General features: G+C 38.1%; 8 protein-coding genes and 3 long non-coding RNA genes across 26 annotated transcripts; 7 read left to right on the forward strand and 4 right to left on the reverse strand.

Annotated features, from left to right (window-relative positions):
- The first annotated feature begins 486 nt into the window (after positions 1–486).
- LOC125470481 lies at positions 487–1309 on the forward strand. The gene is made up of 2 exons (XR_007252757.1): positions 487–1022; positions 1102–1309. It is a non-coding gene; the product is annotated as an uncharacterized LOC125470481 (long non-coding RNA).
- A 14893-nt stretch (positions 1310–16202) lies between these two features.
- LOC125470226 lies at positions 16203–17196 on the forward strand. Its single transcript, XR_007252490.1, has 3 exons — positions 16203–16277; positions 16736–16798; positions 16979–17196. It is a non-coding gene; the product is annotated as an uncharacterized LOC125470226 (long non-coding RNA).
- A 101-nt stretch (positions 17197–17297) lies between these two features.
- Positions 17298–19535, forward strand: LOC103951090. Of its 4 annotated transcripts, none has more exons than XR_007252703.1 (4): positions 17298–17384; positions 17490–17615; positions 17855–17909; positions 18652–19129. It is a non-coding gene; the product is annotated as an uncharacterized LOC103951090 (long non-coding RNA). The 4 variants fall into 4 exon arrangements; XR_007252705.1 differs by lacking the exon at positions 17298–17384 and adding an exon at positions 19382–19535 and having other exon boundaries at positions 17391–17615; positions 18652–18765; XR_007252704.1 differs by lacking the exon at positions 17298–17384 and adding an exon at positions 19382–19535 and having other exon boundaries at positions 17391–17615; positions 18738–18765.
- Positions 19536–23471: 3936 nt separating this feature from the next.
- LOC103964957 (kinesin-like protein KIN-14T) lies at positions 23472–30058 on the forward strand. Of its 3 annotated transcripts, XM_048569250.1 has the most exons (12): positions 23472–23604; positions 23927–24288; positions 24408–24491; positions 24696–24863; positions 24994–25100; positions 25359–25537; positions 26615–26776; positions 26905–27120; positions 27446–27483; positions 27829–27956; positions 28347–29706; positions 29849–30058. In XM_048569250.1, the coding sequence occupies exons 2-12, from the start codon at positions 24060–24062 to the stop codon at positions 29962–29964; spliced, it is 2787 nt and encodes a 928-aa protein (XP_048425207.1). In that variant the 5' UTR covers positions 23472–23604; positions 23927–24059; the 3' UTR covers positions 29965–30058. The 3 variants fall into 3 exon arrangements, with proteins under 3 accessions (XP_048425207.1, XP_009376253.2, XP_048425208.1); XM_009377978.3 differs by lacking the exons at positions 23472–23604; positions 26615–26776 and having other exon boundaries at positions 23801–24288; XM_048569251.1 differs by lacking the exons at positions 23472–23604; positions 26615–26776; positions 26905–27120 and having other exon boundaries at positions 23801–24288.
- On the reverse strand, positions 23477–32321 carry LOC103964947 (pentatricopeptide repeat-containing protein At5g56310). Of its 4 annotated transcripts, none has more exons than XM_048569253.1 (5): positions 30423–32321; positions 30153–30309; positions 28509–28683; positions 28250–28379; positions 23477–23807 (listed from the first exon to the last, which is right to left on the reverse strand). In XM_048569253.1, exon 1 carries the CDS (start codon positions 32172–32174, stop codon positions 30555–30557), a length of 1620 nt encoding a protein of 539 aa, XP_048425210.1. In that variant the 5' UTR covers positions 32175–32321; the 3' UTR covers positions 23477–23807; positions 28250–28379; positions 28509–28683; positions 30153–30309; positions 30423–30554. The 4 variants fall into 4 exon arrangements, with proteins under 4 accessions (XP_048425210.1, XP_048425209.1, XP_018507338.2 ...); XM_048569252.1 differs by having other exon boundaries at positions 30153–30318; XM_018651822.2 differs by lacking the exons at positions 28250–28379; positions 28509–28683 and having other exon boundaries at positions 30153–30318.
- A 7389-nt stretch (positions 32322–39710) lies between these two features.
- Positions 39711–67663, reverse strand: LOC103964971 (TATA-binding protein-associated factor BTAF1). Of its 4 annotated transcripts, XM_048569256.1 has the most exons (30): positions 67503–67663; positions 67045–67345; positions 66784–66878; positions 65478–65692; positions 65321–65375; positions 64505–64586; positions 61343–61662; positions 60514–60622; positions 59660–60305; positions 59342–59474; positions 59163–59231; positions 54521–54732; positions 53569–53800; positions 52580–52753; positions 51541–51963; positions 51022–51465; positions 50666–50785; positions 50104–50583; positions 44503–45041; positions 43618–44107; positions 43467–43535; positions 42697–42801; positions 42119–42346; positions 41767–42030; positions 41605–41654; positions 41097–41206; positions 40933–41015; positions 40425–40637; positions 40001–40211; positions 39711–39919 (listed from the first exon to the last, which is right to left on the reverse strand). In XM_048569256.1, the coding sequence occupies exons 2-29, from the start codon at positions 67091–67093 to the stop codon at positions 40041–40043; spliced, it is 6180 nt and encodes a 2059-aa protein (XP_048425213.1). In that variant the 5' UTR covers positions 67094–67345; positions 67503–67663; the 3' UTR covers positions 39711–39919; positions 40001–40040. The 4 variants fall into 4 exon arrangements, with proteins under 4 accessions (XP_048425213.1, XP_048425212.1, XP_048425214.1 ...); XM_048569255.1 differs by lacking the exon at positions 39711–39919 and having other exon boundaries at positions 39921–40211; XM_048569257.1 differs by lacking the exons at positions 39711–39919; positions 64505–64586; positions 65321–65375; ... (2 more) ...; positions 67045–67345; positions 67503–67663 and having other exon boundaries at positions 39921–40211; positions 60514–60630; positions 61343–61465.
- A 29070-nt stretch (positions 67664–96733) lies between these two features.
- Positions 96734–99556, forward strand: LOC103965445 (L-ascorbate oxidase homolog). Its single transcript, XM_018651828.2, has 3 exons — positions 96734–97104; positions 97640–98746; positions 98933–99556. Exons 1-3 carry the CDS (start codon positions 96857–96859, stop codon positions 99231–99233), a joined length of 1656 nt encoding a protein of 551 aa, XP_018507344.2. The 5' UTR covers positions 96734–96856; the 3' UTR covers positions 99234–99556.
- Positions 99557–111412: 11856 nt separating this feature from the next.
- LOC103964981 (L-ascorbate oxidase homolog) lies at positions 111413–113692 on the forward strand. The gene is made up of 2 exons (XM_009377999.3): positions 111413–113104; positions 113235–113692. Exons 1-2 carry the CDS (start codon positions 111747–111749, stop codon positions 113533–113535), a joined length of 1659 nt encoding a protein of 552 aa, XP_009376274.2. The 5' UTR covers positions 111413–111746; the 3' UTR covers positions 113536–113692.
- Positions 113693–117147: 3455 nt separating this feature from the next.
- LOC103964992 (transcription factor Pur-alpha 1) lies at positions 117148–121175 on the reverse strand. 2 transcript variants are annotated; one of them, XM_009378018.3, is made up of 5 exons: positions 120867–121175; positions 120742–120789; positions 118111–118251; positions 117750–117992; positions 117148–117615 (listed from the first exon to the last, which is right to left on the reverse strand). In XM_009378018.3, the coding sequence occupies exons 1-5, from the start codon at positions 121173–121175 to the stop codon at positions 117463–117465; spliced, it is 894 nt and encodes a 297-aa protein (XP_009376293.1). In that variant the 3' UTR covers positions 117148–117462. The 2 variants fall into 2 exon arrangements, with proteins under 2 accessions (XP_009376293.1, XP_009376286.1); XM_009378011.3 differs by having other exon boundaries at positions 117750–117995.
- A 15704-nt stretch (positions 121176–136879) lies between these two features.
- On the forward strand, positions 136880–138344 carry LOC125470343. 2 transcript variants are annotated; one of them, XM_048569289.1, is made up of 5 exons: positions 136880–137094; positions 137403–137446; positions 137557–137599; positions 137713–137784; positions 137871–138344. In XM_048569289.1, exons 1-5 carry the CDS (start codon positions 137047–137049, stop codon positions 138039–138041), a joined length of 378 nt encoding a protein of 125 aa, XP_048425246.1. In that variant the 5' UTR covers positions 136880–137046; the 3' UTR covers positions 138042–138344. The 2 variants fall into 2 exon arrangements, 1 of the variants encoding a protein (XP_048425246.1); XR_007252652.1 differs by lacking the exon at positions 137557–137599 and having other exon boundaries at positions 136932–137094; positions 137403–137513; positions 137713–138344.
- A 105-nt stretch (positions 138345–138449) lies between these two features.
- Positions 138450–144077, reverse strand: LOC103965009 (choline/ethanolaminephosphotransferase 1). Of its 3 annotated transcripts, none has more exons than XM_009378037.3 (19): positions 143898–144077; positions 143093–143257; positions 142508–142517; positions 142370–142420; positions 142090–142167; positions 141870–141945; positions 141746–141768; positions 141565–141665; positions 141271–141365; positions 141084–141152; positions 140762–140831; positions 140160–140223; positions 140037–140077; positions 139845–139929; positions 139601–139663; positions 139353–139411; positions 139186–139238; positions 138975–139047; positions 138450–138751 (listed from the first exon to the last, which is right to left on the reverse strand). In XM_009378037.3, exons 2-19 carry the CDS (start codon positions 143227–143229, stop codon positions 138730–138732), a joined length of 1170 nt encoding a protein of 389 aa, XP_009376312.2. In that variant the 5' UTR covers positions 143230–143257; positions 143898–144077; the 3' UTR covers positions 138450–138729. The 3 variants fall into 3 exon arrangements, with proteins under 3 accessions (XP_009376312.2, XP_009376303.2, XP_048425245.1); XM_009378028.3 differs by having other exon boundaries at positions 143093–143296; XM_048569288.1 differs by lacking the exons at positions 142508–142517; positions 143898–144077 and having other exon boundaries at positions 143093–143213.
- Between the last annotated feature and the right edge of the window lie 102 nt (positions 144078–144179).

The following is a 144179-nucleotide window of genomic DNA, read 5'->3' on the forward strand; positions in this document are numbered from 1 at the left end:
ATGATTATTTGTTGGTGGATAGCAATTCCCCTAACTCGTTTTTCTTAATTTGTGAACTACTTAAAATCCGTTTCTGTTTGGTTTTTGTTCGATTTAATTTAAATAGCAAATCAACTCCAAAAATCCCAAAAATTTGTATGAGCATAGCTCTTTGTGTCTATTTTCTTCATATAAAATTTCGTAGACTTTAGATAAGTGTAAGTTGGTCTAATAATTATTTTTTGGTGGCTGGTCAGTAGGGACATCAACCCAGTTTTTGTGACATTTTAAGTAGTTAGATAAAACAATCTTCTGCAGGAAATACCCTTATTTTCATATGCTACAATTGACAAATCTTAATGTTAATAGGAAAAATTAATAGGACATTTGTGTGCTACTTTGTGGTGTGCTTTTAATCCTATTAATAACATTTCCCTATAATAATAATAATAATAATTAATTATTATTATTATGCCATCGACTCCTTTCATAGGCTGGGGTTGGCGACAACCCCCTCTTTAAATTGCTTTCCCTATCCTCCCTCTCATCTCTTTAGTTATGTTGGTGTATTGCTTTTTCGATGCCTTTGGTTGTCGATTTGAGAAATCACCCTATATTTTTTGTGCTTTATTTGAAGTCTTCGTGGCAGTCCTCGCCATCACCCTTTTATCATTGTTTTTTTGTGTCTTGGCAAAGCCAATCCTTATCCTAAAACCCTTCAACCTCAAACATCTGTCATCTTTCAACTTGTTCATCTGCCTCTTCTTCCTACCCACCGTCCTTCCTACAACCTCTTCTCAAGCCAAGAGCGACACACCTGGTTTAGTCTACAGATCTAAGCCCTCTAATCATGGCACTACACTCGACCTGCATGCCGGAAAATCAGGGCCAAGCATGTTGCGGCTTTGCCTAAAGTGAAGGTGTTTTAGATGCCCCCTTAGCCCTACCCCCTTGATTTTTGTTTTGGTTTTTGGTTTTACTTGTAGGTGCTCGTGTTTGTGGTTCAAATCCGTTGGCTCTTTTTCGATGTTACAGCTTTGGTGGTAAAAAATTTTTGGGGCTTTTTCCTTGTTACAGATTGATTTGTTTTGTTTTGTGATCCTTTCTTCGAATTCAATGCAGAGTTGGTTTTCTTCCGGTGACTACTTTTGTGGTTGCTGCCGAGGTGATGGCGGCAGTGGAGGTCGAGCTGTGTGAGTTGAAGATTAGGTTGTTCTTTTTTTTTTTGGGTAAATTTCATTTTGTACCCTCAAGTATGAGTGCAATTACAACCTCATACATCATCTTTAAAACATTACAATTTCATACACCAAATATGATTTAGTTGCAATTTCACACAATCCGTTACATAAATCTGTTAGATTGACTATTAAGTGATGACGTGGTGGATATGGGAGCTAGTTTTTAATGAGGTGGATGTCAACTTTGCGCCACGTGCATAAAAAATTTATAAAATATAAAAAATGTTGTAGTCATATTTAGAATAGGAATGTGATTGTGTAAATCTTAATAGATATGGGAATGTATCTTATATTCCTATTAGGAGTAGATTACTTATTAAATGTTGTAATCTTAAGGTTTTTTCCTATCCTACTACTATAAATAAAGGCACAATGTGGTGAATCAAACACACCTCACAATTAAATCACTCTTTCTTCTCCCTCAATATTGTCGGCCCCCTCTCTCTCTAAACCCTAGATCGTTCAATCAAATAAGCATACAACACGTTATCAACAAGCTCTTACTAGAAGCTAAGGAATTAACACATCGTAGGAGGATGCTATCATCCACCAAATTAAAAGGCTTATTTCTTTTCTGCTAATTAGGTACGCTTAAAATAAAAGAAGATATTTGAAACGTCCACCAAGCATGAAAACAGTCCCCATGATGCATGAATGCCTCTATGTTTATATTTTCCTTACGATATATATATATATATATATATATATATATATATATATATTGTATATGTTCATATATTTGTCAATATGTATATTTGTTTCATGCATCGCACAATTAAATTGTTATGTGGAATTTGTGAGTCAAAGTATCAAATTAAATTAGAAGCATATTTAGGGTTTCCTAAATCCTAGAGGATTTTGAAAAAAAAAAAAGAAAAAAAAGGGAATTGGACATGGTGCGGCACACCCACCGCAACCATCATTATGCACGCAAAAACCAAGCCTCGGCCTGGACTTCACCTCTATAGGGCTTGAAGCCCCGAGCCTATTTATTGCCTTGGCCCGCATCACGATCGTGTCCTCCATGCCAGCCCACTAGGCTGGGCTTGGTCCCTGCGGCCTGCACACATGTAGCCAGTATTATTATTATTTTTTTTGTGGCTAGGCTCCGCATTCCTGTGCCCAAAACCCTTAGGCCAGCACTGCGTTGGACGTGCCTGTGCCCTTCCATTCGGTCCACAATGAAACCCAGCTGTGGCTGGGGTTTCTCCCGTGTTCCTGTGGCCTGTAGCCCACTCCCGAAGCCCTTTTGGGCCTTTCCTTTTACTCAAGGCACCCAACCTGTGCCTAATTATATTTGGGGATATATTTTTGACCCAATAGAATTATTTTAATATTATTTAGCTTCTACAATTGACCCCGTATGACCCGATTTATTGAATCAATTAAAAGTGACCTGCAGTCCATTAATTTGATAATGAATCCAAAATTATTGACCTGAGGATCACTTTTGGACATTAACGATTCAATAATTTATTTTTATATTTTGAACTGTGACATACTTTCGTAGTAATGAAGCTCTTACACTTGAGTTCCCGAAGAACCTCAAATCCACTATATTTAAATTAGTATATTGCATTCTGTGTTTCTTTCAAGAACCTCTCATTATGCACTAATTGTTCATAAAACTAATTTGAACATGTAGTTTCAAATTTAGTGCCTTTAAAACCTAAAGTTTTCATTCAAAACATACCACATGAAACCTGTAGTTTTCATACATAAATTAAACCAGTACATGTCTATAGAACCTGCATGTTCTACGATATATGTCTATGGCTTACCATATGACTAATCATGTTTTTCCTTCTATTTTAGGGACGTCGAACTTGAACAAGCTCGATTTCTCCGTTCTAAAAGTCTCTGGAATAAATTATCTAAAGTGGGTTCAAGACGTGAAGCTCCATTTAATTGCAAATGGTACTAGAGCCACTATCGACAAACCTGTTGATGAAGCTTCGAAGGCTACTGCAATGATCTTCATTCGAAGACACATCCATGATGCACTGCAGAATGAGTATCTCGCTGAGGAGGACCCACGCACCCTCTGCTTGCTCTGGCCGATCGTTTCGATCACCAGAAAGACATATACTTGCCTGAAGCAAGACACGATTGGTAACATCTTCGCTTCTAGGACTTTAAGTCCATGAATGAATACAACTCTGAAGTTTGTAGAATCCGTTCTTTGTTGAAATTCTGCAAAGTGGAACTAACTGAATCAGATCTCTTGGAGAAGACCTATTCAACCTTCCATGCCACCAATATTGTCCTGCAATAACAATATCGGGCATATAAATTAACCAAGTTTTTGGATTTGATCTCTGTTTTATTTCTCATTGAAAAGCAGAACCAGCTTTTGATGAAAAATCATCAAGCTCGACTAATTGGCTCGAACGCCGCGCCTGAAGCACATGCAACCAATTCTAGCAGCTATAAACGATGAAAGAATCGTCGTAGCCATGGCAATGAGTAGCAAGCCCTACCACAGGCCCAAGGTCAACAGAGTGCCACACCTAAGGGAAGAAATATGACCTAGCAGCGTCCATCACTGGCCCCTAAGGCCCCAAACTTCAAGAACAAGGGCAAAGCTCCCGTTCAGCCTGCTTTTACTGAACTGGACATGTATTATCGCTGTGGATCAAATGATCATTTGTCACTCGGATGCCGAGCTTCCCCTGAGACTATTGCCAAATATCATTCATGTCATGAGTATAACTTTGTACATGTGGATCATCTGGAATAAGTAACTACATCAATGGAGATGTCGGATTTTCAGGAGGCGTCAGCGCCTATGGATGAATAAATTAGACATGTTTTTAGGGTGTTTACCTCTAGTGGCTGAACCCACTAGGAGTGGCTGGCCCTACCCCCTATTTTTCTAGGTTTATGGTTTAATTTTGAACAATTTTTCTAAGTATTTGGAATAATTTGTTTAGTTTTGGTTTGTTTTGAATTATGGATTGTTATTTGAATGGACATTGTTTTCTCAAATTTCTTAATTAAATGAATGGAATTATATTTATACATGTGACCAATTCAATCAGTTTATTTCTAGGTATGCTAATAAGGACGTTAGTTGTCTGGCAGATAGTGCAACCATGCACACCATCTTGCGTAAACGACACTATTTTACTAACTTAATACCCAAGAAATCTCATTTGACAACTATCTCAGGCTCATCCAACCTGATTGAAGGATATAGAAAGGTACGTATCATGTTGTCCAATGGTACAATCTTGACCATTAAGGAGGCACTCTATTCTCCATGTTTCGGAAGAACGTTGCTGAGTTTTAGAGATATTCGAGATAATCAATATCATATTGAAACCACTGAAGATAATGGTTATGAATTTCTTTGTATCACTTCATACAAATATGGCCAAAAACTTATTCACGAGAAGTTGTAACGTCTGCTGAGTGGGTTGTACATCACAACCATTCGCGGCATAGAAGCTCACAGTGTGGCCGGCCCTATGCTTGAGTTTTAGGACACTTGGTTGCTTTGACATGACCGTTTGGGACATCCTGGACATGACATGATGCGCCGTATCCTCAAATCTTCACACAGGCATAAGTTACATCCCTATGTTGGACTCTCGCCATGCAAATCATGTTCTTTAGGGAAGTTGAATACTCAACCCTCATATACAAAGATTATTCACGACCCCCCTAAATTTCTTCAGAGGATTCAAGGGGACATTTATGGACCTATCCAACCAACCTGCGGACCATTTAGATACTTTATGGTGTTGGTTGATGCATCGACACGATGGTCACATGTTTGCCTATTGTCCACACGCATCGCCGCGTTTGCTAAACTCCTAGCTCAAATCATTAAACTAAGGGCTCACCACCCTAATTATTTGATTAAGTCGATTCGATTGGTTAACGCTGGAGAGTTTACGTCACATACTTTTGATGATTATTGCATGTCAGTAAGGATTGATGTGGAACATCCTGTACCCCATGTTCACACCCAAAATGGCCTGGCAAAAGCTTTCATAAAGCGTCTTCAATTGATAGGTCGGACTTTGGTTATGAAAACCAAACTGCTAGTATCTGCCTAGGGCTATGCAATATTGCACTCAGCTATGTTGGTCCACCTGAGGCCCACCGTTACTTAACCACATTCACCGTTACAGTTGGTCACTGGATACGAGCCTGAAGTCTCGCATTTACGGGTGTTTGGGTGCGCCATTTATGTGCCAGTAGTGCTGCCGCTATGTACGAAAATGAGTCCTTAGAGAAAAATAGGAATCTATGTCGGTTATGATTCGCCATCAATTGTTCGCTACTTAGAACCCTTGACAAGAGATCTCTTTACCGCATGTTTTGCAGATTGTCACTTTGATGAGACAATCTTCTCGTCGTTAGGGGGAGATAAGCATGCTAACGTTCTCGTAGAACGCCACGAATTGTCGTGGTATGCTCCTGATAGGGATTTTACCACTTGCAAAAGTAAGGATAAAAATACTTGTAAGAGTACAAGGTTGTCGTAGTATAGCGGCTCAAGTAAGGTCGTTCTCTGCAGGGATTGAATGAATAATTTATGTAAATACCAAATCTTAATTAACTATTTGAAAACAAAGTTTGGAAGATGCTGATTTTATGACCTAAAATATTAAAAACGAATTTAATTAAAAACAATTAAATAAATTGAGAAAGTAAAGAAAACAAAAGAAAATAGTTTTGAAAATAAATTTGAGCACTAGGGTTCCGCCGTCACCTTAACAATTCTACATAATTCTTCCAATTACTTATGAATTAGACATGCATATTTTGAAGGTTAGGTTTTCCTAAAGTATGCCCTACTTGGAACCTCCTACATAGAACGTATATCTAACATGCAACCCGTCCGTAGCGTCCAGATCGAATGTGAACATGCAAGACTCATTAAGTTTTGTGAAAACCTTTTGAAAAACCATACAACCCTTAAGATGTGTCGTCCATCCTAAGAAGTTACACATATTAACCACAAGAAGCCAGCGCCAATTCCAGGGACAGCCCTTCGCCAAAATTGCATCAAATTACTTGTTTAAATATCATAATGGTGGCCAATCATCAAGACAAATAGATAGTTTAAAGCATAGTGATTAACAATATAAAACCTGCATGCATAATATCATAAGTAAATTGAAAAGAAACTACATATTCTTGCTAAGGCTCGTGGCCTCGCCCTAACAAATGAAACTAGTTACTAACAACCATAAAATAAAATATTATTATGAACATGGATAGAAAACACCTTGAAAATAGACTTGAATCCTCAAAAGCTCTCTAAAGCCAAATTGTGTGCGTTCTCTCCCTCTTTTAACCTAATGGCTAAAAAGCCTTATTTATACTACTACAAAATAAAATTCTTCCTAGAAAAGGTCTTAGAATAAAACTAGGAAACATAATAAAATAATAAAACAAAAAATAAAAGGTTTCCTATTTGAACTAGAATTTGGAGTTCTCAGAAAATTAGTCTTTTGACTAATCAAATCAACTCCGATTTAGTCCCAACAGGCTCTTTTCAAAGCTGAAGACGTTCCCTACAAATTCTCAGAAGGAATCTTCCTCAAAATATGCCATCTTGACCTCCAAAATACCCAAAACGTCCAAAAATGTCAATTTGGGAAAGCTGTGCGCTGGGCCTTAATTTCATCGTCACGGTCAAACGGCTTAGTAAACAAATCTGAAATTTTGATACAATTATCTTGAAAGACACACAAACATCTTCCAATTAGAATCACTCCAAAATTCGTTCATCTAGTCATGTTTTGCTCCAGAGGAAATCGAATGTTCTATGTTGAAAATATAAAGCAAAGTATCAAAATTCTACCAAAATAATCAATAAATTAATACTAAGATTAGGGTAAAATATATAGTATAATATGAACTCATCAGCTCCCATCATGTCTCATTTAGATCCCCGCACTGCCCAGTCTGAAACTGAGGTGTGACAAATTATAGATCTTCAGAGCATTGCCCAAAGCATGCCAGATGCTTTTAATGATCTAGCAAAGGTGACAAGATCACATATACCCACTGCAAACGCACCTGCAAGGATAGATGTACCCCGCGTACATCCACGACCAAGGCTGAACCGTCCCTGAAGATGGGGAGGCCGCACTTTCCACGCGGCAAGGTACAATGGTGGCTTGCCAATCATCTGCTCTAACCTTGAAGCGTGGCAGTCCCCTTGGTTCAAAGGATTCACAACCCCAGAAGAGGAAAATGGCACCAACTAGTGACCCTAGTTTGAATCCGACCATCGCTCACTCAATCGTTCTAACATATGTGGTTATTCTAGATTACAGTGGTGCCTCAGACGAAACATGCCAGCTTCCCGAGAATCGCGAGATTTCAGTCTACTACGTAGTAATGGATGAGGTTTGGAATAGGAATGAGATGATCATCGACGATGCATTCACATATTTAGTAGCTACTGACATCATGCTTAACGATGACATTGAACCACGTTTCGTCGATGAATGCCGACGTAGAACCGATTGGTCAAACTGGAAACAAGCAATCCAGGTTGAACTCGATTCGTTCGCAAAACGTAAAGTATTTGGACCTATCGTTCATACACCACCACACGTGAAGCCCGTTGGCTATAAGTAGGTTTTTGTGAGGAAGCGTAATGAAAAGAATGAAATAGTACGATATAAAGCGCGCTTCGTAACGCAAGGCTTCTCTCAGCGCATTGGGATTGACTACGAGGAGACATATTCCCTCAATGTTTCGCTACCTAATTAGTTTGGTAGTTTCCGAAAAATTGAATATGCAGCTTATGGACTTGGTAACCATGTATCTCTATGGGGATCTAGATACGGAAATATACATGAAAGTTCCAGAAAGACTTCTATTGATTGGATCAAATAGGTCTAAACCGCAAAACACTCTTTCAATTAGGTTGAGAAGGTCACTCTACAGATTGAAACAATCTGGGCGGATGTGGTATAACCGTCTGAGTGAATATTTGACAAGTCAGGGTTATGTGAACAACGAATTATGCCTATGCGTGTTCATAAAGAAGTCATATTTCGGATTTGCAACTGTTGCAGTTTATGTCGATAACATGAACCTCATCGGGACTCCCGTAGAACTTGAGGAAATTGCTGCACAATTGAAATCGGAATTTGAGATAAAGAATCTTGGGAAAACTCGATACTGTCTCGGCCTGGAGATCGAGCATTGTTTGGATGGAATCTTAGTACATCAATCGAACTACACCCAAAAGGTGTTGCGTCGTTTTAATGAGGATAAAGTAAGGCCTTTGAGTACACCCATGGTCATTCGGACTCTAGATGCTAAACTAGATCTCTTTCGTCCAAAGGAGGATAAGGAAGAGAATTTGGAACCCGAAGTTCCTTACCTAAGTGCAATTGGGGCTTTATTGTACTTGGCTCAATGCAGTAGACCTGACATCTCATTCGCTGTGAATCTTTTGGCAAGATACAGCAATGCGCCCACACGCAGGTACTGGAATGGTGTTAAATACATTTTTCGCTACCTCAAGGGTACTATAAATTTGGGCTTGTTTTATACCCACGAATCTTCGAGTGTTGCCGCCCCCTATGGTCTTTGGATTGATTCTCGCCTTGTTGGTTACGCAGATGCTGGATATCTGTCTGACCTACATAGAGCACGTTCTCAAACGGGCTATGTCTTTACCTTTAGAGACACCGCTATATCTTGAAGGTCTACCAAACAAACGCTAGTTGCGACTTCGTGAAACCATGCCGAGATTCTCACCCTGCATGAAGCATCACGTGAGTGCTTTTGGCTGAGAGAAATTATGGGACACATTCGAAGCATTAGTGGTCTTACATCAGTCGTTGACCTTCCTATAACAATCTTTGAAGACAATGCAGCATGTATTGAGCAATTGAAGAAGGGATACATCAAGGGAGACAACACCAAGCACATAGTGCCGAAGTTCTTTTACTCACACTAGCAGCAGCATCATCAGAACATTGAAGTCAAGCAAATCTGTTCTCAAGACAACCTGGCCAATCTCTTCACCAAGTCATTGCCCAAGTCTACATTTCAGAAGCTCATCCAAGGAATCAGTATGCGTAAATTATCTAAGTTGGATCACTTCTAGTTATCTTATTTAGAAGTTATGTCTAACTCAGGGGGAGTATCTAGAACTATACTCACATGATCTTAATGTACTCTTTTTCCTACGTTTAGGAACATTTTTCCCACTGGGTTTTTGCTACTAAAGAGGTTTTAATGAGGCACCCATCTTGGGATGATCATACTCCATTGAGTTCACTATTTTCGTCCTGCTTGACGTTTGTTTTAAGACATTATGCATACTTATCACTTTTTTCCTTAGTTTATAGGTTTTTTTCCCATGCCTTGGGTTTTACCATAGCGAGGTCTTGTGACAAATGCATACTTCAAATAAATTTGAGACTCGTGATCACCCGTTGTGCCGATGACTTCATCAACTATTCTACCTTATCTGCTGAAGATCTGATGCGATGGTTTGTTGAGTATTTACACACTCAAGGGGAAGTGTTGTAGTCATATTTAGAATCAGAATGTGATTGTGTAAATCCTAATAGATATGTGAATGTATCTTATATTCCTATTAGGAGTAGATTACTTATTAAATGTTGTAATCCTAAAGGGAAAGGTTTTTACCTATCCTACTACTATAAATAAAGACACAATGTGGTGAATCAAACACACCTCACAATTAAATTACTTTCTCTTCTCCCTTAATATTACCGGCCCCCTTTCTCTCTCTAAACCTTAGATTGTTCAATCAAATAGGCCTACAACAGAAAAATATTATTATTTGAAATATTTAATAAATAATTAAAATGTAAAAAAAAAAAAAAAAAAAAAATCAGTCCCACCCCACCCCTACACCTGACCCCTTATCTCTGATTAACTTCTCATCCGTTCCTCCACCATCCCCACACCTCTTCTTCTTCTGATCAACCCTATCTTCCATAACCACCAAGAACACGCCTCTCTGTCACCATTAACCCTCGACACCACACCCTCACCCATAACCAAATCACATCAATTGAAACCCAACAATTCAAATCTGGCGTGGTTTGAAATTGAGAATTTTACGAATAAGCCGAAATCGAAAGCCTCCGTGGTTGAAATAGGGAACCTAAGTTGTCACATGGGAGAGAGAAACGGTGGGTGTGGTGGTGGATCAACGGAGGAGGTGGTGGCTCTACCATGGCGACAGCTATGAGGTGGGTTGGTTTTTCCTGTTCTTCTTATCCTTCAATTGCGAACCCATCTGGAACCAGATGGTGTCAGTTTTTTTTTTCTTTGAAACCCCACTTGTATACATCCCACTCCAGATTCGTCAATCTCTCCATCCCAGAAGCCAAATTTTTTTTTTTTTTTTAAGGTGTGAGGGTTGATCAAAGGGAGAAAAGGTGTGTGAATGGTAGATGAGTGGAGGAGGAATTGATTAGAGAGAAGAGGGGTGGGATGTGGGGGTAAGGTGTGGTTGATTATTATTATTTGTTTGATATTTTAATTATTTATTAAATATTTCAAATAATAATAATTTTTTTATATTTTATAACTTTTTATCCACATGGCGCAAAGTTGACATCCATCTCATTAAAAACTGGGTCTCATATATGCCACATCATCACTTAACAGCTAATCTAACAGATTATGTAACGGATTGTATGAAATTACAACTAAATCATATTTGGTGTATGAAATTGTAATGTTTTAAAGATGATGTATGAGGTTGTAATTGCACTCATACTTGAGGGTGCAAAATGTAATTTACCCTTTTTTTATTGTCTGTTTTTTTGCTAACACACCCCGACCTGGATCGTCCACCTGAACTCCGAATTGAGCTGTGCTGACCGACACTTAGCGATGTGGAAAATTGTGAATAAATTAAAACCTAACAGTGACTAACAAAAAGAGCGCGCATATGAGCGGGATTGAACTCATTTCACACGTGATGTTAGAGCATAAGTATAAGTACAATAAAAGTAAATAAATATTATACCAAAAGGAGAAACCTTCTATATGTCCTTGTTTGCCAGAAATCCTCGTCGTCACAGAAACTCCGCCATTAAATCCTGGAGGGGCGAAAAAACAAAGGTGAGTGGGCCGAAAAATAAATTTTTGTAAAACCTTTTCAAAAATGTATAATCCCTCATTATAAAACAAGTATTAGGTTTCAACATATCATACCACGTATAGTACAAAAATAATTACCGTAAAAAATACGGTAAATCACAATATCTCTCATAAAAGAACATATAATTTCGGATAATCATTGGCACTTGCTGACAGATGAGTTCATGCAGAGGTATTCAGACATGAACAGGACTGAGTGTGATAGTGACCTACACTTTAGTACTAAAATCGTGTGAACACTGACTCTATGTGCATCACATATGAGTCCTAATTGCCTATAGCAATCTAGGACATGACTAAGACATACAATGGCTCCAAGGTGAGTGTATCATGCGATATGAACATACACGTGAAGATTGGCCCTGGATTAGGATGAGTACAAACACTAGTGTAGCATGCATGATGAATAGTTAACATAAGTATGATCTTGCCATGGTAATTTCATAATTCTCAACATCTATTATAACAATACTTCTGCACATGTAAGAGAGGAAGAGAGCATCCTAAAAAGAGGCTTAGTTGTGGCCGGAGTTTGGTTGGAAAATGGCCTGGAAGTCGCAGTTTCCTTCCTCGAAAAAATTGGAGAATTGCTTCCTGAGTGGTAAATGCACTAATCGCCACCAAAACTCACATGTAAGCTCGAAATCGAAAACGAAAACGAGGATGAGTGATGTGAGTCCTTACCAAAGTTGGAAGCATGAAATTTGTTAGATAAATCTTCGGAGAGACGATGAACAGTGGCAACAACCATCGTTTCATTAAGGACCTGGGTGTCCTAAGTATTTAAGGTTGAGGGTCATGGTGGTTATGTGGTTTGAGAACTCGTTGGAGTGGCTAGTTGTGTCTGTGCTTAGAGAGATGAGGGATTAGAGTTGAGAGGGAAGTGAGAGTTTAAGGGGAAATGAGAGAGTGAGATGAGATAAAGAGAGAGTCCCCAAGAGCATAGGTGGAGAGACATGGGGAAGAGAAGGAGAAGGAGAAGTGGGGTGTGGACCCCACTAGATAAAAATCTAAATAATATATTAAAATAATTGAAGAGGAAAAAAATTTGAAATAGTAATTTTACTAGAATACCCTTCAACTTCCTAATTCTACACAATCTTCATCGTAACTCCGATTTCAATTCCGCTTGCACCCACGTGTTTGTATCGTTGAGTACTTCAAAAATATGTGTATGTCTTTGGGTCAAACCCAAACAATAATTAATTAGGTACGTGACCTAATTAATAAAGTGCTAACGTAGACAGACTTACTTGCAGGTGTTTACCTTTTAGGTTTTATAGGGAGTTTGGTTCTAAAAGTTTCCCACACTTTATAAGACTTTGTTATTCTTACAAAGTGATTGGAGAAATGGATCAAGAAGAGCAAAATTGGGCCTAAACCTTGAGTTTAGGCTTTGGAGTGTAATAATATTAATATATTTTAATAATTAATTATCAAAAGATGAACCTTGAACCTTGGGGCTCTTGGGCTTAAGCTCTAATAATTAAATATAATACTTAATTATCTTTTAATTTTAGATTTAATTATTTAATTTTTAAATCAACAAACTCATCCTTTGGAATGAAGTTTGAAGACAACAGAAGAATGCCAAGAGCTATGCACCCATATAAGCAGATACCTCCCAAAAGATGCATTCATATTCATACCTGTTGCAAACAGACATATGTGTATTATATATACATCCATCTGCACGACATTTAGACATAGACAAAACGAATTCTCCTTTTGAAATACCAAAACCTTCTCGTTAAGAGAACCACAAAGATATTTGCCAGAAACCAAGGTTTCTAGTGTTGGAATCTTGGTTTGATCGTTGAATTTTGGTAGAGAAGACGTTCATTGAATTACAAACACTAAGACCAAATACTATTTTAAGGACATTGCAATATGCAAGCCTCGATCTTCAGTTTATCTTATTAAATATTAGTTTTGTTTTGTACATACTGTGCTAAATTATTAATTTAAATTTTTTATTTTTTAGCATATTCGAATTTATTTCTATATATAAATCTATCGTTGATCGTTGATAAATATTCAACACACCATACACTTAACACATTCTTCGTCTCGTTGATATCGTCCTTAAACTAATAATTCTTCTCATCAAATTACAATGAAATTAGATGTTTGGATAACATGTCGGTAAGTTTTGTAGGTGACTAACATCTACACATTATTGATGACTTCAAACTGTAAAATAATTAAACCAATATGCATGAGTGGTTTACTATGTATGTATACATGTGTAATGATCTGCTGAAGCACTGAATCTTACTGTACGTACAAGCATATTTTGAGCCTCTGGGCTAACTTGTCTTGCAAATACACCTGGCACTTACCTTCCGCATGCAAGTGGCTTTCTTTTATTAAAATATGCTCAAATCCATCATTTGCAACTTGCAAACTAGGTCTGATCAACGACTGAGAAAAATATATGGCAAGTTAAAGAACCCTTATCCTTTTAGGGGCGTGTTTGTTTACACTTACTAAATATCATTGGATTGGACTGGCTTACTAAGAATATTAATTCCATGTTTGGTGCGAGCCAGGATTGTGTTTAATGGGACTACGTCGGACTCGTGCCGACTAAACTCTTCACTAACCGGTTTTAGCGAGACCGCCCAAAAAGGATGGGATTGCTAAGACCATCGCTTCGCTTCGTCTGCTTGGTCTTCGTCTTCCTCAACTCACTTTGTCTTTGTCTTCCTCAACTTGCTTCTTCTTCCAGATCCCGCACCAACCGTCGCGCCCTACTTGAGTTTGCCAAGAGCTTCGCCAGGAAGATGCGCCAGCAAGTTTGTCTCTTTTTATTCTGCAAGATCGATTGACGTTGATTTGGAGAGGTCGATTGAAATGAATTTGCAGATCCGACGATCCGACGAAGCATCTGCAAATTGAAAAAAAAAAATTGGGGATTTTTCTGGGTTTGATTTGAAGAGAAAGTAAGTAAATTAAAAGAAGAGAAATATAGGTTTGAATTCAAGAGAAAGCAAATGCAAAGAAGAAAAAATGTGGGTTTTATTTTTTCTGGTTTGAGTTTTATTGGGAGCGAATCTGGGCTTGAAGAACCAAAGCAAATGAATGAAGAAAAGAGAGAGACGGGGGAGAGAGACGGGGGGAGAGAGAGAGAGAGTCAAATAAAAATAGTTGTATTTTGTTTTTTTTTGTAAGATAAAAAAGGTGTATTAATAATAGTCAAATGAATTAATGAATGACAAAAGAAGTATTTGAACTCTAAACACTCCACTGTTCTTATCCAGCTTAGTCTACGCTAAATCAGTCTAACTAAGTCCCAAAAGTTAGTTCAATCCGAGATAGTCCGGTACAACAAACGCATCCTGAATCATGTATGTTTCTTTCATTGGCAAGAAAATTTGGTTTTTATATTTTTATTGAGTCTCACTCTAATCCAATATTATTAATTTTAATAATATCTTTAATATAAAAAGAAATTAAAATAGAACAATAATGTAGTTCTAATCTAAACAAACATCAAACTGGTAACAATACTGTTTTAATTATCCTACTTCTTAGTCCGACGCTGCACCAAACGCTTCACTAAGCTAGTCCAGCTTAGTCTAGTCTAAGCCAGTCCAGCTTAGTCCTTGCAGCTAGTCCAGTTCGAGACAGTCTGATGCAACAAACACACCCTTACAGATTAATTCTAGACACACACACACATATTTTTCAGTAGCTGTCCTCCTCATCATCACCTAAATTGAAGCTGTAAGTTGTGTGTGTGTATATGTGTGTGTGTGTGTGTGTGTGTGTGCGTGTGTGTGTGTGTGTGTGAGCGCGTGCGTGCGTGTGCGTGTGCGTGTGCGTGTGTGTGTGTAAATATGATGCATCAGATGTCGAAAGCTCTAACTTGAGGCTAGAGTCCTTTCGTCATATACATTAATATGATTAAGATCCTTCAATTTGTTTTAATCCTTATTTTCCTCTCTGATCTGTTTCTTTTCTGTCCCGTGTTTTCCAATTTCCATCCGCATTATGTGTGTGTGTGTGTGTGTGTATTATATTCGATCGATCATATGTGCATGGTTTGAGAAGCTTCTATTGCCTTGCCTTGCGTGTTGAGTGCAGAAGGTGTTTTGCAGCCAAGGATGACTTGCCGATCTACTCCTACACCAACGTCGTTCTCGGTCTCTCTTCTATATTTCCAGGCCTTCATGTGACGATGCATGTATGTGTGTGTGTGTGTATGTATTATATCATATATACTAAAACCCGTAAGGGTTGGTCACTGTGGATGACCAGTGGATTTCCGATTTTGTCCTCGCCCATTCTTCTTTTATTTCAACTTTGCCCCTTTTGCTTTGATGTCAGATTCCAAACTCGGGTGGCACTGTTTTAGGGCAGTGTGCTTCCCTTTTTGCCCCTGCTTGATTTGTTTAATTGCATTTGTGCCATGCTTCACACGTGTTGGTCATCGTGCTCCCTTCTTTTTGTTTTTACTCTTCCGGACTCTTCTGGTGTATTTTAACCTGGTGTCCAATAGAAGTCTCTCGACTTCTTCCTCAGAAATCGCAGAAATCCAAAAAAGAAAAAACTGTGCTCTGCAACCGATTAGCGATTTCGATTTCGCTTCGTGAGATCTGTTCGATCTTTGCTTCCTCATCTGTTCAATCTCTTCGCCACGCCATCGTGCTCCCAATTTAGCCTTTGATAGGTGATTAAATCTCACTTCTTCTCAACTACCCAAAAGCCAAATATTTGATTTTTTTTTTTTTTTGTGCTTTGTTACTTCTTTGTTGAAATTTGGTGGTGAAATGTCTTCCATTTTGTTCCGTCTCTTTTCCTTTTCATTTGCTCTCTCTCCATCTCTTCGTCTGTCTCTCCGTTTCGATTTTGATTCCGTCGTCTAGAAAGGCATTTTGGATTTTTTTGGCTGTTTTCCAGAAACCAATCGCGCCGTTTTAGGTGTGTTGCTTCATCCGCATCTTATTTTCTGTTTGGTTAGCAAGAAATTTTTTTTTAATTGATTAGTGTAAAATTCAAGTCTTGCCGTTTTGTGCTGAGCGTTTTCTTAATTTTTTTCGTACTTTGTGTGTGGATGTTTGATCTGATTTCGTTTTTTGTTGCAAGAAACATTGGTCTTTGAATTTTAAGGTTTTATTGTACAAGCTTGCAAGCCCTTTCTGGGTGAGGTATATAATTTATATTTTTGTTCTTAAATCTTTTTCCAACAGAATTTTTAATTTTTTTTTGGTCCTGTTTCGTTTTTGGTGGGATGATTAATTATTGGGGTTTCCTTTGTCTGTTTGGGTTTTTAGTATGGGTTGTGATTTGGTTGTTTTTTATTTCCAGGGAGAAGTGTTCATGGTTTATGAGTTTGGATTTTTAGTGTGGGTGTATGATTTGGTTGTTTTTTATTTCAGGAAACGTTGCCGTTCGAATTTTATGGTTTTTGTATAGAAGTTTGCAGGCCCCTTCTGATTAAGGTATATAATTTAGTATCCTCCTCTTATATCTTTTGTTGAACAAAATTTAAAATTTTTTTGGGTCGTGTTTAGTTTGCGGATCTATTTTCTGTAAAAAAAAATTTGGTGATAATTAATTTTGAGGTTGTGTTGTATATGGATTTTTAGTGTGGGTATATGATTTGGTTTTTTTATTTTCAGGAAGCAGTGGCCATCGTTTTTGCCGCTTTTGTATGTACGATTCCAGATGCGTGAGGTATAGAATCTTCAAATTGCTCACCTTAAGTAGACAACGGCGTGCATATGTAGTTTATCATTGAATAATCAACCTCTCATCACTAAATTATCGTTTAAGTTTGTTTTTAATTTAGTTCACAAATGAATCAACCAAGTTATCATGCCATATTGATACGAAATTATAAAGCAATGTCGACCATATTTTGTTTGTTTTTTTTTTATGTTTTCATTCTTTTGAGATCTATTATTCATATATATCATAGATGATGAACAATAAAAGAAATTAAATGCCGCTTTGGATGATAAGTTGATGTTGATGACAAGTACTATTGATGATACCCACCATTTCTCATTTGTTCTAATGCTGCAGGTATGTATATTATGTAACAAGTTCTCTATCAGTTTGTTAATATCCATAACCAATACAGGTTTTCAAACACTTACACAGGTTTGTATTTCAATGAAAAAATTCTAGGAAAAACAAAAGGAGGTTGAGCCCATCTACATAGGGAGTCGAAAGAAAAATTAAACTCAAAACTAGAGAATGAGAATGCGTCTGATGAAAAATAGGAAATGAACACATATAAGGTAATGTCACAAGGTGAGATTTCAGTATGAAATTTTCATTGTCATACTGATTAATGCTTTTAAACCAATTGGTATAGATTCTATTTGTAGTTTCTTTTGCTTGATCAATTTACATTACTTTTTTGAACCAAATGCAAGTTCCAATATTGCGATAACAGAATAAATTAATTGAAATTGAAGCTTTTTCTGATTGAGAAATCTCTTTTTGTTTAAATAGTGTTACAAGTTTTGTCTTTATTATTTTGCCAATAGGTGGACTTAAAAAGGATCAAGTATGTAGGGGAATGGTAGGATCAACATATCAAAGGTAGAGATTGACTCTTTCTCTCATGTTAAACTTATACTGTGATGTTTATTATTATTAAATTTTGAAAAAATAATTGCTTATCATAACCTTATCACAATACTAAATAACAGGGAGAGAGATGAAAAATAGAGAGGAATCTATTTGATTGTATGTTTACTTTGGAGATTTTGGATAACAGTCATGAATTATGGTCTTAGTGCATCTCTATTTTTTTTCCTTCACGTTTTTGCATACTGTTTATAGCTAAATGATTTTTATTTGGGTCTTCCAAATTTTTAACTATTACTCTGAATCTCTGATGAAGTTTTATTAATTTTTTATTCATTGGTTTCAAGTATGGCCGTTGACTATGTGAATTTTAAGTTTTGCACAGTTAAAGAGACTAGATGGTAATGTTTCATTTCTCTCTTTCTCCCTTCTTATTTTCTCAGCCACGAGTCTTAATAAGATACGACTGACTAAGAATTTGTTAATCATTTTAACACGTATGACATAAGATATTTACTTTTTATGATACATTTCTAATTTTTGCAAATTACTTACTTGATTTACTATTGTTATATGGTTGGCAGAATTTTATGTTAAGTGTGTCACTATATTGTTGTAATAGTTAAATTGGATGTAATATGAAGTGTTGACGTAAAACTAGGCACAACTAATTATCTTTCACTTCTGGAGATACAATCATTGTTTGATTTAGCCTATAACTAATAAATCTTTAATTATAATTGGTTTTTTTTAGTTTACTTGGATCAGAACTGATAACCGTATAAAAAGGCAGTAAAAATTAAAGTCTGCCTGTTCTGATGACAACTGATAAATATACAGGTCTGCACGTATACTGGTTGATGAAAAGGTGAGCAATCATTACTTAATGATCTTAAGTAATAAACACTTGGTATTGCTCATTGAAAATTTGTTAATTGTTTCAATGCATATGATCTAACGTTTTTGCTTTCTGTAATAAACACTATCTAGGATCTTTATTTTTTGGGTCAAAAACACTGTTTGGGATCTTTTTGTCATCTTTAGACATTGCTTGATTTTGTATTGTCAAATGATATATATTTTCATAATCATTGTGTAATCATTGTGTCTGTATATTATATGGATTTATTTTTTATAATATTCAGTGTTCTATTCTTTGTATTAGATCTTTTTATACTTAAAACAACTTTTTTAAAGTGTTAATTAAAATGGTTAATTGATAGTTAGTGTTTGCCTATGAATATTATTGCGTAGTATTTACCATGCACATGCATATTCATGTTATGCTATATGTCATGTTCACTGTTATTCACTTATTCACATGATATTTAACAATATTTTTTTCTTGCATTTTTTCCCATACTGAATTGTCAAGCGACAATTCAATATAAATAAATGAATTTTGTTTCTTCACTGTTAATCTACTGATGCTAGGGATAATTTAAGCTTCTACATTCTTAACATTTTTCATATTTGACTTGCAGGATTAGTGTCAATGTACACCTTTCCGCAACTATTTGTTGTCTTTTTCCCTCACTCTGTATAATTTTAGTCAAATTGAACTACTTTTTAAAACTTGAGATTTAACTGAAGTGCCAAGAACTTAGTTAAATGAAAGTTTACTTTGGTTTGATGACATTTACATGATTATTAGGTCCACAATCATTGGATGCATTATCTTTTGTATGTTTTAATCATAATTTGTCATAAAATTTTCAATCCCGCAGCAACGCGCGGGTCACACTTTCTAGTATTAGCTAATTGATAAGCTTATATTTATATATATATTATATGAAATTCACTTGTCTTTTCTTAGTTAGTTCCTTATATTTTTGAGTTATTTACTTTGTTTTTGTGTTTTGTAGGATTTGTCAAGCAAAGAAAAGAAAAATAGCACAAATGGGATTTTAAGTAATAAATTCGTCAAAATTGCCTGTGCAGGTCAGCCGACTTTGGAAGCAAGTTGCGGACAGTTCAGAATGAATTAGAGAATGATCCTTATATGCTTGGAAAGTTACGGATGTGTATTTCTGGAGCATTTCACGGATTACTAATATCATTTTTCTAGAAGAAGTTATGGCCATTTTAACACCGAAAGGTTCCCAAGAGGCTGAACAGTTTGTAACTGACAAGAAAGCATTGAAAGCAATAAATCCAATAAAACTAGCAGTCAAAACTGATGCAGCCAAGAACAAACTAGCTGACACTTATTCAAATATCAGAGGAAATGGAATTAAAGATGAGGATTAAGAGGGAGTAATTGGCATAAAGGCTACCCAGGGAGTTACAATTGTTTTACCATTTCCTTTCATTTATTGTCATCACTAAATGGCTATTAGTGGGTGAGTTAAGGAGAAGAAAATGATGCACCAAGAATTGGTTTAAAAGTAGTGTTGGGGAAGGAAGGAAAGAGGAATCCTCAGTCGATTTCTTTCAGTTCTATTTTCTCAAACTCATGTCTATCTTTTGTTTTAACTTAAGGATTGTGTAAATAAATTTTTAGTAGTTAGGGGCTATTTGAAGCCCCGAATATGATTGCAAGTTTGTTATGACATTTCGTTTGAATTACTTTTATGATTGGATGAAAATTTGTTCACTACTTGTCTCATTGATGAATTCTTTATGTGTTTTCTACGGATGCATACTTAGTAAGCATATCTAGGATTCTAATGCTATGAATATGTGTGTGTCTGCCCTTGTCAAATGAGGACCTATATATGTTCTAGAGTAGTACTTGTTAATTGCGATTAACTTGTGAACCAATTTCTAGGATAAGTAAGACAATGCCAGTACTTATGATGCCTTGTGATGACTCAAACTCTTTTTGTTCTTAATGATTTCTACTTGTTAAATCTATGAACACGCCATTCTAGATTACATGTTAGAAACTACGTTAAGTTGAAAATGTCATTCTCTTAACATACTACATAAGAAAGAGTAATAGGTTGAGTTCTAACATTGAGCCAACTTGAGCATCTTCATCTGAAAATAGAAGGAATTTGAATGAAACATAACATGTTTGCATGATTATTTGGTGGTGGATTAGCAATTCCCCTAACTCGTTTTTCTTAATTTGCGAACTACTTAAAATCTATTTTTGTTCGATTTAATTTAAATAGCAAATCAACTCCAAAAATCCCAAAAATTTGTATGAGTGTAGCTCTATGTGTCTAGTATTTTCATATAAAATTTGGTAGACTTTAGATAAGTGTAAGTCGGTCTAATAATTATTTTTCGGCGGCTGGTCAGTAGGGACAACAACCCAGTTTTTGTAACATTTTACGTAGTTAGATAAAACAATCTTCTGCGGGAAAGACCCTTATTTTCATATGCTACAATTGACAAATCTTAGCGTTAATAAAGAAAATCAATAGAACATCAGTGTGCTGCTTTGTGGTGTGCTTTTAATCCTATCACTAATTCCGTGCATGCTTCTTTATTATATATAGAGCTAATTATAGATTAGCCACTACTAGCTAGTGATTAACTAGAACCTAAGTGCTGCTGAGGTTAATTGGCAAGTTGTCTTTGGCTACACGATGTTTCTTTCTGCTCCTCATGCCAGGCCCTTGGGGATATCGTCAAAATATTAAGCTAGCAGCTAAGCTTAATTAGCCTTAAAGTTAAACAGGTACGTACACACGTACAATACATTATTAAGCCTTCAAGTCCTTTAATTAATTAGTACTACGTACTTTCTAAATTCTGAGATTTCATCATTTGCAATATCTCTTTTTTCAATTATACATTACATATATTTACATATATATTAGGTGATTCACTTTTATTAATATTCCTTAATTAAATTAAACAATAAAACTAATTCGGATCCCAAACACTGCACATATACTGATAACAGAGGCTGGCTAGCTCGAATCCAACAAAGACTATATAAATATATATAATAAGGGAAAACCTAAACAGAAATTACCTTACGGGCCTAGAGACCCCTCATTCACACATCTTGAAATTGGATAGGATCTGTGGGTGGGTGCCCCACTGAAACTGGTTGATAGAAACAGATCATTCATGTTTCATGACCAGCTTTGGATTGTATAAAAACAACCAAATAATTGACCTCAACGTTGAAAGAAAAAAAAAAGGGAAGAAGCAAAGTTTGCAACACTGTCGGCAGTTGCTTCGATCAGTAGAAATGACATTATGCACATGTGTTCTATGGTTCAAGGCTACACTCCTTCACATTGTTACCTAGCTATTAGTATCACTCTATGGTGTGTAATGTATGGAGGGTGTGTAGTGGCATGTCCTTCCTCACGGTGGCGCCTCTTGGCACATGCTCTGCCTATTCTTTGTGACACTGGTGTAGCTTTTTGGTTGTAATATGGGTAATTCTATGGTACCCAAGAAAAAGTAAGAAGAGGATGTTAGTACCCTTTGTTTTAATAAGATTACTTTACAATTGTTAAAGCTTAATATGTTATTAAGAATGATATTGTTTATCATACAATCAACGCTGATTGTTACACTGTGAATATCTTGTTACAGTATAGACGCAAGTTATGTTAGTAGACGTCATGAAGCTACCCATTACCGTTATTCACTTTTGTGCTCTCTACCTTCACATTTAATAATGTTATAAACATGACGTCAACATTCAATATATGAATTATAAGATAGGTAAGGTTACATATATATAACAATGATAATGTTATATATGTATATTTAATAACACATAATGACATGGATATTACCATAACAAGATTAGTTTTTTCATTTTAGGCGTTTTGTTACAACATTAATATTCACCGTTGAATCATTCCATACTCCTTCAAGTGCAGAGAGTTTAGTCACCTAACTATTGGGATCAAAGGATGGCTGGCTAATCCATACTCTTTGATATATCATGACATCAAAATCAAGGTAGCTTATCAGTAAACAATTCATCGTTTTTGGGGGTCAACATCGTAAGTTGCAAAGGAAGTTTCTTTGGTCCATTGATTGGTGTGTTGGCTTTGTTTGATTTTCAGCCTATTGATTAACTGGTCTATGTTGGCGTAGTTTGCAAACATAAAACACTAGGATTAGATGGGATGCGATGGGACCAAATGAAATGAAGGCCAAGATCTATATTTAATTAGACGATTGTGAATGAGTTATGACTGTGGAAAGAGAAGGGAAGGGAAGGTCAATTGGTCATGGTTGGTGTTGCAGTTGGCCTGGGGAGCTCAAATGGCAAGAGCCATAAGGCTCATATATTACAGATTATTCATGCAAAGAGATCCTGAAGTCCTATTTGAAATGGTGTGCATTTTCTCACCACACTCAAGTGGTGGTAATGATCACCACCCTAATTATTACAGTTGGATGAGTTTAAATTTTGAGATTTGTGTTTATCCACTACGAAAATCTCGAAATTTAAACTCATCTAAATGTGATAAATAGAGTAGTGAACATCATCATCACGTGAGAGTGGTGAGCACAAACATTCCCATTTGAAATGGAACGGGACCCGCTTCAACTACCACTACCAGCCTTTGCTTTCTCTCATTGTTGTTATGTTGTTTCTTATCTTTCATATACTTTGTCAAGAAGCAAAATTCCAAGATTGATTACCTGGCTGGCAGTAAGTACCTGAATAACATATCAAATAAAGGTTGTAATTAAGATGATGCTTGAAATCTGAAATGGTTTTAGTCTCGCTCGCAGCTGCAGAGACAAAAATTCTTCCATCAACATTCAAAAGCTCGTGAGACTTCTTCTCCCTTCCCATTCCCCCAAACCACTCTTTTATATTTTACGTGTTTTGGTTTCCTTGGCTAATAGCTGAAGGAAATATAAAGTTGGGGGCTGCCATGCCATGGAGATGGACGAAAATACTTGACCTCGTGCTGGTTTTCTCTGAGGCTTCTCAGATATTGGATATCCGGGATTCCGTCCATCTTTCGTTTACTGCGTTATAGACAGCTCACATTAGCAAAGAATAGGATCCTCTATATATTATATATACGCATAGATTTCTGCAGTTTTTTCATATACTACTAATACTCCTTTTCATCTGTATATCAAAGATTATTTCCTAGTTCACGGAAGACAAGTACTGGCCAGAAAGAAGACGACCCTAGCAACAATGTTTGGTTGCACTTGCACGACAGAGAGATTTGATTCAACAGAGAGTGCGTACGTATAATTAAAAAGAGGGGAATGAGGAAAGTCATGGCATCAAGAGACCCTTCCCACCACTCTCTTTCTGAAACAATTCATTCCTTACTAGGACTGAAGTCACATCTCACTTCCACCTGGGTTCAGTCTGTTTGTGATATAATAACAAACCTACCTCCTCACTGTCCTCAACCTCAAGGACAACCCACCGACTTAACAACAACAAATCTCGAGACAGACACGTCTTCAGACGCTGCCTCAAAAATTAGAGGTAAATCCTTTCATGTCTTTCTGCATATGTTTTATTCTGATGTCCTCCGTGTGAGACTATCTACCATTCTCTTCATCGACCGCCGCCTATACACTTTCTTATTCCCCTCCTGTCAACAGATGAACTTGCTATCTTGACTGCCCACATGAAAGAATTTAACAAACGGAGAAGGCAGGTTCTAAATGAATTTCTAAATTTGAAAGGTTAGTCATCCTCAACTGAAAACTATTGTGTTTACCATCCTATAATGAAAAAAGAAAGAGTGCTTTTACTAAATGTTCTCAAGTAATGTATCCAAACAGACCAAAGAATTTAAAATACTTAGCTGCACATATCTGTTGCAAACTTGCAGTTGACCCAAACCAATTTAAATTGCAGAAGTATGCTAAGCATATTTGTCATTGCAGGTAATATTAGAGTGCTTTGTCGTATAAGACCCATTGCAATAGGGGAGAACTTCGGCCACCTTAGGCCTGTTGTAGCATTGGATTCAAGTGATGTTCTTCTAAGACTTACTGACAATAAGAATAAAACTTACAGTTTCGACAATGTTTTCCGCCCCGGCTCATCACAAGGTGCTTGAGTACATGAAAACTTTTTGGTTGTAAATTTGGCCACTCTGTATTGTTGCAACTCCAATCCAAAGATGACTTACACAGAAGGCTATGAATATATGATTGACAATTTGATTACCGAAAATTTCAGACGAAGTCTTTTCAGAAGTTGAGCCAGTCATCAAATCCGCACTTGACGGCTACAATGCATGCATATTTGCATATGGACAGACAGGCACAGGGAAAACCTTCACCATGGTGAGGAATCAAGCCAAAAATCTTATGGAATTTGTAGGCATACTATACAAATTACAATACATGCTAAGAATCTTGCAAAACAAGTAAAATCATGACATGGCCAACTAAGAAAGCCATGCCATCCCAGTGATATCAAACCGCTGAAAATTCAGTAGCCCAAAATTCTCAATGGCATTCCTTGATTTGCCTCTAGTTTTTCTTAAATGTGGTATATATATAATAATTCTGACTCTACTTTTTCGGATCTAAAATTCGTAGGAAGGAACTCCAGAATTTCCCGGAGTGGTGCCCCGTGCAATTGAAGCGCTGTTTAGGCAAGCAGTTGATAGCAACCATGTGTTTCTATTCAGTTTCAGTATGCTTGAGATTTACATGGGAAATCTCAGAGACCTGCTAATTCCTCAACCAACAAAGGCAATGGATCCTCTGCCTCCCTGGTAATGCTAACAATACCAACTGCTGCTCATTTATCATAAGTTATACCACTTTCCTCTTTCAAGAAAAGACGAACAGAATTTTTATTAATGCTAACAAAAAAACAACTTTTCGGACAAGGAGACCACACAGAAAACATACAGGAAACAAAGTGGGAATGGACAGGCCTACCAAATGTAACCAAACTAAAAATAATACTTGGATTCCCTTGCACTCTTTAACTAATCTGCACACACATCGCAGTCTGCAGCCTTACAATCTAGAGGAATATCAGAGAGATATCCATAAAGATGACCAAAATCTGATCTTTTCTCAATGTTCCTCCTCTCTATAGTCCATTTAAGCCTTCAGAGTGATTCTCTAGTAGGTATCCTATTTCTGGTTGTAGGAGGCCGTGAGTTCGAAACCTCCAATAACCATTCCCCACTTATCTGTTGACTTGCAAGGTACATGATGGAGCTTGCAAGGTGCACGATGGAGCTGCACCTATATGTTTCTCCATATCTGCAATTGTCTCCCTCTCCAAGTCTACATGAGAGGGAAGTAAGCTTGTTATACATTGTTGGCCCATTCTTAAGTGCGTAAGCCTTTCGTGTATGGTGGTCGCTTAAAAAAATAACATAGGTGAAGATGATTAATATGTTCTCGTACCAACTTTTTATAACTTATACCTCCTGTAACATTCTAGAGAGTACAAATTTGACCAAGTTCAATGAACTTAGTTTGACCTCTTTCTTCACTATGTTGGAGGAGGGTGAGGAATTCCATACCCGCCATATCATGTCTGAAAATATGACTGCATCAAATAATTAGTCCCAAGTCTATATGCTTGAAGTAGCACAATTCTTTATTAGTCGAAGAATTTCAAAGCAAAAGTGGGAGAAGAAAAAATTTCAGAGGCAGCACTAACTGTCAGGTATAGCTAATTCCCGTCAAGAGGAGGAAACGATGGAAGCTAATTTCGCTCAATTAAACCTCTCATGGTCTCTTAAATACATGTAAAATTTACTGGGTTAAGTTCGATTTGTTAGCAGTGCTAAACATTGCCTCATGTAGTAATCCTACTTTTACTTCAACAGCCTATCAATCCAATCAGATCCAAATGGTGGGATTGAAATTGAAAATCTTGTGGCTATTCAAGTGAGTGACTTCAACCAAGCTTTGAAACTATATAAACTAGGGTGCCGGTTCAGGTCAACTGCATCAACAAATTGTAACAGTACTTCCAGCAGATCACACTGGTAACCACTTTCTATAATAAGAAACTTGCTGACTTAGTATGTCTTCAGCTCTGGTTACTGGTTTTGGAACTTGGTATGTAGAAACAATACTATTATGTTTCTAAAACTTTATGTTCCTGTTTTGGTAGCTTGATTCGCATATCAATCACATGTAGTGGAGCACCTGAGAGGCGACGGGAAACAAATAAAGTTTGGTTTGTTGATCTTGGAGGAAGTGAGCGTTTGTTGAAAACAAAGGCATGGGGTAGAAGACTAGAAGAAGGAAAGGCCATTAACTTGTCACTTTCCTCTCTTGGAGATGTCATCAGTGCCCTTCAAAATAGAAAAAGCCATGTACCTTATAGGTAACAGAAATACAATTAATCATTGTTCATTGATCCCTACTACTTGGGGTCGGTAGCAGATGTCCCTTTGCGTTATTTTTTTATTGAAGCCATACCCTCCAACTTGATTGAGAAATTAAATCTCTCAAATATCACTCTTGGTGTGATTAAGATACTAACAAATTTTCTACTTTTCATCTTCTTTTTATGTAACAACTAATATGAAATAACAACTCAGCAGTTAAGATTTACTTGTCTTGTATGGCTAATTAGTAATTACTAAATCTGCTGCAACATTATGAACTCATCCCTAAATGATAACTGATTCATTTTTCACTAATGACAGGAATAGCAAGCTGACGCAGGTTCTTAAGGATTCCCTTGGTAATACCTTTTACCTTACCGGACTCCAGTGTCATCCTTATTTGTAATGACCAAGAGACAAGAACATGCCCTACTTATTTATGAAAAAAAGACTGTGCCCTACTCCAAATTTTACTACGATATTGTTCTGCCACCACTAACAAGTCTCTTGGAGTAAACTATATGCATACAACAAATAGTTATATCCATCATGGAAACTATTTTAAGAAAAAGCCACCGCCAGAGATGGCAAGAATTTCATTTTCAGATATACATAACATTTTTATGCATGCTTCACATATAAATTATTTCTACTTTTTATAGTTATATCAGCACGGTTTAACTATTGATTTATTTTATTCTCAGGGCAGGACTCAAAAACTCTAATGCTTGTCCATATCAGTCCTAATGAAGAAGATCTCTGTGAAACAGTGTGTTCTTTGAATTTTGCGACAAGGGTGAGAAGCGTTCATCTAGGGAAAACAGATTCAACTGTAAGTAAATGTGACAATCTGTTCTCTATAAAACAATTAGATAGTTTAGTAACCCTTGGTAAAGAGAGATTAAATATGACAAAGTAAACATTTAAATCATAACTAAGCATATTGGTTGTGAGGATTCAAGTAAACATTTAAATCATAACTAAGCATATTGGTTGTGAGGATTCATTTGATAAATGAATTAATCATTTCAACCAAAAAATAGAAGAAAAAGAATTAACCATATCCACATGGATACTCAAAACAGAGACACAACACAACAAAACCTAACCAGTTTTCTGAATTACCTGGTTACTTTACTTCAAGAATTCAAGTGCCTTTTTGTTTCAATTATGAATTGTGAACTCTGGTGCCTTTATAATGACTGGGAAAAACTGAAATCAGGTAGAAAGGGAGAAGGAAGTTGCAATGATTGATCTGCAACAAAAGATTAAACTGATTGAAGCTGAGCGCCAAGAAGCTAGAACAAGTATCAAGAAGTTAACTGAGGAATTGGATAAATTAACAGGGACATCCCCATCTTTCGGCGAGCAACTGGATGCTTACCATTTATATAAATATAATGAACGGCCCCAACCTAATCTTGAAATTAGTAGGAACAAGACTAGAAATATTGCAGCAGCTCCATTATCGCAGGTACCAAGGTTTATGAGGCCTACTGTTTGCAGTCGAAGAAAATCTGGACTGGAGCACCTAACTTCTGAAGAAACAGTGAGAGTTCCTGTAAAAAGGAGAAGGCCAATGGACCATCATGCGAATTCTGTGAATTTCCCCTTAAAGGGTACTTCAGAAAGCAACTCAGAATGCAGTATTTCCAGAAATAGCTGTTTAGTGGCTTTGAAGATGAAAAGTAGTGCAGATTGTGAAACAGAATACAGTCAGGATCTATCAGAGTCCGATACTAAAGAGGTTGTGCTCCCAGGACAGGAAGCATCACCTAAACCCTATGTTGATAAGTGGCTACTCTTAAATAACAATGCAAATGTTACCAGGAGTCACTTTCACAGGAACAAATGGGTTCCAGCCATTCCTACCCCAGAGAAGAAACATATATGTAATGGACAGAAAGAAACAGACAATTTGCAAGATAAGAAAGTTCATAATTACAAGTTTGCAACAAAACAGATTATCAACCACAACAAATTGGAGAAGCATGCTTGTGTGGAGGGATCTCAGAGGTCCGTGCAAGAAGTGGTTATTAATAAAACTCCGACAAATTTGAAGGATTATGACAGTATTTCCTCAAGATGTAACTATATAAAAGATAAACTCGATGGCATGCCAATGGAGAAACACATATGCAACACTACATATCCATCTGATATTTGGTGCAGCAGTTCTCATTTGAATCAAGATGATAATGGGGTCCACACTTCATCCACAACGCAGGCACTACTTGGTGAAACAGAATGCTCAGACAGTTCCTTGTCAAGTGATAGTAATTGGTGCCAAATTTCTACTGCCAATTCAGCTTCTAGCGTTTTGGACTCAAGAAAAGAGTCTAGTATCTCAGTTTTGAGAATAGAACTAAAGTCATGCTGTCAACAATTGTGTACCGCAATATGTGCGGAAGATTGTGGAAAAAAAGACTCGGACACACTATTTAAGAGGTCTGCTAAAGGGATAAGACCTGGCCTAGGAAAAATGAGATGTCAAAGAGCTTTATTTATGGAAAATGCAACTCCAAAGAAACCAACCAAGCCACAACAACTCATAAAGTCACAAGAAGATGATATGAACTCAGGTAAGAAAGATACTTATGTAAATACAAACATGCTGATCTTGTTCAATCTTATTTACCAATATTTTCACCCAGCAGCTTTTTTTCTTTGGATATGTTCTGGTCTACGGCTTCACAAGTTTATCTTGCTCTATTTGTTTTTCAGGAATATGCCACCATCTTAAACAGAAAATTCAAATTTTGTGGATCAGTACTCTTCTAGGGTTAGGATTACGAAATTTGGGACTAGAGCAGGAATTCTTCCTTGGCTTAATGCTTTGAAGCAGCTGCAGTAGGTGACTATATATTCAAGTCTTCATATGCAAGTTCTGATGATTATCCTATGAAATAAAGCGATATTCCATTCATGTAAAAATGTGCATTGAAAATTCATATCACAAATGTGTACAAATTAAATAACTCAAATTATTTTTGTGAAGCACTTTCAGTTTCAAGTTCACTGATCAAACCTGATTGTCACTTGGCACGAAATTAAGACCACTGAACTAAGCAGATCTGATTTGTGACTCTCCTGAATCCCTGATGCAAGTTGTACTCCTGATGCACCATTGTACATCATTTTTATCTCTTTCTTTTCTTTGAAACACCAAACAGTGTATGTGATGCCTGGAAGAACTATTAGTAGGGTAGCATGAGGGTGAAGAGAAATAATATGTATGTTAGTGTAAACCCATCGGCAGCTCAAAAAGACAGAAGACAATACTTTGGAAAGAAAATACCTATTTGTTGATGAAAACATAGGTCCAGATACACTGATGTAGCAAACCTCCTCTGACATCCAACAAGAAAGTTCACAATCTCAAATCTGGGTTAACGTTGGAAGAAGTGGAGTATCAAACCCTGGCTAATGGCTATTCATCAAATTCAAGCAGCTCCTCACAATCATTTTGTAGATGTCCAGCCGGCTTCAACTGCATGAAAATCTTAAACAGGACTTCATATATCCTAGTGCACTCTGAATGTGATTTGTCTCCTGCCATGAATTCATGGACTCTGTTATTCACTTCTACTGAACTCCCTCCCGGCGCCTTCTTCACACCTGTGTCCCTCATAATTTTTCTTAGCATCCCAGAATCATTCCACCTCCCTAGAGCACCATATATGTTAGACAAAAGTGCATAGTTTCCACTGTTATGGGGCTCGAGCATTATAAGATGTTGTAAAGCATGCTGCCCAAGCTCAGCATGCCCATGTATATTAGAAGCGGCAAGAAGAGAACCCCATATAGCTGGATTTGCTTCAAAAGGCATCTGCTTAACCAGCTCGTGTGCCTCTTCAAGATAACCGGCGCGCCCAAGTAAATCGATCATGCAGCCATAGTGAACGATCTTGGGTTCAATCCCATACTTGGAGAACATGATGTTAAAATACCAATGGCCTAGTTCAACCAATCGACCATGGCAACAAGCAGAAAGGATGGCGATGAAAGTGATATGGTTAGGCTTGATTTGAGCCCTTTCCATTTGAGAAAACATTTGAAGGGCTTCTCTTGCAAGACCATGCAGAGCCAGTCCAGCAATCATGGTCGTCCAAGTTACGACAGTTTTGCACTTGGTATTTTCAAAAACCCGAAGGGCTTTCATGATGTTGCCTGACTTTGCATACATGTCGATAAGTGCATTGTTAAGAGAAACCAGCTTACGAAATCCATGGCTGTTAATGTAGTTATGGATCCACTCTCCCAAGTCAAGGGCACCTAAATGGGCACACGCAGAGAGTGCAGCTAACACTGCTATCTCATCAGGCTCAACATTCTCAACCTGCATTCTCTGGAAGACGGTGATGGCCTCGTGGGGGCGGTTCGTCTGGGCGTATCCGGCAATCAGGGCAGTCCAAGAAATCACGTTCCGAATGCTATGGGGCATAAGTTCAAACACATGGCGGGCACTGGCGAGGTCACCGAGCTTGGCATACCCCCCGATCATTGCGTTCCAGAGAGCGGCATCCCTGACAAAGAAAGCTCCATCAAACAGCGCGCGGGCGTGGGAAACGCATCCGCAGGAGGAATACATATGAACGAGGGCAGTGAGGACGTTGGCATCGGCGGCGAACCCAGTGGCAATGGCGTGGCAGTGAATCTGAGCGCCCAGTTGAAGTTGGAGCAAGCGGACAACGGCCTTGAGCACAAAGGAGAAGGAGTAGGAGTCAGGGCGCAAGGCGGCGAGTTGAATGGAGTTGAAAAGAGAGACGGCGCGGGAGGGGGAGGGGGAGAGAGCGTGAGCCTTGATCATGGTGTTGTAGAGATAAATAGTTGGCTGATGAGTGGCTGGGCAGTGGGCGAAGACGGAAGAGGCGTAATCTGAGAGGCCGAGAGAAGAGCAGGTGTCGATGAACCGGGCGAGGATAAGATTGTCGTGAACAAGGCTTCGGGGGACCATAAATCCATGAGCTTGCTGGATGTGTTTGGGGGTGGAGCACTGTCTCAGCAACCAAGAAACTCGATCAAACTGGAGCTGTAATCCTCTCCTCATTGTTCATCATCATTCGTCACATCACATGCTGGGTGATGATGCCGCTGCCACTGCCGCCACCAGTGAGTAAAGTTTAAAAGTCGAGAGAAAGAATTTTTTGGGAAATACCATTGCACTTTCTTAATCTCGAAACAAAAATAGAGTATTTTTAATACGCATGCGGCATGCACATACTATGCACAATAATAAAACAAAAATATAATTTTTTTTTCTACACTTTGAGATTATCAAATTGCCCTCGTATATGATGTGGTAAAAATCAACACACAAATTAAACCCTATAAATTATACAATCGTAGTACGAGTAAGCAGAGATCGTTTTATTCCGAGAATTAGAAGGCACACAATCAAGACAAATTAAACTTACAAAACTGAAAACTAAGTTAAACTAATAATAAAACAATGACTGGGGGGATTTTAGACGAATTTAATAAAAACAAAAGTAAATGACAGCAAGTAAATTAAGTTGTGAATGAAATATGGATGAAAGGATAGTTAAATGATTCTTCTCCACACATGAATCATATGCATACAAATTGATTTCCAATTATTCTTTCTATAAACTATGAATGACAATACCCCAAATTAACTGTGTACAACACTAATTAACACTCAGATTTTCTTAAGTTCATTGAATTGGACTCAATGACGCAACCAAATTATTCTTCTCAAGTTCCCTAACTATGAAAAGCATGATAGAGATACATCTCGATGATCATTAAGTTCTGTGAAAATTATAAGTATTGACAAAAGCATTCGTAACTATGAAAATCATGATACTCTTGCCAATAATTTACTTAACTCAGTCATGACTAGTGACTTTTACTACTTGTAAATATAAGTTCATAACGATTAGGTGAAATTCCCTTATATTCTAACATCAAATCCCTGCAGGCAAACTAAGTATGCATCTTTAATAAACATAGAAGAATAAGTTTTTTATAAAGCAGATAAGTAAATTGCATTCATATTTTATGAAACAATAACTGGATGTAATCAATTTATATAAAACATATGACCATGGCTTCGAATTCACCTCTAGCTAAAAAGAAACATAGTTACACATGTTCATCATAACTGAAAAAAAATCTAAAATAAACATTGAAACTTAAAACAAAAAGAGAAAAAACTCTAAAAATTCCAACAACTTCAATGGATGAATGGTAAGCATGGCACCCTTTTTTTTCACGTTGCAGAACAATTCCTATATATATAGGGCACGGCTAGGGTTTTCTTTAGAGTGAATGAAAAGAGAGGAAAAATAGGTAATCAAAATTGGGTAATTCGCCTAGAATAAAAAGGGCATGTAAAAGTGTCACGCCCCAAACTCGACATACGTCCAGGATCGACGCGTGACGTCACCCAGCATCCGTATATCTAACAAATTCTGCCTCCGGGATATGTACAAGGCATAACTCAAGATCCAACTGCGTAATAATTTTTCGTATGCTTTATGGTTGCATCTAACTTTCTCGTTAGACTGCCTAAGTACCCTAAACAGGGATTAAGCCATTTGTAGTTCATCATTTCACCACACTCAAACATTCATCACATAAATCATCATGCCTCAACATAATACCACACTACATGTATCACATCACGAGGAATATTCGCCCAATCGTAACATAAATCTCTAGCCATATTTCAAATAACAACGATGAAGCACAATAATAATCTCTAGCCATACTGATCAACAAGTCTAATTATAACGCCAACAATCACAACCATATCCAACAACATCTAATGATCACACCAAACAATAACACATACAATACACTAAAATGAAGGGCTAGAGCGACACAGTTCGGCCGAAGCCTACATCTTTGAAACTGAAATCATATCCAAGGAAACAAGACACCAAAGGGATTCTGGACAACTCAACGGAATCCAAACCAGCATATGATTTCGGACCATCACTCAATGGAATCGCGGAGTAGAAGGGATTCCAGACCATTACACAACGGAATTCGAGTGGATACGATTCCGGACCATCACTCAACAGAATCGCGAAGTACAATGCATATAGAACCACTCAATGAAATACAAGCTGGATATGATTCCAGACCATCACTCAATGAAATCGTGGAACAGAATCGCGGAATAGAAGGGATTCTGAACCATTACTTAACGGAATCCAAACCAGGATACGATTCTGGACCATCACTCAATGGAATCGCAGAGTAGAATGCATAACGAACCTCTCAATGAAATCCAAGGCAGGATACGATTATAGACCATCACTCAACGAAATCATAGAGTATAAAGGATTCCAGACCATCACTCAACGGAATCCAGACGGAGCAAGGAACCGGATCTCTCAACGAAACCTCAGCAGATACCCAGTTCTGTATCACTCAATGGAAACGAGTGGAAGGCCAAGGAATATAACAATGGCTCGAAAAAACAATACAAGAACCAAGTACTCAATTTAGAAGGGCTGAACGACACAAAAGTGAAATAAGGGAACAAGATGTGAAAAAAGTGTCGAAGTAACAAGCCCCATGACAATGGGTTAAAGATCCACTACTAGCCTTCACATTTCATCACTTCAAGCCAATTATATAAATCAAACTACACATTCCACAACAAGTTTAATACACAGGTCAAATCACGTAAAATAGACAAGCATATCACCATATAATGCCATCATTATGTAAATCGAGGTGCACGTCAATCAAGGAGACATGTTATCATGATGAGTCCATCAAGCTCCATAACATCTCAACCGCACTCTAAGATAGGCAACATGCTAGAAGAACTCATGCTAGTTGACTGAAAAGTCAACCATCGAACAAGGTCGAGGGTAGGGTCCACAATCCTAGAAATCTAAACCGAAAGATCCGCTTATCAAATTTCTGATCCGTAAGTTCCTAAGGTCCACATTATGCTTCTAGAATAACATACTAAAATCTCACTACGATCTGACAGTCGGATCTCCGCCTACCACAAATTCCATCAGTTCCTATGATCCTTAAATATTATGATCCTTAAATATTTAGAAATACATATTATGCACTATGATCCGTCAGTTCCTATGATCCTTAAATATTATGCACTATAATGTATCAAAGTTTGGTGACGATCCAATTGTCGGATCGTCGATTCATACAAAGGTCAAGTGATGTATCGTAATGAAACTACATTCAATCAATCAAACCACATCATACGGGTATCAATTATGAAATCATGGCATATAATTGAACTTAGAAATACATCATCGGCCCACTAGCCATGCACCGCCACACGCGCTGTTGCGGGTGGCAGTTAACCGCCCTGACTTGCCGGAAAATTCAACTATTTCCAAAAATTACCAAAATTTACAGAAATGAAGATCTCAATGAATAGAGAAATTTTTATACCTGTGACCAAGGCCAAATTGGCCAGGAAAGGCTCCAATTTACCTCGAACCCTCTAGAAACCCTTGATTTGGGTGCTCTTGATTCGACTCCAAAACAACTTCGTCGCCCCCAAAATTGTTTGGGCTTTGTTCCTGGGTTCAAGAGGATGCTATAGGTGGTGGTGATTGAAGGAAATTATTTCCAAAATTGGAGAATCGACGCAAGGACACCCGCACCCATTAGTGCGGTTTTTCCGAATTCCAAGCCAAATACTTCTGATTTTGGGGTGTCATAGGATGAGGGAATGTTGGGGAATGTTTCCTGATGGCTAGGTGACTTGGTTCACCGGAGAAATCGACAAAATTCGCTGAAGAACATAAATGGAAACCAGGTCGGGTCGAAAAAGAGGGACGAGTAGAGGATCCCCCGCTTCCCCTCCTTTCCTTCTTTTCTGATTGGTCCTCCCCCATCCTTTCCCTCATTTCTTCTCCTTTCTCTTCTCTACTTTCCATCCCAACCGTTTATCCCTCCCATTTCTTTTATTTTCCTTTCATCCCAACCACATACGTCGTCTTTCCTTTGCTCAAGAAAATCTGAAGCCTTCTAAATAAGGGCCAAATTACAAAAATGTCCCTAACTTCAAACGTTAATAACTTTTTTGTTATAACACCGTTTCACGAATAGTTTGCGCCTACATGTTCATGTGATCGACCTATATTCAAAAATATAAATTGTGACCTCAAAAGGTCTACGGATTTTAAATAATTAACTTTCAAACTTCAAACTTTGTAACTACTTTAATTAAAATCTAGATTCAAATAAATTGATATAAATTCTCGAAAAAAAATAATATAAAATCTCAATAATACAAATACGTAGATTATAACAGTGAAATCCGGGAACTGGATTTCACAAAAAGTGGCAAAAAGGCAAGTTTTTATGGGGTAAAAGAGGCTGCAAGATATTCCAAAGTGATCCCAGCAACTTAGCTTTTATTTTGCATGTTCTTGCTTTATTTAGCACCTCCAAATCAGGCTAGATATCCTAATTCCTTTCCCATATCCCAATTTCTTGTGTAATTCCTTGCCTTCCAAGCTTCAACTTTAATTTCTCCAGATTTTAACACATGCCCAAAACTGCTCCAAATTGCTCCATTTGACTATTTATTATCCTCTTTACCAACTGGACCTACAATAATATGAAAATAACTTAAAATACTATAATAAATGGAAATTAACTAAGTAAATGCAAAGAAATAAGATAACAAAGTCGCATAAATATGCTCCTATCAGTATATAAATGAGTTATTTCCTTCCATGTTTTGATTTCTCTCTACTTTCTCTCCCTCCCCCTCACTCTCTCTAAAATTGATATTTATTGAATTAGTGAAAGATAATGGAAAACCCAGATGGAAGATTTGATTTATTTGGAGATTGTTTGTGTTTGCTAATTGACCCTTTTGGAAAATGAACACATTTCTATCATGCAAGTTGGGAATTTCTTCCTCAAATCATCATCTTCTTCCCCAAATTCGAAATCCCATTCAAAACCCATATGGGTCAAAACCAATATGCAGTCCAAAAAAATTTCAGATGTCTAAGAAAATCCATTATGAAAAACTAAAGACACCATTTTTTCTGCTGCAATCTTTCTCTCCTTCGCCGATGAACGCCTTCTCCCTTTAAGTTCAAAGAAAATCTCAAATTTGTTATTTGTATCATATGTGCAATGATGTTAGTTTTGTTGTGGACATCCCATCGTGCAATTAACGGCGTTGGGAGATATGTAAGGGCCCAAATTCCAGAAATCCCTTAGATATCTATAGTTTACAAATCTTTGACTTGAACCTAGATTCTAGAAATCCTATTACAAATCATCTATTTCTAGTGACATGCACTCGACAAGCACATGATATGCTCACAGATTTTAGCCAACCCTAAAACCCAGAGCTCACAACTCTCTCTTCAAAATTAGAAAAATGACCTCATTACTTGTGATGTCACCACCATATACACTATATACACACCACGTGCACATCTTATGTATAGTACATGCACATGATATGCACAGAACTGGAGGTCAAGCAACGAGCCGCTTTTCGCATTAATAAGAAACTTTAACAGCAATCTATTGGTATAGTGGATACAATTAAAACATAAAAGTTACGTATATAAGGTTATAGTGGCAGTTTGAAAAGTCTTGTTACATATATCAACAAGCGCTTAATCGTGCATTTGGAAAACATGATACTCGTTGTCGTTATTTTAAGGACACGCATGACCCTTAACATCCTCTAAGTTTTTTCTTAATTTTGTTTTTCGACAAGGCCAACTAGGTTGTGGTCATACTCGCTAAATTTCGGGGCCCAACATACATGTATTATAACTAGTGAACATTCCCGCTTCTTATATTAAGTGTAGCTATGCATACCATATGCACACCACATGTACATTACAGAAAAATCTTCACAAATTTATGCAATTAGACACTTGAATCCGAAATTGTTTCATCCTAATTTTTAACACGTCAAAAAGTAAAATTTATTTCACAACCCATAGGCCCTAACATGAAATACAAACCCTAATTTAAGTTCTAAGTATTAATTTATCTTACAAACGACCCATTTATTCCACAAATCATTGATGTACAAATTTGGAACTAGACACTCTACCTTACTATACCTTGAATACATGCTAAAATCTACATTTAGACGATAGATCTATTAAGCTAAAGTACAAATAAAGAGACTTGGGCAAGATTTCACCTTGTCGGGTAAGGTTGAACTTCTTGCAGCCACTTCTCTTCGTGTTTACAGAGGTTGTAAGCTAAAAATGGATGGATGGTAAACAGGTTTTACACGAGGGAATCGATACTACAACATTAAGGAAGGTAACATAGCTTTTACACTAGACAAAAGATAGTTTTTCTAAGGGAATTATAGCTAAAATGACTGAATCTATGTTGATTTCAGTTTTCTGTATGCAAATCTGGCTTGAAAGCAGAGTTGGTATGTTGTTTGTTTGATTGGTTGAGTGTTTTTGTTTCTATTGTCTATCTTGGCTTTTATATGCAACATGGTCCGATTGCTTTAGCTTCACTCTTGGCCAAAGGTTTTCAGGGGTACTGAGTCGTCTTGTATTTACACCTTTATGCCATAAAAAAAATGCTTTTTAGTTGGTAATGAGCTGGTCTCTGTCACTTGTCACTTCAATCATAGGCACATAGCCTATGCCTTGGCTAAGAAGGCTTCAATTTGCTTCAGGCTTCGTAGCTGGGCTTCGGGCAAGATCATCTCGTTTTAGCGCCTTTGGGCCTTCCTTCAGTTAAGCCCAATATTAACATATTAACCTCAACAAAAACAAAAACACAACAAACCAACATTGGAAGTCTGAAACTTCCTCCAATCTTTTCCCAGCAAACAAACATGAAACATCCCTCTTCTTCCCCGACGAAACCTCTTTTTTTCTCTCCTCCGCCATTTTCTTGTCTGTTCAAAATACCTAATTGTGATTGACCAGCTCGTCAAACAACAAATTTAATGTAAATTTTGGTTTGAGGAAGGAAGAAATTTGGTCGATCGACATAAACCCGATTTGAATCGACAACAATAAACAGCGAGATCTGAACCGATGGCAAGATTTGATTAATTCATCCTATGCGACTTCGCTGGTCAGGGATAGAAAAAGAGAGTGGAAAGGAAGCTTCAGTGACGGTGAGAATTGCTGTCGACGGTAACAATTGGTTGGGCTGTTGGGGTGACTATTCTAACATATTTGCTGGGAAAATATTGGAGAGAGTTCCTGTGTTGGGTTTTGGTGTGTTTATTGTTCTGGTTTTCTTTAATGGAATAAGTTTTTGTTTTTAAATACATATTAAAAAATGTTAACACTATTAAATTGAGAGTTCAGTTAAAGGGAAAAGGGTTCTTGCCGAATTCTTTTATTAGAGATTTTGTAATCGTGTTCGTTCATCGTACTTAATGCGGTCAGAAATCATTTAAAATTTAAAATTTTAACTTAAACAATGTGGTGAATTAAGTGTATCCCAATACCACAGCAGAGAATTTCTCAACCTAGAAATCATTTTTGGGCAGCTTTAGACTAGTCACCCTTGTGACATAAGTGGTGCCTTACGTTGCCTTCAACCATGCCTTGTTTACACATTTTAAAGGCATATATGCTTTTTGTTCCAAATAAAAAAAAAAATAAAAAAAAAAAAAAGGTTGATTGTCACTGCATGCTTGTTCATGCCTTTCCTTTAGCATGCCTTTGCAAGATATACTTGCTCATGTCTTTGCAAATCCCATGGAAATTGTATGCTTGTTTGTTCTTTGCCTTTTCCATGACTTTGCAAGGCACGGTAATGACAGGCTTTGGAACCACTCATTCAACTCTTGCCCTCAACGTCCTGAAATTATAACGATATGGGAGAACTAATGAAAAGGCAGGAGTACGCCTTGAGCTACAATGTCAAAATTTGGGTCCTTACATGATGCAGAAATATACTGTACAGAGTCGTCAGCTTCACATCAACCATCAAGCTTTGCCAAGAAGTTACTGAGATTGTATTCTTCGGTGTACTGTGATTGATCCCACAACTCCTCCAGCCCACCAAGAACTGCTTTCAACCCCTTTCCAGTGCCCATTAATTTCATATCTCCATCAAATTTTCCATCAGGATGCTTTAATATAGAAGTTCCCTAGGAAACAAACAAATAGTTGAAACATGTCATTGACATCAACTAAGAACTTGCAGCAGACACATAACAATTCAATTAGAACTTGTAGAAACTCGTATTAGCTTCTGTAAATGTGTGCAGCATCCAAAAGAACCACAAGAAAAACAATAACATGGTTATCATATAGGTTCAACATCGGCATGAACATGCAGAAGATAGACCAGCTAGCGATACCTTTTTAGATGTTTCTGCAGTAGCAAATAGATCAAGCAGTTGGTCTGTGTTCATGGTTTTCATACTAGCATTTTCAGCATTAATGACTGCATTAGCTACTGAAAGCTTAAACTTTTGCAAGCTCATAACTTTCTCTTCGAGAGTGCCACGCATAATAAGGCGATGGACATTGACAACTTTTTTCTGACCTAATCTGTGTGCTCTGTCCATTGCCTGCAAGTGAAAAAAAAAAAAAAGGTAAATAAGAATGAATAATGCTGAGCAATTAGGGAGCTTCACTGAATTTCATCTCAGAGATCTTTTATTGAAAACTAGACTTGAAATATGGCAGCTGGTGTCTATCCAATTTCAAGAGAAGATGATGAGCAATTAGGGAGCTTTATTGAAGTTCATCCGAGAGATCTTTTCCTGAACACTAGACATAAAATGTGACAGATAGCCTATGATTCCAATTTCAAGAGATGAAATTTAGACTCCTTAGAGGATAAAGACAGCAAAAGACAGTCACCTGATGGTCCCGCATGGGGTTCCAGTCATGCTCCATGAAAACGAGTGTGTCTGCAGATGTCAGGTTCAACCCCAGCCCACCAACTGCAGAAAGTGATTCAATTTTAGACTTAGTAACACTCTTGACTGTGAATCTAGTACGCAAGCAAAGGATAAAAAGCCAACCATGGGTTGTGAGTAGCAGAACATCGATTGTAGGGTCCGAATTGAAAGCTTTGACAATATCAAAACGTTTTTCAGGTTCAACTGACCCATCCAGCCGCAAGTAGGTTACACTGCTTTCAAGCAACATGTAAGACCATTAGATCACTATACTATACTATACTATACTATACTATAATATACAAGAGGACAAACACTGTGAAAGCAATTACACAAATTCACTATACTAGATAATGATTCTTTTACAGTTATACCCACCATATCTAATAATTTATTTGTCACATGTACTCAACCCACCGATTTCTGGCATATTAATTTTTCTAGGTCCAACAAAACAGATTTCTAACTGAAATAGTTAAAACTCATGTAATACTGTTACTTATCAGAATTGTGGGTCAAGATTATGAGAGAATCAACACTAGAATAACTTTCCACTCCAAAACAGTCTTTCATAAGATTAGGAGACTAAAGCAACTAACACAGATGCATGATAGAGGTTCAGGAGACCAACCTCTTCATATGAGTGAGAAACAAGTCTCTTTCTATTAAGTCCAGAAATGCCTGCATGAGAAGGCATTGCACATTATAAACCATGAATGTAAGCTAATGTAAGCTAAGCACAGGTAGTTTAAAAGAGAATTAACTGAATAAGTCAAACATAAACGAACAATACTTTATGTTGAGCAAATATCAAGACTCTGTGCTGCCCCACACTTATGGCACCTTCAGAACTAGAAGCATCAACACCTATTCCACACTCTTCAAGAATCTCCTGAAGAGCAACTAGTTTGGGAGAGTGGTATGGTTTGTGCAATTCTGAAACTGTATCAAAGCCTCCCGGTAGTAGCTCGGACAAAAGGCATGCAATTGAATCAGGGACCTTTTCTCCAAGAACAAGCAATGGGTGACTGCAAAGTTTAAGCAAGTACTGAAGTGCCTGAAACAAGAACAAGTAACATCCATTCAATGATAGGAGCATACTGAAGCAAAAGAGAATTAAATACAAAAATAAATAACAAAATTACCTGAAAAACATGGGATGAAGCTTTAGGTGATTCACTACGCCCTCCTGTATCTGCTAACTCATTTTGTTTTACAATACTTGAGATCTCTTGTCTCACATGTGACCCAGAAAACTGTTCATACAATTTCAATTGTACAGGGCTCAGGTCACAGAACCTGTCCTGAATAATTTTCTCGGGAAGATCAGACAAGACTTCATCTTTTGTTCGACGGAGGAGGAAAGGCATGACCTATTTGACAGAATATTTTTTAGTTAGAAAAGTACAACAATTTCTGCACAACTCTTATCACTTTTGCCAACAGTAAGTACTAAGCCAGCTAATTTCACCAGAAAAGAATCTCAGTGAACAATTTGCACTCTTTAAAATTCCAGAACTTGGAATGCATGGAAAATTTCATATACACTTGTAAAAGTTTGACCATAGTATTATTTTTCACATCAGTTTCCAGTGAGATTGCAAGGTCAACTACCAAGGGGTCAAACATCAAGTAGCACAATTTTTTTAAGAAGTTTAATTTGCAAAAACAAAAAAACAAAACCAATAAAGAGGATGGAATCATAAAAAGGAAGGAAATTTACCTGCTTGTGCAATGCTTCCATTGCAAGTGCACCTGCTTCAGCATCCTTGGCAGAGCACTTAGGATCTCTGGCTGCCACCAGTGGTTTTCCATAAGTGGCTTGGAACTGCCCAAATGACATTGAAACAACAGATTTATTTATTTATCATATCAGACTGACAATCATCCAGGGAAATGCGTACACAGAATGTACATGCATCTAAAATTTTCAACTTTTAAGTGTGAAATCAGAGTAGTTTCTCTCTTGATTATGTTATTCTCCAATTTGGAGGATATACATAGCAATACAAACTATCTAGATCAAGTATGAAACCAAATACAATAAGTCAAATATGAATCCTATGAATCTACTGCCTCCAATCTACATTTATTCCATAGAATCAACTCTTTTATTTATACGAGATTTCTTGTTCAAACTTTAGTCAAGAGTTCTGCTTCAACTCATATCAGCCAACACTTTATAAGTAGTCTTTGTAGACCAAAGTTACAAAAGTGGATACTCAGAGCCTCTGCTCCCAGAGAGCAGGGTTTAATATTTTTCCAAACTACCAAGCAAAATGGCCAAATTAATCTATTTGTTCCTGTAAAGATTTATGTGGGTATCTATCAGAGAAATATTTATGTGGGTTTAGCCTGAAAGCCACCATGTGTTTTCAGAGTTTATTTTTATGTTTACTTCTATAAGATAATTTTATCTGCCACATAAAAAGATTCAAGTAAAGAAAACAAACAAAAGAATATAATATATAACAGAAGAAGGAGAAAACACACCTGCCTCTCTGTTCCAAGAAAGCCGGGCATTAGGAAATCAAAAAGGGACCACAAATCCATGACGTTATTCTACAACAAACAGTAGGTTCCTTTTCAGAAGAAAATAGAAAATCAGTTTTAAGCTAATTTCATGAATCAGTGAAAGACCAACCTGGATTGGTGTTCCACTTAATATCAAACGATGCTGGGCTTTCAATTGCTTCACTGAAAGTGTAATTTTCGACTTTGCATTCTTGATCACATGTCCTTCATCTAAGATACAATAGTTCCAGAGAAGCTTCCCAAGATAATCAATATCTTTGCGAACCACATCATATGATGTTATTATCACATTATGCTTTTCAAAATGTTCTCGAAGAGAAATGCGCTCTTGCGCAGAACCAACATATTGGAGTGTAGATATTATGGAAAGATCAATGTACTTCTCTATCTCAAAGGCCCAATGTCCAACAAGTGTTGATGGGCAAATAATTAAAGATGAGGGAGGATTGCCATCATTCAAAGTTCGATGCTCAACTATATCAGAAGCCACAATAGCAGATGCTTGAAGTGTCTTACCAAGACCCATATCATCACATAAGATTCCATGAAGCTTGAAACGTTTTAAAAAGGCCAACCAATTTATGCCTTCCTGTTGATACCTATAACCAAAAGGATCTGTTAGGAACCAGAATGTTGATGCGGTACAAAGTCAAACCAATTTAAACATAATAGTAAGCCCTAAAAAATAGAGTGCTTCTATATCCACCCAACTAACAGTCAACCTCGGCAACCAAACTTCTAAGTGACTCTACCAGTAAGATATACAACAATCAAGATATATTTCCCCTCTTCCACAATTCTAACCAGTATACATTATAAACATGGGTTTAGAATATAGCTATGCATCACGAATAAACTAGGCACAAACATAATTAAAAATGTCCCCAGTTCATTTAGAATTGTAGTCTTAGCTGTTGCAAAGATAAATATCAAGTCAAGTTTAAAAGTTTTAGGCTTAGCTACGACTTCATTCAAGATTAAGTATTTTAGCTACCTTCTCAGTGTCACTTTCAGTTCAGTACAAAGCTTGTAATCATCAATATGGGAGTTGTCAAGTAGTTGCTCCAGAAATGTTGCATCTTCTGCACTCCTGGAGAAACCTTCAGTTAGTCCAACAGGTGGAGGGAGGCCCCGTGCGAGTGGAAGAAGAGGTACAAGAGCAGCAAAGCTGTGAGTCACACTCTGTCTGACAGACTGATCACAATCACTCATACACCTTAGAAGAGGGACAACTAAGAAAGGAGCATATGGAACCAGCTCCACACCCAGTCCTTGGACAAGCAAACTAATAAGCATGCCTGCACCTTGTCTGGCATCAACAGATGTCATATCCCCTAACATGGGTATGACATTTTCAATTACAGCTGCCATCACATGCATTTCCATTGACTTGGCCATTGTGGTGATGCATCTAGAGGAAGCCAATCTAACAGCAACATGGGAATGGCGAACACACTTAAATATGTATGGAAGAAGGGTGAGTAGTTTTGGTTTCAAATCCTCATTTAGCATTGGAGCAATAGAACGTACTACCTGCAAAATTTGAGACAAAATTTAGGTTTCAAGTCTGTAGGTCCACAAATTTTGATGGCTTACCATTTGTAATGCAATAACTCAAGTTAGAATCTCAAATTCCTAAAAATGTTATGTCCTAATTTACAATCAAGTAAAGGTAGATAGTTCAGAACTAGAAAGAAAACCCAAAAAGAAGGAAAATGTCATTTATCAATACATCTAGATTGTTATGGATAAAATAGACATTAGCAGCTAATGCAACAAGGTGAGCCAAATAGTTAGAAACAAAGCATGAACAAAAGAACTTCTAATAAGATTGGGTTAGTCTTTATTTTTTAACCCTTGGCCTTAAGAAAAATAAGGAGTCAAGAAATTAAGGATGGCCACTATTAACCACGAAATTACTACAAGCACAAAACCATTTAAGAATTGAGTGAAGCAGCTTCAAGTTGCCATGTTGAGTAAAGATAGATGTGCTTCTTAAATTTATCTTCCCCTTTTCTTCTAGTTCTCTGATCTTATTATTTTCAAATTCACTCTTATTTTTTTTGGGTCAATACACACTTAATATTTTAGACAGTATCAAAAATTTTAAAAAGGAAAAGGTAAAACAAATTGCATGAGCTTCCGTTTTCATTCCACATACCCACGACATCTCAGTTCATGTAATTACTTTTCCTTAATTCTGCAACCCTGATTGGTCTCCGTGTTGATATTTCGACTCCCCTTTGGATCTTGTTCTTTGATGTATCCGGCAATAGACTCAACTTAGCAATTGAGGATAACTAGAAACACACAAGATTTATACTTGTTCGGCAGAACTTTTGCCTACGTACTATTGTGATTTCTTTGGGTACAGAAACCACAACTTCATTGATTAATAATCGAGTATACAATACTTTTGCAAACCCTAGAACTAATCCCTCTCTTCTCTTGCTCTCTCTTTGTTTTCTGCTAGCTTTTCAGTGCCACACCCTATTTATAAATAGGGTGCCATTTACACTCCTATAATCAGATTAGGTCTCCTAATTTATTTGGGAATAGGAATGCACACTTGCATTCCAATTCTGTTTCTACTATCAGGATCTAATCTAATTGTACAAGAAAATTTATCTTTACTAATCCTTGTAAGACAAGAATCTGTGCACCTTTAGTTTTCCTAATACAATCCTAAACAAAATAGAACTAACAAAAGACAAACCAAATCCTAACAATCTCCACCTTGGTGAGTCTAACCAAGTTTGGACTGTTGCACCCCAAAGTATACAAACCCTAAACCCTGAAGAAGCCCCAAACCAAACTCGAGTATATTCAACCATTCTTGAAGCAGCTCAGAAACTTCAAGAACCTTCACCTTGGCAAACTTATTCTTGCCTCATTAAACCTCAAGTGAGGCGGTGATCCACCTTAATCAATCTACTAGATTGATCAAGTTCAAGCAATGATTGAATTCCTTGGCTGACACTATCTTGGTATGAAAATCTATGCCCCTGTTGTCCGTATAAACCTTTTCAACCCAAATCTCCTCGGACTCCACCCAATCCTGCATTCTGTGATACCTCACTTCATGTGCTTTGATCTTCCATAAAAAAACAGATTCTTTGCCAAGTGAATGGCACTTTGATTGTCACATTTAAGCTTCATGTAATCCTGAGTGATTCCCATTTGGCTCACCAAACCACTAAGCCAAATTGCTTCCTTTCCAACTTCGGCCAAAGCAATGTACTACGCTTATGTGGTCCACAAAGCTACAATTGGTTAGCCTTCCAACCTTCTCTTGTCCAAGTCCCCTACATAGTCGGCATCAACATTATCCCATTGCACATACTAGGCAGCCCATGACATTAGCCTAGGGCACCTTCTCCATCACTTGTTTCTCGGAACTTAGACCATGTTTGGTATTACTTTTTTCCACAAAAAATTGCTCTCTTTAATGTTAAGCCATAAAAAAGTGTTCGATAAAACTAAAATATCATGCTTGTTTTAAAAGCAATGGTGTCTAGACAACATTTTTTGAAAGCAGTCTGTAGGTTGATGCCGACTAAATTTTAATGAATATTTTCAAACCCTGTAACACCCTCATAAATTTTAAAGTGACATTGTTTAACCTCTTACACTCGTTTTATCCTTTGGAGAACAAAGTAATGGCTAGATTATTCAAGTCAAACTCCTTGCTCAACATATTCTTTAAGTCTTGAATTCTAGACTTGTCTTGACAAGCAATTAGCATGTTATCCACATATAGCAACAGCTATATGAACATCCCATCTTGACATACATGATAGTACACAACAATCATATAGCATCTCTAAAATTAATTTTCAGCACAAGGGAGTCAAATCTCTTGTACCACTGCCTTACAGACTGCTTCAGGCTATACAAGGACTTCCTAACCCGACACACTAGGTTCTCTTTCCCATACTCAACAAACCCTTCTGGTTGAGCCAAGAAAATCGTCTCCTCTAGACCCTCATAGAGAAACACAGTCTTCACATCCATCTGCTCAATCTCTCTGCCATGTTGTGCTGCCATTCGTAAAAGCAATCTGATAAAAGTATGATTGACCACGGGTGAAAGGACTTCATCATAGTTCACCCTTTCCTTCTGTGAGTATCCCTTTGTCACGAACCTTGCTTTGAATCTCATGGCATCTTGTTCATGTAATCCTTGTTTCCTATACATCCACTTGCATCCAACTAGCTTTCTATCATTGGGCTTCGGAACCAACTCTCAAACAGAGTTCTTGAACAGAGTATTTCTTCTGTCATAGCACTTATCCAATTATCTCATTCATCATTTGCTACAGTTTCTTGATAAGTAGATGGATCTCCTTGATTGATGTTAAAAGCATAATCAACTTTGTCTTGGTCAATCAAACCCAAACTTGTTAGGTCACTTCTTGTTTCGAATGGGTTTGCAAGTGCCATGCATCTCTAGAATGCAGGTAAAATGTAGGTTGGAATTTGAACCCCTTGGGATGTTTGAGCAAATTAGAGTGTCTGCAACATGCCTTGTTTCTTGCTCTACCTGATTCCTACCTGGTGATGATGTTGATGCTCTTCTTCTTCCTCAAAATTATCAGATTCGAACCCTTGCTCAATTGGCTCCCACCTGAGCTTCATCTTCCCCTGGTCTGATGAATGGAATTCTTGTTGCTTCTTCTTCAGCATCTTCTTCTTCTCTCCAATGCTCTTGACTTTGTTGAGAGGCATCGTTTCTGCACTCCTAATCAAGTAACTTGCATGATTAACCGCCTCTGCCCAAAAACTATCATCCAATCCTGCATGAAATCTCATGCTTCTCTCTTTCCACCAAAGTTCTATTCATTCCCTGAGCAACTTCGTTTTGTTAGAGATTCTTCTTTACTATGAAATGCCTCGTGATGCCTTTCTGGTTACAATTATCAACAAACTCCTTGCTTGCATACTCACCTCGATTGTCGCTTCTCATGTACTTGATCATTCTTCCAATTTGATTCTCGGTTTCTGTCTTCCATTCCGAGAACTTTGCAAAAACCTCAAATTTCTCTTTCATAAATAAACCCAAAATTTTCTAGGAAAATCATCTATAAAAGTAACAAAATACCTAGATCCACCATAGGATTTAGTTGGCACAAGACCCAAACATCTAAGTGAATATAGTTGAGTTGCTCCTTGCTTATTTACACTGGTACTTGCGAACAATACCTTTCTTTGCTTCTTGAGAACACAATTCACAAAAATCCAGCTTGCAATTCGACATCCCTTCTTGCAACCTTCTTTTATTTTTTTTTCTTGGATTTCGACCTACCCTTGTTGACGTTCTTTTCTTCCTTCGCCTTTGCCCGCCCCCTCTCCTTTCCTTTGGCATAAAGGCCTTGAGAGCTTTCAGTTATATCATCTAGTTTAGCATATCACCGAAGAGCTTGAATTACATACTCAAGCTGTAGGGACTCCTCTCCAAACATTAAAGTTATTCGAAAGTGCTTGAAAAACGAGGGTAGAGACCTTAGCAAGATGATAGCCATATCATCATCTTTGTCAGTTTCTTCGACATCCTTCTTCCAGTCAGAAGCCCAAATAATTCATCCTTGAGAAATAGTTTATTGGACATGGTTTTGTCAACTTCTCCAACTTGTCTCATGCTTTCTTAGCAGTTATCGTTTCTGTCATGTGGGACCTGAATAATTTTGTGAGATGAATCTCGATGGAACTGTTCGCCTTCTTGAGAATCTTGGTCTATGTCGGTTTTGTCATGGCCTTTGGCTTCTCACCAAAGGGTACATCATCCAACTCTTGCTGTATTAGTACGTTCTTCATCATCCCTTGCTAGTCTATGAAGTCATCCTTGCCATCGCATAGCATCTTGAACCGAGCTCTTGATATTTGTTGTTATTTTGACTCCCCTCCAGATCTTGTTCTTTGATGTATCCGACAATAAACTAAACTTAACAAATAGAGATAACTAGAAACATACAAGATTTATCCTGATTATGCAGCTTTTGTCTACGTCCAGTTGTGAATTCTCTGGGTAGAGAAACCACGGCTTCTTTGATTAATAATGTACTTTGCAAACCCTAGAACTAACCCCTATCTTCTCTCGGCTGTCTCTGTTTTCTGCTAGCTTTTCAGCCCTTATCGCACCCTATTTATAAGTATAAGGTGCGGTTTACACTCCCATAATCTAATTAGGTATCCTAATCTATTTGGGATAGGAAAGCACACTTGCATTCCTATTCTGTTTCTGCTTTTAGGATTCCTAATCTAATTGTACAAGAAAACTTATCCCTTCTTAATCCTTGTAGGAAAAGAATCTGTGCACCTTTAGCTTTCCTAATACAATCCTAAGCAAAAGAGGACACCTAACGAAAGACAAACCAAATCCTAACATTCTGGTCCCTTATCTTTATTAGTGGTCCTGAATCCCATCATTTTAAAGTAATAATGGAGCTTTAAATTAATAGACTGAATTTTCATATTTGTAACACCATTTGACATTTAATGATGCATATGCACTATCATACGCAAAAATATTTGTACTGAATGCAGTCACAAGATTTAATAGAAGTTAAATAACCAACTAAATCAAGGATGATAAGAACCTGGATATTATTGATCAAGATCTGGGGATCCTTCACAGATTCTAGAGTTTGTGTAATTTTCTTTTCATCTGCAGGATTAAGGGGCTCAATACTACTAGGCTTAAGCACTTCAGTGAGGCAATCCCATAGTTTTGGAAGCTTATCAAATAATGAAGCACCAAACTTCACACAAAGATGCCTCAAGGCAAGTTCAGAGCCTCGTCTGCTAATAAAGCCTTCAACCTTTGAGCGGTCTTCGTTACCAGCCAGAATGACCTTTGATTTCTGCTTACCAGTATTTGTCCCAAAAGATAGGAGATCTTGGTCATCAATAATATCTATGGAACAGATGACTGCAGCTTGAGGTGTTTCTCTAGGATCCACGCATGTTAAATTACATATATTCTTAATTAACTTATCATTTGGGCTTCGGCTACGTGAAATACAATGAGAAATAAGCTCTGCAAGTGCCTCAGCTGCCTTCTCTTGTAGTATTTCCTCCTTCCAAAGAGATTTAAGACATATCAGATTAAATAACTAAGCAACCATAGAATTAAGAAAACAATTATATACAGGAGGTTACCTGTTCTCTTTTGATAGAAGCCATCAAAGGCAAAATAATTGGATTTAGTCGTTCAGGAAGCTCTGACATCCAAACAATAGAAGCAGCAACAAGAGAAGAGACACTAACATGCAGATTGCTCTGCAGATTGTTGCAGAATGTAATAGTGAGCAAAAGGTAACCACTCAAATATAATTATAGAAATGGGGAATAACAAAACCCTCAATAAAAATGAAAAATGTCGGACACTGTTCAAAGAATTCCATAAAAAAAATAAAAAAATAAAAAATAAATAAAATAAAAAGAAACAAGAAGTATCCTTCAGCCTATCACTTAAAGAAGCAGTTCAAAAATATGCAATTATGTCCCACAATTACCTGAACACATTTTAAATATCCACAAGTTGTCAGAAGTCGTTGTTTTGCTGACTCTATATCGTCAACAATGTGCCTTCCCAAAGAATCATTTCCCTCAACATCGTTACACAACATTGGAAGTTTCGATGCAAAATTAATTGCATTGTCCACGTTCAACCTTTCCAAGTCAATTTTGGTAGTAGACAACAAACTCTGAAACATACCCGATGATTGAATAGCATTTAACAACTGACTAGCCTCACAACGCATCTTACAATACGTTCTTGAAAGCTCGGCATAAGGAAGACATGGATCGTTTGTAGGGAAAGCAGGTTCAGAGCATGCCAAGAAATCCAACATCAAATGTTTGAGATGGTTCAGAAAACCTGGCATAACTCCAGCATTTTCAAACACATCTGCACTTTTAATCTCTTTGAACCAAGAAAGAAGAACCATAGATGCCATCTGATTGCATATGAGTAATGATTAAATATACCAATACTAAAAGAGGAGAAACTTGCATTTGAAATCAAATGGTACCTGCCGCTGGACACCAGATAAAGAGGTAAATGCTTTAGTCAGTGGATCAATTACATACTGCATTGAAGTTTCGTGCAATCTAGAAGCAAAAACTCCCAATGCTGCTGCAGTAACCACTCTGGTATGCGTAACTGACATTTCAACATCCGCACCAACAACTATCTGAACATTATTGGTTGAAGCATCTCCACCTTTTTCTGGAATGGATCCCTTCGAAGATTCCAACCCGATGTTTCTACAAGACTCATTTACAAGATTCACAGCTCTCATTTTAGCTGCTGCTTTAAAATGACTCTTTCGTGGGAGAGCAACAGGCCAAAACATTTTTGTAGAATCTAATGCTGATCCATACGGAGTAGTTGCAAGCCCTATCCAAGAGGACATATATGACCTTGCAGCAATTTCCAAGTCACCTAATGGACACTGGTTAACAGCCGGTTTTTTTTTTTGGGGGGGGGGGGGGGGGGGGGGGGGGGGGGAGGGGAAAGAGAAGTGTTAGAACTAGCATAAATTTTTACAAATAAGAATCAATAAAATGTAACCAAAAGCAAGAAACAGAAAGCAAGAGCAAAGGCATCAAATCAAGAAAATTAAGCAAAGACAGCAATAGATACCACTGGTGGTAATCATTACAAGTTCGGACAATTAAGAACAACCAATATGTGTGTGTGTGTGTGTGTAAATATATATTTTTAAAAAGAAACATTTATCATAACAAAAATTCACAATCAGTGATCAAGAAGCCGACCAGAATCCAGAAACAAAAAGGAAATTAACAGAGATCTACAGCAGCCACATAGAAAACTATGATAGAAACTCCATAGCTGCCTTCCAACGAGTATGAACGGATGAGCAAACATGGAAATATGTGGCGTGTCAATTCCATATATAAATGTAGAAATGTGGAAAACAATATCCAGGTAAAAGGAAAGGAGACTTCATAAGAGAACAAAATCAAGAAGCAGGATAAATACATCTTCAACGAGAAGAAATAAACAGAAGTACAATTAAAACCATTCATTATCACAAAGTAAAGAACCTGAACAAGGAGCCCCCAAACTCTCTCTGAACGTTTCAAAATTTCGTCATTTGATTCAAGCAGTAAATTCTGAAAAACAATCCGAAGGGTATCACCCAAGATAAAAGAAGGCCAAAATGAAGTACTCGAAGACTCAGAGAGACTCCTTTTGTATCCTGCTTCAAGTAGTCGTTCCTGCAAATGAAAATGCATGGTAGAGAATTAACTGTACATCAACATATTACAGGCATGCAAACAAATAATTACGCATACACCCTCCCACCCAAACAAACATGTCTATATGCATACTTAAGAACATCAGAACCTGGATCCACAAGTAAGCATTTTATAAATGTCACGTACAAAATAGTACCAATAAAATAATTACATGTTTAAACACAAGAAAATATAACATTAGATAGATGGTAATAGAAAAATCACGTCACTTGTGGTGGGACAACAGGAATAATCTGGCTTTGCTAATAATGCTATTGTTAGCCATGTTCACTCAGATACCAGACCAAAAGTCAATGCAAGTCACATTCTGGTCAATGGGGATTGGCAGCATCTTGCTAGATCCGATCAGCTTCTCATTATTTGTAATGGTTGTCTTGTTGTCCAATGAACATAATTAAAGGTCAAAATGTGGTGTGCACACCAGGAAATCTGGTTTCTTAAATAGTTACAACACTCGCAAAGCCAATAGGGGTGCCTTTGCAAGCGGCGAGGGTGAAACTGCCTTGATTTATGCATTGAATCATAGGCATGATTTCATAACTTGGTTGCCGGTCAATATACATTAACAGATATTTTATTTTGGGCCTTTTTATTTCTTGCTCAAAATATAACTTAAATTCATCCTTTATCTTAAGTTTTTATACGAAACAAGACGCTTGTAGTGACAAAAGACAAAATGAATAAAGACTTTAATATACAATTTATATATATATTTCTTAAAATGGTTGAAAATTGGATAACAAAACAACAGAGCCAAGAGAAGAGAAGTTTACCAACGTGCGGATAGCTGAATAACGAACTGATGTGATACTATGCCTCATAAAGGGCCACAATCGCGGTGCAAGCGTTGATAACATGAAAGGATTATCTTGCGAAATTAATCCTTCTCCCGTATCATCAATGCTACCCAATTCATTCAAATCAATCTCTTTTGATGTCAATGCCTCAAAAATCTTAGGAATCATGTCTTCTTGGGAATAGATTTCCGCCAAAAGATTCATTACGCTGCAAAAACAATATCCACGATTGAAAGGACTAAGATTCTATTTAGACAAAAGTTGGTTATAAGTTATATATCAGATTTTCACTATATTTACAAGCGTGTGATACCTCTTAAGCGGATAAGAATGTGCCAATAAGAATCTTTCTAATCACTTACAGTGCAGATTAAAATACAACTGCTTATTAAGTTTTTTTTTTTTTTTTTTTTTCCTATTAACATGCAAGTGTAACACAAACTTTATAACAATAATTGAGAAGCATAAAACATATGGACAAGACATCTGAAACCCGAGATGCATATACAAACCAAAGAAGACAAACTAAATTCCCCACATCAAGATGATGTGTGTCAAAAGGCTAATCTTTTTTTTTACCACATAATTTATATCACACCATATCATTTAGGGAAATTGCCGTATGTAACACAGATTGCAAAGTTTTTCCAAAAATACCATCTTTCTGAAATCAATGCACAAATACCACCTATAAATATTTATAACAACCTCTGTTCTCCCTTTTCTCTCCAATTTTCCAAATCTTCCTCCAACTCCATCCTTTCTCTCCTCTTTGTTCAGTGAAGTGAGTGCGCACAAGACTTTCCTTATTTGTGTGCAAGTCATAAATTATCTCATGAGGCATATTACCTTGAGAAAACTATGATGCATATATTAATAGAAAACAAAAAGACAAACTGACTACAAAATAATTAACAAACAAGTGTACCTGCTAGTGGATGGACTTAAATCATCCAAATCAAGTAATATATCCCAAAGCAACATCACTATAGAATGCAAAGTTTCACCCTTTAAAGCAACAATAGCAGCTGAGGTAGGTATCAAAGCATCTGCAGCTACTGCTCGAACATCATCATCGGGGTCCTCCAGGCCAGCTTTACATGCAGACAGGACCCGGTCAAGCAAATCATGAAGCATCTCCTGGTGTCATAAAAAGAAACATTTTTATAAAGAAATGATTGTATTAAGATCAAAAGAAAAAACAAAGAGGTTGGTCCAAAAGACCAAACCAGAAAACAGAAAACAAACACAACTTAGAAAGCAAAAACATAGAAAACACCGATTACAAACAAAAGCATAGAAGCCATCAGAGAAAAGCCGCCTTCCAGTCTAGACTAAGCACAAAAAGAAGGGAACTTTAACGAAAAGCTCCCGGTACTGTTCACTTTAACGAAAAACCACATTTTTACACTAAAAAGTCAATCCTGGTACTATTCACTTTACCCTTTATTTTGTCCTTATCGTTAAAACTCAAAGTTTTCAAGCGCTTTTCATTAGTTTTCCTTCAAAAGAATCATAGAAATTATAAAATGTGATTGACAAGAATCATAAAATGCAAGAAGAAACAACCAAACCAAAAAGAGAGACGCTTATTCACAGATAAGCCTACGCATTGTGTTAAATCCACTAAGAAGCTGCTCAAGAAAATCTCAGCAGGAGGGCTGGGTCAGGTGATGAGGATAGATTTTGCTTCACGAGTAAAGTAAAAAAGGAAACGGGTACATCATATCTCTCCCTCAATCCTCTTGAGGCACTCAACCTACCAATAATCACTGAGAAGTTAATCAAACTCAAGCAACAACTAATCATCTTCTACCAAACCCTATTCATTTCAAACGCATGATGTAAAAAGGCCAATCAACATGGCTGCAAATTTTATCAAACTTGATTCTAAAGACATATCCTTCCTTCTTAGCATCCACAATTCCTCAATCACCTCAATGGGCGTGGTGAAGCTTCATCCAAACTTGTTTTCCAATGAGGATAAACTGAAGCCAACACTTTTAGGTATGGTGGGAGTCCAACTCGTGAACAGAAAGCAGCTGGTTGAAAAGCCCATTAAGGAGGAGGTTAAGAAAAAAATTGTTTTTAATGAAACAAGGACAAAAACATGGTTGTAGATGGTTTTCCATAAGCAGCGTTTCAGCAATGTTAGACAATTATGAAACTGGACTTCATGACAGTATTACAGAGGTCTACACCCCATTTCACCCAAGTTGGTGCGAAACTGGAAAAAGAAGTGGTTTTTCGCACAGATTGCTCATAGTGCAGGGGGGTCGATTCTACGAAAGATAGGATCACTAAATGAAAATTCACTGAGATTGAATTTCCTTCCATCTGCTCTTCCCAAAGCAAATTGCACGTAGAGATCCGCAGGGGCTCATAGTTTAATTGATTGAAACGTACTGCTCATAACGGTTATATTATAGGTTCGAGCCCTACTAAGCCTAGCACCCCCTTCTCTGCACCCGATACAAGGCAGTCAAAGTCCTCACCACCCTGCAGATCTCAATCTAGTGACAGCACCTGGAACTGCACACCATCCGCTGCCCTGTCTATAACAAAAATTTGGGTTCCTTGAGAAACTTTAGATGCAGTGTTAGTGGGTTGCAACTTTTGTGGACTGCTAGTCAAATTTGATTGTGCTCCTCCCCATTGTTTATTTTTTATTTTTGACAAGAAACAGAACTTTTATTAACAACAGGAGTAGTTACATCAAACAGATAAGAAATTCACCATCTAAAATACTAGCCGAAACCTCTCAAGGACTAATTTACAAAAATAAAAATTGAACCCAAACTCAATTATAGCTGCTAACACATCCATCGATATCATAGTTGCCAGATTCGGCCATTTAGAGTTCGAACTCCGTATTGGTACGTCTGTTCCGATCTTTGACGGTTCAGTTGTGAATTCGGTGTCTCTAACCAGATTAGACAAAACTTGAACAAAGAACTGAAAAAACGCACCCGGATCACCGTAAAATTCACTGATGTCGTCCTTGTTGTCAGAGAGACTTTCTGAAGAACAGAGGTGACTTGCTCACCCCCCCCCCCCTTCCTTCGAGAAGAGTATCATACTAGGCAGGTTCCTATTCGTCCTTGTGTTTGTTGGTGAAGGAGAAAAAGGAGAGGTCGGGGAAAGAGAAGAAAGGGGAGAGAGAGGAGGGAGGGACAGAGAACTGGAATGCAACACTGAGAATTGAGAAGAAATAACAAAGGGAAAGGAAAGGAAACGTCTACAAATAAATTAATTATTTGTTTAATGAATATTTAATAAAAAATATTAAAGAGATAAATCATGATTATGTGAAGAAATAACCAAGGAAAATGATAAGTCTTTGGTATCCAAGTCATAATAAGTAATATTATAAAATATAATTATAAATGTATCATTATCAATATTTTTATATACAAATTAATTTATATTCTTTAACCAATTTAAAACGAATCGAACTGAACGCCTACTCTTTGGCGAATGATACTTTATGTTACTACCGAATCGTGTATCCGAACCAAACTACAAACTCAAATCGTACCCGTATCTGGCAACTATGATCGATATAGAAGAATGAGAATAGTCCTCATTCGCCACTTAAGCCCAAAGAGCCGCCCAACATGTAACTCTATCCCATAGTTCATCTACTCCCACTCCCTTATTGTCCTCAAAGAGTCTTCTATTACGCGCCAACCAAATGTTCCAACAAACTACCAACACCAAACTGCCCCCACAAAGTTTTAGCTTTCTTCCCCCTACCTAGATCCTAGAGCCTCCAACATGGTGCTTAGAAGCTCAAAGCAGCCCTTTGGAATAAGCCAGCTAGCTCTAAATTCCTTAAACTTCCAACCACAGCTTTGCTGTATGGAATAAGAACAAAGTAGAAAAACAAGATTGACGCTCTCCTCCGATGATTTACACAGACAACACCACTGTCGCTTTTGTATTTGATCACAAGTATTGACCTTCCCAATAACCAATAACCACCCAAGGACTTCAATTTTTGGAGCCCTCCCCATTTTTTATATTCTGCTTACTACTTTTATTAATACATATATTCTATTTCTTACCAAATAAAAAAAACAATTCCTTAAACATACCCATAGAATACTGTTAGAAACTGTGGATCAAATATAATTGTCCCACATTGAATGAATGTCCATATTACAGTGTATTAAGTGGAAGCTCTTCAATAAAAAAAAGTGGAGCCCTCCCCAAATTTCACCAAGATGTTTTGAGATAAAACCTCACATCTGGATGGGACAATGGACTGTAGGTCCATGACGCAACCCAAACTTGGACCTAAGCAGGGAAGTAAGGGAAATATTGATGCAACTTGGGAAGGGCCGAAAGAAGTGGTTCGCAAACAAGTGGAACCAGATCCCACAGTTTAGGCTGGGACACTAGGCTCATTATTATCTTTGAGGTGGCGCAGCCATATGGTCAGATGGCTAAACAATGACCCAATAGGTGGAGTAGACTTGAGAAAATCTTAACGGAATGATGATACCTAGGGACCAATCAATCCTCAAGATGGAGTTGCCTGTGAGATTTTCCAGCAAATTGGGATGATGATACCTAGGGATGGACGGTTATGATAATTCAATAGGACTTGTATGAGGAATTGTGATTTGATCCAAGGTGGAGAATGTAAGGAATGGTGTATTAAATAAAATTGTCCCATATTAGAGAAGTGAATGTCCATACTGGGGTATATTAAGAATGAGGTCTTCCTAATATACACTGAGAACTTTTGAGATAAAATTTCAGATAGATGGGTCCATAAAGCCTGACCCGACCAAATAATGGACTTAGGTGGTAAAGTTAGGGATAATAACAACGTAAACCGGGGGAGCAGCCACCAATAGACACTGCAACCCATCTTTCCTTTAAGAGTAATGGAAATTATACCAGTTGCTCTGTGCATACCTCACACTAAAATACATAAAAATAAACCTATGGCTCATTATCAGTAAATTAGAACAAACACCATGACAACAATAAGTGTTATAAACAAACACTTAAAAGGGCTAAATTGGAGGGGTCAAAAACCCCTTGGCTATCCACTTACAATGTTCTAATTGATTATTACTTGTGATCTTCCCTTGGTGCCCTTCTCTCATCGCAAAATCAGCAGGCTGTTTTCTAAAGTTTGAGTTTGAAGTGTGAGCATAATGTTATCAAGGGCTTACATGTGAGAAACCCTTTATTTATTTGCATGTCATTTTTTTAAGGAAATTTAAAAGATGCAAAAAATCCATCAAGAAAAAGAATCTATGGATTCGATATAGATCCTGTTTTTGTATTCATTTACAGATCAAAAAGAAATGTTCAAACATTCAAATATTACTTAATACCTCAACTTCTAAATACCTGAAGTACAAAGAACCACCACAAAAACTATTATCCGCATCATAAAACTTTGAGCTCTATATTATGGAAAATAGTAAAAAAAGATAACACATGACACATCAAACAACACATTGTTTCTTTTAGTAATGTCCAAAATATGCATGGTACTCCAGCAAATCGCAAATTATCTCAAAATACTGCAAACAGAAACAAATACTTACCTGCCGCACGGCAACTAGATACTTAATACCCAATAGGCTTCCATGACGAATTTCCCATTCTGGTCTACACTGAACAAATCAAAATATCAGAAGCATAAATACCACAAAACCAGTAATAACAACTAAGTGGAACCAATATACAGCACTAAAAGCATGGCAATGCCATAGCTGACATTTACCTGCATCTTCAGCAAGATGTTCAGTGTTTCATGAACTAAAGTGGGATGCATGTATTTGAACACAACACCCAATGCTTGAGCACAGGTTTCACGTACTGGAGCAACTACCTGATCAGAGACATAATCTCCAAAACTGTACCCATAATAAACAGAAAAAATAATTATTTTATCATATGGAGATGCGTGGAGTTTCATACTAACATCCACATAATTTAGTACTAAGCAAATTAATAAATTAGCATGCCTACTTTTTTGTTTTTTTAATTCTTTTGGATAAAAGGCAGACTTGACTAAAAAGAAAGACAAAAAAAGTCATACCGGTCTAGTGACAAGACACACAAGAAACGAATTGCACAATCTTGAAGAAATTCACAATTTTTAAGCCATGAATGCCTAGCCAGTTTAACCAAGTTCATCATATCACTATTTTCAGAGAGCCTTTTCAGCACATCCATTTTCTGAAAGGATCCCTTATTGTCAGACTGGGCCCTTAACTCAGTTGCCTGAGCTGGTTGCTCACATGGCTCCACCTTAACAGAGCTAACATGAAGTTGACCATTAACCTGTCCAGAAGGCGACTTACAACCACTGTCTTCTCCCTGTATACTGACATCAAAATCCCCACTCTTGCTGGCAGAGACCATAGTATCCATAAATGGTTCTCCCTGCATACTGATATCAAAATCCCCACTCTTGCTGGCAGAAACCATAGTATCCATAAATGGAGATGTAACATCTTCAAACTTTGGTTTTTTCAGCTCTGGTTCAGATTCATCAATAGGAACTTGCATATTCAAATCAATCTCTCTGTCTCTCTTCATTGTAGATGACGTCCATTTATTTTCTAATTCCACAAACATTGCACCCTCCAGGCTCAAGTCAGGCATAAATACTCCAGCAGAAACACCTTGATGGGTTAAAATTTCTCTCAAAGCCATCACGCTACCATGGCGTACCTCCCAAACTTGGAAAAAAAAAATTAAAAACAATATTGTAAGACTAAATATCACTTAAAAGCAATTATAAAAGCATATTATCAATATATATATATATAGATATATATAGATACATATATACACATAGATAGATAAAGAAAAACAGGACAGCCACTTAAAGGCTACATTGAGAAGGCAGCCTAAGCCTTGCTAGAAATAAAAATAATAGAAGCCAACCTGGATCAAACATATCTAGGATTAGTTCCTCAACGAAGCTATGAAAAGGCCACCGCCCTTCTCCATCATGTTCAACTTTTTCTTCGTGATTATCCAGGTCCAAAAATTCCTGCATAGCTAATAAACATTAAATGCAGAAACTTATTCCCCACAAAGTACGAAACTAGTGAGAAGGAAGAAACCAAATTAATTCTGCAACAGAACAATGGTTAGGAAATTTACACCTGAATATCATAAGATGTTAAACCTCTTACAATAGCAAATGCGAAAATGAATAATTCAATAGTGTGTAGAGATCAGCCTGTAAAATCTAGTGAAACCTAGTATCAAATTCCAAACAAACCAGTGCATCAATATCCTAGCTAGTAGAAGAGTAAACCTTCAAGTTGAAAACTTTTGAGCTATCATAAGTTCATGACCAAATTATTCCTATACAAATGTCATTTAAATCATTGATGAACTACGATAATACATAAATAACTAATTATATTTCCTTGTTTCTTCGCCCCTATAATCATCCCCTTCATGATCCTTATCTCCCCTTAACAAGGCCTAATTATAAATAAAAAACTTAAATGATAATTCAAGCAACCTTATCATGAAAACTGCATGCAAAATTTATCCAACAAATACAGCGTGTCCCTTAATTGCCTACACTTGAAGTTTACTCCACAAACTTTTTTAATGACACTCCTTCAAAATATATATTATTCAACACTTCATATTTTATTACAACCAATTAAGAAGTGTTTGTATGAAATGGCATACAACATTCACATCACCTAGCACCAAAAAAATAAATAATAATAATCAGTAGGCAACCTAGTACCTTATTAGTCCCGAATGAGTCAGGACATGCCCCCTTTGGTGGTATATTTTGAGCACATGACACCTCCATATCCCCATTTTCAGACAAACCTTTTGACTGGTCTTTCGAAGTGATTTTTGCTTTTCGTTTTAAAAGATTCAATTCCCTGGGACTTGGCCTTTTTGATAAGACACTAGGAACCATATTTGCAACTAATTGCTGAATACTATGTGATGTATAAACTCTTGGATTAGTCCCGTTCCCATGCGAGTTGTGTAAAATAAAGTCTTCATCCTTTATCATATCATTCACATCCATGAACTGCTCACATATATCCAAACCTGTATAATAAACAGTGAGATTTCTATTAGACCCAAGAGATTGAATTGCATGTTAGCACACCATAATTAATGTTCACAATGACTACATTACCGATAAAATAAAACACCACTAACTACATATTCTGGTATTTAACAATGGTCTTCCCCCCTGTTGAGAATATCGCGTTTAAGAATGGGAAAAACAGAACAAACACGGGAAGTCTAAAACAAAATAACCAAGACAAATAACAACGAGAATTAACGTGGTTTGGCTATATGTGCCTAAGTCCACGGGACAGCAACAACAATCTTCCACTATATCAATAATGAGTACAAACAATAATCTTGCCAAGCCTCTAGAATAGACTTGACGAAAAGACCTGAAAGAACAAGAACAAGAAATACACTCTCTCTTTTCTTTTCTCTTGCACACACTTTACCCTTACAATATTCTCTCAATCTAATCCCTTGAGTGGTATACAAAATATTGTTTTGCTCCCAAATTCAAAACTAGTGCAATAGCCCCTTTATATAGACATAATAAAGGTCTTCTTCAACCAGGATTATTAATCCTAATTGGAATCTAGTTATGAATCCTTCTCCAATTGAGAAACTAACTCCAAATGGGAAAACAATTTAAATTGGGTACAATTGAGAAAACCACTCTAATTGAGAAAACCACTCCAATTGGGAAAACCACTCAATCTTCTAAGTATATAATTCCTAATAGACTTAGGACAACTCATCATGGCTGGAAAAACCCAACACCCCCTTGGTACAGCACTGCATGGATTCGCAAAACGGTGAGTGATCTAACATATCAAGACTTTTGGCTTCATTGTATCCATCTGTATCAGTACGATATAGAGAATAAAGCTAAGGTTTGTCAGTTGGGTTATACCCAGAGATTGTTCTTTTATATTAAAGAAGCATAAGTTACCTGGAAATGGGAAGAAGAAAGCCAAGGTTTTATGGAATCAGTGATTTTGGGTAACATTGTTGGGTTTTTTCCAGCCCATGATAAGTTGTCCTAAGTCTATTGGGAATTAATAGTCTTATAGGATTAAATTGTTTTCTCAATTGGAGAAGGATTCATAACTAGATTCCAATTAGGATTAGTAATCCTTATTGAAGAAGACCTTTATTATGTCTATATAAAGGGGCTATTGTACTATTTTTAGGGGGGAGCAAAACAATAAATTGTATACCACTCTAGGGATTAGAGTGAGAGAATATTGTAAAGTGTGTGTGAGAGAAAAGAAAAGAGATAGTGTATTTCTTGTTCTTGTTCTTTTAGGTTTTTCGTCAAGTCCTAGTTCTAGAGATTTGGCAAGATTATTGGTTGTACTCATTATTGATATAGTGAAAGATTGTTGTTGCTGTCCCGTGGACGTAAGCACATACTGCCGAACCACGTAAATTCTTGGTGTTATTTATCTTGGTTATTTGTTTTCGATTTCCGGAGTTTGTTCTTGTTTTTCCCATTCTTAAAACGTGATATTCTCAACAAACATCAATGGAAAGAAATAGGCTGATCTTTGAGGTCCTCACAGACAGCAGGAATAAGGAGTTATGGGATAAAGACCGCAATGGTCGTCATTATGGGCTTCCATTTCCTGAGTTTAGAGATTGTTCTTTTTCAGATATCTGGCTTAACTGAAAAGCTGCTATTTGTTAATTTTATGGAGTTTCATAGAGGCGTTGAGTTTAAGGTGATCATGCTCACGTTCCTGCTTTGTTTTACTTTATGGACATCTAGTCTGCTCATGAAATTTATTGTTTAGGCATTAAGATTTCGTCTCCTTTCAGAAGAGGGAAAAAAAGGGACTGGACGGCTGTTGTATTCTAGCTGCATAGTTTATATTGGAGTGAGAAAGAGTAGGCTTGCAATGTATCAGCTTTGCTCATGCGGTGATTTGGGTCAATACGATGGAGAATTGGAGATAAACAGAAGGATCTTTGAGGATTTTCTTGAGTTGGTTTCATGGAGCTCTGGGACAGGACTCTGTTTATGGCTGTTCTTTGAACTTGATTCCTCAGAGTTCATGGGAATTTCATTTTCACTGCTTCGGCTTGACTGGAAGGTGGCTGTCCTATAATGGTTTTAGGTCTTTTCCCAGCTGTTTGTGCTGGGTGGTTTTTTTTTCTGTGTGTTTCAGAGTTAGTCCTCGACCGACCTCTTTATTGTTTTTCTTCTTTTTAATACCCGTATCACATATAAGAGAAAAAAGAAAAGAATAAAACTCCAGATTTTAGCCCAAGATTAAAAAGAAAACCCAACAAAGCCTTATCCCACTAAGTGGGGTAGGCTGTATGAATCCACCTAAAAAAGAAAACACATTAAGGAAAAAAATTCCACATTAAAAATCATAATCTGGTGTGTAGGGAGGGGAGTACATGGTCATTGGCTTGCAGGTGGGATTTTGGTGATAGTTCCAATGGGTGGGTGGGTGAATGACATTTGGGTGGTGGTGTGAGTTTGCTAGACAGAGAAAGGTGGGCCCCACTATGCCATGTGGCAGCCAACAAAAGGCCACATCAAGGCCAAACTCAGCAATAAGGAATATGAATCATCAGATATGCAGTTCAGATACATGTCTCCAATCCAATGATAGCTAAACTTATTCTCAAGTGGACACTGTCTAGTGATTGTCTTTTCCCATCCAATCACTAGAAAACATAATGGTTCAAAGAGCCAATCATCTTATCAGTATTAGTAGATTGAACTTTAAAAATTAACCATTACACTCTCCCCAACAATACACTGTCCACGCTACAAAGACAACAACCTAAAGGGGATTTATCTTTTTTACTTTTTGGCCCCAGTATATTATCAGTGCAAAAAAACTAAACTATTACTAACCTAAACGACGTCGAAGTGTTTGTTTCTGACGAGCCAGTTTCTCGCTTGGGCTCTTCATATGATCATTTGCAACATCATACTCCTGTTCCAAAAATGAAACATCCATTATAAAGAAGAAATGAAGACTCCGACAAAGCATATTTTTTTCAATCAGAAAAAAATAAATAAATAAACCAAATTAGGCCATCCTCTTGCACAAACAAGCATCTGCAATTCAAAAGGCAGTATCCACAATTCTCTATATCTTTTATAAGAAGCCCAGATGTTATTTAAAATCAGAAAAGTGATCCATTCACGAATTATTAAACTGTCAGCCCTTTTAATATATCACTTAATCAGACCACTTATCCTTTCATTTTATGAAACCATATATCACCTAGCACAATCAATGAGCAACATAATTCCTCCTTTTAGAAATTTAGATTTTTTTTTTTTTTTTTGAAAGGGAGAAATTTAGATATGAATAATCATTAAAATAGATTAAACAAACATAAAATAAAATAGGGAGAGAAGAACTATAACTCCATCTCTGATCTCTTTAATTTGTTTTAATATATCTTGCGTCTAAAATGTGGCACAGATACATAAATAAATAGTTAAAAATGGCTAGACTGGTCTGTTAATGTTTCCCACGATTATCTTGTCGTAAACATGAACAAACATTAACACACACATAAATGATAGAATTGCAGATTGACATGGACAGTTTAAAGAAACTGCCTATCTAAATTACATAATCAAAAGTGAAATTTAGACATCTTCCCTCTTCACATAAGAGCAATTATGTCAACAAACATACAATAGACACTGCATTACCTGTCCCCCAGATGCAAACAGAGCACCAAACTCCAAAACCTTTTTGAGATCAAAGCTGTTAACAAAATTCAAAGTTAGATAAACAGTCATGCCTACATTACAGGCACAAATCAAAAGCCAACCAAACAAGAGCATTACAAGTGTACAATAATCCCACCTTCTAAATGACGTGCCAGCAACGTTAGAATCAAAAATAGGGAAGGCAACCATATCTTCAATAGAACCAGATATCCCAGCATCAGCCATCTTCGATTTAATACAAGTAAAGAGTTCAATCAAAGAGGTGTGCTTCACATTCTCAGCAATAGCCCCAACAGCATGAGCGGCAGCAACCCTTGTATCCCAGTTTTTGCTACGAAGATATTGGGAAACCTAACCTCGCAAGTTACATAAGTTAAAGACAGATTTTTTCACAAAAAAGAAATTAATAAATTCAAAATGACATAAAACTTTTTACATCAAACAAACCAACCATAGGCCAGAGCATCTATCAACAAAAACCAAAACAAAGAGAAAGTTATACAACAGTTAATGAGAAATCGGTTTCATATATTTTTCTTTCTTTTGAGAGGAAACGCAAAAATCATGGCAGTCAGTTTTAACTCACAGTTGAATAACAGATGAAGGGAATAAATGCAGATGCGTTGTGTTATTCAAAATGGCTGGGACAGGTTTTGAGGTTTTGTGGTATTTCACATTCTCTTAGTAGTTCGTGTACAGTTTGGCATGACTTTGGGTTAGCTGTCCCTTAATAAATGTTTCTTTTTTATTTCGGATTCCTGACAATAGAGATGCTACTGTTGAAGTTCATATTTAATATAAGGCTCTTGTTTAAGTACACTGAAAATAACTTAACTTTACTTGGTGGTGAATGTATAAAGAAAGTGGGAAGATAAATTTTCTTGTAAGACACTAAAGTTGTAAATTTGCTGGTTTATTGGTGTTGTGCGCTAAAGTTGTACATCTATTTGGTATCCATTGTGTCGTGTGCTCAATAGAGTTGTACATTTGCTGGTTTGTTGGAAGGGCTGATTCCACAATCAGAAAAATAGCAAATTTTGCGTGAAAGGCACAACCAGACATTTGGAGGTATTTAAATTAATATATAGGGTTAAAAATACTTTTACTTAGAAATTTATATTAGTGGATGTTAGCTCTTAGCAGCCCTCGTATTCTTTCTTGGATTTCGATCCTTTCATTACCATATATCAGACCATAACCGGTTTCTCCCTATCCCTGAATGAAAACGGAAAAAAGTGAAGCTCTACCTAGCTGTCTAAAAACAAAAAATGGCGAACATGTTTAAGCTTAGTCACCAGAGAAATGAAGTAGTTGTAATGTTGATTTTCAAATAAAACTCAACTTCGTCATTTGTTTAGTTACATTTTCAAGGCAGCAAAGATGCAGATGATATAGTGTGCATGGTGTAACTGCACGAAAAACACCGTGGAAGTCAGTAATACCTTTTTCAACAGAGTGCTCAAGTCCTGAGGATGCGCTTTGGCAATGTCCCCTATCTGCCGAGCAGCTGTAAATCTGGTCGCTTGGGTTGAACCAGCTATCAGGATTGGGTTAAAGACAAAGTCAGTTTGAAACTTTGAAACCAAAATATTGGGAGATTGAGGAAAGGGGGTGATCCGTAACCAAACTAAACAACATGCATTCAACCACAATTTAATTTAATACAGCTTAAAATATAAGCAAAGGAAAAGGTTGAAGGATACTGTCCAAGAGAGTGAGGAGGCGATGGAGACGAGAGGACTGCTGGGCCATAATAGATCATTCCAACTCTTCTTTCCTCGGTGCCAACAATCTAAGTACTAGTAATAAATAATAGTAGTAACGCTGTAAACTCTCTTCTTCTTCTTCGTTGCCGTCGTTTTTCAACAAGTGCGGTCAATGGAAGCAAGATATACAATCTTCACAGTTTTTTTTTCCATTACAGAGGAAAACGTGTTTCGGTCCAGACACCAAATGCGTTCCTGACGACCGTGTTTCAGGCCAGACACCAAATGCGTCAGATGTCTGCAAATCCGCACAATTTTTGAAGATTTCAGATAATTTTGAAAAAAAATTAAACAAACCAAGAGGAAGAGGGCAAAGCAAGTGCGAAAGCATTAGATCGAGCCAGCAATAAGCAATCACCACCAGAGGAGGCGATGGCACCGGCAAGACGACTTACCTGAACAAGTGCAAGATAAAGGCAGCCTAGTGTCTCTCCTTCCTTCTTCCACGGTGGCCTTGGTTTCTTCCCCAACCGCGTTTACGGCGACTGCTAATGGTTTTAATTTTTTTAATTCCTTTATTTTTCCGTTGGCTTAGTAGACACGACACGGATCTTGAATTTCCTCTTTTCCACTCTTTTTAAAGACAAATTCGGTTTTCTTTTGGGCTTTTCGGTTGCTGATTCATAATGGGCTTGGTGTTACATTTGGGCTCGATGGGCTGAAATCGGGTTATAACCAACCAAGGCCTAGTTTGTGTGTTCTGTTACCCTGAAAAAGGGTTTATGGCTATTAGTGTGCGTAATATTGAGTTGGGAAAATTAAAATCCCTTACAGTATTTCTTTATTATTTATATTAAACATCTGTATCTTTTTAAAATTTGATTAAAATGTTGTGATCAATAATCATTTTTATTTTTTTAAATTAAAATAATTTTTGAATTTATCATTTTATCTACATGATGCATTTTTTTTTTATTTAGTGGAGATATTAGTAATTAAACTATATTTTCTCCTTTCAAATATGTTTTTTAGATTACGGTTTTTTTTTATTTTTTATGCAAACATTTTTTATTATTTCTTTTTCCAAATGGTATTTTTCCTTTTCAAATAGTTGGTGATCAACATAAAAGCTCCAGGTAATTTTTTCAACTTTTTTGTGATTTTTTTTTTTTTTTTGCTTTTTTTTTTTAAGTATAGTTGTTGACGACTTACTATTAGGTACAACACATTACGTATATATTATATGCAGCTACGTTTGAATTTACAAAAAACATTAATTGGTACATTTATTTGCAATTTTAGTACGTTTGAGTTGATACATATTGTTAATATTGGTACATTATTCTTATTTTGGTACGTTTTATTTTGTACACATTGTGTATTGGTACGTTTATATTATTCTCAATCCTATTTTCACTTAACGTACTACAAAAAAAAAAAAAAATTATTTCGGTACGTTTGATTTTGGGGGATTTAAAAATATTTTAAACTATTTTGGAAAGAAAATATCTTAAGTTGTAGATAATTATTGCTAAATTGTAGCATTATTGTGAAAATAAATTGAATCCAACCAACTTTTTTTTTCACAATTATCTCTAACAGATGAGAGTATAATCAAAAAGCTAGATTATAGGAAATTTGTTACAATATAATGTGCATATAGCATCAAAATTATGACAAAAAAAAAGTTTAATCAAATCACAAAAAGGCATGGATGGTTGATGTAAAAAATTCAAAATTAAGGCGCCTATATCAAAAGATCCCAATATTGAGTTTGATTCCCTTTAGGTCAAAAAACTTGAGTTTTACGAGAACATTCCAATTTTTTAGTTCAATATGTTAAATTTATGTGCTTAATTTCTATACGAATAAAATAGACAGTCAAACATTTGAAAAATTAGAAAAGAGAATGATTATATAGTTGTTTAAATTATAACGTAAATGATATTATTGTGACTGGCATCGATGAAATTTTAACGGTTCCACAAACATCTTGCAACAAAAGGTTGATTTTCAAATGGATGAGCCGTTCTAATTTTGGGTACTTCACTTTTGGAGGTTACAGTCTAGTGATTTGGCAAAGTAAAGAAACAAAAGCCGGTTGCAACGTGCAAGGTCTAATGTTTGTTAAGGTTGAGTAGGTGATAGAATTTTTACTATATGTGAAAATAAGAATAAAAACACCTAAAAATACTTGCAAGAGAATAAGATATTGTGGTATAAACGGCTCAAGTAATGTCGTTCTCCACATGATTATTTAAAATAATTTATGTTAAAACCAAATCTTAATTAATTATTTAAAACAAAGTTCAGAAAAAGATTGATTTTGGAATTTAAAATAATAAAAACGAATTTTAATAAAAAAACAATTAAATAAATCGGCAAGGAAACAATTTTTAAGGAAACCAAATTGAAAACAAATAATTTTGAAAAACAATGGTAAAAGGACACTAGGTTTCTGTCATCACTTTAACAATCCTATGTAGTTTTACCGATTACTTATGAATGACGCATACAACTTTAATGGTTAGGTTTTCCTTATACCTACTCTAATTGTGGCATTTAGATCAAATATATTAAACAAGTTAGAACATATATTAAACATGCAACTCAAGTTAGAACATATATTAAACATGCAACTCATGTGTGGCATTGAGATCAAATATAAACATGCATGATTCATTACACTTTGTAAAACCATTTGAAAAACCATGCAACCCTTAAAATGTGGCATTCGCCCGAAGTGAACTTACAGTTATTAACTACAAGAAGCATTCCTTAATTTCAGGTCGAGAAGCATTAAGACACAATGACAATTTAAATACAGTGATTAATATTTCAAAGTATGTATGTATAATATCATAAGCAATTGAATAAAGACTACGTAGGGTTCATGACCTCTCCCTAGCAAAAGAGAATTAATTACTGTGAGAACCTGTATTTTTAAAATACTTATAGTAATTACGTGTTAATTATTCTAGTTAGTTTCATTGAACTTTGTAATATAAATTGTTTAGATATTTTCCATTGGTAATTTATAAATTATTTTATGCAGTGTTTTATTGACACACCCCGACCGAGATCAGGGCGTGCTGGCCGTCACACGAAGGTGACGTAACCATGTGCGCGTGCGGAAGCTAATTAAGAAGGTAATATAAAAGTACGAATAATTAAAAACCTAATAGCATACAAAGTACTAGTGTATGTGAGACACAATTCAGAGCAATTCTACAACAGTCCAAAAGGAAAAGATACGACATATTTACACCCGAAGGTGACCCTACAATGGTGAGTGTCTGTCAGAAATGCCGGGACGCCCTCTGGGATAAACCACCGAACTTGCTAGACCACTAGAACCTGGAGGGGCGCAAAAACAAAAGCGTGAGTGGGCAAAAACAAAGTTCTTTGAAAACTCTTTAGCAAAACACATTCTAACCCCTCGCCGTAAAACCTGTATACTTCCCAGAAAATGAACATATATACGTATGTATAGATATGTCAATCATGCTTCACCATATGCCATTCATGCTCACAATATGCCATTCATGCTTGAGAATGTACTACAACAGAATATCATAATCAAATGTAAATGCTCAAGCGTAATTCACATCAATAATATATAATCTGACAGCCGGGAGTCACCTAACGTGACATGTACCGCTGCCTATAGAGCTCCAATCTCAACTCAACATCTGAATCTGCACACAAGTCGGAGCCACCTAACGTGGTTTGTACGACAAGACTGGGTGTAATATATATACGCTCTAGTGCTACGATCACGTGAAGACTATGCGAATAATCGCGGGTCACCTACGAGTCGGAACCACCTAATGTGGTCTGCACGACAAGGCTTGCACCTAACTTGGATCCAAGGCGAGCGTGTGGTGCTGGTGAACATACACGTGAAGGACTCTGCCCCTCTCTGGGCGGGAGCACTAACACCGGGGGTGCAGATTATGAGCTCTCTAAGCATCTCAAACTACTATTGCATAATAAACAGGAATGCATAACCACATGAATACCGCTTACCTGGCACTTACCTGTGCGTCCACAGCACCAAATACACATTTATATATATGTATGCCAATTACCAATGCACGTGATGATGCGTAAACAATATTCAAATGATGCATGGCATAAAACATATAACCTTTTCTATTCTATTTCTGGGAATTTAGAGGTATATACGGAAAACAAAAGCCCACTCACTGATAATTAGAAGGGTCGTAGCCCCCCTGCCTCGAGTGCGTACGCTCGTCCTCGGAAAACGAATCACCTATACGCGACAAAGTTACGAAAACATTAATTTAAAAGCACCTAAGCAACTTCTCGTAATAACTTCTCATACATTGCTCAAATTGGACATATGAATATACCAACGTGATCTACACAACCTCAGGATCACGCCCATATTTTTAGAAAAATTTTTGGACCACGCACGCGCCCCCACGCGCCTGAACAGCCACGGACCTACGCGCCCCCCACGCGCGGTCACGTGCGCTGCACACTGACGGTGTCAACAGACGCCGTCAGGAATATTCCGTTAACTGACGGAATATTCCGTCAAATCTAACCGGATTCCGTCACTGCCGTTAGGAATATTCCGTTAAACTTAACGGAATATTCCTCTGTCTTCTCCGGCGAGACTCCGGCGCCGGCGACGGCGCCGGAAAACTGGGTAATTTTCCAACTTTGTTTTCTCCTTCGTTTTTCAACCAAATTTCACGTTCTTTATACCAAAATGAAGCTTAGAACTAGTAGAATCACGTTGGACTACTTTTAAGGCCTAAAAATCAAGGAATCTCACCTGCAACAACGATCCAAGTTCGGCCAACTTTGCACAGGATGATCCTGACGTCCAAACTCACCCAACGAACCACTCCGAGGCTCCTTGGGACCTCACAAACACAACTACAAGCTTAGAAATTCCAAAAACAAGCTAGTTTAGGTTTGCATGAATAGTGTTTCAAATCGGCCATTGTTGAAACGACGTGAAAACGTTCGAATTCTTACCTGGAATTGGTATGGTTGTGCTCCTCACAACCTCACGAGTTCAATGGTGTAATTGGTTTCTTGTTTGGTGAAGATTTGGGTATGCTTGTATGTGTGTCCGTGTATAGAGGAAGAAGAAGAATAATGGAGCTCGGGGAAAGAGAGAGAGAGAGAGAGAGAGAAAAGAGAGAAGAGAGAAGAGAGAAGAGAGAAGAGACAGAGTGAGGGAATGAGGGAGGGAATCCCGGGAGAAAAGAAAAAATGTATGATTGTGTGTGGTCCCACCACCCACACAACACAAATATACACGTAAACGAATAGATTAGGGGTAAAATTGTAATTTCAATGTACGTTTCGTTAGTTTCGGGACGGGATGTTACATTTATACTTTAAATGGATATTTCGAAGTGACCTTGGTATCCAATTCCATCACATTAGTTTGGGCCCAATTAGTTACCCTTACCAACGGTTAGTTAACCTTACTAATGTCAGCCGTTTCCAATTCTTCTTAACTTCGTATTTCTTCTCTTCTTATGTCCACGACCAAGTGTAATGGTCTGAGGCCTTCTCATTTTTGTTTCTCCATTTGAATGACAGCTCCTGCTCTCTAGCATCTAATATCCCATATGCTATTATTATATATTAAATTTTAAGTACTTATCACCGTATGTTTAGTCGGTTGGGATGCCTATATATATATATATATGTATGTATAAACCGATTCTTTCACAATTTATTATATCACCTCCGATTCACTTCATTCCTTAAAGGCAGATTAAGACTAAGGCTACTCTCAATAAGCAAGGAAAGAGATATTCAATCAACCAAGCAAAAAACCGATACTGCTACCACACACACACACACATATATATATATATATATATATTAGTATCTGATCTCTAGTTTCTAATGTTCATTAATTAAGACCTTATCAGTTTTCAGATTTTGATCAAAATCTCTAGTAATAGTATATTAATGAATTACATGTCTGTTACATAATTTTTTTAAATAAAACTTAGTAATTGATTTAGAGTTTTAATACTCACACCCTTATTAAACTCCTAATTAATTTTCAATTCAAACACTTCCAAAATATAAAAAGTAAAATTAGAATAAGTTTTTACCCATTAAATTTTTATCTTATATGTACCCATTCATATAATTTTTTCAATTTTTCCTAATCTTAAATGTACCCATTCTTAAATATACCAATTTGTTGTATGAAAAATGTACCTTTTTTTTTATATAAAATTCATTCAATCTTTTCTCTAATCCATTTTTTAAACTTATAAGGGTACATTCTATTTCATTGATTTGAGAATGTATCCATGTCAAGTTTAATAGAAGAAATTTAATAATGTTATTAAGCCTAATATTATTTTTCATTTTTCGTGTTTTTGAAAAATGTACCCATGTTTTGGTACAATAATATTTTGGTTAGGTTTGATGAACATACCAATGTATATATATACCCAATATATTGGAGAGTATAATTTATCTTTAATATTAAACTATGGATTTTATATAAAATCTCATTGATATAAATAACTACAAATTTTATTTGTAATTTAAAAATATTATAACCTACATAGAAATACATTATTACATTAATATCAGAGACTTCGATCAAAAACTAAAAACCACAAAGGTTTCAGTCAAAGAACATTAGAAGTTAGGGACCTCATCCAAATTATTAATGTATTTATATGTAGGTTATAATATTCTTTGACCGAAACTTTTATGGTTTTTAGTTTTTAATCGAAGTCCCTGACATTAATGCAATCATGTATTTCTATGTAGGTTATAATATTTTTAAATTGCAAATAAAATTTGTAGTTATTTATATTAATTAGATTTTATATAAAACCCATAATTTATGGGATTAAAATATTAAAAATGAACTATACTCTCCAATGTATTGTGTGTGTGTGTGTGTGTGTGTGTGTGTGTGTGTGGGTGCGTTCATCAAAACTAACCAAAAAATTGTTGTACCAAAACATAGGTACATTTTTCAAAAAAAAAAAAAATGAAGATATTAGGCTTAATAACATTATTAAATTTTTTCTATTAAACTTGATATGGATACATTCTCAAATCAATGAAATAGAATGTACCTATATAATTTTAAAAAATGGATTAGAGAAAAGATTGAATGAATTTTATATATAAAAAGAAGGGATACGTTTTATATTAAAAAAATAGAATATTTTTCATATAACAAATTAGTATATTTAAGAATGGGTGCATATAAGATTATACAAACTTATTCTAGTTTTATTTTTTATATTTTGGAAATGTTTGAATTGAAAATTAATTAGGAGTTTAATAAGGGTGTGAGTATTAAAACTCTAAATCGATTACTAATTTTTATTATAAAAATTATGTAACTTACATGTAATTCATTAATATATATTAATGCTAAGAACTTTGATCAAAATTTAAAAACTGATAAGGTCTTAGTCAATGAATATTAGAAACTAGGGGCTGGATATATATATCTATATATATCCTTGTTGAATTGGAGAGAAAGAAAGAAGGTGAGAGAGAGTTCAATCAGAGAGAGGATAGGAAAAGGGAACAGTTTTAGCGGGGAAGATGTGGGTTTATGATTCAAAATCTTTTCCCAAAACTTGTTTCCTTTCATGGTTACTTCTATGAATGCTATTATGGAAAACTTAGCTTTATATGCAGAACTTGTAAAATAATGATTGAACATGATATTTGCCAGAATGACGATTTCATTTATTGAGTTGAAATATATTATACAATTGTGATCCTATAATCAAGGAATACAATCAAGTAAATATTATGTATAAAGTCAACTGTAATCAATTACAATCAAATCATATTCTTGGCTGCTAATCTATCCCTGACTTCGTGAGACAGAGTTGACATTCCAACATTCCCCCTCAAATTGGAGAGTGTATGTCTAGAACTCCCAACTTGCGTAACATAGCTAAGAAAACATCATTTCCCAACGCCTTTGTGAATACATCTACAAGTTGTTGTGACGAAGAGCCATATTTTGTTACGACGGAACCATCTTAGACTTTGTCTCTGATGAAATGACAATCAATCTCTATATGTCTAGTCCGTTCATGGAAGATGGTTAGCAGCTATGTGTAAAGTTGTTTGGTTGTTGCAGTATAATGTTGCGGCCTAAAAAGGTATCGAAGCCAAGATAACTCACAGCAAGCAGTTGTCATATCTCTATACTCGGCTTCAGCCGAAGATAATGATATTGTCTTCTATCTTTTTGATCTCCAAGAAATTAAAAAAAATCCAAAAAATATGCAATAACTTGTAGTAGACCTTCGAGTAATTGGGCAACCTGCCCAGTCCGAGTCACAATAAACCCTCAAAGCTAATTTGTTTTGTGAGGAAAAGAAAAGACCTTGACCTGGTGTGCCTTTGAGGTACCTTAGAACGCAGAGTGCTACTTCCATATGTGGTTTACATGGCTCATGCATGAAGCGGCTTAAAACATGCACTGAATAAATAATGTTAAGACGAGTTATTGTCAAGTAGATCAAGCGCCCCACAATCCTTCTATATTGTGATGGGTCTTTGAGTAGTTCCCCTTTATTTGAAAGTTTCAAGTTTTGCTCCATTAGGAAGTCAACTAGATATGCTCCTAAGAAGCCAACATCCTTCAAGATCTCCAAAGTGTATTTCCATTGTGAAATGGAAATACCTTTATGTGAACGTGACACTTTGATTCCCAAAAAATATTTCAAGTCTTCAAGATCCTTGATTCGAAAATGACTGTGCAAAGCTTTAAAGGAAGAAATGACAGCCAAATTATTCCCAATAATAATGATGTCATCTATGTAAATCAAATGAGCCGTGAAAAAGTTCCCTTGTCGATGAGTGAAAAGTGAGTAATCTGCTTTGGATTGTACAAAACCTGCAACTCTAATGGCAGTAGAGAACTTGGCAAACCATTGGCGATAAGCTTACTTTAAACCATACAATGACTTGTGGAGGTGACATACTAAACTCTCCCGATGTCACAGAAGACCATAAGGTGGCGACATATAGATTTCCTCATAAAGATCATCATGTAAGAAAGCGTTATTAACATAGAGCTGATGAATGGACCAATTAAAGGCGGAGGCAATAGACAATAAACAACGGATGGTTGTCATCTTAGATGTGGGCGAGAAAGTGTCATGGTAATAGACATCCTTTATTTGAGTGTAGCCCTTGGCTACCAAATAAGCTTTTTAACGCTCAATGGTCTCATCAGAATGCTGTTTGATTTTGTAAACCCATTTACAACCAATGGGAGACTTGTCGTGAGGAAGAGTAGTGAGAGTCTAAGTGTGCTTTTCTGCCAACGCTTGTTTGCATAACAACCTGCCAGTGAGGGTGAGAATTAGCCTCAACATATGTACGAGGCTCCACATCATGGCTAACATGAGCAATATAAGCAAAATGTTTGGGTGAGTAATGATGATAAGAAAGAAAATGGCTCAGGGGATACCTTGTACCTGGAGTGGAGCTTGACAACGAAGATGGCGATGGTTTGGGTGTGGGCAACATCACTTGCGAACAAACATAATCACTAAGGTAAGTAGGGGCGGTGCGGTGGCGCGAAGGTTGCCCAATAGGTGTTGATGATTTGCTGGTGGCATGTTAGGTGGGGGTGGTGTCGATGTTAGCAAAAGAGTGGGAAGGGTCAACAGCGGGACTAGAGTTTTTGGTAAAGGAGAGTTCTCTAGGGGACATGAATGGAAAGGGAACTGTGGTACAGATTTTTGTATGGAATGGAGAAGTTTTCGAGGAAGTTGATGAAGAGTAAGACTCTTCTAGAGCTGGTAAGGTGTGGAGAGTAAGTGTGAGAGGTAGAGTTTGACTAGGAGTGTGGAATGATGCCATGTCTAAAGGAGTAGTGATGGATAAGGTTTGAAAATGATAGGTATTTTCATGAAAAATGACGTCCCGGCTTGTAAAAATTTGTTTGGTGCTCAAATCATAGAGTTTGTAAGCTTTTGGACCAAGGGGATAACCCAAAAAAACACAATGCCTTACGCGATAATCAAACTTATGAGAAACATGTGCATTTGATGCGTATGCAAGACAACCAAAAACCCGTAAATGAGAGAAAGTGGGACACTTACCATGAAGGATTTCATATGGTGTTTTGTATTGGAGCATGAAGGGTTGGAAATCTATTGATGAGATGGACAGCGGTTAGAACACAGAAATGTAATGGAATGTGAGCTTGAAAACACAAGGCATGCGCCATTTCAAGAATATGACGGTGCTTGCGTTCTACAACACCATTTTGTTGAGGCGTATAAACACATGAATGTTGGAAACAATGCTAATATCCCTGGAAAAAAAACGTGAAGAAAGTAACTCCCCACCATTATCGGTTCAAATGGTTTTCACTTGTGTGTGGAAATTAAGTTTGCACAAAGGAAAGAAATTGTTTAAGTAAATTTTTTGTTTCACTTTTTTGGTGCATAAGGAAAACCCATGTAAACCTAGAATAATCATCCACCACGGTTAAAAGATAGTTGGCTTCGGAAAGAGAATTGATTTTATAAAGGGCCCCAAATGTCACAATGAAGTTCAAAAGATTGCTTAGTATTAATCGAACTAATGCCAAAAGGAAGACGGTGTTGCTTGGACAAAGGGCATACATCACAAGCATAATTCAAATGAAAAAGGAAATTTAACAAAGTTTTTTTCCATAAACTTCAATCTAGAGGGCGATAGGTGGCCCAAACGTTGGTGTCATAACTCGGTGGATGAGGTGACAAGGTTGCAGGAAGGTTGGGCGGAGGGTTGCAACATTGCTGAAACTAAAGCCACCAAATAATAGAGTCCTTCACGCGGTTTACCCAAACCAATCGTTTTCTTCGTAGCCAATTCCTGCAAAATACACCAAGTAGGGTAAAAGGTTATGGAACAAGCCATTTCATTGGTTACTCGACTTACAGACATCAAATCAACTTTGAAAGTGGGCACATATAAGACATTTTGTAAATGAATCGAATGAGTTAAAGACAAACTCCCAATGGAGGTGATGGGAGCTTGTTCTCTACTAAGTAGTTGAACAGGTGATATGGTGATATTCTTGGGGCAATAAGTGAGTAAATTTTGCGAAGATGTAATATGATTCGTAGCACCACTGTCGATTATCCATCGACATAAGTGCTACGAGATATTTGGCAAACCTAATGAACTTCCAACGGCATTGGCTTGAGGAGCATTAGTTTTGGGAAAGTTTTGTGTTGTTTCATTGCCGTTCATGATGGACACAATTTGTTGGAAATGATAATCAAAGAGGCCAAGTACTGTTGAGTGTAGTTCTTGCATGGAAACATTGTCAGTAGTGGCATTATTGGCAAAAAAAAAGAAGCTCCATTATGCTTATTGCGTCATCCACCATTGTTGTCGCATCCACCACTTTTGTTAGACTTATGAAGGCGATGTTCAGGCGGATATCTATGCAGTTGGTAGCATGTGTTAATGGTGTGGTGATTTGCGTCACAATGAGTGCAGTGGAGTGGTTTACAAGAGGAAGAGTTGTTGTCATTCTTTGACTTCTGCCTTTGGTAAACTGCCATTGCAACAACCTATGCAGTTTCTCGTGAATCACTCAAATCACGCTGCTTTTCTTGCTGAACAATCATGGAATATGCTGAACGTATCGAAGGTAATGGACTTATCATCAAAATTTTAGCTCATGCAACACTATAAGGCTCATTAAACCCATAAGGAATTGCATTAGTCTGGTTTTCTCTATTTGTTCACCTTGTTTCCTTAAAACGCCACAGGTACATGACTCATGATTATCATAGGATGCGAGCTCATCCCATAAACCCTTCAACTTGGTATAATAAGCAACAACAGATAACTTGTGTTGAGAGATAGAAGTTATATCTCGTTGAATTTGAAAAATTCTAGGTGCATTACCTTGGCTAAAACGATCTTCAAGATCCTGCCAAATTGCTTGGGCTGTGGTATAATAAACCATACTATCATGTATGGACTGGTCAAGGAAATTCAAAATCCAGAAAACAATTATGTCGTTACATCGCTTCCAGGAAGCATAATCATTTGGTTTTTTCTTTTCATCAGGAATCTTCAGTGTGCCATCTACAAAACCCAACTTGTTCTTCGCATTCAGAGAAAACTTCACAGAACAACACCAAGTGTCGTAGTTGTCTCCATTGAGACGCTTGGAGACGAGAACCAATGCCGGATGATCGGCATGATGGACAAAATACGAATTGGAAGTATCAGGTTTACTCCCATTAGAGTTCTATTCGTTGGCCATGGCTGAAAGTTGGCACTGACAAAGGAAAAATAGGTAGTGAGAAGAAAACTAAGGTCTTTTGTTTACCCTAGCTCTGCGATACCATGTAAAATAATGACTGAACAAGATATTTGCCAGAATGAGGATTTCATTCATTGAGTTGAAATATATATATATATAAATGTGATCCTATAATCAGGGAATACAATCAAGTAAATATTATGTACAAAGTCAATTGTAATCAATTACAATCAAATCATATTCTTGGCTGCTAATCTAACCCTGACTTCGTGGGATAAAGTTAACATTCCAACAGAACCAAAGTATGCATATTACCCAAACCCTAGTTTGGTATGATATATACGATGGATTGGATTATTTCAGTGGAGTAAAATTTTCTATTATACATAAACCACAAATATTTAAGGCTAGTTTTATGCATATGCTTTCTTTGATCTGTTATATATAAAAGTTGATGGTCGAATGCCAAAGACTAATATGCTTATATGGATACCTTTTCTACTGCATGTTTTATTATAAGAGCTGTTGGGCGAAGGTTGTATAAATATGGCATCGGCTCATCAGTTCATGAATTGATTAATTTCAAAAGAAAGCATGTTTTGATTTAAAAAGATAATTTATGCAACTGGTTTCATATCTGCACCTAGTATCCATCTTATCAGAGTTTACGTGTATATCTATTATTTATTGTTATAGCTTATATCAAAATAAAGGGTCTGTCACTACTGGAAAGGCTTGTATTAAATAGGGTAAATTACACAAAATTACTTCAATTATAAGTCGCAACACAATCTTATATCTCATGTTTTAAATATTACAATATCATATCTCAACTTATGAATTTTGTTTGTACCATACTTGACCAATCCCGAAACTACTAAGCACCGATCAACATCATACTGTCAAGGACCCATAAGACTTTTCCTCCAACCAGGAGGCCAATCACAACACGACACATGTCGGTATCAGAAGCCAATCACAGCGCGACACGTGTCGATATCAGAGGCCAATCACAACACGACACGTGTCAATGTCAGAACAAAGCTAGAAACTCTCTTCTATAAAAAGGGATCATTCTCCCACAATAATCCCTAATGTCATTTGTACTAAACTATTCACTAGAACTCACTAAAAGAGAGCTTGAACCTATGTATTTATGTAAACCCTTCACAACTAATGAGAACTCCTCTACTCCGTGGACGTAGCCAATCTGGGTGAACCACGTACATCTTGTGTTGTTTGCTTCCCTGTCTCTATTCATTTACATACTTATCTACACTAATGACCAGAGCAACCTAGCAAAGGTCATAAACCTCACACTTTTTGTTATACCAAAGTTCTCGCCGATTTTGTGCATCAACATTTGGCGCCGTATGTGGGAATTGTACTTATTCCTACCCTCTCCAGCTTTATCAAGCTGGTTTCCACCATTCTCACACTTTCTTTCGACTAGATACCCCTCTTCAACATGAAGAGTGAAGGGAGCCACAGCACGCAGAACGACATCCCCCTTGCACTTAGTGCAAATCAACGAAAGAAGGAATGAAAAAGGTTTGCTCTTCAGGCTAAAGTCGATGAGATAGAGGCTCAGAACAACAAGATAGTGATAAAGAATGAGATCCTCCAAGAGCAGTATGAGAAGCTCTTCGGAATGCTCCATGAAGCTAGGCATACTCAAACACACGAACTCATCGCCCTTGGGGAAGTCAACCACCACCTGGGTGCCCCCCAACACGAGGAATCACCTGCCTTTAACATGGATATCCTTAATAGAGAGCGAGTTACTCATCAAGGTGTTGATCAACATGAGACCTCTCTCGACCCAGCTGCTTCAACCCGAAGTAGGAGAAGTAGAGGAAGGCACCTTCTTGCAGAAGGAGTAGAAGGATCAAAAGCTGTTTATCGCGACTGTCGGGACTTCCTGAGGCAACGTCGAGAGAACCCTATCCACATAAGCTCGAAGGTCAATAATCCAAGGGTTTCTGAAAGGTTCAGTCCTCTTCCATGCCCCAAACCAATTACCAATCTAGGGAATGAGCGACATGTCCTAGAGGAATATGAAGGTACGGAGGACTCGGGGGCGTTTCGACAGGCTCGCCCTGGAAGTCAGTACAGTGAGTTCAAAGAAAAATCTCATGCCCTTGACCAAGCTTTCCTACTTCCAAGAGGTGATGGAGACTTACAGAAGAAGAATCCAGCAGTACGTGACTCCACTTAGGACCCCCTTGTCCTACAACTCCTTGAGGAAGTAAACAAGTTGAAGGCCGAACGCCAGGCCGAAATACCTGACTGGAACCAACCTAGGCATGGCCTTCTTACAAGGAGGATCCTCAACACCCCCTCCAAGCAAAGACAAAGCAGAAGCTTGGCTTACAACTCTACACTGGAAGGGAGGACCTGATTGAACACCTTAACCTCTTTGAGTCCACCATGGCATACCGGATGTACACTGACGAAGAACAATGTCTTCTCTTCCCCTCTACCCTCTCTGGCGGAGCTCTGAATTGGTATTGTCGTCTTCCACCTGAGACAGTAGACTCATTTGAGGAATTGAAGAAACTATTTGTCTCTCAACACATATTCCAGACAGATCGCTTGCATTCCGCATATGACTTGTACACTATTCGCCAGAAGCTAGATGAGTCACTACGAAAGTATGTCGGCCGCTTCAGCAATGAGTATTCTCGTTACGCTGAGGCAGATGACAAGACCGCCCTTAAAGCCTTCACGGCAGGCCTACGCGACTGTTTCTTCAAGTACATGATCAATGCTAACACTTGGAAGACTTACTCTGAGGTAATGGCACAGGCTTATAACCATGTCTCCGCCGAGGCAATGACATATAAAGGTAAACCCCATACAGCCATCCCTTATCAGCAAATGGGGAGTGGAAGCCAAATCCAACCGAATAAGAAGACCTCAACCTTCCAAACAGCAACGACGTTTCCCCCTGCCCTACCTAATACCTCGCCAAGTCAACAGGCATATCATTCTCAAGGTAAGAGGAAAGACTTCTATCATCACCAGTCTCATTTTAATAAAAAGAGTAAGGGGCACTATCGCGATAACCAAAGGTATCACCACGATAATACCCGCCCCTAGGCGATCAATGCAGTGGGCCAAACACGTGTCAAGAATGGTCCTACCCCGAGGTATGAGACATACACACCTTTGAATGCCACATGCACGGCCATTTACCCTAGTATAGCTTACTTGATACCAAAGCCAAGGCCGAGGGAGCCAGATTTCAAGTTTACGAAGAACACAGGCATGTTTTGTGGTTACCACGAGTATAATGACCATGACGGCGAGAAATGTATCACCCTCCGTGATCATATTGAAGCTTTGGCACGTGAAGGAAAAATTAACCAGTTCCTCCTTTACCAGCAAAGGGATAACTGCAACCAATGCCAAGTGAATGTGATATATTCCATAAGCGGAGGCACACCCATATCTGAATCTTCCAATAGGGCCATGAAAAACAATGAATGTAGAAGCCTGGCCACCAAGTGTTTCACGTGGAAGACATCAGGGGAGGCAAGTATCAAAAGCCTAACTGGGATCCAATATGTTTCTACCCTGAGGAAGAAAGAGGTATTGTCTATCCTCACAACAACCCACTGATTGTGGAGGCACACATAGCCAACTTTGACGTACGACGAATCCTGGTAGACACGGGGGTGTCGGTCAATATCATGTTTGCTGAAGCTTTCAAAACACTTAATGTAGCTGAACACTTGCTCGATCACTCGGTTTCTCCTCTGATAAGCTTCTTTGGTGATGTCGTGCAACTTTTAGGGAGCGTACATTTATCCTTCACCATCAATACAGGCATGTACACAACCACCATCACCACTAACTTCTTGGTGGTTGACTGCCCAACGATATACAATGTCATCTTTGGGCGCACAGGCATTAATGATCTCAAGGCTATGGTATCCACGTATATGTTGATGAAATTTCCAACCCTCTACGGCAATGGTTACATCAGAGGAGATCAACTTAGTGCACGTACCCAAAGAAACCCTCTATGGCAATGGTTACACTTCAATCAAGCAACAACACTTGCATGTACCCAAAGAAACACTTTCTATACATGACCAAGTTATCAAGATCAGCTTGGACAAAGCCAACTTGAATATTCATGGTGGTAACAATCAACCCGACGATCCTCGAGATGACTCTTTCACCCAACAAGCACAACCTGCTGAAGAGTTGAAGAAAATCTCTATCACAAAAGATTATCCAGATCGCATAATGAAGATTGGCACCACTTTATCACCACCCATTCGGTTGGCATTGATCTCTTTTTTGCAAGAGAACACTGAAGTCTTCGCCTGGTCATACAAGGACATGCCAAACATCTCTCCCGATATCATCTGTCATCGCTTGAGTATTTATCCCAAGACCAAGCCGGTGAGATAGAAGCGAAGATCTTATGATGCTGCACGATATGAAGCAATGAAGGCAGAAGTTGAAAAACTTAAAAGCATAGGCTTCATCCGTGAAGTCAATTATCCAACGTGGGTCGTAAATATGGTCATTGTTAAGAAAAATCCAACCAAGGAAAGTCTCTTACTTCAAAAGATCTTGTAGAAAATGTGTGTCGACTACACCGACTTAAACAAAGGATGCCCGAAAGATAGCTTTCCCCTTCATCTCATTGATAGACTTGTAGACTTTACAGCAGGGTGTAAACTCTTGAGCTTCATGGATGCTTACTTAGGGTACAATCAAATCCTTATGAACCTTTCGAACCAAGAACACACGGCCTTCACCACTGATAGAGGACTATATTGCTATAAAGTCATGTCATTCGGCCTAAAGAATGCAGGGGTGACTTATCAAAGATTAGTCAATTCAATGTTCGCTGAACAGATTGGGAAAAACATGGAAGTTTATGTTGATGATATGTTAGTCAAAAGCAAACATGCTGACCAACACATTGCCAACTTGTCTGAAACCTTCTCCATCCTAAAGAAGTATTGAATGAGGTTGAACCCCAACAAATGCGCTTTCGGTGTGGGCTCTGGAAAATTCTTGGGCTTCATGATTAGCCAACGAGGCATTAAAGCTAACCCCGAGAAGATCAAAGCAATCATGGACATGAAAGAACCAGTAACCTCAAAAGACATCCAGAGCCTTACTGGCAAGGTGGCAACCTTGACTAGGTTCATCTCTAAGGCCACAGACAAATGCACTCCCTTTTTCAAATCACTTAAGGGAAGTAAGAAGTATATTACGTGAACCGATGAATGTGCCGAAGCATTTAAGAACCTCAAAGAGTACATGAGTAAAGCCCCTCTACTTTCCAAAACTGAAGTTGGTGACACCCTAATTGTCTATCTATCTGTCTCAGCTTTAGTAGTCAGTTCCGTCTTCATTCGTAGGGATGGTAGTATCGAACGACCTGTCTACTACGCTAGCAAGGCTCTACAAGATATGGAGACACGATACTCCAACATTGAGAAATTAGCTCTAGCATTAGTCATGTCTGCTTGAAAACTTCGCCCCTACTTCTAAGCACACTCCATCATCGTGCTTACCAATCACCCCCTCCGACAAATACTTCAGAGTCCTGGCATTTCGGGGCGAATGATCAAATGGGCCATAGCACTGGGAAAGTTGACATCTCCTACCACCCAAAGCTAGCTGAAAAGGGCCACGTAGTTGCAGATTTCATTGCGGGATTCACTTATCCCGTTGATATTTCTCCTACACCTGAGGCAGCGGCTTCATCATCCCTGGGAACCCGAAAGGTAAAACCAACACTCCCAGTATGGACTCTATATGTTGATGCCTCATCCAACCAACAGGGTTGTGGAGCAAGACTAGTCCTGACTACCCCCGACAAAGTGGCAATGGAGTATGCTCTCCGCTTCAAATTCAAGGCGTCAAACAATGAAGCCGAGTATGAGGCCCTTTTAGCAGGCTTACGTTTGGCCAAACATCTTGGAGTTAAACAAATTAATATCTTCAGCGACTCCCAATTGGTGGTTAACCAGGTCACGAACAACTTTGACGCTAAGAATAACTCCATGGCAGCGTATCTTGTGCAAACGCAACTTTTGCTCAAGCACTTCCACTACTAGATCACCCAAGTCCCTCAAGCGGCAAACAGTCATGCAGATGCTTTGGTTTGCCTCGCCTCAGCAGTGGAAGACGAGATTGGGAGAAAAATTCATGTCGAATTGTTGGCAACACCAAGCACCATGGTCGCAGAAGTATGCAACTTGCAACAGGGGGATAGCTGGATCACCCCAATTTATAAATTCCTTGTTTATGACACTCTCCCAAATGATAAAGTTCAAGCTAAACAGATTCGATACAAGTCTACCCGCTACGTGATCATTAATGACCAACTCTACAAGCAAGGTTTTAACCTACCATACTTACGGTGCCTCACACCTGCGGAAGCGGAAATTGTCTTTCGAGAAATACATGAAGGAGTCTGCGGAGATCATGCTGGATCTCGATCTTTAGCACACAAGGCTTTTCGCCAAGGATATTACTGGCCAACACTTCACCAAGATGCCATCAGAATATCCCGCTCATGTGATAAGTGTCAACGCTATGCAACTATTCATCACTCATCTCCCGAGCCTCTTACTCCTATGATCAGCCCTTGGCCCTTCGCCCAATGGGGACTTGATTTGATCGGCCCAATGCCTGCAGGAAAGGGCAAGGTTCGCTATGCAATCATTGCAGTTGACTACTTCACAAAGTGGGCCGAAGTAGAACCCTTGGCAACCATTACTAAGGCAAAAATAAAAGACTTCGTATGGAATAACATCCTTTGTAGATTTGGCATTCCTAATGCGATAGTCATGAACAATGGGCGACAGTTCGACAATAAGAAGTTCAGGATGTTCTGTTCTAAGTTCAACATCAACTTATGTTTTGCCTCCCCAGCTTATCCCCAGTCTAACGGACAAGTTGAGGCCATCAACAAAATAATCAAGCGCACTTTGAAAACCAGCTTGGACAAGGCTAAAGGTTGTTGGCCAAAATTTGTACCCCAAGTTCTTTGGTTATACCGCACTTCATATCGGACTTCAACAGGAGAAACTCCATTCTCACTTGCCTTTGGTACAGAGGCTGTTGTCCCAGTTGAGCTTGAGCAAGCAACGTTCCGAGTCCAGAACTACATGCAAAGTGAAAATGACAAACAACTCACCCTCAACTTAGATCTAGTCGAGGAACACAGAAACCAAGCTCACTTGAGGAATGTCGCCTACAAGCAGAGCATCTCCAACTACTATGACTCAAGAGTCAAACCTTGCTCTTTCAAAGTGGGGGACTGGGTATTGAAGAAAAGATTACTCTGCGACAGAGTCCCGAGTGAAGGCACGCTTAGCCTAAATTGGGATGGACCGTTTGAAGTTATTGGCATCAGTCGCCCTCGTTCTTACAACCTAAGGAGCTCCGATGGCAAGACTCTTGGCCATCCATGAAACGCTGATCACTTGAAGTACTATTACAAGTAGACTCACACTATACAAGTGTTGAGCTACGGTAATTCGGCATCCTATGTAATGAAGGCCATTTGGCATCAATTCAATAAAGAGTTGATTTAGACAACTTGGTCCTATCTCCCTTACATCCCTATCACTGAAACGCTCAAGTTTGAAGCTTCAACACGAATGCTTACAACATGAAATAAAGTCTAAGTATATGTCAACATGACTTATATCCAAACAAGGGATCCTTTCATGCATAACGAAACATTCATAAGCATCACTCATGTCAATCAACATAAACATCATACATTCTAACACATTCATACATAAACATCATACATTCCAACACATCCATATATAAGCCAACTGTGCTTCGAAAGGATTCAACACACTTTGTGTCATTCGACACTTGCTACAATATGCCTCGACACCTTGCCTTTTTTCTCACCAACCAAGTGATGAAATGTGAAGAAAGAACTCATCTTCATGCCACCAACGAGGTGATGAAATGTACAACCTGTACTCTCCTTCATGCCACCAACCAGGTGATAAAATGTACAACCTGTACTCTAATATTATTTGGCAACTTGCCACTCATGCCACCAACCAAGTGAAGAAGGAACTTATCTTTGTGCCACCAACCAGGTGATGAAATGTGATGAAAGGTGATAAAGGAACTCACATTCGCACCACTAACCAAGTAATGAAAGCAACTCACCATTCATTCCACCAACTAGAAGACGAGTGGTACAACTTGTACATGTGAACTCCTAGCATTCACAAATAATCAAAAACCCTCAAGCTTTACAACTCAACCAGGGGAGCACTTATGCCTAACAAGAGTTATAGTCACCAACAAAGTCTTATTGCAAGCCAACAACGGCTTCAGTACATGATATACGAAAATCAAGCTCTTCAGCCCTCTTACATCTGCTTCAGACATTTCTCCTCTGTAACAATGCAAACACTACAACTCGTAGAAAGGGCAACAACAAAGCTTCAACAAGTGAAGGGCAACTACAATCCTCAAAAGCTTCACACACTCTTGATCAAGATAGTGTGAAGCAAAATCAATTTATGGTGCCCAACAAAGCTTCAACATAAAGGCTTCACTTACAAAGTTTCAACATCAAATAAAGCTTCAACAAGTGAAGGGCAACAACAATTCTCAAAAAGCTTCACACACTCTTAATCAAGATAGTGTGAAGCAAAGTCAATTTATGGTGCCAACAAAAGCTTCAACAAGTAAAGGGCAACAACAATTCTCAAAAAGCTTTACACACTCTTGATCAAGATAGTGTGAAGCAAAATCAATTTATAATGCCAACAAAAGCTTCAACAAGTGAATGGCAACTATAATTCTCAAAAGCTTCACACACTTTTGATCAAGATAGTGTGAAGCAAATTCAATTTATGGTACCCAACAAATATTCAACAGAAAAGTTTCACCTGCAAAGTTTCAACATCAAATAAAGCTTCATTAATGGAGAGCAACTACAATTCTCAAAAGCTTCACACACTCTTCATCAAGATAGTGTGAAGCAAATTCAATTTATGGTGCCCAACAAAGCTTCACCTACAAAGTTTCAACATCAAACAAAGCTTCATCAATGGAGAGCAACTACAATTCTCAAAAGCTTCACACACTCTTGATCAAGATAGTGTGAAGCAAAATCAATTTATGGTGCCCAATAAAGCTTCAACACAAAAGCTTCACCTACAAAGTTTCAACACAAGAGCTTCACCTACAAAGCTTCAATACAAAAGCTTCAACTACAAAGCTTCAACACAAAAGCTTCAACACCAAAGTTTCACCTACAAAGGTTCAACTCTCAACTACAAAGTTTCAACACAAAAGCTTCAACACCAAAACTTCACCTACAAAACTTCAACACCAAAGTTTCACTACAAAGGTTCAACTCTCAACTATAAAGCTTCAACACAAAAGCTTCAATACCAAAGTTTCACCTACAAAGGTTTAACTCTCAACTACAAAGCTTCAACACAAAAGCTTTCAACACCAAAGTTTCACTACAAAGGTTCAACACCAAAGTTTCACTACAAAGGTTCAACTCTCAACTACAAAGCTTCAACACAAAAGCTTCAACACAAAACTTCAACACAAAAACTTCACCTACAAAGCTTCAACACAAAAAACTTCAACACAAAAGCTTCAACACCAAAACTTCACCTACAAAGCTTCAACACAAAAGCTTCACCTACAAACCTTCAACACAAAAGCTTCAACACCAAAACTTCACCCATTAAAAAATAACAAAAATTCAAAAAAAATTCGAAAATTCAAAAAATCAAAAAAAAAAAAAAAAAAAAAAATGAGCCTAGGCCTCCCCTTCTTTGGGCCTAACAACTTTCATACCAAATATATATGAATTAGGAGTTTTAGGCAACCACTTAGAAAGGAAAATGATGAAATTTTGTTTGGAAAATTGCTTACTGCCACCTCCCTCGTCAACTCCCTCGATCGGAGACTTGGGGGACTCCTACCATATACCACTACACCTTGGTACTCAAAAATTTCATGACTACTTAGTGCCTTGGATTTTCAAGTCCCCAACCGAAAATTTTTCCACTCAAGAAATTAAGGGAGCACTACTTCAACCTACAGGGTCCACCCACGAAGTTTCAACATGTAAACTTCAACAAAATAAAAAAATTCAAAGAACTTAGTGAAAGATACCTTAGTGTATTTAACACAACACATTGAATAAAGTAAAGATTATTTATTGATATCTTCGATAAATTACAAATACGTGCATACACATGAATCAAAACTAACAAACAGGAGGGCGTCTTCATAAAGGTTGCTCAGGAGAAGTCTCAACACTCGGTAAAGTCCCAAAAATAGGAGGCACAAAATGGTGATTATTTGGAGCTTCAGTATGTGGTACAGCCCCAGAGGACAAAGGCAACAAATGCCTTTCTCAGAAACCTCTGATGATCATTTAACATCTGACCCTCGGATTCCTGTAACTGGTCAAGCTTTCTCGTCATGGTTGTAGCATAGCTATGTGCGAGCATGTGCAACTGTCTATTCTCGTGCTTAAGCCCTCTGATCTCCTGTTTGAGACTAATCACTTTAGCCGCCAACGATTCAACTTGGCGGGTTCGAGCAAATAGGCATTGGGCCATATTAGACATAAAACCTGCACATTGAAAACTGAAAGCCAGAGAATCCTTAACAGCCAACTCATCGGACCGTTTGGAAAACAGTCTGTTGTATTTGGGAGTAAGAAGATTCTTGGCCATCACCGTAGCGGTCATATCATTCTTCATCACAGAGTCCCCAATAGTATGGGGACCAGTATGAGATAAGAAGGATAGGCGCCATATGTTACCTTGAGGAGACATGGCTACCTCTTCTACAGCATTCAAGTCCAAACGACGGTCGGAGGGGCCAGACATTCTCAGAAAAGATGAAGAAAAAAAATGAAATACAGTAAGTCTCATAAGTACTAAGATAAGGAAAAAATTCCTACAAGCAATAACTTTCAGAATGGACTCCTTAAACTTAATTGGTGCTCTTATAAAAGAAAGAGCCAGATCTTCAATAGGGCTGCTTGTTCAAAAATCGAAGAGGCACCACTCTCCAAATTTCGAGAAGCGGATTTCCTAGGTTAAAATTTATTAGCAATCTTCACACGCGACATCAGTTCCTCGGATACCAAGGACAACTTTGCCAAAGAACTCTGACAAAGTTAAGATAGGTAAATGTTGAAGGCCCAGTTACCCTATTATTACCCACAAGGATAAAGGAACAACACCACTGCTTGATTATTGGAAAATCCTTATGTGTGTCAACCTCTATGTTTCGTGGCAAAGCAGACTTGCAAAAATGCCCAACCTTTCTTCACATCTGAGAAAACACTCCTAAAAAGATTGCTTGCCCAGAAATCGAAGAGGCACTGCTCTCCGAATCTCGAGAACCATATCCTCAACAAGATTGCCTGCTTCCCGAACTTCGAGAAGTCGAATTTCATTGGATAAAATTTGTCCACAATCCTCACACGCAACATCAGCTTTCTGGATACCACAGACAACTTTTTCAAAGTGCTCTGACAAAGTTAAAACACGTGAACCTTGCAGCGACCACTATATTGCTTTGACCGAGAAGGGTAAAAGAACAGCATTGCCACTCGCTGTTGGGACAATTCCTATATATGTCGACCTCCATCCTCCACAGCCAGACAGACCTGCCAAATAAAAAAAAAAAATATGCTCAACCCTTCCTCACATCCGAAATGACACTCCCAATCTAGCCTATCGAAATACTTCGTTTTCTTCTCCTTTGATAATACCCAGGCCAACCAGCCACATCAGAGCAAGAATATCTCATATCATCAGGGTTAAAAGCAAGAGTATCCCATATCATGTTTTTTCCCTGTCTTTTCCTTTGCCCTTGCTCTTACCTGCAAGACAAGGAGAAAGAATGCAATCAGTCAGAACCTGAAATCAAACTTCCGATTTAGAACTAATTGCCCGAAACCTTTGCCTGGTCGCTTGCCTAGCATTGCTCTCGAGTACTCATCCTCAACTGTTGTCAAGGTCATAAATTCCTTCGGCAAATACCTCAGAACAGTTGGTATGATAGTGGCTCTTTACACTGAAGCTGCCAGGCATGGATAAGTCACTGAGAAGTCGTGCTCTGAATGACCGTTTAAATGCAAAGGTTATGCACCATTTCTGCTATACAAAAGATTGAAGCAGAAGGTTCAACGGCTAGCTAGAACAGATCATTACAGCACAACGCCCTTCTTGTGGAACTGCATAATTCAGACGAAAGAGTCTAAGTCAAATCTAAGCTTGGCATCATTGCTCTAATTGAAGAGATCGAGAAGCCTCAACAGCCTTTTGCTAGCACCGTCATCGAAGAACAAAGCTTCGCCATACCACATCTACTACTTTGTCAAACAGCAAAAGTATCTCATATCATTAGGATTGAACATACTCCAGGTTTGACGAACTTGTTTTGACCCTCAAATTCTGGAGTCGGCTCGCTCCTTTGGAGGAAACCAGAAAACCCTCCAGCCCAGTTCAAGAATACACTTGTGGAAAGTCAAGTACAACAAAGCAAGTGTCGATTCGTCCGTTTTCTCCAAAAACAAGAGTACCTTATATCATGTCTTCTCCCTGTTTCTTCTCTTTATCCTTATTGTTGAATGAGAGACAGGGAGAATGAGTATAATCAGCCGGAACCCAAGATCAACCTACCGATCTGAGACTGATTGCTTGGAACCTTGATTGCTTACCTTGTCTGTCACCTCCTTCGGCAGATTTCCTCACTTAGAGACTTGGGAGACTCCTACTATATGGTTTGTATCGCACTTGACCAAACCCGAAACTACAAGTAAGCTTCAATTGAAAATGATACATTACTTTGTGCGTCAACGCCAACCAAAGATACCACTCCTGGATGAAGAAAAAGTACTCCCAATAGAAGATGCCACATCTATTTACAGGACAGAGAAGGCAAGTGAAGGTGACACCACACTTTGGTACTTGGAAGTTTCGTGATTACTCAATGGCTTGGATCTTGCAAGTCCCCAACTGAGAAGCTTCTCTCACTCGGGAACTTAAGGAAGCACTGTTTGTACCATACTTGATCAATCCCGAAACTACTAAGTATCGGTCAACAGCATACCGTTAAGGACCCACAAGACTTTTCCTCCAACCAGGAAGCCAATCACAACACGACACATGTCGGTATCAGAAGCCAATCACAGCACGACACGTGTCGATATCAGAGGCCAATCACAACATGACACGTGTCAATGTCAGAACAAAGCTAGAAACTCTCTTCTATAAAAGGGGATCATTCTCCCACAATAATCCCTAATGTCATTTGTACTAAACTATTCACTAGAACTCACTAAAAGAGAGCTTGAACCTATGTATTTGTGTAAACCCTTCACAACTAATGAGAACTCCTCTACTCCGTGGACGTAGCCAATCTGGGTGAACCACATACATCTTATGTTGTTTGCTTCCCTGTCTCTATTCATTTACATACTTATCCACACTAATGACCAGAGCAACTTAGCGAAGGTCATAAACCTCACACTTTCTGTTGTACCAAAGTCCTCGCCGATTTTGTGCATCAACAAATTTGATACAATGTTAAACCTCCGCTAATGAATCAGTTAAATTGGCCGTTAAGTGAGGAGGGCACCGCTGTTGGCCATCGCACCAACAATCAAACAACAAATTGATTATAATTTGCAAAATCGTAAAGCTTTTCCAAAACGCATTCTAAAGAAGAAGAAGAGCAGAAGCGCATATTTATAGGAAGGTTAGGCACTTTGCGTGACGAAACCTTTGTCGCATAAATATCTGCAGTAAATACGGTTTCGATTCCTCTGATTCACATGCACTGAATACTCTGACCAAGAAACTGAACGACCATTGAGCGACGAAGGCTTTGTCGCACAAGGTTTATCACCTTGCGCAACAAACATTTTGTCGCACAAAAAGTATATATTTGAAATATGGCGGTAAGGTTATCCGCTTTTTTGCGCCCCTTGTGCGATAAAGCTGTCATCGCTAAAAATGTTGCGCGACAAACGTGAGGGATTGTAATTATAAAGTTTACGTAAATATAGATACTTTTCATAATTATGGATAAATAGTCAGTTATAATATTTATTCTTAAAATAATTAAAAACTTAAGTAAATTGAATTAATATTCCATGCAATTATTTAAACAACAAAACATGAATTAAAGCCTAATTAAGTCCAAATACATAACCCATAAAAAAAAATAAAAAAAAAAAAAAAAAACCTTAAACTTAAATATTGTCCTCATAAACATAAATTTAGAACTACTATTTCGATGGTTCTTCATTCTACTCCACGGCATAACGTCATTGCTTGTAACCCCCCTTCAACGCCTATTCCATCAACTTCATCAACTCCTCATTGGTATCATTAAGAGTATAGTTACATTGTTACACATATATGTAGATAATTAATCCCAACATATAACAAAAAATTTAACAAACTATATATTTTCAACATTTGTCACACTTACTAATAATTGATCCATCACCGCATTCTTCACATTCTCGGGCACATATTTCCAAGAACGCCACTCAGCAGTAGGACAATGACTCCGCATTGCTGCATCAATCGCATACGCAAACTCCACATATTGCCTTATATCATAAAGCCCGGAGGGCATGCTCTGCTCTTTGTTTTTATCCTCCATGAAGAGAATTGTTAAGAATGAGGATAGCAGAAGCGCATATTTATAGGAAGGTTAAGCACTTTGCGCGACGAAGCCTTTGTCGCGTAAATCTCTGCACTAAATACAATATTGATTCCTTTGATTTACATGCACTGAATGCTCTAACTCAAAAACTGACTGGACTTTGCGCGACGAAGCCTTTGTCGCGCAAGTGTTCTGTTGATTACCATGCGCTGAATGCTCTGACCCAAAAACTAAACGCACTTTGCGTGACGACGCCTCTGTCGCCTGAGGTAGCCACGGGAAAATCTTCGTCGTTAATTCATTTTCGCGCCAAAAAAAATATATCCTTGGTTTTCTTATTGACTTTGCCCGACGAGCATCTTTTTTTCGTTGTGCAAATTTTATTATGCGACAAAGTTCTCTGTCGCTCAAAGTGCAACAACCTTGTGCGACAAAGATATTTTTTCGTTGTACAAAGCACCCTTGAGCGACGAAATTTTCTTTATCGTGCAAACATCTGTTGCGCAAATAGTTTTTCCTACTAGTGTATGTAGTGGTTAGGATGATATATAAATGGGTCATGTTGACAATTATTACTAGGGTTGGGCACGGGCCAGGCTGGGCTTAAATTTGAAGGAACCGAACCTACCCGTTTTAAAATGTAACGGGACTTAACCCGGCCTGTTTGAAACGGGCTGGTTCGGGGCAGGTCCACAGTTCCTCTTACATTTTTTTTTTCATCAACACAGAAGGGGACGACATCGTTCAAGTCGTCTTCCTTAGTCGTTGAACTCGTTTCCTTTGCGATAACCCAAATGCAGCTCAGACCGTTCAAGCCATTTTCCTTAGTCATCTGGGAGAGAGAAAAAGGGGCCAAATCAGAACCATAAAAAAAAACCCAACCAACACAAAATCATAACCATAAAAAACCCAAAAAAGACGAGTCAATGAGAGAAGAGAAAACGAGTTAGGGAGTCTATCCCACATGCACAACGCTAACGGACTAGTTGGTAGCCATGAGAGTCTATCCTAGTCCTGGATCGTGGCAATGATGTAGTAGATCGAGTCAAGAATGCCGCGAAATCGGCAGAGTCGGACCATATTGGGTGGTCAACGACCAAGATCTGACGGTCCAGCTACTTCAGCAAGAGCTCGAGGGCGGTGCAATCGTGGTGGTCGTGAGGCGGTGATGGTCTGGGTGTCTGTTGTCGAGAACTCGACGCATGCTCAAGTGTGAATGAATGGAAAATGGGAGATTGATGAAAGTCTTTGAGATCAGATGAGAGGATAAAAAAGCTGGACAGTTGGATTTAATTAAACCATATAATTAAGTTTTTGAGATCAGAGAAGGGGATAAAAAAGCTGGAGAGCTGAAAGTCTTTGAGGTCTGGGTGACTATTGTCGAGAACTCGACGCATGCTCTGACACGTATTGGTTACAGAGACCTTCTTGAGGGCCTCCCAAATCTGGTGCAATATGGTGGGTGACCTTGTAAGTCAAGGGCTAGTGGGCCATAACATCGCTTTAATCCAATTCCAATCCATTATTGCATGCTACAAACGGGCCGGGCCGGGGGCCTGTTCCTTCTTATTTTTTGACCCGTCCTGCCCCACTAGTTTTGTAGACCCGTCCCACCCCGCCCTGTTTTGTGTTTCAAATCTTTGGACTTGTCCCGTATCCGCCCCGACTCCCGGGTCCAGGACCCGTTTGCCTACCCCTAATTATTACTATGTAGAGACAAATTTCTTAAGATGAGACCAATAAAAATTATAATTTATATAATTTGCAGTTTATTCATATGTAATTGGCCCAAACTGGGACTAAAACCTTTTATGACCAAATATAGGCTATTTCTATATAGAGCATCACTGTAATGATGTTCTATATTGTAATTAAGATTCAAGAAAAACGAAGAAAATAAGTATAATACTTTCCTCCTTACCCATGAGAGGAATCCACATTTCTTGCTCACATGACACCATTTTACCATACAAATATCATAATTTAAATGGAGCTTTAACGAAAAGTTTCAAGTACTGTTCACTTTAACAAAAAACAACATTTTTTACACTAAAAAGTGAATTCTGATACTATTCATTTTATTTCTTATTTTGTCCTTATCATTAAAACTCAAATATTTCAAGCTATTTTAATTAGTTTTCCTTAATTTAAATTGTTTATCGTGTTCATTGTCATAAAAGTTATTCATTTTGAAGAACATTTCGATTTTCATATTTTTTTTAACAAATAAAAAAATAAGACAGAAATTAGCGGTAAAGAAAACCTAAATTGTGTTAAGAGGTTTTTTTTTTTTTTTTTTTTTAATAATATTGGGTGTCAAGACATTAGCCCTTAGATGACTTTCTACTAGGTGACAAACTTAAAATAAAAGTCAAGCAGACAAAATCGAATCAAAGGATACGTATCCTATATGGAAAGATGGTCACAAACTCAAATTAAAATTATAAATAATCGTTGAAATAAAATACATATTTGTTTTCCTCCAAATACTATCAACTTAGTTTTCATATTTCCTTTTGAAAAATTAATTAATTTTTTATGGTTTTGGGGAGAAAGGGTCGGAAGGGAAGCGAAGGGATGTGGAGACAAATGTGAGGAAGGGCGCATTGCAAGGAGCAAGAGAGAAAGGTAAGGTAGGAGACAATAACGGGGACTTTGAATGGTTGGAAAAATGTCATTTGCGAGTATATAAGAGGAGGCGGAGCTACTTGGGACAACAATAGCAAAAGAAGACAGTCATCGTCTTCCAATTTCCCACCGATACAAAATATATAGAAATAGAGGGAGACAGAGAAAGAGGCATCGATTTGTGCGTGTGCATGTGAATTATAAAAAAAGATGTCTGGGATGATGCTTATGCTGCTGTTATGCCTCTCACTGGGGACAATTTCGGTAGTCTATTGTGGAGATCCTACCATTTTCTTCACATGGAATGTGACCTACGGAACCCTCTCACCCCTAGGAGTACCCCAGCAAGTCATTCTTATAAATGGCCAATTTCCTGGACCCAACATCAACTCCACCACCAACAACAACGTTATCGTCAACGTCTTCAATAACCTTGACGAGCCATTCCTCATCACATGGTACGTACGTTAACTTACTAGTTACTACTACGCAAGCAATTATAGATTTGCAAATTTGCAATGCAATCCAGCCCTACACCTTTAGTTATTAATTAACAAGAAATTAATTAAGGGATTTTTAAACTTTAATCCTTCAAGAAAATTAAAATTAATAAAAATTTAGTGTTAGATTGGATATTTATTTTCTTAATGTGTACTTAATTCAAATTCATATTATATTTTTGTTTTAATATTTAATAGATATCTTATTTAATGTCATTACATTAAATTTTAAATTTATTATTATACACATTTTAATTCATTAATTTTATTTAACTTATCATAATATATTTTATAGTTTAGTATGCTGAAATGTTTGTACCTAAATATATTGTAGTGAATTAGTGGCACATAAGAAAATATGTAAGAACATAAGTGTATAAGACAATTTTTCTAAGCTTCATCTTATTTTGCGATTAAAATCTAATTTCCTAATTAATTAATAACCATCACATCCATCGATCCCAATTATATATATTTGATTGCATGCATGCAGGGTGGGTGTCCAGCAGAGGAAGAATCCATGGCAAGATGGAGTTCTTGGAACCATGTGCCCCATCCCCCCCGGTACAAACTACACCTACAAATTCCAAGTCAAGGATCAGATTGGGAGTTTCATGTACTACCCTGCAACGGCCATGCATAGGGCAGCCGGTGCCTTTGGAGGCCTCCGCATCAACAGCCGTAATTTAATTCCCGTCCCTTACGCTGCTCCCGAGGATGACTACACTGTCATAATCGGTGACTGGTACACCAAAAGCCACAGCCAACTTAGGAAATTCTTGGACAGCGGCCGTAGCATGGCCAGGCCTGACGGCGTCCTTATCAACGGCAAATCAGCAAAAGGAGATGGCAAGGACGAGCCCCTCTTCACCATGAAGGCTGGCAAGACGTACAAGTACAGGATCTGCAACGTGGGGCTCAAGAACTCCCTCAACTTTAGGATCCAAGGCCACCAAATGAAGCTTGTCGAGATGGAGGGCTCCCACACCGTCCAAAACACCTATGATTCGCTTGATGTGCATATTGGCCAATGTTTCTCTATGCTTGTCACTGCCGACAAGGAACCCAAGGACTACTACATGGTGGCTTCCACCCGATTCACCAAGAGCGTGCTCACCGGTAAAGGCATCATCAGATACGAAAATGGTAAGGGACCTGTCTCCCCTGAAGTTCCCAAGGCTCCTGTGGGATGGGCCTGGTCTCTCAACCAGTTCCGTTCTTTTCGCTGGAACCTCACTGCCAGCGCAGCTAGGCCTAACCCTCAGGGATCCTACCACTATGGAAAGATTAACATCACTCGCACCATCAAGCTCATCAACTCTGCTAGCAAGGCCGACGGGAAGCTTCGCTATGCTATCAACGGAATCTCCCACGTGGACCCTGAAACCCCACTCAAGTTGGCCGACTACTATGGAATCCGTGAGAAGGTCTTCAAGTTCGACACCATGAAGGTTGATCCCCAATCACCTGCAGAAAAGATCACCATGGAACCCAATGTTCTCAATATAACCATTAAAGACTTTGTGGAGATCATCTTTGAGAACCCGGAGAAGAGCCTCCAGACTTGGCATTTGAACGGATACGCCTTTTTCGCCGTCGCGTAAGTGCAGCTATGCATGCCTGCATTTTCTTTCTTTCTCTTTCTCTCTTTCTCACACGTGCACGCACGCACACACATATATATAGCTACTTCACTTTTAACTAAGAATATATACTTGTATAGTTTCGTCAAAATTTGTATCATATTGTTAATGATTTCTTCTCTATCTGTGTGACTGATCGTCAGCGTGGAGCCCGGGAAGTGGACCCCAGAAAAGAGGAAGAACTACAACCTTCTCGACGCCATGAGCAGGCACACCATCCAAGTGTTCCCCAAATCTTGGGCTGCCATCCTATTAACATTCGACAACGCTGGAATGTGGAATCTTAGGTCAGAGCAGCCGGAGAGGCGCTACCTAGGACAACAGCTCTACGTGGGAGTTGAAAATATTAAACGCTCCCTCAGGAACGAGTACAACATGCCAGACAGCGCCCTTGTCTGTGGCCTCGTCAAGGGCATGCCTAAGCCCCCGCCTTACAGCACGTAAGATATTTCACCGCCATGCCATGCCGCTTCACACTAGCTATATATGACAGAGATACCGACATGGATGGAGAGGACAGCGGAGGATTCGAATAGTGTGCGCGTGTGAGTGAGTGTGAGACAGGAGAGATCATTACAATTTATGTATTTCTTCGCAGCTATTTAAGCAAACAAAGTTAGGGAATGGTAAAGAATAAGAAGGGTTGGAATGTATGGCATTACATTTTCCTACAGAGAAAAAAATGAAAAGAAATCCCGTTACATTTTTGTACTTTTATTTAAGGGTTAATCTCAATTTACTGCCATGAAGTTTTTTGGTTTTTAACATTTAGTTTATCAAGTTTTTTTCATCTCAAAGTGATATTTAAAGTCATAATTTTGGAACACTTTCATACATTTGTTAAGTTTACTGTTAAATCAATCGTTAATCGGTGATCTGATGCCACATGGACGATGATTAAACGTCACATGTCAATATCAGTCCACATGAATATTAGAAAATAAAAAATAAAAAAAATTGAAGATTTCGCAAAACTCTTTCGTGTTTTGTGCATTTCCCTCTGAAATCCCAAAATTTGTCGCATTCTCGTCCCGCCTCAGTCTTCCAACTCCACTCCCACCTTTCGATTTTTCCTCTTTTTTTTTTTTTTTTTCTTCGGTGCATACAGGAATTGGGAAGCAGAGGCACAAAAGATTTTTTCCCCAAAATTGTTGGCAAACTAAATTTAGAGGAGTAATTAAAAAAGAAAAGAAAAATTTTATTTAAACTCATCTAACATCTTTCTACATTCAATTTACTCTCTTCACCTATTTTTTTTTTAATTAAAGAATTAATATCTCTTTATATCCAAATTTATTACATATACTACTCTTTCAAACTCAATTCAAAATGTAAAGTTATCTTTACACTCATTCCCTTTATAAAATAGCATTTCTAACTGAATGTTTTTTTTCGGGATAAGGATTGAAACTTGACAACCGTGTACACCCATTACCTTATATAATCATCCACATCTATAAGTTTGTAAATTACCTTTTTGTCTTTGAATTTTCTTCACTTTGGCTGCTAATCGCATAGTCAATTGGGATTGTGGGTTGCTTACAGCAATATCTGACATTGAGGTCAGCCTTCTTCTTTTACCTGCATATTCTTCCTTATATTGCAGCATATATTTATGGATTTTTTTTTTTGGGTTTGTATAAATGGATTATATTGATATTCGAGATACGACATTACTCAGGTTTCCTGGATATGAGAACCCTGTTGAATTTGGCGTGTTAACTTCATTTGCTTACACTCTGGAGGAAGATTTTGGTGAGATTGTGGTGGGCACCACTAGAGTGGAAACTATGCTCGGTGATACTGCCATTGATGTACATCCAAATGACGAGAGGTATAGACACCTTCATGAAAAACATGCCATCCATCCTTTCAATGGAAGAAGAATTCCTATAGTATGTGATGAAATTCTCGTTGATCCAGAGTTCGGGACTGGTGCTGTGAAGGTAAAGTTTAACATATAAGTTCCAAGTGATTGGATTAAATTTGTTTTTCTGGTTTATGTTTCACGGATGTAAAGATCTTTATCGTCTCAGGGATCCTTCCATAGATTTTAATTTGCCAAAGAATGCAATGCAAGCTCTAGTTCAGTCTAGTTCAGTCCATCACTTTGTCAGAAACATTTGACCTTGATGCTTTGGATTTGGATAGAGACATGACACTCGCTAGTGAGTGGTCAAGGTTTATGAGGTTAGACAATCGTTATTTGCACCAAGAATCAAGTTATATGTCTTTGCAGTACTAATCAAAAGTTCTTGCAGTGGTGTTTTGGGGGCAGACAGACGACAAAGAAAAACAAATACGATACAATATAATATAATAAGTATGAAATTTAATCCAAAGAAAAAGCAAACAAACAAAATATCCATAAATTGAGTCATACCTTAGTTGGAGGATTCAAAACTTCAAAATCACTATCCATCAATAAAAAAGCTTGTTTTTCTCTATCATAACTATTAAGGTTTTAGCCGGAATGGACGTAGGATACAAAGGGTGATGCTAGGGTTTAATTATAGTGTCTGGGTTTATTGAGAAATTTAAGTTTTATTATTAATTTCATTTTGTACTTAATAGTAATTATGTAATAGGGTAAAATAGACAATTAATATTTACAATTTAAGTTGGGTGTAGAAAGAGGTTACATGGGTTTAAATAAAATTTCCCAAAAGAAAAATTGAAAAAAAAAAAAAAAAAAAAAAAAAAGGATTGTATATATAGCTGGAAAAAGTTGGAAGGCCTACTCCAAAATACGCTTCACAATCTTCACACTTGGTTCCACCACCTGCCCCTCCCATATCTCTGACCACCTTTCTCCGTCGTCATTTTCCGGCGTCAACGTTGCAACCACCGCCTCTTCGTATGCTTCTCTCCGCTCCCGATCTTAGAATCTCTCGACCCATCTTTTCCTTGATCCCTCCATACCCAACTCACCTCTTCCATCTCCTGCACTTTCTTCACCTCCCCTCCATTCTCTCTTCCTACTATTCCGAACTTAGCAAACCCTAATCCCCAAAATCTTTCCGACCCATTTGACTTTGACTTCGATTTCTTTCCGTCCCATTCAACCAACCAATTAGACTTCGATTTCAACTTCTTGGTTCTTGCAAAAAAGAGGAGGGTAGTTGAGATGGCTCTGTTGGGGTAGGTCCAAGTGTTGGAAGTTCGCTTCCTTCTATGACGAGCTTCTCAATTCTTGGGAAGGAAATGCCAAAAACATGAAATAAGGAAATTGAGAGGGGAGAGGGGAAAAAAGGGAAGAGAAACAAAAATTTTGGCAAGTGAGCAAAAGAGTTTTGTGAATTTTTAATTTTTTTTTTATAACGTAGGCCCATATTGACACATGATGTCCATTCATTCTTTACGTGGGTGCCACGTCATTGGTTAACGACTAATTTAACAGTAATCTTAATGGATGTAAGAAAGTGTCCCAAAATTATAACTTCAAGTATCACTCTGCGATGAAAAAACTTGATGTACTAAATGTTGAAAACCAAGAAACTTCAAGGTTGTCAACTGATATTAACCCTATATTTAATTTGGAATATTTTATCATCTCTTTTTTACACATATTTATTTGGTTTATTTTCCCATTTTATTATTTTTCTTCTATGTATATGTAGGGTAATTTTAGAAAGATTATCTTTATAAATCACATTTTGTAAATTACATAATGTGGTTGACCGTTGGTCTTCTTTTTTAAATTCTTTAAATCATGAAGTCTTACTTATCGTTACATCATGTGGTTTACAAAATGTGATAGGTCTCTCTACCATTTTCCATATATATAGAGAGTAATACAGTTATCACATTTTTTATACTGTATTTGTACAACCTTTTTAATAGAGGTAGACACACCAACATATGTAGGTCACATCTCTATTGAGGTGGTACAAATGTGGTAAGAGTAACATTTCTTGATAAACATATAGGCACAACATGATCCACCACCAACATCATCGATATCATCCCAACTGAACAACTTATTACTAGTTGTTGGTTTTATCACAAAAAGCCTCGGTAATTTAAAGGTGGAAACTCTCATATATTAATTGTATATTATATTGTCATGTAATCGATGTGAGATCTTATTCTCCAACAAGCCTCTTCACAAGTGACTTCACACAGAGTCACTCAGGAAACCAGTTCAAACATCGAGAATTGGTCAAGTTATTATACTAGAGCTAACACACGATTTTTCAATAGCCCAGCCGGTATTCAATAGTCCGTCACTAGTGCCAACACACGAATTTCAAAAAGACCTAGTTATTCGATAGTTATTCACTAGAGCTAATGCATAACTTTGAAGGCCAAATTATCAGTTAATGTTGGAACCAAATTTGCGCACCTATATGGGCGGTGGTTGAGTGCAAATTCAAGTAAACTTGAGCAACCTGCAAAACAACAAACAAGCCTAAGACTGCGGGGAAGGGGGTGTGTGTGTCGGCCAAAGACTCTCTAACAGTCAAGTTAGTGAATGATTTTAGACTCAAGCAACTAGTAAGAGGATTCAAGTGTTTAAATTGCGTTACCATAGATGAACCCTAAATCGGTGTATTTATACCATGGGTAGAGAGACATTTTTAGGATATAATTCTCATTCTAAGTTGGGAGAATCCTAGAGGATATCTAGAAGTAGATATTGCACCTTTTTAGGAATTATGATTACTTACAGCACACGCCAATCCCTAGGTTGTAGGAACTCGAAGACTTATAGGATCTGATGGTAGCACCGCTACTCCGTCCGATACAGCTCAACTCGGAACTAGTGAGTCGATGACTAGACATTTAAGGTAACTGTATTTAGATCAACCTTACTCCAGCCTTGAAAAATCAAGGTTCTAAAAATATTTTGTAAACATGTGTTGATTGCTTTACTCCTTGCCCTAGTTCTCAGGTCATGGACTTTCGTGATTGCAACGTGATACCTAAGGGGAAATCTTCCTAGCCCAAATTGTGTGTTCAACTCTATTGAATCTTAAACAAAAGTTCTTTGGAGACCTAGTCGCCCGCAGGTGGGCCGGAAACACTTTTTAAATCATATTTGTCGGACCTTAGCGTTTCCGATCAGACTACCTTGGTTGTCTTGACCAAAGCATTTTCACGTATCAGAGCTCCATTGGAATAAAATTCCTCTTGGGGATTACCTAGTCTGGATGATGCCCTATTCGAACCTGCTAACATATGGTGTTGTAGAACGTACTTGGCTTAGTATGTTGGTTTAGGATGGAAGTAGTTGTACTCGGGATCGGACTTCAGAGCCACCATTTGATGATTTTTGGATTGCATTTTTTACTATTCCCTTGAATGGCGTAGAGCCCAAATTTTAATGTTATAACTCATAACCTTACTGGTTGTATAAACTTTTTGGAGGCCAGATGGTGCATTGGACTTTCGGGTCAAGGCGCACGTGCCCATGCCCCTAGCCCGCCAACCGTTACCGTTCTTATTACAGCTTGAGCCCAAGTTGCTAACTGTTCAAGACGAACTGGCTAAAAAGGGTCCTCTAACAGTGTAACTTTGAATGTTTTTAGACTTGCATATGTGTGAAGTTTTCAAAGTTTAGGCCCTGTTTTAAACGAGTGAGGTACTCCCTGGAAGAATCAGCAATGGGTTTGATTTTCTTTAGCCGGGATCATATCTCTCAGCACAAGTTTTTCTCTTCATAGGTTTTTCTCTTTCTCGGGCTCTTCTGTTCATCATTATTCTTAGGTAACAAGGTAGGGTACTGCTTGTTGATAGGATAGTGTCAATGCAACCATTCTCGATCGAGGATATAGTTGTAGGGGATGAGCTATTTATCATGACACACCTCAACCCAGATATCTAAATGACACATGGATGGCACGTGCTCGCCGCCATTCGAGAGTGATGAAAGCCATGAATATATGAATTTGCGAGGACAAGAGGGAACAATTAATTCAAAAAATCACATCATCAGGAATATATAAACGCTAAGAGGCAATAATAATGATCCAAATTAAACATGATCAAAACAGAATGTCCAACAGCTACCATTTTGAAATGAAAGATGTACGAATATGTCCAGAGCATACCACTAAACGGAAATACGAGTGAAAGGTAAGACATCAAGTTAAAATTATTCATAAAAGAAAGCCATACGTAAGTGGAAGAACGCTAAATCACTGGTAAGGAAATGCCTTGATGCTCAAGTCATATTCTTCGTCACTATGTCCTGAGGGGGTGCTAAAAACAAAAGGTGAGTAGACCATAATTTATATTAATACTAATAATAATAAAAGCCAATTTCTTTGTGAACATACTAACCGCCCTCCCTTCCGGTTTTGAAAATGTATTTAATACTACATATAGGTTCTCTAAAACTCTAACATGCCAAAAATGTTCGTAGTAATAAAAATCATCTCTAAAGGTGGTATCAAAATGCCCGAAGGCAAAACCCAAAAATCTCATAACTCAAATCAATGGTATACTTAACTAGGGGTATCATAGTGGCCCGAAGGCATAACCATCACCTGAAGGTAAAGCTATACGACACTAGGTTACGCCAGTGAAGAAATATAGGGGTCCATCACCCAAAAGTGAAGCTGTATGACTCTGGGTTACACCAGAGAAGAAATATATATAATGGGTCCATCACCCGAAGGTGAAGCTGTATGACACTGGGTTATGCTAGTGAAGAAATATAGGGGTCTATCACCCGACGGTAAAGTTGTACAACTCTGGGTTACACCAGAGAAGAAACATATACATATAACATAATACACCGACACTAGCCGTGGCTAGTGAAGCTGGGAGTATGTCATAAACATCATCAACTGTGTCCTATGGCCAAATGCGTCAACATACTCAGTTGTGTGAATGTGCTGTATGATAACCCACTAGATAAGCACTGAAAACGTATCTAAAAAAATCTCATATCAAATTTGGAGCTCAAAAGCTAAAAGCCTCAATTCATAAATCCAAAATAAATCATATTCATAAATTCATAGAATTTCACATACGAAAATCCAATAATTCATAACCTTTTGTAAAACTTAAATTAAATAAATCATAAATAATGCATAAAACGTAAAATCATGAAATCATTCTTTTCATGAATGCAAGCCTAGCATTATATAAAAATATGCAATTTAAGAAGGGGTCCACTCACAAATATTCCGCTACCGAGGAACCGCTCGAACTAGGAAGGACAGGGTCACTTCCAACAGACGTACCTAAACACAAATAAAGACCATTTAATAAAACTCTACTAAAATGATAGAATTTGGGAAAACAGATTGCAAATTCGGATTCAGCACGTCGAAAAACCTAAGGAGGGACCTTGGGTTTCCCTACGCGCCGCCATGAGGCAATGATTCGTGAGGCCACACGCCACCGCATGCGCTGAGATAGGTCGTCGGAAAACTCACCGTTACTGCCGTGGTCGACAGCAAAGCACAGTACCTCCAGCAGAGGTGCGCGTGCTCCACGTGCTGGGTAGGACAACCCTCCACGCTTACCCACACGCAACTCATGCGCCAACCATGGAAACTAGGATTGGGTCAAGGTCAGGTCGAATCTGGGTTTTAAGTTGTTGGGTTGGACCGGAGAGTTTCTTCATCATTTTCAACGTTCTAGCTATGGAAATGAAGCTTAGAATGAGAAGAAAAGGTTTATACCATCTTGGAGCTGTGTCGTGGCTGGAGTTGGCCGGAAAATGGCATGAAAGGCGATAGTTCTCGCTGGAATTTGGGAAAAGTTCCCCCTGAGCTGTTTCCAACATGCAACACTCGGTTAACACTTACCAACTACTCTAATCTAACCTAAAACATGATCTAAAGAGTTCTAAAAGGTTCACCTTGGTTGTAGACGACATACCTCGCCGGAGAACACAAGCACAGTGACTGTGCTACAATATCGAGAAGGAAAGAGAGATATATGGGTGCCTAGTCGAGGATAAGTGATTCCCATTGCTACCAAATGGTGGTGATCGGCTATAGCATGATGTGAACAGTGGTGGAAGTCTTGTCGTGTGTTTTCCCAAAGAGGGGAGAAGAGTGCACATATGAAATGGGGAAAGTGAGTGATAATGTTCTAGAAAGAGAAAAGTTCACAGACGAAAAGAAAAATAAGAATAGGAAAATAAGGAAAGTGGGGTCACGGGAAGAACACCCCAAAAATGGGGGAAATTGACACCTGTCACTCTAAGAGAAGTCGAAAGTGAAGAAATATCTCTAGTTGTGAAATTACCAAAATACCCTTGACGTTCAAAAATTCATAGAAGCTTTAGCTTTGAATTTGATTATGTTCTCGTCTACACGTTCGTATCAACGAGTGCTATGAAAATAAAATAAAAGAAAGTTTCCTACATGTCAACGGAAGTCAACATTTTCGTCATTAGGGGTATTTTCATAATTTTAATGAATTAAAAAGTAAATTTTTAAGACGGGTCGTTACATATCACATACAAAGCCATCAAATATTTAGACGGTTTTGCCTATACCTTAAGTTGTACAGTTTCCATAATGTTGTGTGGGACCCCATTAAGAGCAATTGAATGGTGGATCTTTTGAAGTTGATTTTGTCGAGGACACCCATCATTCTAGCTATGCATATGAAGATGAAGTTGTCATTTGACTCGTTGTCAATTAGAACCTTGCCTACCATGGCATCAAAGAATTACAACTTGACCACAAGGGCACCATAGGGAAGGAGCGGATGTATTCTGGCCTGGTGGCGCGATTTCTGGGATGATAAGCCTTTCGCATCGTTTTTTTCCCTTTCCAAGCCCTTTTGAAATAGTCCCAGTTTCTTCCTTTAAGGCTATTGTTTTGGAAAGATCTCTTTCCCGAATAGTGGGGCGGTAGTAAACCTAGGGTGCGTTTGTTGCACCGGACTATCTCGGACTGGACTAGCTTCAGGGACTAAGCTGGACTGGCTTACACTAGACTAAGCTGGACTGATTTAATGAAACGTTTGGTGCAGTGTCGAACTGAAAAGCAGGACTTTAGTATTATATTATATAATCTATATATTTTAATATTTTATTATTAAATTTAATCAAATACTAATATTTTATAATATTTTACCTTTTTTTCTTCTTTCTAGAATCATCTTCTTTCAACTCTTTTTTCTTTGTTCGACATCTTCTCTCTGTCTAAACCTCTCTTTTTCTCCTCCCACTGTTTACCTCTCCTTTCTCTGTTCCTCTGTCTTCTCCCATCTTCCTTTTTTTCTTCCGATCCACCTCAAATTACTCTGGCCTCCTTCTTATTTTTTAAAGTTTGAAACTTTGTATTTATTTTGTTTTGACTCAAAGAAAACGGCATGGAGCGGGTGCTAGAGTTGCGGGTAACAGAGCGGGTGCTGGAGCTGCGGGTAACGGAGCGAGCTGAAACTTTGTATTTATTTTGGAAGTGAGGGCTCGAGGACTTTCTGGGAGAGGGCACAAAAGTGCTTAGGCTTAAAGCTGTGGTGTGGGGGATTATGCTGTTCAGAGCCAATGCCATGTGAATTGTTTCTTTCGGATATATGGGGTGGGCTGTGGTGGTCGTCCGTTTCTCTGCTTTTATTCCTCAGCGGCGGGAATGAGATGGGACAGGACAAAGATGCAGCTTGTGGCCAAGTTCTTCATATCTCTGTTTTTTGGGTCTGAGGGCGCGACCGATGAGCTTGGTCTGAGCGGAGGTGAATCGGACGACGGAGCTCATGAGTTCTCTGATTGAAGTTCGAATCATGATCTTTGTTCATGATTCAGGGTTGGGGACAAGGAGAGGGAGAGAACGCGAGCAGAGAGGAGAGTAGAGGACGCGAGCAGAGAGCGATCAAAGGGATTAGCTAGTCCCATGGTTTGCGACGTCTCTCGCTAAGATCGTCTAGCACGGTCCTTAGTCGAGACGAGTCCGGCTTACTCCCACTAAAGCTAGTCTCGTGAAGTAACAAACATGGGACTGGACTGACTATTAATCTAGTCCAGTCCAATGAGGGCTAGTGAAGGGAAACAAACACACCCCTAAGGTCTTTGATGGTCATTCTGCCTCTTGTTGGGACAAGTTTCGAGGCCATGCGGTTTAGATTCGGGTTCACTGTCCTGGAGGAACCTAAGAGGCAAAGACTTCGAGATGGGCAATGATGTCTTAGATAGCTTTCATCCTTTCATCTAGTCTAGAGTGCCTAGCTTGTTCCCTGGTTCATAAGTTCTTTTTAAGATCTCTTGTTGATGTGCGTATCATTAAAGCATTTTCCTAGACTGGATTTATAAATGAGGCATAATCGTCCCCCGTGCCTGTGTCCTGATCATGGGATGTTCTTCTGGACATAACTTCTATAAGGCAGAGTGATTTGGCTGAGAAGAATATGAGTCTTCTCTCAATGAAAACACTAATTGTTGAAACCAAATTCATGCACCTCCGTGGATGGTGGTCAAGCGCAAATCCAAGTAAACCTGAGCAACTTGCAAAACAGTAAACAACTGTGTTTTGCAATTATGATTGTGGAGATAAGATCGTTATGCAAGCTTATGGTGGATCTTTCACATTTGATTTCTTGAGCAAAACACGTTAACCTTGACATACGTGGGAATGAAGTGTATGTCTTGTGAGAAGGTCACCTGTCTGCATGTGGTGTTTTAAAGAAACTTGAAATTGTATTAGCATGGCTATTACACACACTACACTTCAATGATGATCAAAAAGTTACTGCTAACATTTGAATAAGAAAGATTAGCTTGGATTAGCTTGTTTTGTGCGAACTAAGGTTCTTAATGATTTGTTCTCTTGAATGAAATTCTATGGTCACATAAGGGGGGAAGCTAATGCTAATGTTTTCCATGTTGCTACTTTTTCATGTTTTCTTTTTTTTGCTCTAGGACTAGCAAAAGCTAAGTGTGGGAGTATTTGATAAGCTTATATATATATATATATATATATATATATATTATATTTTACATCAAATTTACTTGTCTTTTCTAAGTTAGTTCCTTATATTTTTGAGCTATTTACTTTGTTTTTGTGTTTTGTAGGATTTTTCAAGCAAAGAAGAGAAAAGGAGCACAATTGAGATTTTAAATAGCAAATTCATCAAAACTGCATGTGCAAATCAGCTGACTTTGGCAGCGAGTTGCGAACAACTCAGAATGAATCAAAGAATGAGCCTTATGTGCGTGGAAAGCTACGAATGTCTATTTTCTAGAGCACTTTTTGACTTTTATATCATTTTTTTAGAAGAAGTTATGCTCATTTTAATACTTAAAGGTTCCCAAAAGGCTGAGCAGTTTGCAATTGACAAGAAAGCAATGAAAGCAATAAACACAATAAATCTTAGCAGCCATAATTGATGCAGCAAAGAAAACCACAAGTCTCCATACTAATTGGCTTTAATTAGGAATGAATTGTCATGATGATGGGAACCATAACACATTTGAAAGGTTATGAAAAGAAAAGAAAAGAAAAGAAGCCAAATGTGGAGAAGAGAACAAGAAGGCAGCAAGAGCGAGTGAGGAAAGGCAACAAGGATAACACTCTATTCTTTTGGTTTCATCTTCTCAAACTCATGTCTTTCTTTTGGTTTAATTGAAGAATTATTTGTAACTAATTTCTAGAAGTTAACGGTTGTTTGAAGCCTCAAAAATGATTGCAAGTTTCTTATGACTTTTTGTTTGAATTTCTCTTATGAAGGATGAAAATTGGTTCACTACCTATGTCAGTGATGAAAACTTTGTGTTTTCTATGGATGCATACTTAGTAAGTATATATAGGATTCTAATGCTATGAACATGTGTGTGCCTACCCTTACCGAATGAGGACCTACATATGATCTAGAGTAGTACTTGTTAATTGTGATTAACATGTGAACCAATTTCTAGGATAAGTAAGACAACGCCAGTATTTACGATGCCTTGTGTTGATTCAAACTCTTTTCGTTCTTAATGATTTCTACTTCATAAATTGATGAACACGCCATTCTAGATTGCATGCTAGAGATTAAGTTGAAAACACCATTCTCTTAACATACTACGTAAGAGAGAATAATAAGTTGAGTTCTAATAGTGAGCCAACTTGAGCATCTTGATCCAGAAATAAAAGGAATTTGAATGAAATATAACATGTTTATACGATTATTTGGTGTTGGATAGCACTTCCCCTAACTCATTTTCTTAATTTGTGAACTAAATTCTATTTTTCGTCATTTTATCATTGTTGCTATTATGCTTTTTTTTAATTTAATTAAAATAGCAAACCAACTCCAAAATTCTTGAAATTTTGTGTGAGTGTACCTCTGTGTGTCTAGTATTTGCTTATAAAATTTTATTGAATTTAGATAACTGTAAGTTAGTCTAATAATTATTTTTCAATGGCTGGTCATTAGGACAGCAGCCTAGTTTTTGTGGTACTTTAAGTAGTTAGGCAAGACAATCTTCCATGGAAAAACCCCTATATTTTCGTATGCTACAATTGACAAATCTTAGTGTTAATAAGGAAAATTAATAGGACATTTTTATGCGACTTTGTGGTGTAAATTTAATCCTATCAATAAACAAACAAAAAAAATGAAAGTTTCTCAAGTTAAAATGGCTCATTTTATGTATTGCAATCTCCCGGCACAATATTTTCGGTTAAAACAACCACCCTTAGCCACGGGTGGTTGAATCTTTTGACGTGGTCTTGGTTGTTTTGTTAGTGCATGCGTGGTGGTGTTTGTCAGGAAGAGGGGTCCAAAGGTGAAAAAATAGGAGGAAAAGAAAATGCAAGGGCAGGCGCAATGCAAGGGACAAGAAAGAAGCGCGGGCTGAGAGACGTTTCCGGAAAGTTAATTTGAGCGATGGAAAAACTATGAAACAAGTGTATAAAAAGGGAAGAATTGGGAACGAGAAAGATCGTAGAAGAAGAAGCAACAGTCTTCTTCAAATAAAACCATAGATATCTATAGGAATTAATTATATATTGCGTGAGGAAAGGGTTGAAATTAATAGATCGATAGGAATAAGAGAGAGAGAGAGAGATGGCTTCCGTGATGTATGCGCTGTTGCTGTGCCTCTCAGCCGGGGCACTTTCGGTGGTCCAGGGAGAAGACCCTTACCTGTTCTTCACATGGAATGTCACCTACGGAACCATCTCTCCCCTCGGAGTCCCCCAGCAAGCAATTCTCATCAATGGCCAGTTCCCAGGACCCAACATCAACTCCACCTCCAACAACAACATCGTCCTGAACGTCTTCAACAACCTCGATGAGCCATTCCTTTTGACATGGAGCGGCATCCAGCAGAGGAAGAATTCGTGGCAGGATGGAACCCTTGGAACCATGTGCCCCATCGCCCCTGGCACCAACTTCACCTACCGCTTCCAAGTCAAGGATCAGATCGGGAGCTACATGTACTATCCCGTCACTGCCATGCACAGGGCTGCAGGCGGCTTTGGTGGACTCCGCATCAACAGTCGTCTGCTCATTCCCGTCCCCTATGCTGATCCCGAGGATGAATACACCGTCATGATCGGCGACTGGTACACCAAAAGCCACACCGCTCTCAAGAAATTATTGGACAGCGGCCGCACCATGGGAAGGCCCGATGGCATCCTAATCAACGGCAAGAACGCCAAGGGAGACGGCAAAGACGAGCCCCTCTTCACCATGAAGCCAGGGAAGACCTACAAGTACAGGGTCTGCAACGTGGGGCTCAAGAACTCCCTCAACTTCAGGATCCAAGGCCACCCCTTGAAGCTTGTCGAGATGGAGGGCTCCCACACCGTCCAGAACACCTACGAGTCCCTTGACGTGCACGTGGGGCAATGCTTCTCGTTGCTCGTCACTGCCGACAAAGAGCGCAAGGACTACTACATGGTGGCCTCGACCCGATTCACCAAGACCGTGCTCACCGGCAAAGGCATAATCCGCTACGAAAACGGTAACGGCCCTGCATCCCCCGAGCTCCCCGAAGCTCCCGTAGGATGGGCCTGGTCTCTCAACCAGTTCCGTTCCTTCCGCTGGAACCTTACTGCCAGCGCCGCCAGGCCTAATCCTCAGGGCTCCTACCACTACGGAAAGATCAACATCACCCGTACCATCAAGATCGTCAACTCTGCCTCGAGGGTGAATGGCAAGCTCCGCTATGCCATCAACGGAGTCTCCCACGTGGAATCCGAAACCCCACTCAAGCTGGCTGAGTACTTTGGTGTGGCCGACAAGGTCTTCAAGTACGACACCATCCAGGATGAACCCCGAGCCACCGTGGAGGACAAGGTCACCTTGGCACCCAACGTTGTCAACCAGACATTCCGTGACTTTGTAGAGATCATCTTTGAGAACCACGAGAAGAGCATTCAGTCATGGCATTTGGATGGATACTCCTTCTTTGCCGTCGCGTAAGTCCCCTACCTAGTCTCTCTCTTCTATGTAATATGTAATCTCTACATATTTATACCTAACTAGGTAGCTAATATTACTTACATATTCATATATAATATAATCAATCAATGCTACTCTTACGTGCAGCATTGAGCCCGGGAGGTGGACCCCAGAAAAGAGAAAGAACTACAACCTTCTGGACGGAGTGAGCAGGCACACCATCCAAGTGTTCCCCAAATCCTGGGCGGCCATAATGTTGACCTTCGACAATGCCGGAATGTGGAACGTGAGGTCGGAACAACCGGAGAGGCGCTACCTCGGCCAACAGTTCTACGTGAGCGTCCTGTCACCTGCACACTCCCTCAGGGACGAGTACAACCTCCCAGAAACCACCCAACTCTGTGGCATTGTCATGGATTTGCCTAAGCCACCTCCATACAGCGCGTAAACGATCACATCGTCATCCACTGGCATATTATATACATGCTAGCTAGTACTGTAACACCAAAAGGAATGGCCATCAAGCAATGGAGTGGCTGATTGATCATGCATGTATCAACCCTTTCCAAAATGCAATAAATTTACAGTTCTAATATTATCATATATCCATCTCTCCTGTTCCAGCCCACATTACCAAGTCGATGCTCGCTAGCTAGCTATGAATTATTAACATTAGACTCAATACATACATATAATAAAAAAAATCTGAAACATAAATATATGGTTTAAAAGAAGGGAATTTTAACGAAAAACTTCCAGTACTGTTCAATTTAACTAAAAACCACATTTTTACACTAAAAAGTCAATCCTGGTACTATTCACTTTACCCTTTATTTTGTCCTTATCGTTAAAACTCAAAATTTTCAAACCATTTCTCTTAGTTTTCCTTTAAAAGAATTTATATTTCAAATTAACTCTTTGGTGGATACCCTTCATCAAATTTGAATAAATTTAGTATTAGCTTATCCTGGTTTTCGCTTTATTTTCAAACTATGTTGGCTTTCTTGGTTTCTGTTTTATTGTTAGACCTATAATTTAGGTTCAGCTTTAGTGGGGTTCGGTTTCATGCCCCCCCCCCTCCTCTCTTTCTTTGTTGTTTTTGTTTCTAAAAGGGTGAGGTTTATGTCTCCTCTTCTTTTCATGTATTTTTTTATCCTTTTTTTTTTTGTATTATGAAATGTTAGGTTTATGTCCCTCTTGACTAGGTATATTTTTTTTCAATATCAATCAAATTTTCCTCGTACCGTCGAGAATAAAAATAAATAAAAAAATCTAGAATGCACCCATAATCATTGTTTTTTTGTTGAAACCCATAAGCAAATTTCAATAATTAAATTGGTGATGTAAATGAAACCAAAATAACGGTTTGAGTCTTTATTGATATTATTACATATCTTTTATTATTATGCTATTTATGTGGAGAGTTGACTACAATCTAAAACCTAAATGTATAAGGTTTGAGTCTATAACAGTTAGGGACCAGAAACCGCGACTAAACTATCCCTTTCACTTAACATTGGTTTTTTTTTTTTTTTTTCAAAATTGAAAAAGTAACATTTAATGTGAAAGTTAACTAGAGTTAGGTAAAATGACACATATTAATTGATTAGGTGAGCATACACTATAGTTATGGTTGTGAGAAAAAATGCTCCCTAAATTTATAGACAAAATTTGCAAACTAAAAGATATATCACCAATATGAATGATCACGTTTATCAATACTTATGTAATAAATCAATCATCAACTTCCATGTCCTTTAGTTTTCAAAATTTTATCTATAAATTTAGTCTCCCTAACAATACTAATAAACTAATTAATATTGGACAACAATGCTTGCGTCCATGGTCCATGACTCCATGATGAGAATCGTAATTGTAACCAACATAAAGAGTAAACTATGATTTGTCTAAGTAAAAATGTAAACGTTAATTTAAATTAAACAGTAAAAATTTGTTAATCATGATTGAGTAATGAGGTGCACCCTTAACGCTATAATAAACCATATCTATCCATATGAATTTTGTGTGTGTGTGTGTGTGTGTGTGTGTTGGGGGTATTATTGCCAGAAAATGATCATTGTCGGATTTTTTTCCTAGAAATCTTAAGGATCCTGTGATCGTAACCGTTCATCGTATATCGTGCGGTCAGAAATTATTCCAAAATTTAAAATGAAATATAAATAGTACCTAACGATAACTAACAGCATAATGTACAATGAACGGTCACGATCACAAGATCCCTAGAAAAATGATCCGGCGAGCACTGGCGGATCCAAGAATTTAAGATCAGGTGGTCCCAATATAATATTAAAAAATTAAACCGTAAACTACAATTTTTCATTCATAATGTTTGTACCAATAACATTACAAGCAACAAAGACTAAATTTGTTTATGATAAAGTGTCATACCTAAAAATGTGTCATAATATTCATGGTCTCTGAAGACTGGAGAGGTGATTGGTGTTGGCTGGTGGTGCTTCGGTTGGGTGGGATGGGGATTGGGGAATGGCCCAATGGGTAGCAATTAAAGGGTTATACGAAGATTTGGCAAAATGGGCTCTTTTGAAAGTCAAGCCCCTACGAAACTCAACCTCTCAGGTGACTTAGAGATTGTTTTCAAACCCATAACAAACCGCACTGTTTCACTCAAATGGCTTGGGTAAAACAACTTCATCTAACCAAGTCATTTAAAAAGGAATAAGCAGTCTTCTTGTTCTTCTCCTTCTAGTAACAGAATTCCAGAAAAGAGTACAACAGTCACTCCTCTCCTCCCTTATCTGCTCGGACTTGGGTGGTCATCGGAAGTCTTCACAACCACTTATCCGAGCTTTTGGGTGGTCCTGGAACCACCTAGGTCCCTTAAGAAATCCGCTCTGGCCGGTGAGGATCCTTTTCCATTATTGCCACCCTCAAAGCACTCCATTCATTTTTAATTTCAATTTTTTTTCTATAATGCCAATTGATTATTGAAGAGTCCACGTATTCGGTAGAAACGAACCGAAGACAATATAATTTTCAGTGGCCAGCAACTAAAAATCTCGGTTGCTCTTGCTTTTTCCTGAAGATTTGAAATCATCATGTGTCCCATCATTCAATATGAACCATCCGAAAATTGTGCACATATTCAGTGCTTTTTTTTTTTTTTTTGAAAACATATGATATTATCTAATTGACGGAGGAATGTGCGAAGTCTCATAATGAGTTAGTTATAATAATTTAGTGCGAATTCGCCTTTGGCGAGAATCAAACCTAAAACCTCTCACTTACAAATGAAGAAGAATACTATTAGACCGTAATACTAAATGACACACATATTCAATAGTTGAAATCTTAAAATCTGCAACCTTTTCAGTTGCTTTCTACCAACACATCTTCAGTAGCTTAAATCATCTTCGTCAGCCATCATTAACAATGGGTGTACAACTTCGGCTGGAGCACGAGCCACTAGGATCGAGGTGTTGGGTCGATACTCACTACATGTTGAAATCTATTTCACAATGATGGGTATCTCTTGGTTCTTGGAAATGGTATTTTAAGTAATTTGGTGAGTAGTTTCTAAGGGTATTTTACAGAAATGATAGGTAGATACTTACGAAGGCTATTTAAGTAAAGATGGTAAATGGAGGGCCTACAAGGTTTATTCACTAACTACGATATGTCTACGGGTAGCTCTGTTTCCTTTAAAGCAGTTCCATGAAATACTAGATCAATCTGTAAGGCAAAAGTGCGAACACGATGCCTCAGAGAAAATATACTCAGGAAAAGATGAATAACTAAATAATTAAATGCAGCCCCAGTTATGTAGATATAATATTGCACGATTGCCTGGCACGGTAACACTTGCTGCTCAAGCTAAATCATCTCTACTGCCAGCAGAGTGACGACTAGTATAGCCCTCCTCAAAACCAAGTTTTTTCCCTCCTCGTAATTTTTAACATTCAAGGGTAACATTACCAACCACAAGGTTACACTTAAAAAAGGTGACAAGTGAAAACCTGCACCACAAGCCATAAAACTAGAAACAAATCAAGTAGATGCATTTGTGCTACTGAACAAAATATAGCAGAGCTAGAATGGTCATTATTATTAAGCTGGAAGGTTGACAGACTATCAAACTCAAGTTACAAGTATCTTGTCTCTTTTTTGTGTTATTGATGTTTAAATTAAGCTTGGCAATCATCTCCGAATTCTACGTTGAGCAATCAGAAAACGGATATTATTTCAGACTTGAATGAGAGAACAGAAGAAGAGAATAAAATAACAGAACACAACTGTAAGGAGAATCCCACCCTAATCAAAACACCTACTTGTACCTCTAAAGCAGTCTTGATATACTGGAATTATTGGTTTAATCACCAAACCCCAGGGGAAGGATTCATCTCTGGGGAGAATCCACTGTCCGAACATTTGCACCTGTCATTCCTTCAATTCGGTCTTTGGTTATCTCCACAAAATGACCTACTATTTCATGGAACTGCTTGAGCCCTGACAGGGGGAGAATTATGGAGGACCGATCAGAACCTGCAACCTGCAATTTAAACAGAATTCTAAAGATATTATGATTTCATTTACTGCCAGAAACCTAAAATATAAAATATAAAATGAACAAGCAAATCCTTCTAGAGTCTCAAAGAAAAAATTCTTTCACTTCCTGAAGCATACCTCGGATATTCTTAGGAAATGTCCCCTATTATTATTCCCAAGATCAAAGAAAAATCTCTTTTGATCAGCTCTGATCACTTTAGACACCCCCATGTTACCAATTTCATCTTGTGCCGGCAACTCTGCGGATCTGTCAACATTCAGTTCAGAAGTTGGAGCAGTTTGACTATTGTGGCCAGATATGAAGCCAGCGCCTACATCATCTGAAAGCCCAACAAGGCGCTCTGAAGGTTCAGAACTTTGCTGCTTTGGCATGGAAACAACCAGGTGAAAATTCACAAGACTTGTAAGTCACTCCCAAAAGAGAAACTAATATTACCTAGAAAGTAGGAAAGAGTTTATGCATGAAAAACAAGGACACCTGATTCGGCAGTATAAAAAGCCTTGATGCTTCATTGATATCAGCTAAAATGTTTCTAAATGCTGCCCACCCTTCATCTCGGGTGCTTCCTGCAGGAACAATGATAGTACTGCGATTTCTACTAACAGAAGCTTCAGAAACCTGCACCAAACACGTTGTGAAGCTGTGTACATACACAACAATGTTTTAAGCTTTTGATGCCAAGTACCTTAATAGGATATATACTATGCTCTTAAGTTGTTGGAGAAATAAAAATAAAAATAAAAATCCCAACATTTAGAATGTCAACGAGTTGAAGATCTTAAGTAAATGGTATGTTTCCTATTGATGTCAGATTTTCATCCAACGACTTAGGCATAGAAACTTTCCCCTTAAATTACTTCACATCAAGGAATTTGGGCAACAAATACCATTTAGTAAGTACCGTAGGGCTCCATGTTATATCAAGCCCACAAAAATATTCAAATCATTCACAAGCTGCTCCAGCCCAACAGCAGACATGAGCTACTGAGAAGTAGAAGATATAGTTCTTCGACAATTGTGTCAAGCACAAATAACTTTACCTTAGTCTTAATAAGATTTGAGCAGTGATGCAAAAATCTGGAAGTCTGTCTAAGATATTGATGACATTAAGAATTTATAGAGAACCCATATGGAATAGGGGGTCATTTGATTTCTTCCCAAGGTGTTGCTGAAATTCTGAAATTTCGGCAACACATCAAAACCGTATCAATACAATTAAATTTCCAAGATACAGGAATATCTCTGAAATAGCTGGTTTACAGAGTTAGCTTCATCACCACCGGACATGAACTTACAAGTCACCACCATCAATCGCAGACGAAGCACTTAGTTGGGTTCCCACAACTTCCCGTCTTTATAGCAAATGCAACACCTTGCCCTAACCATGTCTTTGGGGAGATGGGAAAACAAAATATCCTACCCACTTTAGACAAAAACACTTTATGGCATGTTATAAGAAAATAAAAAGGAGAACAGTGAAAAGAAACGCTAGAAGGATTACGAATTATTCATTCCAATGATATAGATTTTCAAGTTTTGGCTTTTCAAGTTCTATAGTAAACATTTAAATGGGCTGAAATTGTAATGATTTGGGATAAATGCGGGTTAATGTTTATTTTTAGAAATATCTAAGTATTTTCCTTTTGGGGCATAAAGTAGAGATTTCCTAAAGTTCCCTTTAGAATCTCCATGAATTGAATGAAATAGCAATTTTAAGGGAACCTTTACTTGTATTTCTACTGATCTGTTCATCTATATCCAAATTTTCAACCTCACCCATGATACACTATTATGCAATCATATATCATAAAAAGTAAAGACGTGTCAGCTGCCATTGGTCAAAGGTAGGTGATAAAAACCCCCAAGACTAAAGATATTCCTCAATAGAAATAAACAAGGGAAAGTTTTATAAAAAAACAAAAGATACAAGCAAAGTACATATAAGTACAAAGGTGAAGCAAAAATCAGTAGAAGACACTCAGGAAACAGAGACAACACACATAAAATGTCTGCACGTGACATCAGCACCACTGATGGTTCTTCACATGAAACTGGATCCCAAAGTGTTAACCAATCTCCATCTCTACCGTTAAATATCCTGTTAATTCTTCTTACCTCACAAAAACCATCAGAGTTACTTGAAGGACCCATACATTCACCAACTACATAATCCTCCATCCAAACCTTGACTTAACAAGTGACTATTACCCCAAGTGCGTTGGAATATTTAACAGAAAAATGCACAAAAACAAGTAGATGCTAAACTACTTTAATATGAAATTTCATGGATACACTTTCGAAACTTGGGGATTAGAAACATTTAGTGAGAGAAAAGTTTGAAAACAACATTAAACTAGAAAATCATCCTCATTATCCATTAGAGGAGGAAAAAGTATTTATGAATTTGGTGGTGGTGGGGTGGGTATGGCAGGGGAGCGGAGGTAAAATATTGCTTGTTGTAGATTCATTACTTTTGTCGTCCAACTAAAGAAGCCAACTTCTAAGGCATTTCAGGGGACTCCTTATAGAATCAGGCACTTCTCTTGTGTAAAGTTTGAAGAAAAAGGGTTCTAAAACAATTCACTGTGAAATTAAAATAGTCCTTGACTATTCAACTGCATAGATTTCCCTGCTTAATTTATCAATAGTTTCCCTAAAACAAGGATGAAGGATGTACATGTCAATACCATGTAATCCAGAACATATCTACACACCCATAAATATATGTACACAGATGGAAACATAATTGTTAGCATACAAATCTTAATTATGAAAAAAATAATTAGAAAAACTAAATTAAGGCCAGGTCAAGGTGATGAGGCAACCGCAGATGCAAGGCTAAATTGGTGTGTGCCTAGTGTGTAGTCAAATGTCATTATGCACACGCAGGCAGATGCAAGTAAGTAAAATACCAAAAATTGATCCCCAGTAAGTAGAGTCTGTAACTAATTCAAGGATGTGGTTGCAAATTAGCATGAAAATTTGATCGGATGGGATACTTGTAAGATTTTTGAAACAGACGATAGAATATATTGCAAAAAAAAAAAAAAAAAAAAAAAAAAAAAAAAAAAAAAAAGAAGAAGAAGAGAGAGAAAGGGAAAAACGGACCTTCAAGAAGCGGCCCCTGCGATTTTCGCCAATGTCAAAGTAGAAGACCTAAGGAGGAGAAATTTAGGTCAGTCAGAAAAAAGAAATTAAAGAAGAAGAAAGCATGAGAGAGGGAGGGAACTTGCCTTGGTGTCGAGCTGCAATTCCTTGCTGAAGACTTCCTGGTCGTCGGAATTGACATAGTAATTAAAGAGATCGAGAAACCAAGAGATGCCGGAGAAGGGAACGATGATGGTGGACCTGGTGGCCGACGTCTTCTCGGAAATTTTGAGATAGCGGCCGCGAGGGTTTTCTTTGAGATCGAAGTAGAAGAGCTTGTGCTCAACCTGCAGCGTCTTACACAGGAGCTCAACGTCATTACCGCCGCCGCCACCTCCACCTCCACCACCAACTGCCGCCGCACCGCCTCCTACGCCCCCCGAACTCCCTTCCATCTCCGAATCTTTCTGTTTATGTTATTTCGTAATCCTAATCCTAGTTCAAATAAATAAAACTTGCCACTTCGCCACTAGTACTGGTTATTGATTTGAGAGTTGAAACAAACCACCGACGGAAGCTGTGGACCCCTGGTTGATGGGTAACTTGCTACCTGGTAGGTGTCAGCCCTCAGATCTCACTTCTCAACTTGGAATTGCTCCTCGATTGCCAGTTATGCAATCTAGGGTTTTGGGCCTTGGGAATGTCATGTGAGGGCGAGATTGACCCACTCAGACTCGGCCTCCAGTTTCCACTAGCCACTTTACATTCGGAGCGGTTCCATTCGGTTTGGTTTTTAGTTGAAATTGAAAATCAAGCTTAACTTATAGTTCGGTTCAACTTGGTTTTTCTTCGGATTTTTTCGGTTCAAATTAGTTCGATTTTTTTTCGGTTTGATTTGAATTTTTTATTTATAAAAATATGAGAATTGATGAAGAATGTTGTCCTAAAAATCGCAATCTCTTACTGCAAGAAAATCAAATGATTATACCATAGCAGGGGTAAAGGTATAAAATCACAAGATGGATTGTGATTATACAGACTGAGACACAATCAAATTCACCACCACAATTTTTACAGTTTGACAATGAGAAAATGCAAAGTAAAAAACACTTGTAGAACATTCGGAGAGAAACAAAAGAAAAATAAGATAGTTGCTTGGGAGAAAGAAGAGGGCTCAAAACATTTGGGCTTCAAGTTTGCCTTTCTAGATATTTGAGTTTAAAAATTGGGCTAAAAAATAAATACTCAATATTAATAAAATTAATGATCAATCTCAATTTACTGTCTTGAAGTTTATTTGTTTTCAACCTTCATACATCAAGTGTTTTTTTCGTCCCAGTATGATATTTAAAGTTATAATTCTAAAATAGTTTCATACATCGACTAAATTTTCCGTTAGAATCTCTAAATATAGACAATAACTAGACGACACGTGTCAATCTATGTCTCCGTGCATATTATAAAATTAAAATTTTAAAATAAAAAATTATAAAGTTGAAAACGCAGCACTTCCTACTCCTAGACCTCAACCCACTCTATTTCTCGCCGGCGTCAAACCCTCATCTCCTTCCCTCCTCTCATCGCCTTTCTTCTCTTCCTTCTCTCCGCTGCTCTCTTTCCACCCCCCCCCCCTCCCGCCCTACTTTCAATTCCCTCTCCCAAACCCTCAATTCCCTTTCCGCAGTTCGTCGCGACCTTGGGTCACCGCCCTGGGATTCGTGCCTCGCCGCCAACTTCTAGAGAAAGAAATTCGAAAATTTCAATTTCAATCTAATCCAGTTGAAAACGCAGCATCCCCTTTCCCAAACCTGTGATGTGAATTACTTGGTCGTGAGGCCTACTGGTCGAAATTTAGAATCTAACGGCCCACGATGCCCAAATGGTTCACAGCCACATCACAACCGTCTGATCGCACCAAACCCAGTAACAGTTCTCTGTTACTCTGATTGGGGCGAGGCTTTCGATCTAACTATTTTTGGGTGGAGACACCATGTTCTTGTTGGGTTTTTTCTATGGGGTTCTTGCATTGCTCGGATTGTGGCAGAAGGAGGCAAAGATCTTGTTTTTGGGTCTCGACAATGCCGGCAAGACGACGTTGCTTCATAGGCTCAAAGATGAGGTCTTTCTTTCAATCCCATCCCTTTAATTTTGTTGGTGGGTTTGGGGTGCTTACGAATGCGGTCAAAGTTATGATTTTTTAATGGGTCAATCTCAAACCACGGAATGATTTCGCACCGAGAAGAGAGAGAGAGGGGAGGAAGGCTGAAGAAAAAGTGAAAAAGGAGAGCAGAGAGGGAGAAAAGAAAGAGGGGTTGGTGTTTTTCTGTGCTGGGCGGAGAAGAAGAAACAGATAGAGGAAGAAGGTGGGGTGCGAAGAAGGAGTGACGGCGACGAAATCAAATTTAAATTTTTTAGGTTTAGGTTTAGTTTTTTAATTTTTTTTTTTTAAGTTTTTTAATAAAAAAATTAATGAAAATAATTTTAAAATTTTAAAAGTTAATCAAAAATCTTGTAATAATTTTATTTAATAGGAACATTTTTGCTGATCATCATTTGATGCATATTCATCATCTTATTTATCATTGTTAAATGAGTTTAAATTTCGAGATTCATATAATGAATAAGTACAAATTTCAAAATTTAAACATATTTAATAGTAATAAATAAGATGATGAACATATATCATACAAAATAGTGGTGAGCAAAATATACTCTTATTTAATAATTAAGACGAAGCCTACCACTAAACCAGTTCAATCAAAATGTCTCAAACATTAAGTTTTCTATTTTACCCTGATGCCAAGCTTTGCTCGTTCAATTAGGTATCGTTTGGTATGCAGACTGGACGGGACGGGACAAGACGGAACGGAATGAAACGGAAGCAAAGATGCTCTCGGATGGAAACAAGGAGGAAGAAGAAGGAGACGGAAAAGTTATAATTTTATGTTCCACGGATGTGGAATGAGTCGTTCCAGGGGATGAGGTGGAACGAAAATTCATCCAAAACTAGTTCCGTGGAACAGTTCGTTCCACCCGTTTTAGGCGCACCAAACGTGGGACGGAACGCCTTATTCCACTTTGTTCCGTCCCGTCCCACATACCAAACGGTACCTTACTCTTTCCCATTCTCGATCTCTCCGTCTATTCTCTGCTATTATTTTTATTTCCAATTCAATTCCACTTCCTCCGTTGTTGCAATTGAATTGATCGAATCTCTCTCTCTCTCTCCCTCTTTCGATCTCTCCACCCAACCTGTTTTTCATTTTCAATTCGAATTCCACCATTTTTCGAATCAACTGAATCGATCGAATCCGATAGCACGGGCGAGCGTCTCAGCATCGAACCTGTGGAGCTCTGTTTCTCCTGTCAATATAACACGCTTTCTTTCTCGTTCGATCGGTTTCTTGTTTAAAAGATTTGCTTATTGCGATTTCGTTTCTGATTTCAATTTACGGCTTTGTTTTTGTTATTGAATTTCTGCAATGGAATAATGATGAAGGTGGAGACGACAGTGACCGGGAAGCTGGAGCTGCTGTGTTTGTTTTTGTTATTGAATTTTCGGCATTGAAATTCTTGAGTGAGGAAATATTTTTCTTTTTTCATTTAAAGTTACTGAGTGCGGGTTTGCTGCTCCCATGATTGTTAAAAGTACAACAAAGAGGTTTGATGGAGGAGTGCCATTTTTTTAGCTTTATGAATGGCTTTTTCCTTTTGGGTGGGTTAGTTTAGGAAGTAGCTGCTGTCCTTCTTATTTACCTCTAATTTGAAGAAGAATTGCATTTCTGGTTAACTAATCAAATTACGACATGGATGATCCTATTAATTTAATCAGTAAGAAACAAAAAGAGGATAAGAAAATCCTTTGAGGGATCTAATATATGAAAAGTACTACTAAGAACTTTGAATTTTGCTTAAGAAAGGTTGTATCTGAGCATATTCGACCAAGCCCCCCAAAATGGAATTTTTAGTTTGTTGGCCGCTGCTTGTTGCCGTGAAGTGTCAAGTCTTTCTTTATAACCATTATCATATACCATACATCACCAATGCAATTGCTTGACATGTAATTGATGGTTTTTCCTGAGGTTTAAGGGATGCCTTCTTCCAGCTCCTATCTATGATTAAAGGGCTAATATGTTTCAGCTTCAATACAAACACTATTTCTGAAACTAAGCTAAAAAACTGATACTATTTCTGGAACTATAGCAAAATTACCCACATTATTTCTGAAAACTGAATCAAAATAACCCACATTATTTCTGAAACTACAGCAAAATAACTCACACTATTTCTGAAATAGAACCAAAATAACAACACTAAGGGCAATGATTTGTATTAGTGTATGATAGGGGTGGGCAAACGGGTATAAGAACCGTGGGCAGGGGTGGGTAATTCAGGTTCGAGGCGGGTCCAAAATTTTTAAACACAAAACGGGGCGGGGCGGTTCGGGTATACGAAATTAGCAGGGCGGGGCAGATCTTAAAATATGAGGGAACGGGCCCCCGGCCTGGCCCATTTCTACAATTTTCCTCATCCTAGTCTTCTCGATCTCTCCTCCTGAGTCCCAACTCCCTTTATTTCACTCAGTCTCAAAGCTCGATCTCTCCTTCTAACTCCACTCGGTTCTCGAATAGCTCTCAAATCCCCCTGCATTTCCATTGAGCCAAACATCCTCCATCCGCTCCAGAGACCCATACAGAAGATAGAATCATGTCCTTGTTCTTGTACACCTCAAATTCAACCCCACCGGTGACCCTGACGCTATCGGTGCTGACGTACGTCACCCCCAAAGTCTCCTTATCGACTTGATTGCTGCGGAGCGTGAGCAAGGCTGAGTCCGACGCCATAACCGGGTCCTGTTGATTTCGAGTGATACGCCAATCTCGCGTCGGAGGTGGCGGAGCATGAGGTGGTTGGGAACACTCCCAATCATCTCCTCCGTCTGACTCAGAACTCATATTTGCAGCGCACAACTCTGCTTATAGTCCTCTTCAGTTTTAAGGTATTACGTTTTAGGGATTTAGGATTGAAAATTAAATTAGGGTTTTCTAGATTTAGGGATTTTGTTGGGTTCTTGAACCTTGACCTCTGTTATGTTCCAATTTCAAATCTTTTATTGAATTGAATTTGAATCAACTGAGTTTGAAACTCTGTTGAATTAAATTGAATTTGAATCGATTGTGTGTGTGAGTATATGTATATGTATGTGTGTGTGTGTATATGTAAGAATTGATGTGCAATGCAACCTCAGTTTTAAAAAATAGCTCCTATAATTTTCAAATTTGTTGTGATTCGAGAGAGCTAAAGAACAACTCCTGTAAGAATTGATCTCCTGGAACGATCGTGATTCGAGAGAACTAAAGAAGAAGAGGGAAAAAAAAAGGACCCGTGGACCCGGCTCGAACTGGCCCATTTCAAACAGGTCGGGTTAGGTCCGGTTCTTGTATTAGAATTTGTTGGACCCGCCCCGACCAGGCCCGTTTCTTTTAAACTCGGATCCGGTCCGGTCCCTTCAAAATTGGGCCCAACCCAGCCCGTGCCCAGCCCTAGTGTATGATGTCAAAACTCAAAGAGAAAAAAGTTGCAGACTCCGCCGTTTAATCCCTCTCCCCCTTTCTCGATCTCTCCACCTATTCTTCATTTCTCTGTCTCCCTTTCTCTATCTCTCCTGCACAAATAAAATTCTTCCATTTTTGCAATCGAAGCAATCGAATATCTCTCTCGATCTCTCCACCCAATCTCTGTTTTCATTTTCAATTCAATCCGAATTCCACCGTTTTTTTTTTTCGAATCACCATATTATGATTCTACGAGGATGAAGGAATTTGGTCTTGTTCCTTGGTGGGACTGCTAGGTACAGGCACTTCAAGCCAAAAATGGCAACCCACTCTCTAGGTTTTGCCAAGTCTTAGTTGCTGCGATGAAGAAATGCCGGGTGCATAACTGCATATGCCACAAGGTGGAGAGGATTTGTACAATGAGAGTAACAAGGAGTCTTCGAATAGCAACCGAAAAATCCTCCACACCCATGGATTCAAGTAAGGGTATAGCTTGAGTTCCTTAAACCATTCAATGTTCTTGTTTTATGACTAAGGTTGAAGAAGATGCAGCATATGGACCTGAAAGTTGTACATTATGTAGTCCCTTGATCTCGAAAAATTGTAGTTGTACACCCATGGATTCAAGTACACAGCATCTTCAACCTTAGTGCATTGACATCTGACACGATATATTTATTGTCCAGATCATGTATGTATGTTGATGGCAGTCGACACAAAAGGAAAATATTTTAACCATTTTATGTCCAGATAAAATTTTGTTTTAGTAACATTTTTTCAAAGGAAAATACTATAACCATAATACTACTTCCGTTGAGCCTATTTCGTGATCATTTATGTGCTTGCATCTGTAGTCTTTGTTCCTTTTGATTTGTTAATCCATGTAATTATATTTGTAATTCTGATTTCGTGTAGATTGATTCTACTTCCATTGACACAGCGAAACATGATCTCGCTCCTGACATTCAGTAAAATTGAATTATGGAAATAATCACTATATTGTTCTTTATCTTAACACACATGGGGTGATTAGACGTTCAGCATATTAAGATGCTTGTAAAGGATAGAGATCAAAACAAATAATTCTCCCAGTCCTGCTGCATGTTGCTCGTTTATATAGAACCAAAATAAATTCTATTTCTTGAAGGGAACAAAAGAACCCATACTATTTCTGAAATAGAACCAAAATAACCCACACTGTTACTGGAACTAAAGCAAAATAACTCACAGTATTTATGAAATGGAACAAAATAAACATTGTTTCTGAAACTACAACAATATAACTCACAATATTTCTGAAATTGAACAAAATAAACATTGTTTTTGAAACTACGACGAAATAACGAACATTATTTCTGAAATTAAACCAAAATAACCCATACAATTCCTGAAACTATAACAAAATTACCCATGTTTTATCTGAAACTGAACAAAAAAAACGCACAGTATTTCTGGAAAGGAACAAAATAAACACTATTTCTGGAACTATAGCAAAATAACTCACTTTTTCTGAAACTGAACCAAAATAACCTACAATATTTCTGGAACTAAAGAAAAATTACACACTATTTCTGAATTTGAACCAAAATAACTCAAACTATTTCTGAAAATAAACCAAAATAATTCACACAATTTCTGGAACTACACCAAAATAATAAATAATATTTCTGAAACTATAACAAAATTGCCCACGTTTTATCTGAAACTGAACAAAAATAACGCACACCATTTATGGAAGGGAACAAAATAAACACTATTTTTGGAAGCAAAATAAGCAAAATTACACACTATTTCTGAAATTGAACCAAAATAACTCAAACTATTTATGAAAATAAGCCAAAATAACTCACACTATTTCTAGAACTACACTAAAATAATCAACACTATTTCTAAAACTTAACCAAAATAATCCACTTTATTTCTAAAAATGAACTATAATAACTCACACAATTTCTGTAACTACATCAGAATAATCCACATCATTTCTGAAACGAACCAAAATAATTCACACTATTTATGGAACAACACCAAAATAACTCACAATATTACTGATAATGAATCCAAATAATCTACACTATTTTTGGAAGTAAACCAATATTACTGATAATGAACCCAAATAATCTACGCTATTTTTGGAAGTAAACCAAAATAATTCATACTATTTCTGGATGTGAATAAAATAAACATTATTTCTAGAAATACAGCAAAATAACCTACACTATTTAAGAAATAGTCAGTATCAGTTTTAGAAATAATCAGTATTTAGTTTAAGAAATAGTAATGATACTCGTGTTCAGTTCTAGAAAAAATCATTGTTCAGTTCTAGAAATAATCATTGTTTAGTTTAAGAAATAATGATAGTACATGTGACTAATTCTAGAGTTAATATTCAATTATAGAAATACTGTGAATGGGAGGCTAAGGAACCTTGAAACCATATCAAGATTTGCGGAGTTGACCGTGACACATAGGGGAAAAGTGAAAGCTATTGTCACATATGTCATTGTAAGTTGTAGACCTTAAATGGTAAATATATTTTCCGTACGAGTATAACATAGACTCCATAGACAAGGCCCCACCGCAAGGCCAGAGGGAAAGTTATTTGAGCAAGTGATACGATATCTTGAGATGGTGGTCTGTCATTTCCTACATGTAGTAGTTATGCATGTAATTGTTAACCGTAGATTATCTACATTATAAACTGGCATTTGGTTTAAAATTTAAAAGAGGAAAGCATTGCCCCAATAGCTTTGAGGTGATGCAATGCTTTTGAGTTAAAATATGGTGTATGTAAAAGTTTTCCAATTGTCAAATAAGAAATGATTGCTTGCAACCATGATAATTTTTTGTGTTTGAAATGGTTGGAATTGACTTAGTTGTTGCAAATTGCAGGAAGTACCTGCACTTCATAATTATTTTGCATAAAAATTGTGTTGAAGCCATTTAATTTGCTATGTTTTTTTTTATACAGTTTGTGGAGCCAAAAATAATCAAGAGGTGACACGTGGAATTTTGGACAAAAAAGACAAAATTACCTTTGAGGAGCACTGGAATTCCTACGCGCGAGCAGTGGACAAACATTCCACAATCAAGTCAAAAATGCCCAAAATAGGTAACAAATTCAAAGTTATTCATCTATCATCATCCTATGTTTTCAACAACGTAATTATTTCATAACCTTCAAAACATTCCATATAAATTGATTTAATTGGCTAATTAATGGATTTATTCCTAATTAATCCATTAATTACCAATTAAATCATCAATTACACTCAAAAAATACCCAAGAGGCCGGCCACCCTCTCTCCCTAGGGGACCGGCCATGCTTTATATATTCAACCTCATCTTCTCTAAAAAGGGAGGTTCGACACTCTTGCAAAACTCCCAAAAACTCTTTAAACATTTTTCTCTCTAATTTCTAACTTTGGCATCGAAGGTTCTTTGGCCAAAGCCCCCCTATTCATTGTGGGCGCGTGAGGCTTTTGGCCTTGACCTAAGGTTAATTGTTTTGTAGGTGCAATTTTGTCCAAGAAGAAGAAGGCGGAAATTTGCATCCACAAATTGGTGCTTTCATTGAGAGTTGAAGTACACACACTCGTAGAAGACTCTCGCATAAAAAGTTTTTCTTTATTTTTTCTTGTCCAGTTGTATATTTTTCGTACGTTCTTATTATTAGAATTTTTTATTTGCAAAGATTATTTGATAAAACGTAAAAGAGAAATATAATGGCTAGAAATTTAGAAAATTCCACAAGTGAAAATTCCAATAGTCAAGAAATGGGACCGCAGCAATCCACAAGGCTAAATGTGATCATAAGTAGAGCGGCACCACCGCTACGGGGCTCCACCATGGCAACCACCGCGGTGGGCACGAGGGCCATGGCACCACCACCACAGCCCGAACCGTGCCATCTAAGCAAGCCCAAGTCGTGCCATCCAAGGCCCACGGAACCAAAACCATGGCCCAATCCATGTCACTCCAAGCCCAACGCGAGCCCAATGCATTGCTAAGCCGAGCCTTAGCCTCGCACCCACGTGCACCATATGCCGAACAGCCTGCTCTCATCGAGCAGCTTGCTCTCGTGGCCCAACCTGCTCCCGTCGAGCAGCCTATTCCCGTGGCCCAGCCTGCTCCCGTGGCCTTCTAAGCAGCCTAAATCAATCCAAGATTAGTTCAACTGTCCTAGCTCCAAATTTTCGGACCAACGATCGAACTGGGAGCATTTTCACCACATTCTTATGCGGATTTGACATTTCCTAACTCAAATCTAGCGCTCGAAGTCTACCACACTTCCTTAGCTCAAGGAGACGCATTTCTTCCAAGCTATTCCAACCCAAATGGAGAACAACACTTGTCTCGACAAGTCATAGAGTTGACGAACGCCCTCGCACAACAAACGACTTTGGTGAACCAGCTTTTGTAGCGCACCAAGATGCAACATGCCCCAAACGAGGTGTCCTGAAGTAGGACAAAGGCAGACAAAGAACCCCTTCAGCAGCGTCCCTGCAAGCAGCCACTCGACCAGCCATGAACCGAGCGTTTGGGCAGTTTACACTCCTGATTGGGCCCCTAAGATAGTGTATACTCCCGTCTTAGTGCGCGAAGGAGCGTGCACTCTTGGCTAGGCCCACGGACGAGCATACATTCACGATTGGGGTCACACTCTGATAGTCAACATGAGTAACCTTCCAAGCGAAGTGTTCATTCACGGTTAAGCCTGCAATGAGCATCATCCACCTCACATCGGAGTAGGCAGCATGACGGACGGAGAGAAGTAGTCATTCAATTCGGCTCAAGTTCAACCGGCAGCCTACAAAGAACTCGCTCACCTGCTAGGAACGCACCGCATCTGTGGCATAGACGAGCCAAACACATGGAAGAGCAGCCTAGAACAACAAGTCACGACTGGGGGCAGCCGAGAACTCTGCTACCCTAACAAGGAAAATTCAGGAAGAAATAGAGAGACTCTTGACCAAGCGATTGTGTGATTTCCAACGCAACAAGGTCACCGACAAGGCACTATGATGAAACATGACCAACATAAGCAGGTCACCCTTCACGGACGAGATTGAGCAGGCAGAGCCTCCACGCGAGTTCAGTATGCCACATTTCACATCTTTCAAAGGGGATGAAGACCTGGAGAGACACTTAAAGCACTACCGAAGTGTAATGATCCTCTATCGAAACAACGACGATCTCATGTGCAAGATATTCGCCACCACTCTACAAGGCGAGGCGTAAGATTGGTTCTACACCCTACTGCCACAATCTATCCGAAGTTTCGACGAACTTTCTTTGGTTTTTACCAAAGAATATTCATCCTATCGCTCGATCAAAAAGAAGTCCGACCATTTGTTCAACGTCAAGAAGAACCCCAAAAGAGTCATTTCATGTCTATGTGAAGAAGTTCAAAGTAGAGAAGGCAAGGATGGTCGGAGCTAGTGGTGGAAGACGTAATGATAAGAGCCTAAGAGGCATAGGGTTAACGAGAGTTTATGCATTCTTGTATAGGTTATCTTAAAAAGGCTTGGTTTTCGTGCAGGATTACTTTGGCTGCTTCTGTTGAGAGAACTTGCCCATGTGACTGGACAGAAGGAATACTGCACATATTCCTTGTCAGACAGCACGCCACCTTCACAGCAGAAGGAACACATGCTCTGATGTGTTGCAGCATGGGCAGGAAGCACGCCCCCTTTTACAACATTTGTTTATTACATGCAATTGTTTAAATGCATGCGTGTGTGTAAGTTGTATATATAACAACAACTGCTATTACAGCAGTTTGAATAAGAATACCGAATACAACAAAATATTAAACTTAATATGGTATCAGAGCATAGGCAATCCTTTGCTCTGCTATGCCTTCACTCTTCCGCTGCTATACTGTGATCTGTTACTGCAGCAACCAGTGCACTGCAAACTGCACACTCGCAGAAGAACATTCACAGCCATTAAGCACAGCCGCAGAGCACAGCCAAGCACAGCCACTGCACAGTGCACACTGCCTGCCGACATGGCAACTGACTCTTCCAGCAAACACACCAAATACGAAGATCCCAGTGATCCTCTTTATCTTCATCACTCTGATCAGCCTGGAGCGATCCTCGTCACACACCCTTTGAATGACGAAAATTACTCCACTTGGAGCCGAGCCATGGTCATGGCCCTCAATGCCAAGAACAAGGAAGGATTCATCAATGGATCCATCAAAAGGCCCGAGTCTACATCCACAAGCGAATTCCAACAGTGGACTCGTTGCAACAACCTCGTGAAATCCTGGCTGCTCAACTCTATCTCGAAAGATATCGGAGCAAGTGTCATCTACAACAATGTTGCAGCTGATATTTGGAATGAGTTGAAGGAACGTTTCTCTCACACAAACAGTGTACATCTCTTCCATATTGAACAAGAGATACATGGAAGTGTTCAAGGAAATTTGAACATTGGTGCATATTATACCAAACTGAAAAGTTTTTGGGATGAACGTGATGCCATGTGCACTCTCCCAACCTGTACATGTGGAGCTGCAAAAGAATTAATGCAGTTTTAGCAAAGTCAGAAAACCATGAAGTTTCTCATGGGCCTCAATGAATCCTACGCTGCGGTTCGTGGGCAACTTTTACTTATGGATCCCCTCCCTGTTGTCAACAAAGCTTTCTCACTTATTATTCAAGATGAGAAGCAAAGAACAGTTTCAATACATGCTCCTGGAAGGTCCTCAGTCACCGATACTGCAGCTTTCGCCGTGCGGGATAACATGCGAAACTCTGGTAGGAATTTTTCTCCAAGAAATTCCCATCCAAAATGTGGTCGTTGTGATGCAACTGGACACACTTCAGATACCTGTCGTGCACACCTCAAGTGCGACTACTGTAATTGGAAAGGTCACACCATTGATCAATGCCGCAAACTGAAAAAAGGCAAAAGACAACAGCAATAGGGGAGATTATCAGGATCGCAGGGGTTCCAATTCCAAGGCTAATCATGTTGATACCCAGCCAACGCCTCCAGCAACATTTTCTTCGTCCTACAGCCTCACTTCCGAGCAATATCACAATCTGCTTGCACTCCTTGATAAGAGTCAATCCAACTCCACATCTAATCATGTCGGTACCACCTCTACTATGAATAACTTGTCAGGTAGAGTTTTTTGTGCTTCTGCTCTCAATAAGGGAAGGGACTGGATTTTCGATACAGGCGCCACAGACCACATGGTCTGCTCACCAAGCTTAATGACCACAAGTGTTCCGGTATATAATCGACAAGTGCACTTACCCAATCATGCACTTGCCGATGTCACACATATTGGCACAGTTCATCTCTCGAATGATCTCACCCTTCACAACGTGCTTTGTGTTCCATCATTTAAACTGAATTTAATTTCTGTCAGCAAACTTACTAATACCTCATCTTGCTTTGTCATCTTCACTGATAAAATGTGTCTACTTCAGGGCCAACGATCGGGGAAGATGATTGGGACGGGAACTGAACGAGAAAGACTCTACTACCTTGATAATGTGATGAAAACCAGGTGCAATTCAGCGTCAATTGTTGCTTCTTCTTCCCAGCTTTGGCATCAACGCCTTGGCCATCTTTCCAACAAGACCTTACGGCATCTCTCTACTTGCATTAAAAATTTGAATTTTTGTAGCATTGATGATTGTTTGATCTGTCCATTAGCCAAACAAACACGTGCTCCTTTTCCTTTGAGTTCTATCACCACAAAGGCTCCTTTTGAGTTAATTCATGTTGACATTTGGGGAGGTTACCATGTTCCCACCATCACAGGGGCACAATATTTCTTAACTATTGTGGATGATTTCTCAAGATGCACATGGGTTTATTTAATGAATCACAAATCAGATGCACGATCTTATCTCATCACTTTCATCCACCTTGTTGAAACACAATTTTCCACACGAGTCAAGGTTCTTCGTAGTGATAACGGTCCAGAATTTTTTATGACCCAATTTTTTTCAGATAAGGGGATTCTCCATCAAACAAGTTGTGTCTCTACTCCCCAACAAAATGGGGTAGCAGAGCGCAAACACCGCCACTTACTCAATGTTGCTAGAGCCTTACTCTTTCAATCTCATCTTCCTAAGAAATTTTGGGGTGATGCAATCCTCACTGCCACTTATCTCATAAATCGGACTCCCACTCCTCTTCTTCAAAGCAAATCACCCTATGAAATACTTCACCACAAACAGCCAGCGTATGCACATTTGCGAGTGTTTGGTTGCTTATGTTTTTCTTCCACCCACCACCATCGTCCCACAAAATTTGATGCAAGAGCCACACGGTGTCTTTTTCTTGGGTATCCATATGGCACAAAGGGATATCGAGTTTACGACCTTCACACGGGTAAAATCTTTATCTCTCGTGATGTTATTTTCCATGAACATGTGTTCCCTTTTTCATCTTCTGCTGCAGTTTCACCACTTGTGTTTCCACATACTTAAGATACTGCCTATGATGATCCCATCATTCATCCGTCCATTCTACTGGAGCAGGATTCCGTCGATCCATCCTCTTCTTCGCCGGTGAGTCCTGTTTCGGTTTCATCTCCTTTTCTTTCCACCTCACCACCTCGTCTTAAACGACCCACTCATGCACCTGGTTATCTTCAACAATATCACATCGACATCAACCTCCCTTCTCGGTCCGTCCCTTCATCTCACTCGGCGTTGACCAAAGTACCAGGTACTCCTTACCCTTTGTCTGATGTCCTCACATACGATCGTTTATCTGCTCGACATCATGCTTTCACCACTTCCATTTCAGCTGCCATCGAACCCAGCTCATTCTCACAGGCTATACGCGACCCTCACTGGCGTTTCGCTATGGAAGAAGAACTGGCAGCCCTTGCTGCGAATAGGACATGGTCTCTGCAACCATTGCCCCCTGGCAAGAAGCCGGTTGGATGTAAATGGGTTTACAAAATCAAATTTCGATCCGATGGATCCATTGAGCGATATAAAGCACGCTTGGTTGCCAAAGGTTATAGCCAAATTGAAGGCTTAGACTATCGAGAGACCTTTGCTCCGGTTGCAAAATTGACTACAGTTCGTCTACTCCTTGCTGTTGCCTCGGTCAAACAATGGCACCTCCACCAGCTTGATGTTAATAACGCTTTCCTCCATGGTGATCTTGAAGAAGATGTCTACATGTCCTTGCCTCCTGGTTTCGGACGAAAGGGGGAGACACGAGTTTGTAAACTTCATAAATCTTTGTATGGGCTTAAGCAAGCCTCTCGTCAATGGTTTATCAAACTCTCTTGTGCTCTTCGAAAGGCCGGCTATCAACAATCCAAGGCAGATTATTCATTGTTCGTCCGAAACCATGATGGTAAATTCACTGCCCTCCTTGTCTATGTTGATGATATTATCTTGGCAGGAAATAACATACAAGCAATTGAAGATACCAAGTCTTTTCTTATGAAGCAATTCAAGTTGAAAGACCTTGGCCAATTAAGATATTTCTTGGGCATTGAAATTGCTCGCTCTAGCAAGGGGATCACCCTCTCACAGCGAAAATATGCCCTTGAAATACTTGAGGATGCAGGTCATCTTGGCGCAAAACCAGCCACCTCTCCTATGGAGCAAAACTTATCACTCAGAAATGACGAAGGACAATGGATTACTGATCCTTCCTATTATCGACGACTTGTTGGGAGACTAATCTACCTGACAATCACGCGCCCTGATTTGGTGTATGCCGTCCATATTCTTAGTCAATTTATGGAGAAGCCTCGAACTCCACACTTGGAGGCAGCCCAGCGAGTCTTACGATACGTTAAGCACACACCAGGGCAAGGTATTTTTCTTTCTGCAAGAAGTCCAATTCAATTGAATGCTTTTTGTGATGCGGATTGGGCCAGATGTCGAGACACACGACGTTCTACCACCGGATACTGTGTATTTCTTGCAGAATCTTTGATCTCCTGGAAAAGCAAGAAACAAAATACTGTGTCACGTTCTAGTGCAGAGGCAGAGTATCGTTCAATGGCAGCAACTTGTTGTGAAGTCACTTGGTTGAAATCTGTTCTACAAGACTTGGGTATCCAACATGAACGTCCAGTCAAGCTATATTGTGATAATCAAGCGGCACTTCACATCGCTTCGAATCCGATCTTTCACGAAAGAACCAAACACATAGAGATTGACTGCCACCTTGTACGAGAAAAGGTTCAAAGTGGAATGATCGAAACATCTCACATCTCAACCATGAAACAACCAGCCGACATCTTCACAAAGCCACTGAGCTTATACCAGTTTACGACTTTGCTTTGCAAGTTAGGAATAATCAACATTCATTCCAAACTTGAGGGGGAGTGTTGAGAGAACTTGCCCATGTGACTGGACAGAAGGAATACTGCACATATTCCTTGTCAGACAGCACGCCACCTTCACAGCAGAAGGAACACATGCTCTGATGTGTTGCAGCATGGGCAGGAAGCACGCCCCCTTTTACAACATTTGTTTATTACATGCAATTGTTTAAATGCATGCGTGTGTGTAAGTTGTATATATAACAACAACTGCTATTACAGCAGTTTGAATAAGAATACCGAATACAACAAAATATTAAACTTAATAGCTTCTTCTCGCTGCCGATAGTGATCACCTCAATGAGGTGGAGCTTCGCTACTGGAAGAAAAACTATGGTTTGTGACCATCAATGACCCGCCATGTTTAAACTTAAGAGATTGATGTGGCGTTTTCATTACATAATTGCCATTGTTTTCTGATCGTGCTAGGTTGCAACAACTATGTTATTGCTAGTCTTGTCTGGTCCGGTGAAAGCCTTAACCTATTTGGTGAGCATGCTATCTGTCCTGTTGTTGTTCTCATTATTGTGAATTAGTATGTATTCTGATTCTTCGTGTTCAAAAAAGTTGCTTCTTAATACTTGGGAATCTCTCCTCTCGTAGAATAGCTGAGATAGGTTAGTTTCATAGTTCTCAAGCCATTCCAGACTAGTGATCCATACCGATTGACCAAGATGGACTAGCTAGTTCATTGTTGTTCTAGCCACCGTCACTTTTACTTTGAACTTTTTTTCTTGAAAATTTTGGTAAGAACCGTATGATATGCACTTAACATGCTAATTAATTATCTTGTGCAGCTTAAGCACGGTTTAGTTGGTTTTACAATGGGAAGTTTATGGAGGTATGAAGTGATTCAAATTAGTTTACGCAGTGGCTACGGATTACTTTTTTGACATCACAGTTTTATGGTGAGTCTACTTCAGTTTTAACTGTTATGTTTCAACTTCTCAGGTTAGGAGCAAGCTGGGGTCTTTCAATATTCTTGTGCACAATTGTAATGTTCTCTCCCTTATCCCCCAAAGTTAATTGAATCTGTTCGAAGCAGTGGTTGTCTCTTAACCAGTTAAAACGCTTTAGTTGATGGTAACAGTTTTATTATATGTGCAGGTTCGATCACTGGGTGCTGTAGGGTATGTCTTGATATCATCATTCTTGATAAGGGAAAACATACTTGCTTTGGTAATTAACCATCCTTTGTTTGATATTCGTTTTTTGTAGTACCGAGATTTGATATGTTTTTTGTTTGTGATTTGGTTTGCTTGCAGATCACTATAAACATTCATGCTTCTCTAACATTCATATTTACTGCATCGGGCATCTATTCAGTCCCGTCAATGGAAGCGATTTATGCTTTATTTGGTTCTCAGGTATCTCTCTCTCTCTCGCTCTGCCTCTCGCATATGCACTCTTTATATATTAAGGCTTTATATTTGTAACATGTATTGATTAATCGCGGATCCTTCATGTTCTTGTTCCACCTACTGTATTCGGTGTTCCTTACGAGGCACTGGATGAAAGTATCATTACGATTGCCAAGATGGCTGGAGAAGGCTATATAATTTGACTTCCCATATGTTATAGGTCGGAAAAATAAAACCGCAACTGTGGTTTCATTTCTGTAAGTAAGAACATGGCGAAGATTCAGTATCATGTATCGTCACATTAGTTGTCATTGTTTGCTTACGTTCCTGTCATGTATACATAAACTACATTTTGGATTGAAAACAGGCAAATGTCGATATCCACTGCTCACATTTTCAGACTTGGAGACTTTTTATGAGGTGAAAGAGAAGAAAAAACGGACACCATCGGATGCTCAAACTTGTACTTACATAGATTTCAAATGATGCATCAAAGGGAAGAGAAAATATGCCTAAATCGGTAACTCTCGTCGGAAAGAAACAAAACAAAATCTTATACAACAGCAAGAATGAATGGAAATGGATTTTAATCACTCTTCACTCATCTTAAAACAAAATTATACTGACGAGAAAACTCGCTCGAACTGCATCATTCTCGACTTAGCCCGCAGAGCTGAAACAAAAATTGGAAAAGATGTAGAGAAGGGAGAAAATGGTTGCAATGTCAATATTTCTAATGTTCTATTTATTGATGCAATGTCACTCAAGCTTCCTTCCTAGTTATCCTGTAATTCAACAAGAAACCGCAAGTTAGGATCAAAGGTACGGTATCAATGGGCACTCCAAAGAAAAGGAACAAAATTTGGTGAACGGAAGCAAACTGTTGTCGAGGTGAAAGAATGAGCACAGAACACCGCGCTTAATCAAATTTCAGGCTGTATTAGTCAAAAAATTATTTGGACTTGGTGAGTAATATGCTTCGATTTTGAATGTAACACACATTCTCACCTAAAGCAATAGATTCCCAAGGCTGTTGTGATCTTGTGAATGACTGACGTTGCAAAGTGAAGATAGAGTGTCCCTGCATTCAGGGAAAAGTGAAATTCAGCCACGAGGTATGGTACAGTGTAATGAAATTCGTAAGTACATACTACATCCATAAAAATGGTAGTGTGTCATGTATTTCCAATACGCAGACCTTCATAACAAATTACCATACCTGTAAATGCACAGTAACCAAGAAGAACCAAGCTCTCATCAACCAAAGGAACTCTGCAACAAAAAGGTACACAGGAAGTTCAAGAAATCAGAAACATCTAGACTGTCAAGAACAGAAGAATCCCGTCTTTACTTAAAGCTCCCGACATTATATCAAATACAACATACCCATCGTTCAGTTTAGCTGTGAGTGCATTTGCAATGGCAAATGGAAGATACAACAATGACTGCACAGAATAATAAATATTGAAGTTAGTAATATAATCTGGTCTTGAATTATAAAAAAAAAAAAAAAAGCATGCAGAAGTTGTTGATAAAAACCAATTCTGAGAAATATGATGCTGCTATTACTGCGTTGCTAGAAATACACACTCAACAGACTCTAAATTTCCAGCAGTTTTGGGATTGTTACATACCATGCACATTCCAGTTTTCAAACCCTTTGGCTCATCACACAAGTGCGCAAGAATCAATCTTCCCTGCCAAAACAGAGCTTTCCTTTCAACAACAATGGTAGAATAAACAATTTGGTTGTCTACAAGACCCCTTAGAACGACATTGGAAATCTAGCACTCACAGCCCCGATAGTAAGCAATTACATTCGAATGGAAAACCCACACTTTCAAAAGATACGGTTATAAAGAAACACGGATATCTTACCACAAGGTACCCAAAAGCAAGCCCACTTCCCAAAACGATTAAATGTGGATAGTTCCCCATAATGTCAGCTGGTGACAAGTAACCCCTGCAAATAAATTATTACTACTTTGAAACCATTTTTTAAAAGAAATAAAATATAGCAATAAATTTAAGGAAAAAAAACAGGGGTGGACGCAAAGTATAAAGACATACCATGCCAAAACTCCTACCAAAAGGACTACAAAAGGGTAAATCTGAGAAGAAACAACATGAAACACCCATTAGGCCAATCAAGTGTCTAGAACTAGCATAAAATCCGAAAGATAAAAACAATACCATTGCCAGTGCCAATAGCATACTTGCTTTCCTTGCTTGAACAACCTTATGAACATTGGATACACTGCACACAAGCAGAATCCAACATAAGGTCCAAGTGTCTAATGGCCTTCAAAGGACTATTTTTAAGTTTATACGTGAGCTCTGAATCTCTGACACATGAATGGTTTGGGGAAGTGGTAAACTATACCAAGGCACTCAGCCAAAAAAAAAAAAAATCTTGTGAATATTAACACCAGATTGCTGTTATATCTATAGAAAATAGTAATATCAATTCAATCCCATACCCCAAGGAATTCTAGGTTAGTAAGATCATGAAGATAGCAACATAATAGTTCTAAGTTCATGCCCACAATGTGTAGTTAGCAATGCAACCCTGCTTCCGTAGCTTAAGTCTTCACAGATATGCCAAGCGTAGTATGGATAACAATTTACAAGGTTCCATATAGAACAATTAGAAAAATTACAATTGAGTTGAAAACGTCATGATACATGTATTAAGAGCTCAGGAATAAGTTATAATAGAAAAAACAGAAAGAACTATTATACATGAGAAAGTTAGACTCAAATTTCAAAAAATTAGGGAACAGAAAATTACATACTTGAATGTGAGTGTTGGGATGACAGCAAAAGCTATCATTAGATACAACACAGCTTTGTATGTTGGGATTTCTGAAGTGAAAAAAAAAAAAGGAATTAAATTTCAGACCAACTGCAATGGAAGTAGTGTATGTTGTGAAGCAGCCAAAGAAATAGTCATCCACAACAAATATAAAAAAGGTAATCAAACTGCATACGAGCTCTATATAGATAGGTACTGCAAATTATATACGGAAATATAGCATGCAGTCAAGTCTCGCAAAATGTAGTGTTTGATGCCAAATATCAATTGTATGGTATCAACTAAATTAGGCTTGGCCTTACCACTAAGAATGGGGACCCAACTCAGAAAAGGCAAACACTTTCCAAATTGTAGATCCCACCACTCAGAACCTGAAAATGTAAAGAAATAAATGTACTTAAAGAAAAGAAGAGTTTTTAGATATTGGTTTAGAAGTTAACTTCAAGCTGTACATACAAGTAGAGTAGCAGAATGAAATTAGGAGTTTACCAACGATAGCTGTGAAAAAATGGGCCAAATATATAAGCATTAGACCTTCCGTGGGCCCATTAACAGCAGGAAGGATTAGGGTATTAGTAAAGTAACTGGATCAACAAAGTCATAAATCAGAACATTCTATTTTTGCATATGAAATATTCTATGCAGGGTCATGGAGTGAACAAACTTATATGCTAGCATATCGAATCAACCCACTCCCCCACTCCTTTCCCCAAGAAAAAGAAAAAGAAGGTGGTATATTCCCGAATGACTAATAACAAAATCAAACTCAGTTGGACAACTTACGACTCCCAAGTAGCAAAGTAAAATGGAACAGCTGAAATCACCCAGAACCAGAAAGTAGATCTTCCACACATCGCGGTACTTCCAAAGGCCAATGCTTCAAACTAAACAAACACATATAAAACATGAAAAAGAAACTTGAATTCCAGGGTACCAAATGACTAGAAAAGACGAAGACACATACCGCGCAGGCAAGGGCATCACAACCTGCAATTCATTGAGATCCACCAGAATATAAATCATCAATATTCAATTGTGAATGTACAAAGGCAACAGAAGAAAAAAAAAACATGATAGCAGTGCATTACCATGGTCAAAAAGTTCCCCCAGTGGACTTGAGGAATTTGTCCGTCTTGCTTGTTTCCCATCAACGGCATCAAACGTCTTAAGATTTTTGTGAAAAAGGTCAAACAGGAAAGTGATGGGAAATGAGACAATGAAGATAGAAATAAAATAGCAATGTGTAACAATAAAGAGGACTCCACAGAAAAATCAAAGGCAACTCTGCTTGGATGTATTTAAGCAAACCTGGTATAAGAAAAGTAGCAATCCATGAGCGAAATTAACCCATCTAGGAGGAGCTGAATCCAGTCGTGGTGAATATATCTGGGAAAAACACATAACACAAATTCATGGGAAGCTTACTAAGTAATAACATTCCCATTTTAAGCATCATGCACACCATAACCAGAGTAAAGATAAATGTGAACATTTTTAAAACTAAATGTGAAGCTTGAGTTAAAAGATTAGCATTATAAACAGGAAAACCTAACAGCAGAAAATAAAGATGATAGAAAAAACCACTCACATAGCCAAGCAGAGCGGATGTGAGCAAGAACATGAATCCTGTTAGAGTTATCTGGCAAAAAATAAAACAAAATCATCAATGAAAAGGCAACAGTTTCAAAAAATGATAAAGCATAGTTGGGAGTAAAGGTCACTCTACCATGTTGGGCCTGAAGAAAAAGTCAGAAATGGAAGCGTGGGAAGAAACCAAGGAACAAAGGTAAATGTTAGCAAACATCAGCAAAAATCACAAACAGGTGATGTTAAAACTCATAATCAGTTAAGGAGAGATTATCTAGTCTCAGAAAAAAAAATGCTATGAATTTTCATTCTTGTAAGTCCGCAATATCAACTAAAAGATGTACTCCATCTTCTAAGCAAAACATAGCTGCATATTGATGGGTTTGTAAATTTACATGAAGTAAGTCAGCTAAAGGTCTTGAACTCATCATGCAAACTACAAATGTTTGCTTGTCTATTTGGAAGTTTTCTTAAAATAAATGTATCAAATGTAGACTAGTGAATAACATAAATCCAAGATAAACCCAGCAGAAACTACTAAAACAGAAAACTTATGCACCTAAATTCGAGAACAAAACATGAGCGCTTATAACACCAGAAAACTCATGATCTTACCCACCAATTAAAGCCAAAGAGAAGAGTATATGAACTTAACTTCAGTCAATCATAAGATTCATAACACTCAGTAATCAATAAAATCAGAGAAGAAGATTAAGAAACTTACGGCATCCAAAGGGGAAAGATTTTAACGAAGCTACTCCAAAAGGGTTGCAAGATATATTTGGCAGTGTAAGAGTGATCCACGCCACTGTACTTGTATTTATGCAAAGCAGCCACACCATGTGCCCCAATATACCCCATCTCTTCCAAATCAAGCTTCGATTTTTCGCTTCGAAACAAAATGCAAATAAGCCTCAGTACAACCAACCTGCTACCAAAAATAACTGAAATAACTCAATCCACGCATCTGAACAAACCCATCACTGAATACAATCATACATGCTTGTACACTTGCCCCCCAAGATAATTGGATCAACATCAAAATCCAAATTCAAATTTTTGTGATTCAACACATTAATCATCTCATCTGGGTAATGCCCAGAATGCAGAAACAATGAAAGAATACAACCCAGTAGATATTTTCTCCAAAACAGATAAAAAAAACATCCAAAGCTCTAAACTTTGTGAATAACGTTAAGTGCACAGCTTGAGCAGATTCATTCGGAATCCCACACGATCAAAACTAGAAATCTAAAAATACAATATTTGCACCAGAAATGATTGATTTAGCTTTACCCACCAACGAACAAGCTCCTCCAAGGACACAAACAGCGAAAAATACAAACACACACACACACAGTGGGTGCTCTGCTAAATAATCCATCCTCAATCATTTGATTAACCAGCAAACAAGCACAAGCGAAATCAAAACAAACGAGCTTTCCAGTAAACAAATCACAAACAGATTCCATATATAAAATAAAGGATTGACAAAAAGAGAGAGAGCAAGTGAGTGAGAAAGTCTTCACCTTGGCGTTGGGGGATTTGGGGGTTTTTTCCCTGCTATGGTTTTTGCGTTCGGGATAAAGATATAAAGATTATGAATCCAAGCCTTCACCTCAGACGGCGCTATGGTTAGGTTTTCGGAGGCAGATCGTCCGCCCTCCTGCTAGGGTCTGATGCGATGTACACTATAGCCTGCATGGGCTACTGAAAAAGAAAATGAAAATAAGACCCAAAGGTTATACACTTTTTTTTTTTTTTTGTAGGAAGTGTTATTGGCATTTTAAAAATTTTATTCTACATCCTTT

Source organism: the organism of the source record quoted next, unplaced genomic scaffold (assembly GCF_019419815.1).
Source record: "Pyrus x bretschneideri cultivar Hongxiangsu unplaced genomic scaffold, Pyrus_bretschneideri_v1 Contig5, whole genome shotgun sequence".
Taxonomy (NCBI): domain Eukaryota; kingdom Viridiplantae; phylum Streptophyta; class Magnoliopsida; order Rosales; family Rosaceae; genus Pyrus; species Pyrus x bretschneideri.

What these genes read in the sequence shown, in the direction of transcription:
- LOC103964957 (XM_048569250.1), top strand. Translation starts at nt 24,060, where the DNA reads ATGAGGAAAGTCATGGCATCAAGAGACCCTTCCCACCACTCTCTTTCT. An exon ending in CCGCCCCGGCTCATCACAAG is followed by an intron (nt 24,864 to 24,993) that starts GTGCTTGAGTAC and finishes CGAAAATTTCAG; the next exon opens with ACGAAGTCTTTTCAGAAGTT. An exon ending in GGTTCTTAAGGATTCCCTTG is followed by an intron (nt 27,484 to 27,828) that starts GTAATACCTTTT and finishes TTTTATTCTCAG; the next exon opens with GGCAGGACTCAAAAACTCTA.
- LOC103964947 (XM_048569253.1), bottom strand. Translation starts at nt 32,174, where the DNA reads ATGAGGAGAGGATTACAGCTCCAGTTTGATCGAGTTTCTTGGTTGCTG.
- LOC103964971 (XM_048569256.1), bottom strand. Translation starts at nt 67,093, where the DNA reads ATGGCCCAGCAGTCCTCTCGTCTCCATCGCCTCCTCACTCTCTTGGAC. An exon ending in CTGAAAGTGACACTGAGAAG is followed by an intron (nt 44,108 to 44,502) that starts GTAGCTAAAATA and finishes TTTTGGTTATAG; the next exon opens with GTATCAACAGGAAGGCATAA. An exon ending in TGATATTTGCTCAACATAAA is followed by an intron (nt 41,655 to 41,766) that starts GTATTGTTCGTT and finishes CTTCTCATGCAG; the next exon opens with GCATTTCTGGACTTAATAGA.
- LOC103965445 (XM_018651828.2), top strand. Translation starts at nt 96,857, where the DNA reads ATGTCTGGGATGATGCTTATGCTGCTGTTATGCCTCTCACTGGGGACA. An exon ending in GAGCCATTCCTCATCACATG is followed by an intron (nt 97,105 to 97,639) that starts GTACGTACGTTA and finishes GCATGCATGCAG; the next exon opens with GGTGGGTGTCCAGCAGAGGA. An exon ending in TACGCCTTTTTCGCCGTCGC is followed by an intron (nt 98,747 to 98,932) that starts GTAAGTGCAGCT and finishes ACTGATCGTCAG; the next exon opens with CGTGGAGCCCGGGAAGTGGA.
- LOC103964981 (XM_009377999.3), top strand. Translation starts at nt 111,747, where the DNA reads ATGGCTTCCGTGATGTATGCGCTGTTGCTGTGCCTCTCAGCCGGGGCA. An exon ending in TACTCCTTCTTTGCCGTCGC is followed by an intron (nt 113,105 to 113,234) that starts GTAAGTCCCCTA and finishes TCTTACGTGCAG; the next exon opens with CATTGAGCCCGGGAGGTGGA.
- LOC103964992 (XM_009378011.3), bottom strand. Translation starts at nt 121,175, where the DNA reads ATGGAAGGGAGTTCGGGGGGCGTAGGAGGCGGTGCGGCGGCAGTTGGT. An exon ending in GCAGGGGCCGCTTCTTGAAG is followed by an intron (nt 118,252 to 120,741) that starts GTCCGTTTTTCC and finishes TGTTTGGTGCAG; the next exon opens with GTTTCTGAAGCTTCTGTTAG. An exon ending in ATTTCCTAAGAATATCCGAG is followed by an intron (nt 117,616 to 117,749) that starts GTATGCTTCAGG and finishes TTTAAATTGCAG; the next exon opens with GTTGCAGGTTCTGATCGGTC.
- LOC125470343 (XM_048569289.1), top strand. Translation starts at nt 137,047, where the DNA reads ATGTTATTGCTAGTCTTGTCTGGTCCGGTGAAAGCCTTAACCTATTTG. An exon ending in ACAATGGGAAGTTTATGGAG is followed by an intron (nt 137,447 to 137,556) that starts GTATGAAGTGAT and finishes TCAACTTCTCAG; the next exon opens with GTTAGGAGCAAGCTGGGGTC. An exon ending in CAATATTCTTGTGCACAATT is followed by an intron (nt 137,600 to 137,712) that starts GTAATGTTCTCT and finishes TTATATGTGCAG; the next exon opens with GTTCGATCACTGGGTGCTGT.
- LOC103965009 (XM_009378037.3), bottom strand. Translation starts at nt 143,229, where the DNA reads ATGGGGTATATTGGGGCACATGGTGTGGCTGCTTTGCATAAATACAAG. An exon ending in GTGATGCCCTTGCCTGCGCG is followed by an intron (nt 141,666 to 141,745) that starts GTATGTGTCTTC and finishes GTGTTTGTTTAG; the next exon opens with TTTGAAGCATTGGCCTTTGG. An exon ending in TGAAAACTGGAATGTGCATG is followed by an intron (nt 139,412 to 139,600) that starts GTATGTAACAAT and finishes TATTCTGTGCAG; the next exon opens with TCATTGTTGTATCTTCCATT.